General features: G+C 38.9%; 1 protein-coding gene and 2 long non-coding RNA genes across 5 annotated transcripts; 1 reads left to right on the top strand and 2 right to left on the bottom strand.

Annotated features, from left to right (window-relative positions):
* Window positions 1–77,828: 77,828 nt before the first annotated feature.
* SP3 (Sp3 transcription factor) lies at window positions 77,829–112,005 on the bottom strand. Of its 2 annotated transcripts, XM_033064027.1 has the most exons (8): window positions 111,721–112,005; window positions 111,262–111,386; window positions 110,971–111,087; window positions 101,025–101,115; window positions 99,750–100,919; window positions 87,466–87,658; window positions 81,687–81,883; window positions 77,829–79,595 (listed from the first exon to the last, which is right to left on the bottom strand). In XM_033064027.1, exons 1-8 carry the CDS (start codon window positions 111,725–111,727, stop codon window positions 79,279–79,281), a joined length of 2,217 nt encoding a protein of 738 aa, XP_032919918.1. In that variant the 5' UTR covers window positions 111,728–112,005; the 3' UTR covers window positions 77,829–79,278. The 2 variants fall into 2 exon arrangements, with proteins under 2 accessions (XP_032919918.1, XP_032919917.1); XM_033064026.1 differs by having other exon boundaries at window positions 99,750–101,115.
* LOC116998432 lies at window positions 110,970–139,542 on the top strand. Of its 2 annotated transcripts, none has more exons than XR_004418396.1 (2): window positions 110,970–111,049; window positions 138,839–139,542. It is a non-coding gene; the product is annotated as an uncharacterized LOC116998432 (long non-coding RNA). The 2 variants fall into 2 exon arrangements; XR_004418395.1 differs by lacking the exon at window positions 110,970–111,049 and adding an exon at window positions 111,566–111,708.
* Window positions 120,860–130,051, bottom strand: LOC116998433. The gene is made up of 3 exons (XR_004418397.1): window positions 129,936–130,051; window positions 123,633–123,748; window positions 120,860–121,294 (listed from the first exon to the last, which is right to left on the bottom strand). It is a non-coding gene; the product is annotated as an uncharacterized LOC116998433 (long non-coding RNA).
* Window positions 139,543–144,070: the final 4,528 nt, after the last annotated feature.

The raw sequence follows: 144,070 nt of genomic DNA, 5'->3' as shown, positions 1-144,070 counted from the left end.
GCCAGAAATTATGGGATCTGCTCAGCTCTGTAATTTTGGCTGAATATACTAGTGAGCAAATGAGTCACACCCTTCACTTTGCAATTTTTGTCTGGTTGATTGATAGGAGAACACCAAGGGATCTCACTGAAGATAGTTCTCAAGCTCAGATATTAAAAGATTCACCATGAATGTTCATCTTCTTTATTATACAATGTTCACTGTGTTTGTTCTGGATTGCTTTGAATATCTATTCTGTCATTCAGTAAATGTTTTTGGGCTCAAAACAAATAGCCTTTCTCCATCATGACTAAGAGAAAATGGCATTTAGAGTCATTAATTAGGTAGTCTTAGACTGAATGTGTACATTACAGGAACATTTTACTTCTCAGCAGGAGTATTTCAGAGAGTGCTAAGAAAATTTAGTGCATTTTGTAATGGTTGTTTGGGGAATACATATTATCTCAAAACATTTATTGATTATTGGGTTCTGTTATTGCAATTCTGAATGATGTCAACACTGCAGAGTCAACTCTACTAGCTAAATACTGATCCAGTCAGTGTAAAGAAGGCATGGCAAACGCAGGTGTAAAAACCCCAGACAGTTGACTGTACAGCAAAAATTTGTAAACGTGAGTAATGAACTGGATACTGAGAAAAAATTAGAAAGAACAAACCTACTGCAATCGTAGTTTGTAGCATTTGCCATGTAAGGGTTGTGAATGCCTGTACTTCACCATGGAAGTAAATTAATAAATAACACAACTCATTTAAGATGCAATAACTCTTATTTACTACTTAGATTTTCTCCATAGATAACAAAAATTGTTCTCTGATTGTCATTTGAGATAATATTTTATGTGTTTCCCATTTCTCTACATTTGCTTGCCTGCCTAGACTTCAACAACTGAGAAGAGATAAAGCATCATTAGTCTGGGGCAGAATTGCCAATTGAAACAAAGAATTTTGATATAGGGCATCTGGGAAGGGCAAGAAAACATTTCTATCACTGAAACATGCCCTCAAGCCAGGACCATGTTTGTAAACTATCTGCCTCACCCACCCAGCACACAACAAAGCTCCAGGCTCTGTTTAGATTTAGCCACCAGTGAACTTCCCCACGTGCCAGAATTAGACTAGCAGTAGCTGCAGAACAACATCGTTCTGTTACCTTCTACTATTAAGGCAAATTTAAAACTGATTCAGGAAATCTCTTGCACAACTTCCAAATCAAAACTAACTAAATAAGCTTGAAATTAAATTTTAAAATACCTACTCAAGTTCCAGAACTTACATTTCTCGGTAACAGCCTGCATACATGTTTCAAACCCTCAAGTCTACAGAAGGGAAAATAAGTGTACATAGTTCTTGTGGTGTAACCCCAGCCAGCAGCCAAACCCCACATGGTCACTCACACAACAGCAGGATTGGGGAGACAATCAGAAGGGTAAAAGATAGAGAACTCACAGGTAGAGATACAGACAGTTCAATAGGGAAAGCAAAACCCACGCACACAAGCAAAGCAGGGATTAATTCACTGCTTCCTGTGGGCAGACAGGTGTTCAACCACCTCCAAGAGAGCAGGGCTCCGCCACATGTAACACTGACTTGAGAAGACAAATGCCATTACTCCAAATGGTCCGAGTTCCTTCTTCTTCCCTCCACTTAATATACTGGGTATGGTTTCATATGGTCTGGAATATCCCTTTGGTCAGCTGGGGTCACCTGTCCTGGCTGTCTTTCCTCCCAGCCTCCCATGAACCCATAACATCCTCACCACTGTGGCAGTACAAAAGCAGAAAATGCCTTGGTGCAGTGTAAATCCTGCTCAGCAATAACGAAAACATCGCTATATTATCAACCCTGTGTTTAGCACAGCCCCGAAACATAACCACATAGCAGCTACTGTGACGAAAATTAACTCCACCCAGCTAAAATCAGCACAATACTTGATTAAGAATGGGTATGGTCAGATATTTACCTCACCATGATTTTTATGATTTCATTCACGGAATGTGCCTGGCTGCCAAAGACTGCTTTTCTATTTAACAGCATATTTAACAGGCAGATACCATCTTTTCCATGGCCTGTACATTTAGTTTCTTGGGAGCAAACTTGCATCACTGCGTAATTAGACAGTTATATTTAAATGCACCTGCTGTGTCAATGACTCTTCTCTGTATCTTGACAGGTCAAATTTGAAATTAGCCTGTACCTTCAAGAAATGTCTTTACTAAAGGATGAGGAGATACTTTTCCATAGGATTAAATCCTGCAGGTGTTGCACCTGAAACAATGAACAGATGTGCTGACCCACCTACCCAGGCTTTATAGCTTCCAGTGGGGCACATACTTTTCTGTGCCAGCTCAACTTTAATAACCACAGAAGGTCAAAAACAGTGTTGAGCTCATATTGTCAAAGCAAACAACTGCAAATCCTCCACATGCAAGCATGCTTCCTTCACCTTTCTGTTCTCTTATCCATGACAAGCACGTTTGAAAACCAGGTTGGACGGAAAAGAGCATAATAGAAATCCTGTTCTTACTGTTACCCATCCTATGCCATTTTGAGAAATTAATGCAATGGTTTTAAAGTTGCACTATCAAAATAGAGGGAACATACATGTAGAAAGCATGATCAGATGTGCTCTTCACAAGCATCAGTCCAGATTAGCTTCAATGCAGAAAAGCAAAACTTTAAAAATACTGCCAACATCATCTTTATCATAACAACAAAAGTAGTAATGACAAATAGTAGGAATTTATATTGATGCTGGCATCAATAACTCTGTTGGCAGAACCTCACCTAGCATATTTACTTACTTCATCTTTTGGTTTAACATATTTAACTACATATGGCATTCCTGAATTACACAAACCTGAAAGCGCTGAGTGCTCCTAACTCCCACTGACTTCCCAGTGAAATGGAAAGGATGCCTAGCATCTTGCAGGATGAGAATGCAGCATTTTCCTATGTCTACTTCAGTTCCTAGTTCTCCTGCAGCAGAATCTTGTAATGTGTATTCCGATGGCTTTTGTTTCAAGTGCCATTCCCCTCAAGCCCAACTGCTTATAAGCACCCTATAGATTACAGTCTGAAGGCCAGGAATTTCTGCTTCAGTCTACAGCAAGGAAATATGTAGGCACTTTAATTTGTATATTGGTAGTTGCAATGTTGTAAGACCCACTTAAGGCTGCACTACATCAAATAGAATTTGCAGGTATTAGAAAAGCCACTGATTCAACTCCGTGCATTTATTACCAATTAGATTTCTTAAATTTCCCAGTAGTAACTCTTTCACTAGCAATGAAACAAACACACCAAAAAGATACAATGCAATTTTCATGTCCTATCTGCTGCAAGAACTAGTCTCACAATCAAGTACAAATGAAACCACCTGACTGCGTTGGCTCACTTTCAACACGCCAGTCTCCCTGACTTTGCCAAAGAAATGTTCCGAGTCTCACACTGAGAATGACAGAATATATGACTCCAGCGGCCCATAAAAAGAAGCAGAGAAAATGTAAAGCTGGCAGACAATGTCATCTACTGGCAACAACTGTATGACTTTATAAATCTTTTCTGTTGTTTCTGCTCCAAAGGTGCAGCTTCAGGACTAGAAATATTTCTAACTGCACACATGCATTGTAGTTAAAATATACTCTCATACGTTTTATTTTACTAATGAAAAAAATGGACAGCTAATTTCACACCTGACATATAGGTATGACTCAACAGAAACTGCATCACTTGAGGCAATAATAAATTTGACCCAGAGTTCTTGTTTCATTTTAACTTATCAAGAGAAACCCAGAGCTAAAATTAGCTTACAGTAGAAGTCACATGGTAACATGAATAAATCTCTTCCCACTAGTTCTGTGAAGATGCCTCTGGCTGTGAACCACAGCCATCTGTGGGCAATAATCCTGTCTATCTAATAAATATCAGGCAAAGTCATAAATTACGTGAGACTGCACCATACATTAGAATAAAGGAACAATGACAGATGGCAGAAAGCCCATGAGGTCACTGCAGGGGTGAATAGAAGTGTGCAAAATGTAGTGAAGGAACTGCTGGGAAACATAGGTATATACAGTCTTCAAAATATTTTGCAAAGAATAAACAAACCATAACTGCAAAATAAACATTTAAGAATCATCCTGTCTGTGCTGCCATTTCACAGAAATGGAAATGCATCCTTATCTTTACATCCTGACCAAGACAACTGCTAAGTCTTTGCCACTTAATGGGAAGTAGAAAGGCATAAAGTCTGAAAAAGGTTTTGCAGACAAATTATGTTCAGGAATTATACAATGTTCCATGTATTTTTTCTGCCTGGAAATTGAAAAAGGCACAAAATGAAGCAGGACAATGATGTAGATGGAATATGCCTCTTAGGAATAGCTCTAAAATTCATCTGATTCTTGGAAGAGGTACTCTTCTGTGGTTCTTCCCAGGCACCACAGCCATCAAACTATAATATGTGAAATCAGGTTCTGAAACTATTAGAAAGCCAGACAACAGCTAATTAAACTGACAAAGAACTACAGGTATTGAAATCTGGCTTCCTACCTTAAGTCTGTCTGTAGCTTTAAAATGGAAAATACCTTAGCATCTAAAATTGAATATTTCTTTTGTGGCAAGCTAGCCTGATGCTTTGATTAATCTGGTAATTTTACTTATGAACTCCAGCCTGAGTCAAGTGTATTCACATAGGCAGCATCACCTCTGGACACTGCAGATACACATGCTGCTCAAAAACGGCTCACTTCAATCCGTGGAAGTCTCACTGAGATACTTTCATTACTTGGTGCTGACACAACTTCACCAAAAAAAGCAAGAACTCATTGTCATGGCCACCTGCGTCTTACTAAGTAGTTGCAATGTTCATTTGAACAGGATTTATAGTGTCCAACTGAAACCAATTTTTTTCCTACGAAACACTGCAATGGTTTATCAACTAAACAATTATGTTTTGTATATCTTGCAAAATATGCATTAATGAAAACATTTTGATAATTTCTCAGGTCTACCACGTATAATGAGATCAAGGAAATGGACCACTTTCCATTTTAAGGCTTTTCATCTGCTTCTACCCCTTCCAGTCAAAGTTCTCTCTGCCTCTAAAAATTTTCTTTGCTAGTCTTTGTTAGAGAATATTTTTCTCCCACTTAAGAATGCGCAGACAGGTAGAACTTAAAACATTCTTTTGAAAGTGGAAAAATCTTTTAAAATTGCATTTGCTCAACGTTAACCTCCAAACACTTGGCTTAAAAACTTCATATTGTTTTACATTCTGATTCTCAAAGAACAATGGTACAAACACCAATGGAAATTAAATCTTCATGGTGCCTTCAGGGTTTTCTATGACTATTATAGTCACTACTGGCAGAATTTGTACAACACCGACTCCCCACACATCTCCCTACAGAACAGTCCTATTTACACTACTTATTACATTAATACAATGACTCTGGGGACTTCATAGACACTACCTGATGTGTAAATGCCAAGACAGTTCAGCATTAAAATGTTTATCCCATTAATTCATCAAGCTCTGAGTTGATATTTGTAAATCTGACAGTACTGTCATATACAACATTGTTAAACACAAGATATTTTTTGTAGGATTGGGGGCTCCAGTAGAGACTTGCACAACTTCTGAAAATTCAGAGTCTGCTTTCCAACAGCACTTACAAAAGTGTTGTGAAATATCTGATAATTGAAATCTCTCAAAATCCTTCTGGAAGATGGGTATATCAACACCGAAGAATATACTAATATTATTCTCCAAAAAAACAAATAACACACGAGAGTTTTATCAGTCTTTAAACAGTAAACAAAATGCACTGGAACATTCAAGCCAATTTCACTGGTTGGGAGAGTAATCACCACCCAGAAAATTAGGACAACATTTTCTGACTGAAACACAAATTAACTGCACCACATTACAGAACAGAGCAATTACACTTTAGATCACACTTTATAAAATCTGAGAGATTCATTAAAGGACAGGTGATGGTTTAAGGCAGTTCCAAATCTCCTCCTAGGGCACAGGGATCACGTGGTATTTTTAAGTAATCTGGAGGAAGTAAAGAGAAATGTCGTATCCATCTGCCCCCTATTCACACCAGCCAGCAGGCAGAAGCCAGTCCAAAGTACACACAGATATATATTAAAAGACATGGTCATGGCTGCTGCTGTGTCCTCCTACTTCTGAGGGAAAAAAGGAGGCAAAAATTTTCCAAGCAAAGCTTTGGAAACTCCCAGAGTTGAGACTTTTACATTGAACAATGCATTAAGAATATCTGGGAGGGAAAATCCTGTGCTTAGATAGGCCTGGATGATCTACAATGGTCTGTTCCATTTTTAAATTCTATCATCAGATTTGTCCTCAAGTACAAACCCTCTAGGAGTTTCTTGGGGGCGGTGCATCCCTCCACAACCCCTACTGTGGGCTCTGGCTTAAAAGCCACAATAGAGTCCTTAGAATCTAACAACAAGAGCTATTCTAGGCGCTGGTTAGGAAAATGGGATTTAAAGGAAGTTTCTACTATTGTGCAAAATTAGGGCAAAAAATCTCCTTTCAGATAAGCAACAAAGTATATCAATTCCAACAGTTTGCTCTCCTGCTGTTGTATCCATCATAAAGAAAGAAGTCTTTCTGTGGTGAATAAAGGTGATCGTCTAATCAATTAAGATTTCATAGAAAATACGGAACAATTCATCTGTCTGCCCCACCCTCTTCCCAGGTTGAAACAGGACCTTTCCACTTTACTCTGCATGTCACTTTTGTTAAAATGACAGGCACCTCACAGAAAACACCAAACATACATGTAGAGAGAGAAGAATTCCCATTTTGAGATCCACCATATAAGTGAAGATTTTTGAACTATGAATTTGATTGCTCTGTATTGGACAATTGCTTATATAGTATGATATGTATCATTTTTGTATGTGTGGTTATTCATGTATTACAGTCTGATCATGATTACACTTATATTGATTACACCTATATTATTAAAGGCATTTTTGAAACTGATGTAAAGTGCACACTGCGCAGAAGTAATAGTAATACAGAAGTAATAGTAATAATTCACTGACCTCATTATTGTCCATGGTAGTTCACTGATTCAGTTGAATATAGTCAATATCTCCACCAAGCACAATCTATTTTGGGTTCTCCTGGACTGTGGCAGACTTAGGGTTTTTTACACTTGTTTTCAACAAGTTTTTTTTTTCTATGTTGAAGACTTTCAGCTGAACTCTGAAAGTTGATTTCCTTTAGCTGTAACTACGTAAAATGTTAGTCATTCATTTATCCTATTTTACTTGAAGATATCTTGGAGACTTCCAACTCCTCCACTGAAGGATGAAGACACACCAAACGGTCACAGATGAAGAAACACCAAATGGTCACAGTATTCAGCCTTAAATCTAATGTCACTTCACAATGACATTAACTTCAAGTTGTTGTAGTTCTTATGCTGCAGCTTTAGCCTCTAGTGACAAAGACAATGCCAGAGAATTGCTGCATTTTCACTTCATCTGGCTACAAGTTGGAAATAAGTTCCTGATTTCTGATCATTTCATATGCAGAAAATATAAGTAGAAAAAGAAGCATAAAAAAATTTAGAAGGTTAGCATTGAACTTGCAATACCTGACATATACACTAAAAGAATTTCTTTGTTGCTGGTATTGGTTTAAGAGGGTTTGGCTTAACAAACAAAGGAGAAAAATAAGGAGAACAATAAATTGAACAGAACATGGACTGCTGCCTGTATGAAATGCAGAGAAAATGCAGAGAAACAAAGAAGGAAAATATATCCTCTAAAAATAAATTATAAGATAAGAAATTAAAAATATAGATAACATTACTCCTTATCTGATCTACAAAAATCCTCCCAAAACCCAAATCCAACAACAACAACCAAAAACCCAACCAAAAAGATTTGCAAAATGTAGCAATTTTACTCAGCTTACCTGGGGTTCATTGGATATGTTGCTCCACTTGTTATGCTGCATAGGCTTTTGAAGTCTTGAACTTAAACACACATTTTGTTTTATGAAAATAATTCCCTTTAAAAGCCCAAGCAAGCAAAGCAGATGTTCATGGAGTGTATTTGAAAATGTAATTTCTTTTACCTGACTGTTCCAGTTACAGCATTTTGGGCATACGTGTGACTCTTGAGGATGGTCCTGTGAAGGGCCAGGAGCTGGACTTGATGATCCTTGTGGGTCTCTTCTAACTCAGTATATTCTGTGATTCTGTGAAAGATAGTATCACAGTTGGCAGTGCTTCTAGCTGTAAGAAATCAGAGTCACAAGATTTTAAAATATTTAAATATTTTTAAAGATAACCAATAACCTGACACAGGCATATATTTTACAAACATCCCTGTAGCACTAAAAAATCTGTAAGAAATCTCCAGACATATATAAATAATTTCCCACCCCAAATAACTATTCTAGAATATTGATTTGAGAGAAAGAGAAGGAATAAGAAGACAAATAAGAATTATTTTCTTGGAAAATGTTTAAATTAGGTTACTTCAGAAAGAGCTGATAATATAGAAGTGGAAATTCTCAAATGATCCCTTTATTTCTCTAGACAAGGTTGGGCTAGTGTTACGTGGCATTTTCAGATGTTTCTAACTTATATTGTCATGAAGTGTACACAGTCCCCTGCAAGCAGTTTTTCCCCCGCCCCTGTTCTTTGCAGCAGTGCTCTTTTTTTTCTCCAAGAGATGAGCTAAAAAGGAATCTAGATGTTTTAAGCAGAGAAAGACAGAGTTTAACTACCCTAATACTTATATCTTCCTGACATTAGACAGACATCCCTACTGCAATTTCAATAAAATGGTATGATCTTAAAATATAGCACAGTCATGCATGTTAATAGGACTCAGTATAGCAAACCTATGTACCAGAGAGGCTCTGCAATCATACTGCAAGATCTGGCCTGGCAGAAGTGATGAATACCCTATGGAGATAAGCTTGGCTCAGACCTCAGATGATCCTTTGAGCTCTTTCATCCTAGGCCAAATGAAAATCCACAGAATCTGCAATCATAAAAAACATCTCAATTTTTTTCCTCAGGAAGTACCTGCAAAATAAAATATACCTTAACATTTCTATAACTGGAAGCGTGAATAAGCAAGACAGGATTGCAGACAGAAGGGTGAGCTGTATGCCTGGTGGGAGCAGACCATATGCCTTTCAGATGTTAGAGTCATGAAGCAGTGGTAAAAAAGTTTAAAAAAAAGAAGGGGGAGCAGTCAATAGGTCAAGGAGTACAAAACCCCTACTAAGCCCTACCATGCTGCAAATGGCTATTTTCATCTCTTTCCCCATCTGCTCTGTTGCTGGATCATCAGGCACTAGGAGGTGTCTAGCATGGCCTTGTTCTGCAACTTGGCCTGGTATTTTGAGAATACACTTCTGAGAATGCTGCACCAAATGTATGATTAGCTGATCTAGCTACTCAAAACAGTGCTGGCTGCTGTTTTATACATATTTGGAGCACTGGCCATCTTTCAGTACTTTTGGCACTCTTCTTCTTTGATTACTTTCCATTTCATTGAGAAGCTTGGAGAGCCAAGTTCAATTTGCCAGTTGCTTAGTATTCTCTAAAACTGATAGGAAGTAATTAGAAACATTTGCAACTCTGCTAGTTACCTCCATCATTGCAGCCACCATGTGAGACAAAACAGCCACACTGAGGAAGGCACAAAGGCATAACTAACCAGCACTGTAGAATGTTGAACAGAAAGACCACTCACCAAATCACAGATGCTTTACTATGTATTGATTTATGTTTTATGTGTCTTGCTGATCGTTACAGCAATACACATAAATCACATTAAAGTCTGTTTAGGGAGCTTAACATGTTGAAAGAGGTAGAGTGATTTTATTTTACTGAAGAATGGGCATTTGATGCTACTATTACTGGTTCCCTGCAAAGGAAATAAACATGTCAAACCTTACTTTGTGGGTTTTATGAATTTCACTACATCTGTGAGGAAAATAAGAGAAGGAAATGTATCAGTCAATATAAAACTTGATTATACAGAAATTAATCAATTGATGTGTACAGGAAGATGTCTTGCAACTCACACCGTAAGAAAAAAAGCAGAAAAAAATTTTAGCAACTAAAAGGAATCACAGTTCTGTGATCACCAATTTTTTAAAATTTTGTCAACAGCATTGTCCTTTGATCACCAAGCTCCTGCCAGCCTCCTCCTATTCCATCTGATCATGTAGATAAATCACTTGCATATATCTTTATACCCTCTTGTGGCTGACACAAGGCAGGGTTAGCTACAAATACACTGCCAATTTCAAAAGAATGAAGAAATATAGAAAAACAATTTTAAATTCCCACATAGTTATTTCAAAAGCTTAAAGATTTGACCACTCCTTTTATCAACAAGTACTTTATAAGCCTGGCCTGAATAATTCACTGACTAGACAACTGTGGCAAAAATCTACAAAGCATCACACCTTCAGGGGAAAAACCCAATAACAACGTTACTTAGTGACCAAACCACTGGATTTTGTTTGTGTTTTGTTAGGTGTTTCAGCCCAAATTCAGAATAACATATTAAGTCTGTGATTAAGGTTCCATTGAATTCAAAGCATTCACAGGATGTGCCTAAAGTTCAGTATGTCTTTTCACTTTTTAATCACAGTTCCAGTTAGCAATATTCAATCAAGTAAATTATAAAGTAAAGAACGAACTAATGGCTTCAGTGACTGACCTGCTGAAAAGTATAACAAATGTTGGGGAAAATGAGGTCCATCACTTTGAAGAAAGTGATCTTCAGCCTCCTTTACAATGACCATCTCTGTCATTCCCACTAATGCTTTCTTCTTGGAACCTACATGAGAAGCAAATATATATTTGCTAATTTACTTTGGGTTAATGGCTTGGATCTGTAGGCAAGAGTAGATAAGGAGGTCAACTCAATTACAGTTGTAGAAGTAGAAATCAAATTCGGGTATTAAAAATAGAAAGCCTGGTGTTGGCATTGAAATGTTATTATGTCATATTCTATTCCAGCATTGTGCAAATCAGATATTAATATAGAAGTAATTTATGTATATTAAGTATATGTACACACACTGTCATATGCAAGTTTACGTACTTGTGTGTATGTACAAACATATCTGCACATGCTATAATCTGTTTAAGAGAAAGAAGGAGAAAAGCCTACAGTGCCTTTACTTACTGTTAGGGATAGAAAAGGCATTAGCCAGATGTTGAAACTCAGAGGCATCAAACAGCAGTGATCATTATAGTCTTCAATCACCCCATTTAGAATTTACAATAAGCTAAGCAGAAAACCATTATTTCCACCTTCAGTATAAAGTTTTCCTCTGGCTGAAAACAGAGTTCTGCAATGGACTGATGCACCATCTGTTCTAACTTCAGAACCCTTTTCCATGAAACTTCCAGCAAGGGGAACAAGCTATTGATGAGACCCCAGAATATAAGGACATCATTAGTGAGTGTCATAATAAGATTAAAATCCCTTGAGGGCTCTCATCAAAACCTAGACTAAAAAGAAACAAAAAAAAAAACCACCAGAGAAAATACTGACATTATAGTAACAAACCATAATATAAGGCATAAAATTAACAAACATTATGAATTAATCATACTTAGACAATTACAATCCATATGGCTAGTTAAACTCAATCTGCTACCTGTAGTGGCATAGTCTGGATACTGTATATTCAATGCCAGTGCATTTCTCCTAGGATGTAATTACTTAATTTTGTGAATGAGAAAATGATGTGTAAAAGCCAATGTTTCCATGGATTCAATGCCCCAAGTCAGATAAAATGTATGAATGCTTATCAAATCTCATGACAATTTTTAACCCTATTTCATAGCACTCATATTGCCCTTAGGTATGCAAGAACAGTGAATCACCTTCACACTCACTACTAAGGTTAATGTAAGAAACAAATTGTGTTCGAAGTCTAATTTTCCGCAAACAGGATTCCTAGGATTTAGATGATAACAATCAGCAAAAGATTGATTCAAGCAGTAGTTCTTGAGATTTTTTATCACACATTTGGATTCAGAGAGCAACCACTTTCTCCTTACTGTTCCATTTCTATTCAGACAGGACATTTCAATCTCTCAGAGGACTTGGCATTGAGATTCTGGTACACTTTCCTCTTTTACCATATACAGCATGTCACATCTGATGATAAACAATTTGAAGATGTGGAAAATTGTAGCTCCTCAAAAAACCCCAAAAATAAACCAAAAAAACACCAGACCAAGTCAACTCTAATATTTTAGTCCATTGTAGACTCTGTAAGGAATTTCAAGCTAATGCTTGGTCCTACCTCATACCAAGCTCTGGAGCCCAACCTATTCTTCTACAACACCTGGAAGAGTCTCCTAAAACAGTTTATATCCAGCATAAGCAAATCAGTTGGGCAATATAACAATATATTTCATCACTTTGCTTGTTCTCCGAGCAGACATGAATTTAAAACACATGAACATTTTAATTAATGACAGACACAGATTTAAAAAAAAAAAAAAAGGGAGTTGTGTACACGGAAGAGGAACAAGAGACACCTCAGGACTACCTCAAAATTTATTCCATTCAGTTTTTCAGATCAGGCTGCAAGAAGGAGGAAAGACAGTATGCTTGTATCATAGAATCACATGCCTACCAGAGGGTTGATTTTGGAGGGAGGAGGAGACATCATCTTTCATTTACCTTATTAAATGGTTATTAAAAATAGGTGGGATTAGTGAACAACAACAAAAATGAAACATTTTATGAAGCTGTGAGGATTTACGTGCTCATAGGTCCAGAAATTATCATTTGCACTTTCCTATTTAAGTATCCAAAAAATAATATCAAAGCCCAACACAGGTGTATAAGCTCCAGGTTTACTTCAGTCTATTTGTTTCAAGAACAACAATCACAAAGACATTTAATTACTTTGAGACACTGGTCATAGAAACCCAAACTACCTTGTATCATTAAGTAAAAGTGCAAAAAAATATATAATGAATGTTTGAAATAAACAGAAATTTGTTAACCCCATCATTTTGTTACTTTATATCTCAATGCAATCAGATACAAAATAAGTTACATACAAAACATTTCTGGTTCAAGATTCTTTGGTGTTCAGTGGACAGGTACAAAGAAATTAAACACTTTCAACTTCCCAATCTCTGGCTGGCGGGCTGTATTTAGAAAATACGTACTTTCTTTGGGTCCATAATCTCATTTATCTTCATTATTTCTGACATGGTGTTGCTACAACATTGTGAAATTCCAGACAGATAATTTGGCTTCCTTCATAGTCATTATGATGTACTCCAAATCTATTTAAAAGTTACAGTGTGGTTTCATAAGCAAACTAATTCCAGAGGCAGCACAGAAGGCTTTAGAACACAAATGGAGCTGTCTCACTGTCCAAGAGCAGAGTCTGGGACATGACTATGACCAGTAAATGCTTTTCTTGTTCAATAATATATACTTAATTAAAGAAACCAAAGGACACTCTAGCCAGTCTCGTGGAATTATTAATGCACATTTGGAATGGTTACAATCATTCAGTTTTCAGCCACATGTTTTATAATACCTTGTTAGGAGCACTATACTCACCATGAAATCCTGTACTTGTCATGACTTATTGCTTAATTAAAATAATGCAATCAAAAACCTCACAGAACAAATGTTGACTGAAAAAATTATGCTAATCTTATACATATCCACTATTCACATATTACTTTTAGCAGAATAAGTTGACTAATGTGTTAATAAAATAAAACATACCCAACTATCTTGTCAAATGCTATTTTAATCTCAGCATTTACATACATTTGTCATGAGGGGGGAACATTCTGAGTAAAAGGAATAAACACTGTTATGATTATACATGTCTGACATGATATTCTCATCTGAGCATCAGGCAATGCCACATGCATAGGAAACTTGCACTCGTGCAGTCATACAGCCAATGGCTTCTTATCAAAATCAAATTTACAGAGAGCAGGACAGCTCTATTTAGCAAGAAGATGCATCTGATTAGATTTGTTCTGAATTTGGCCCTGAGCACTCAGATTAAAAATGTGGCACAAAGCTTGAACCAAGTATAGCCTGGCAGGATTCAACATTGCATTTCACTGAGACCAGGAGAATTTTTGTACCAAAGGAAGAAACAGAAGAATCTTCTCATTGTCTGCAACTACTTCAGAATGTTATCAGTGTCAGGAAGCAAGAGAGACCCAGTCCCCCCACACTTTAGACATGCTTGACTCTGCACCAGGAAGGACTCAAAGTATTGCACTCACAAAAACAGAGTTAAGGAAAAAGGGAAGAATAGAAAGACTAGTAAGGAGAAGGACTGGAGAAGTGGTGCCATTTCTCCCTTTGGAAAAGGCCAGGTACATCTATATAATTATGCACCCAAGCTCTCTCAGAAAGGACAGGTCTTTTAGCAGCCTTCTTTCCTCTACTCTCTGAAGGTACTGGAAAGAGATAATCAAGACCTGAGCTTATACAGGAGTGTACACTAATGACTTGCCTGCTTTCTCTCTTAGTGCTGCTGGCATTCAAGTACAATGCCAAGAGTATTTCTCACATTCTTACTCCTGAATATGCTGGGAATCTTCTATAGTCCATTTCTAATGAATTCTGCCCTGCCCCCAAAATTCTTTCGTATGCTTGCCTTGCAGCAGCAGCATTACCAAAAAGTTTAATTTTTTTTCTCCAGCACCCATGTACATACAATAAAATGTGCAGATGTATTAACTTTATCATGAGTCTCCTTGAATTTGTGCTCTTCTGATGTCAACACTATTTCCCAAAAAAGTCTGAAATCATTATTATATAAGATCTACAGGGAAAAAAGAAAATATGAACATGTGAGACAGAGTTGTACTGGCACCATGCTCTTACTATGTTGTTGATGATGAGAATTTGTGCCTAATCCATAGAACAGTCAACACATCAGTGGCTTAATGTCAGTGGCAAATTAATAAAATATCTATAAGCAATAGGAATGTTTTATAGCAGTCTTTGGACTCGCACATTTTCAGACTTAAAAATGCACAGAAAACAAATTGTTAATACTAGCAATAAACAAGATAAAATTAAGAAAACCCCATTAGTAATTCACAGATCAATAAACATTTTCTTGCCTGAGATTAAAAAACCATAAATGTTTCAGAACTTGAGAAGCACAAAAGACTGATTTTATACCAAACAATTTTCAAAAAAGGAGGCCTATGTGCTTTCCTAGAATGATGATTCAATAAAATGAGAAGGGTATTGAAACCTGAATTTAGCATATACACACAGGAAAATTTGTAGTAAATCTCTCTTGGTATAGTCAGGAAAAAAACCTCTAATAAACCAGTCATGCTTTACTATTTTTACCATCTTTCACCTATGTATTTCAGGTACTTTCAGGGGAAGAAAATATCCAAGGTTTTTTTAAGTTAAAAAATTTGTCTCTGCAGTCTCATATAGCTTATCTTCTTGATCATTATAGCCCCCTTCTGTAGACTGTTTTGCAATAGAATATGCCATTATATCTTAAAATTTTAATTATCTCAGATCTATCTACCAAACTGCCTCCATGTCAGTTTCTTCACCTTCAGCTCTAGTCTTTACCTGTTTCTTATTGGGACTACCTTAAGACCCAGTGCTATAATCCATTTTTAAAAAATGGGGGTGAGAAGAAGAGAGGTTTTTGTATCCCCCAAAAAAGAGTTTTGATATTTTCTTTTTTTTGTCTTTTTGTTGCCCCTTGTTTTTTTCCCTCTGGATTTACTGCTATGAAAACCTACTATTTCCAGTTCAGCAGTCTCCCTCAAATAAATAAAAGAAGGTTACTGTGCCATAGGATACCACAAAAATAAACTTGAAAAATCATTTTATTGCTAATTTAACTTTATTCTTTGGTGAAACTTCATCCTGCAGTGTCTTAACTCAAAGTATCACAACAGAAAGTAAATCTACAGAGATGCAACTGAGTTCATAAAAGCATTCCTATACTGCAGTTTGCCATAAACCTTTACAGATATTTCAAACTAGCCATAGTAAAAGAGAAAAAGAGCAAGCTGCAGTGGTGAAGGCCCAGAACAACAAGATAGACTTTTCTGTGGAGTGTTTTAAATATAGTTCATTTGATTCACAAAGATTTCAGGAAGCACTATAGGCACTTTTGTTGGTACATATGTTAGAAGGGTAACCCTGTCAGCAGAAAAACTCCAGTGGCACATCTCATCTTTTCTGATCAATGATAGACAAAGGGATGCTTTTTCATTCACTGAGGTGAAAAGTGAGAAGTCTACCTTTCTAAAGGGGGCTTTGCTGTGTCTTTTAAGGGACTTATCTACTTTGGAAACAGGTTATGCTAGAGAGATTGGAAAGTAGCCTGCCTTTATGAGGCTAACCCCCAGAGATCCACACAAGCATAGAATCACAGAAACATTTAGGTTGGAAAAGACCCTTAATGGCTATTACATATAGTATATTGAAATATGCTAGACAAGTGGACCTGATCACAGGAGAGCACAAAATAGAAGAGACTAAAGGGCACAAGAGCAATGTCTTGTACAAACAAAAATAATTCAGGCACTAAAAATACTGGTAGATACCTGCCCTAGAGAGAACACTTGGTTTTAAAAAATCATCAAAATTAAAGTCAGAATTAATTACATGAAGTGCATCACTGGCAAAAAAGAGAAGTATAGTGTTATATACAATTCTGCTCTTGCCTGCAGATTTTTCTTTACATAATTAATTTGGGAATGTATACTCTTGCTTTATATATCCACTGTTGCTGATGAGATTTTGATGATGTCTTATTGTGAAAAGGGAGTCGCATTTTCTTCTGAATTTAACACAATGCATTAATTGATTTCCTTCTTTTACTGCTCTTGATGTAAGTCATGACAACATTAGAACTGCTTTGATGGGTGATTTACCTTGTTTTACCTTGTTTTCATTTCAAAAATTCTTAAACAAAACAAACAACTCTCTCGATGCACTACTATGTGTTTTTCTTAGCAAAAGGGATTAACTGTTTTAATTTGTAAATTATGAAGTCTCACATCCATTAAATAAAAATGCAGAACAAATTTAAGCAGAGGACATGCAGTCATATATAAAATTAGATTGAATTTTTATATGGTGAATAAATCTTACAGCACTAGAAGACACTACTAAATGAAGTGAGATGCAGACAGCAGGACCATGTTCTCATTCTGGGCTTCTCAGTATAAAAAGAAGATTGAGTTACTGGATGGAGCAAATCCAGTGAACTCACCATTTGTTACTCAACTGCTCTTGCTCCTGATTCTAATGATACCTGGCCAGCTCACACACCAGGTGTACTTGAGGGTTTTTTCTTGCTGTAGAATAAAGTTCTTTCTTCAGTTGATTTATAAAAGTCACAGAATGCTAGTTAATGCCAGCTCTTGAAGAATGCACATCTGAGTTATTCTGCCCAAACATTTTCATCCTTTCTCCTGCTGACCACATCTGATCAATAAGATACTCAAGTATTTGCAGGGCCAGTCTACTGACTCTAGAAGGTAAAAAACCACATCTGACTTAGTAAACTCAAGTAGGGTCTGTTACATAAAACAATGCATGTAAAGAAAGAAAATATATCTTAGGCCATCTTATCTTTTGCTTTAACGAAAGTTTAAAGCACAATATAACTTGGAAGTAGAGAACCTCTCTTTCAGGACTGTGGAATAGCAATATTTCATCTCAAAAGAGAGATTTCTGAAGGAAAGTGCACTGCTACAGTCCAATTTTATTACTTCACTCTCAAAGGATACCAACTGTGTTTCCTGAACGCTGCTGTCATTGGTTTCACATTTCTTGTTACAGTGACTAAATAAAGAGAAAACAAAATTTTAAACTATCATACATATATAGCACATGGATTCTCTGTGCTTCTGTCTCACTTTTCTGGCTTAGCTTGAGAAACAGAGCAAGAAAAGATAAAGGCTACTGAGATATGTCAACCTCTCTGACTCAAAACAAGTACAGTAATTTCATGAGTATAAGGCGCACCGGAGTATAAGCCGCACTTCTGGGTTCGGACCAAAATTTTAGTCAAAAGGGTGCGGCTTATACTCGTGAAAGTATTTTTTTTCTGTCACAGCCTACTCTTTCCTATGGTTTGTTAATTTAGGTGATGAATTTGGAGTAACAATTATGACTGTAGCAGTAGTATGCAGTGAAATAACAGTGAGACGATTCTTCTCAATTTCTTCTTTCTATACAAAAATTATTTTGGTCTCAGTGAAATGCAGTGTTCAATCCTATCAGGCTATACTTGGTTCAAGCTTCATGCTACATTTTTAATCTGAGTGCTCAGGGCCAAATTTACTACAGAATTACTCTAGTAAGTACACAAGTACAGTCAACATTTCTGAGATTTCTGCAGAAAAATACTTTGATCAACTGAAAAATATGTCAGCCAAAAGTGCATAATACAAATTCTTTGTGTCTAGGACTTCCTGTGCTTATCATGTCTGCAAGTTTTACCTATGAGGGGGAAAAAAAAAACAAACTAGAAATCATTACTGAAAGACAAAGCAACACTAGGGAAGGGTGAGCAACTTTCACCTTTGATCTTCTAGCTTATATGCCCCAGCAGGAAAGATCAAGGCTACCTGAGGAAAGCCTGACACACTCTGCTAGTTGAACCCAAAGAAAACACAGCGATCACTCACAGAGCATGTTTCATTCCAAAACACATAGGTTCCTCAAAAATCCGATTAATTACCCTGGTTGAATTTGCAAGGTTTTTGTTGATTTGGTTGGTTGTTCAGGCTTTTTTTACCCTAAGCTGTTATTTCCTAGAGTCGGGTACGTAAAACTGAAAATAGGCAATCAGAACAGTGTAATTTTGATTCTGATGCTCCACGAGTAAATTCCATCATGTGTACATCTTCTTTCATTTGATTTTTCCATAATTCCATCCATAGTCCTGTTTCCCCAACTCTCCAACCACAAAACTATCCTACCCTGTAACAGTTTATTACCTCAAAAAACGAAGTAGGAATTTCTTCTGTTTTGTTGCAATAGGTAAATGCTCTTGAAAAACTCTCACCTATTCATCTCTTTTCATTTTGCCTCACCAAATTTTTCTGGCTTCAATCAAGGCAGATTTCTTCACTTCCTACCCAGTGATATTTTTCACCTGCTTGAAGAAATCTCTTCTCTGATTTATCAATCTCTCTTCTTTCATCTCCTGTGCAGCAGGCACCAGTGCTTCTCCTTGCTTGTCCTAAATCTCCCAGGCTCATTAGTCCTCTTCTCCGCCCTTGATCTTCATCTTCTTCACCTTTGTGATTGTCTTCCATGTGCTGTCTGATATCTGTGACTTTGTGAAAACCTTTTCCCTTAGCACTGCAGTACTTCTGCTTTCTTCTGTGACCATCTCTGCATGATCCTCTAACCCTGCAGTATTTCTTGTTATTGCTGTAAACTGTTCACCTTGTACTTTGCTTGCAGGTCTGCCTCCATTGGCTTTTGAGGAATCAGACTATTTCTTTTGTCCTTTCCTGATCAAGATGCTCTGTCTTTCCACCTTCCACTCCATGAGTCATCCTCTTTTTTTTGTTCTTGTACACCTCTCCGACACACTGATCCCACAGCTTTACTAAGAGATAATTGATATCTCCCTCTTCCCATTTGGTGAAATCTAAGTGAACAAACTTCCCTGCTCTTCTCATCAGCTGTTTTTATCATGTGCAAGGAAGTTATTGTTCTTATAACTGTTTCCAAACTTACAAAATTATATTTGGAGAGTGATAGCATTGCATTAAGCTGAAGAAACAAATGTCTCACAATTTCATGTTATATTTGTTCATGCTTTTAGGTCTGCAGGTCTTTAGAAATGACTGCAGAATATGATTTTATTAGATTGTTCATACTCTCATCAAGAAAAAGCCTTGTTGTAAGCTTTGAAGTTGGACATTTTTGCTTTACACACAGTAGTGGTCAGCATAAGCACTATTGAGGTGACATTGCCCAGTCTGTATCTCAAGTAGTTTCAGCTCTTAATTCAGGCCTAAAATGATGAATCAATCTCCGTGTCTGGTCAATACCTTGACATCTTTCTTTAGAAAATAAAGGTTAGCAATGGGATTTCTGAACAACAAACATTTATGCACATCAATCTGATGAGCCTCTAACCTTTTTTTTTTAAATTTTGTAACAATATTTTCAGATGAGTTCTGTGTAGACACAAACAATAACAAGGACAACCATTCTCAGACAACCTCAGTCAATTTGCATTGACTTGGATCGGGTCCCAGTTAGTTGGAAGCAGTATGTGCATGCTCCAGCACTCAGGTGATGAAATGGTTTGTCAGCAGAGCACATGGTTTTGATTAGTAGCCTAATGAACTAATGCCTTAAATCAACAGGAAATGCAGCATCTGGTCGGCACTTCATTGCTTCCTCAAGCCCCAGACACACCTTACTATTACCTCCAGCTCTCTTATGCTACCCCAGTGCACAGGAATGTTAAGGAAGTAGTTCTTTTGAAGAAAAAAAGTAGATATTAGTATATTAGTTATAAGCAAGACAGGAAAAGAAGCGTTGCTGGTTCCAATGTTCTGTGGATCAAGTTTCTGCCAACGGAGACAAAAATCTTAGTCCTTTTCTAGTTTTCACCATCCAATATTTTTTACAGTATGTTCTTTGAATAACTGACCAGAGTTAATGATGTAAAACATATCTATTCATTCATAAACACAGTTGTCTCTAGTAGATATTTAAATACTTTATACTCATATTAACATGCTATATTGTGATGTTTGTATCTGTAGCAAATAATTTTACTTGGTTTTTACAGAGTCCCCTGATCCCTACCCAAAATTCTCATTATTAGGGATTCCATATTCCACACGGCTTGTCAGTTTGATTATTTAAGTACTTATTCAGTGTACTAAAGACCCTAATCACCCCTTCAAAGCATCCAGCTCTATATAAGGCCTCCAATGTCTGAAATACATAAGGATCATCATCATCATAATAGCATGGCAGCTGTGCTTCCTATAAGCCAGAAAAGTTGATCCTGTACACAACAGACACACCTCAGCTACTGTGTGCCATCTGCCTAGTTAGCGGTTAGACAGCCACCGCAGATAGAAACAGCTGCTCCTGACAATATGAAAAACATCAGTACTTCCTTAAAGGCTTTGGCAATGTGGATAAACAATTTCAGTGAAAAGAATATTTTAAATTGCTGCAAATTTTCAATGCAACTGCTATTATGCATCACACCACAACAAAGTGATTATGCTCAGTAGAATGGATTTTGTTCAGTGACTGTAAGACTGTTGAGGGATTTTTTTGTTGTTCATGTTTCTTTTGGTTTTGCTTTTTCCCCCTCATTTTTAAAGAATACCAGTTAAAAAGGCTAAGAGACCATTTTGTCCTGAACAAGGTTTCATGGCACACTAAAATAACTTACCGCGATTTCTTTCTATTTCATTCTTTCAAGTAAAACAAATTTTACTTTCACAAGTTCACTGTGGCCTTCATTTTGAACTATTTATTTAGGCCATTTATGTAAAAACTGGATTTCTGAAAAACCTAAATACTGTGTCTGATCTGCAGCAAAATTATGACCTATAATAAAGGAAAATAAAGAACTACTTACCATTGTGGGGATGGGAGGGTGTTTAGAAATGCAGAGAAACAGCACAATCCTCGATCTTGGCAGATACGTGTTGCCAAAAGGTAGATTTTACAGTGAGTAAATGTTAAAATGCAACAGATGCGTAGAAAGATGACAGGCTATAGAGGATGGGTGAATAGATGTGCACTACACACACACTTCATACCTACACAGTTTTTCTCTTCTACTTCTCCTCATGAATAAACAGAAAAGCTCTAGGTGTCTGACTCTGGAATGAAGCTGCTTATTCAAACTGGGGGCTCTGCGCCCTCTTTGGAGGTCAGCTGGTTGCAGGCAGGAAGAATGGAAGATAGAACAGCTCTCTCTCACCTGCCCAACCATGCATAAGGGAGCAGGCATTGCATGGTGCCTCTCACCACCTCCTTCCTGTCTGAGTGCTCACTGTCTGGAGATGGAGTAGTAAATTACTATAAATAGGCACCAGCAGGGCAGAAGTCGGGCATGGAAAGAGTTAGCAATACAGACTCCACCTCAGAAACTGATAGGGAAATAAAACCTATTTATAGAAAAAACCCAAAAGCTATCTGAAAACACAATGCAATTGCTGGCTTATGTTTTGTATATATTAAACTTTCTAGCTATTTCCAATAAGTACGAGATTTATATTAGTTGTGAAAAGATCAGTAATGGGAGGCAAATTAATGAGAAACCTGCTGTCACATTACAGCATACATTTTTAATGGAAGTTTTTAAATATTTGGACAAAATATCTATATATTTTTAAATGCGAATTTTTTAACTGGTAAATGTAATTATCTAACTCTAAAGCAAAACATATAAAAGGACAAAAATGGCTTTAATCAAAATATTCTGTCATTGCCATACATAAGCCACCAGAATATCTTTTCAACAAATGAAATTATTCTTTATTTTATGCTTTTAAAAATGCATTAGTGTAATTGCTCTGCAACAAATTACCTTCTGTGCTATAAGCGTGGCTACAACATCCCTTGCATGTACATCAATTGTGCATATTGTCATGATGTTCTGATGATCACCAGGGGTGAGTTCCCCTAACAGCATGTTTATAAGGGCATTCAGTTGAGCAATCTGCAAAATAATTATATTTCAATGGAGATATTACACTGTGGGGAAAAAAACCTATTATATGTCAAGTGCTAAATGGAGCAGTTATAGAACCAAGACACATTTATTGGTGCTTTTAATCAAAGCAAATAACTTTTGCAAACTAATAATGGTGTTGTTTTCTTACAATTTTAATTTTACTCCTTAATAACAAAAATACACTTTTCTGCTGGTTCCCAGAACTTAATTTCAGAACAGATAACTACTAGTGTGATACTGCACTTGAAATGCTAAACTGTAACTGCACACGTGACAAAGCTACTAGATGTTTGAAGCATCACACGTATACTTCAAAACTCTGCTTCCAAACCAGGCACAATACACTTCATGTTTACTACAGGAAATTCAGGAGCTGCGGAGGGGAGTGAAATAGCTCTTTGGGGCCTGATTGCCTTGATCATGACAACTTCTTTGTGTCAGAGGAACATGAAAAAGCAGAATCCCTGAGCTTCCTTCATCAGACTGCTAGGTAATTCCCATCCTGATGGAAATGGTGACACTGAGGAGGTGGCCCAGAGTGCCTGTCTTCGTGGTCCTAAAAGCCATTGGCAGTCACTATGAATTACATTTATTCTCAGGCATCAGGACATTTTTAAAAGTGATGCTTCTGAATAAACACAATAAAGTATTTTTGGAATTTTTTTGGGGGGGAGCAGGAGGGAAGCAGGGGTAGGGAGGGACTCCAGAACAGTCCTTCTGAATTACACTTGCTATGAAATAACAGTAAGCTCATGTATGCTTTTTTAATGGTTGCAAGAGAAATCTTTGACAGATCCTGTCAAAGATATTAAGGCACTGATTTTTAAAAGCCGATTCATGCAGAATCCCACCTTTGCAACAGGGGAATGTTTGCACCCATGAAAGAAAAAAGATTTTACACACAGATCTTTGGTAGATTGATAGTGGCAAGTCATGTAATTTTTTCCTAGAGCTCACTAGATTTTGGCACTTAAATTTTATAAACCACTCAGGTTTCACAGATTGGACTTATACCATAAGACTTATGCCTTTGTGTAAAATTACCATTTTTATACATTTTGTGCATAACAGGTTCACATACCTGCTTGTGATTGCAGACTTCCAGATGATTTCCAACCATTCTTCTATATCCTTGAAGATTCCAGCATCCTTTGCACAGTCTCAATATCGATCAAATAGTTTTAATCGATTTTGTCGTTTAATTTCTCATGCTGCTGCGGCAGTTTCAATTATTTTTTTTCTGCAAAAAAAGTTGCAGAGTTCCTTCTAAATTCACCATTATTCTACCTAGTGTAAACACTATTTCCTCTAACATCTTAAGGAAGCAATTTATACAAAAATCATTACTAAGTGTGAATAACATCACAGACTTTGTCATGGGGCTTCTGAAGATCTTTTTGCTAAACCTGTTTCCTGGCAAAATGCAAAACACACAGACCTGGAACCTGGGCAGGCCAGGTGACTACAGCTCAGCACCCTGGAGGACAGGCTCTTTCCTAACCCCAGGCTCTGAGCTACACGAGTTACACTGTGAAAGACCTCAGTCCTGTAAAACACACTGTGATCTGCCTGCTCAGAACACAGGTTTGTTATGAATAAGATCTTTGGTGTTCTGCTCTTTTCACCCAGTCTCCTTTGACTAAAAAGCCCTACTTCACACCTTACGTGAATTTGCAGAGACAGATGAAAATAACTCATTTTTTATGCTTCTCTTCAATTGTGCCTTTCTCCCCAAGCTCTAACAATAGGATATCAAAGCTTGTGAAACCAAGAGAGAGAATTTAATGACAGTTTCCCTTAAATGGAGCCCATAGAGTTTCCTCAAAGGAGAAAAGAGCTATAGAACAAAAAAATGGGGTAAAAATCACCGAACTTCATTTTTCCCCAGTATACTGTTTATGCAGTAACACGGCTCATACATTCCGCAATGTGCAGCATTGAATGAAATTTTAGCCTGTTTCCTACCAGTATGAAGAGAATAATTTTGGTGGCCTACATCCAAAGACACAGCAGTGGATCACTGTTCATATTACTCAGTGATTGCATATAATTTGGCATCACTGAAACAATTGCAGCTTTGAAAAGGTTGAGCTCTGGGCTATTATGAAGGCTAAATTAACTCTCATCACTTGAGTGAATGATCCATTCATACCAAGGTCAAAATCACTAGTTGAGCAGCACAGGCAAGATGGCACTACAGCTGACTGACCTGCAGTCACATACGGACTTTACTATTCTCTCTTATTTATTACTACTGAAAACATTAAATTAGTTACTTACTGTAGAAGAAGTTAAAATCTCTGCAGAAAAAGTAAAATCCAACCTTTGAATTTTGCTCCTTTGCTCACTTTGCTCCTTGGGTTCAGACAGAAGTATGGGTGCTGTGAGAAAGCTACTGAATTTGCTGAGGCAGGAATGAAAGTTTAGGAGGAAAATGAGGTGAGACTTTTCTTAGTTTCCTCTTGAAAACTCTTCCACTGGCCTGTAGATCAGGCACTTGAGTGCACTAGCAAGACAAGAGAACAGAGAAGAGAGGAGGTTACAGGTGCTAAAGGGAAACTAGGGTCTCCCAGAGAATACTATTTTCTTTTTCTCAAGAAAAAACATTTTTTTATTAATTTTTCTTCCCTTCTCTATCCCCAATTTGAGCATATCAAATGTGAAATCTCCAAGTCATAGAATAGTCTGACACTGTTCTTTTCGGAATGCAAATTAATAGTTATAATAAAAAACTTGTTGCAGAAAAAAACTTTTAAAAAGTAGTTTCCTGAAAAGACAAAATCTTTCAACTGTTCAGTAAATATTAATCTCCAACTTTTGAGTCAATATTAATCTCTGCATCCATCTGCACAGTCTTAAGTTCCCACAGCTCACATTCTCCAGACAGCACACATTTCAGATTGCATGTTGCTGCGTGACTGCACTACATCCCATTATTGGCAGCAGAGGCTGAACTACAGGAAGACAGCATGGTGTGTCATGGGATACACAGCCCAGCAGAGACTCAAGTTCCACTGGGGAGGAGTGAGAAATAAAAATAACTAAGTGCAGTTTCCAGTATAGGCCCAAGGGATTCAACAGCATGGACTGTGGAGCTACTTGGTTACTGGACCTCTGCCTTATTCCACATTACAGTAATGACTCAGTCAAAAGCAGTTGCTATTGTTGATTGAAAATATATGGTTTCATTTCCTTTTATTGACAGGAAATTTAGCCCTAAATAAACATCATTTTCCCACAGAAAATGTTAATGTCTTTTGGGTTTCTTTTATTTGTTTGGGGTTTTTTTAAGGGGAAAGAAATCGACTAATTATTTTTGATTATCCAAACTTCCTGCTCCTCTCAGAAGCCTAGGCTGCACGTCAGGCAATTCTGTCTAAACTTCAGTATGCACTTGTTCTGGCTCCTAAGGCTAGATGGCTTTGGTTATGCTGGCTCCTCAAAATTTACTAAATTATTTCATTTCCAGTTTGTGAGGATACTTTTAATTAGAAACATAAATTTTCACATTCTGATATTTCTAGTTCAGCTTCAACAACGTTTCTTTCATCTTTACATAAGATTACACTTGAGTAATATAACCATGCTTTGTACAATTAGCAAACAGTCCTGGGCTAACAGAATGGACAACAAAGATGCACAAGGCTGTCCAATTGGCAGAGACCTCAGGATCCACTGAGCTTCTCCTATTAGATGTAACAGATAACGTGGTCTGAACAAGGAGTCTAAGGTCTGTAGAAGTAGTTACTCCATATATTTCAATTCAGCAGAACTTCAGGTAAGGAAATACACTATTGAGTAATCTGACTTATTCTTCACAAAACGGAAGAGTATATATAGCCACTGTTTATACTGCCAGATTCTTATTGTCACCAAATTTTAGGTAACATTGTCAAATAACTGAAGTACTTTGCAATCTGTTGATAGATGTTGAAGAGACCTACAGTTGGAATAATTTTCATTTGGCTAAAAACAGTGACTAAAGAACACAACAATCTCCGATTGAAAAGTTTCCCTGCTCTGAATGGCAATCCTCAAAAATTATTTTCAGAAAAACAACTGCAGAGAGGAAGCGGTAGCATGGAGAAGAAGTGGGACTCCCATCTTTCACAGGGATCTTAGAATGCTTCAGGTAATAGTTCTTTTTAGAACTACTATAGTAGGTGCATTAGAAACATTAGTTGTTATTGAATTAAATGAATAAAAAAGCAGAATAAAATTAATGGAGCCAAACAGAGCCAAGTCATTCTTCTATTTTCTATACTGCCATCTTTCAATATAATCTTACTCTCTAAACAGGTGCTTGACATCATCAGAGGAAAGATGCTGTAAAAATGAAAATTTCCATTGTTTTAAGGTCACTGTCATTGGTACTTCTAAAGCATCGTAATTCTGAAGTTCTAACCTGCAAAATAGCACCAGAGCAATTCCTGTTTCACTGAAATACAAGTTAAACCATTTGAGCACACAGACACATCCGGTCACCCTTCAAAATAAGGAACAGTTGCTTCTGTCTGTTACATGCACATCTGAAGTATGCACATAACAAAATTACTTTGTTGATAAATGATTCACCAGTAAGGACATCTTTTCTCCAGATGGATTCATACTATTTTAATCAATATATTTTCCAACTCATTTTTGCAAAATATTTTTGGTCTGCCAATTTCTAAAAAGTTCCTTAAACGTTACATTGTCTTGATAAGATATTAAGGTTATAAACAGGATTTAAAATTAACTCATTGCACTCGTGACAGCAGACTTGTAATTAGAAATTGAATGTTTGTTTCCAAGAAGGGCCCGACCAACATTAAGAGCTCTGACCAGTATTAAGGAGATTTGTTTTCACAAAAGTTCTGAAGGTGTCTTTTAAAGAATCACAGGACTTTCAAGTTCTCCGCTATAAAATAGAGCTAGTAGCACTTTCCACAGGATCTCATATAGGGGTAAGTAAATATATTTCTTATATTTCAAGAGATTAGGAGATATCAAGATTTACAGCAGGAAAGCTTTCCATGTGGAAACCAAAACCTATAAAAAGTTTATGTTAAATTCAGTTTTTGTTTAAACAGTTGGTACTCAAAGACTTACATTCAAGCAAAAGCATGTGATAGGCTCCCATTCAGTTTTGTCCCCCAAAAGATCTCAGTCATTGTCTCATCAGCCTTTAGAAAGTGCCCCAGGTACTGCAAGATTGTTCAATTCCATTTTGATGTTACCCCATATTGTGCAAACAATTTAAATACTCGGTGACCTCATCCTTCTGCCCCAAACCAAAGTGAAATTTTCATCTATATAGATTGTTTTGCAACATTTGGAGAACTGATCAATGGTATGTTTAAGTCCATGTAAGTCCCCAATACATGCAAAAATTTTTAAGATAGGAAAGAAAGAGAATTATTATCTTCTACACTTGTTTCTTCTATGTTAGCAGTTCCTCAATCTCCTGATCACTCATATCCCCAAAACATTGGGGGTTTATTTCATAATTCAGTTTTTAAAGTAGGCTATGAATAGAGAAACATCTAGCAGATTCTGGATTATTATGTGTCCAGATGATATTTAATTCCTCTAAGCCACCCCTAGGATGTTTACGTTGCCCATTGTGTGCATCTATCTCTTTCTACTGCCATTTTTCCTACTGCTGTAGCTCCACATCTGTTTATGTCACAGCTCCTCTGTGCAGTTGAACAATGAAAAAGTCCTCCATGTGTTATTCACCTGACAAACTGCCTTATTTCTGAGGTACAAAAATTTCAGGAATAAAGCTACCCAAAAATCTGCAAATCCAGAACATAAAGATTATTGTGCCCATAATTGCTGGGTTCTGAATTACAAGAAGTTTTCATTTCTTAAATTTCAGCTCTTTTCAGAAGCTTAATCCTTGATTGAAAAGTGAATATCCCATGTCCTAGTGCTTTGACAGGTCATCATTTCTCACACAGCAGACCTTTGTGAGCAAAATGACAGAAGCAGTAAAGACACAAGCAGGGTGGTGACTGCATCTTGGAATTTGACTTGTGAATCTTATGTGAAAGCCAGTTGGTAATTTGCTGGTTACGGAAAAAAAATAAACTCAGAGGGATATTTTCAGAAGTACTTTGAGATTTGGGAGTTCAATCCTGTAATACTTGTTTCCCCAATTTTTTTAATCCTTTGAGTTCAAAAACCCTCTAATGAAGGGAATTTAACAAGCTACAGGCTCCTACATAATGCAGAGTACTCAGAACACGAGAGATTATTTCAAGTAGCGAAACACTGTTCATTAGGGAAATGATCACATTTGCAAATCTTCTGAGCTCCATCTCCATGTGCTCATCATTTATTTGTTTCCACGGGGTTTTCATCCAATCTTTAATACTTGTCTATAAAATTTTAAAAATAAACAAACAGCTACTACTACATTCTAAGCAATGCCCATGGTTTCCAACTCATCAGCAGGTGAATATTTATGAATATGCATGGTATACAAATGCAACAATATAAGTTTCAACATTTAAAACCTACTGATGCTGAAAAGTAATCAAAGAGGATTTTATTTCCTTTGTGCTAGAATTCTATTTGTTATAGGGAAGGAATCCTTAACTTTATGGTTTGATTTGTTGCTTGTTTCCAAAGTCAAAACACATTTCTAAAGTACTAAAAATCCAGAGCTAGGAACCAGTTCACTTCTTATTCGATGTCTTTTCAGTAGCATTAATTGATAAGAGGTGTGCAAGAAACAAAACAGAAAAAACTAAATTTCAAACCTGAGATAAGCAGGTGTAGCTCTCTTACAGTCATAAAATGCATTGGCTGAATTTGTCTTAAGATTCTCAAAAAAAAAATCAATTAAGGTAAATGCTTGATACTCAGGGAAATGGAAAGAAGAGTATACATTATTTACCTGCTTAAGTATAAGCAAGGACTGCAAATAAAACTTGATCTTTTAATGGAATTGATATTAATGGGGAAAAAAACATCCCAAAAGTTCTTTCTCTCTTAACTTCTCCAGAAAAAATTACCTGGAATATGTATTCAGTAAACAAGGTTGCATTACAGATACTCTAAGTAACTCACTGTTTGGGTGCTCTACACCATCATGAAGTGACTTTATTCCTGAGAAATTACTCTACTATGCAAACAGCTCTAGGAGACACTCAAAGATAATGTACAACCACAATTATAAGTATCTTCAATATGTAAATCAGTGGACTAGAATGTAAGAAAAAGTACACCTAACATGTAGAAACATGTTTTAGCTTTAGGACTAATGATTCATTGAATTAAAAACTTTAAGTACATCAGGAGTACCAAAAATTCTCATCAACAAAAAACCAGTTAGCTGCAACACTCCCATTTACAGTGACAGCAATTCCATTGCAGTGGTAAAATAATCACGGTACAAGATACTAACACCAATAGAATGTATTTAGAAACAAGTTTTACAAAACATTTGAGTTTTGTAAAATGAGTTCAAGCTTGAATCAACTTATATTTAAAAAACTGAACAATGTTTTGCTCATGTAAAAATAAATAAATTTGTAAAAATCAGGAAGATCTTTTTCTTCCTAATCTTGTCAGGTTCTCTGTTTCATCAAAGCAGAAGGAGCTTTTCCTATTCTTCCACAACAATAACTTCAGCTCTGAGGTAACTGTGCACTCACGGACATTAAAATAAATTTTGTCCTCTTTTGGAGACTGAATGGCTTGTGTACAGCTGCAATTACCTCTGAGGAAAAGCTGATGAAAAGAGAAATCTGTGATGACCACTGAAAGGGACTCCTGTCATTTTGAACAAATGCAAGTAAAGCTGGCTGCCAGATTAGTGACTTAATCATAAAACATAAGTCAATAGACAGGATTCTGCTATAATCCATCCAAGACCAGGTTTTCATAGTTCTTATGTTATAAAATAGGGCTGCTGCAAAGGTTATTCTTCAAGGGGATTATTAAATGGCCATTTTGAAACCTTCTTTCTTTAGGCTAAAGAAATACAGAAGAAAACGAAAGACAGTTGTATAATTTGCTGAAAGACACTATGACAAACTTATCCCCACCAGGAACCATCTTATCCATCTGAATCCATAATAACGTGCATTTAGGGTTGGATCTCCTCCAGCTTCAAATTGATTTGCCGAATTTTATAAAAAGTAGTGAAAAAAACCACTTTGCTTCCTCCTTGACGACCTCTGAAACACATTTCAACCTTGGGCACTTTTTAAAGCCATGCACAACAATTCAGAATAGAAAAAATGACAGACCCCATACTCCAGCAGTGCCAGTAAATACCATTGCAATAATGTTATCATTCACTGTCAGATACTGAAAAGGTACAAATTGAGGCAAACACTGTAGGTTCACGTGGTACTGTGCGAGGCTTTTTCTTCTCACTACTCTTCATTGCTTATTCGTGCAGACACCACTAATGCATTTCCAGCCAAAGGAGGATTATGATAATGAACTACTAGTGCTTTTTTATGCATGTGAGTTAAACTAAGTCAGAAGTCTAAGACTTGAGTTTGTAATATTGCTAGTTCACAGACAAAACAATTTCAGATTGTTTCTTAGACCACTTGAGGAGAGTTCATAGGTTCAGAAAACTTTAGCAAAAACCCAAACAGCATTATTTCAAAGTTCCTTTCTCAAATATTCATTCTGCATATATACTAAACCTGAGGCATACCCAGAGCCTGTTTTGTTTACGACATATCCCCATAACTCTTTGGTGTCTCCTGATCCTGGCCATTCAAGAACTGAGCCTGGGAATCAAGCCAGACACTTGTAGCAACACATGATAGTAGCACGCCCTTGGAAAACTGAATACTCTGCAGTCACCTAAAGCCTACTACACAATACTCCATCTACACTATTTTTCTTTTTTTTTAAAATCACAGCTTATGTCTGTATTACTTTGTTGCTGATAAGCCATGGTTCTGTGGCTTTAGTGCCATAAACAATTAAGAGCCCATCTAAAGCTTGCTTAACTAAGTTAATGCAATCATATAGGCATGGATTGTACTTATTTCTTTGAAATAAAAGATGAAGAGCATAGAGTCAGACCATTAATTTGATTTCCTCATTTTATCCAATAAAAAACAGCAATTCTGCCCTGAAAATTTAATTTTAAAGATTTGTCTGTGTGCTCCCCACGAAGATTTTTATGCTTTCAATCAGTATTTCTACAGATGAGCTACAGATCCAATAATACATTTACGAACTAGTGGGAATCCTTCAACAGTCAGGCCATGTCTTCAGGGTTCCACTGTATAAAAAGGTGCCTCTGCTGAATGCTATAGCAAAATATATGCAAAAGTGGTGTAAGACAGTGATTAAATACACAATACTTGCCTGCAAAAGCAGTAACACTTTCTGTACTGACCTTCGTCTCTTCCTGCTGTGTCTTCCCCTGAAATGCCTGTGGAGGTCAGTAATGCATAAAGCTAATAGGAGACTGTGAGTGCCAGGCCTCTGCAATGTACCGATGATGGGATTTTTTTTCTCTGCAAACAAAGGTCTGCTCACTGTCAACACTTCACTGAAAATTGCTGGACTTGTCAATTATGCCACTACAAAAAAAGTATAAGCATATATGTATTTAGACATAGACTCGTAGTCTCACACACACACTTCTAAAATCATGAAGCCTGCAAATTAATACAGAAGCAAGGCAAAGCAGATAATCTCTCATCTGGACAGCTTGCTCTCCAGTCTAACAACAGAAGTTGTAGACAAGTGAGAATATTTCAAATACAGTAAGGGAGGCTATGTTGAGAGAATTATAAACATTAAGTAACTTGTTTGAAACAATTCTATTTGAGGGTCCCAAGTGAGATTTTTGCTTGTTCATTTTTAATTAGAGGTTAATAGATGCATTTAATGTGGAACTGAACTTCTAGGACCTACTTGAATTACACAAGATATTAGGGTGAAATTTGAGAAAGTTATTTCTCTTTTGAATTTTTTCATTCCTGTCCACATAGCCAATTGCTATCTTCAGTATGCCACACTTAGGTATCCACTTCGCTGCTTAACAGTGCAATGAATGAGACTATTGCTGAGCAGACCAGTCCAACAAGCTTTTTCCAGGTAAATAGAGGAGCAAACCAATTTGTATATTTAGCACTGGAGGACAGACATAAGGCAACAACACAAAAAGAGAACTATAGCCATAATACATATTAATGTAATTTCATACTCTTTTATCATAAATAAAATGCTATACATCACCTTTGTTTTCCAAGTGTACATATATAATTTTATATCCCGAGTTTGCCATTCAAAAGCACCCAAATTAGGCTGCAAAAGTTATCTATGTACAAATTTGAACATGCAACTCCCATTCTCAGTTAGTTTTGTTCATTATTGGATCTTCACATAGCACAAAAATGCATGAATCTTTAGCATAGGCAAAGGGACAAAAGTTCAGAGCAGAAAGTGTCTATTATACGAATGTTAATAAATACAGTCAATCTGTACATAAATGTTTAAGCTAATACTCAGCAGAAAATTTCTAGCTAAACTTTATGAAATCTGGGGACTCTTTCTGTGAAAAAATTTGCAGCAGCATAGCCACACAGGCTTGACATACCCCATGTCTTAGGAACTCTGGACCCAATCCAAGCTATTGCAGTTCTTTCCTGTCTAGACATATCATGATATAACATGATGACCTGGGTTCTGTTTTGCAGTGACAGGCCATGACCAATTCCCTCTGAATTCAGAGGGAACATCTGACAGCTAAGGAGTCAGGCTTCTGGATTACCAGTTACTGGTATCCTTATGGCATTTATTTTTCTTATTCAGCATTGCAGTTTGAACACCATATGAAAGTGTAAAGTCATTCAGAATAATCTGACACTTTCTCGTTGCATTGCTTTTCAAGCCCAAGTGGTAGTAAACTCTTCTTCAGGCAGGATTTAGAGTTATGTTTTGAAATCATAAGAACTATGCTTCAAATTGAGATTCTTTTTATAAAGAGTTTCTTTCCATATATGTTTCCATTACAGCTCTTGCAAGCCTAAGCAACGTGAAAATTACAATCAAACATGTACAAGACAAATTGATGATCTGAGACAGCCAGCACAGCTTCACTAATGACAAACTGTGCCTGACCAATACGGTGGCCCTCTACGAGGGAAGACAAAATGATGTCATCTACCCAACCTGTAAAGCCCACAATACAGTCTCACAGAACATCCTTATTTCCAACCTGGAAAAGGACATGGAAGTGAAGGGTGGGCTACTTGGTGCATAAGGAATGGGCTGGATGGGCACAGGACATTATGGTCAATGGTTCTACATTCATATAGAATGGTGTCTCTCAGAGCTCTGCCTAGGGACTGGTGGTTTTTAATATCTTTATAATACCTTTATCAATGGCACAGACCATGAGATTGAGTGCAGCCTCAGCAAGTTGGCAGGTTACACAAAACTGAACAATTGCTCGGTACCAACCCCAACCACCCTAAAACCCAAAATAAATTTAAAAAAAAAAAAAAAAAGGTGGAGGGGGGGACCACACCACACACATCACTATCTCTCCCTTTATTTCTATCAGTCTGGCAGTCACTGAGCCCTGTGTGCCCAAACAACATTCCATTGACAAATCAAAGGATGAGGAGAAAGCACAAATAAAGAAATTACTTCTAACTTGAGACCAAAGTTCATAATCAGCCTGCAATCAGAATATATTTTAGAATCATTTCAGTGTTTCATCAACTGAATTTTCAAAGAATACAGGTGGGTTCTTGATTTAGTTCTTCATCATGGAAAAGAAAAAAAATCCTCTTTTAAATAGTTTATCAGCAGTTTTATGTGAGGTTTGCGAATATTTCTTAATGCAGAGATCATGGGAACGGACATTGAAAATGCCATGTACCCAGATTAGCTACACTTTCTCCAAAATCTATGTCTAGTAGGGAAAGCTCTTTTTGTTACATTTTTTGCTCTCACAATGAGGAATATACCTTGATAAATAGTGTTGATGTAGTTTTTATTTTCACTGTAAATTCTGATTGGTATTCCAAGATATTGACAGTGACAGAAACATCAAAACAGTTCATAAAATCATGGTTATTCTTAACTTACCCATCTCCTGGAAAATACTTGAGCAACAAGCTTAAAGGGAACTTTTGTTTTTAAAACATCTGTTTCTAAACCCATGCTGTTTCACCTTAAAGATACAACTTATTTATTGAATTAGAGTTCCTTAGAGGTTCAGTAATGAAACCATGGAGACTGTTTCCTAACTTTTCCTTAGCTGCCATTCATTAAATACGTTCCATCTCATGAACTATGAGGCATTTCACTTTTAAGCACTCTTATTTCCTTTAAATTTACCTAAAACTTTATTAGACTCAGTCAGTACTGCCCACATACATTTGAAGCCCACATATATTTAAAACATTCCCAATGGAGAAGAACAAAACATTCAAAATCTATATTTGATCTGACAACAGCATTATCATGTTTAAATTAGAAACAGATTAGACATAATTGAAGATAAAGAGGACACAAGCATCACTCCCATTTTGGTGGAGTGGGCTTTAAATTATCAGATTCATTCAGAATACATTACGCAGAAACATTGAATTGTTATCTTTAGACAGCCTTTTCTAAGAGTTTACAATTTCTCAGTTCAGTGAAGCTTGCCACCAGCTTGTTATCAGAACAAAAAATGAAAAATCATTTGGTTCAGAGCACAGAACTGATCTCACCTCTGAAAGTACACATTTTTTCCTGACAACCAATGGTTCTTTGGACTGTAGAGGTACCACTTCATGCTTTACAGTGAAGTCAATCTTTTTAAGATTCTTTCATATTTCAGGCAATTCCTATCCACATTACAAGTAGATATTGTTTGTCAGTTTGCAGACCCAAGAACCCCACACAAACACTCATACTTTGACTCTCCCCAACTTTCCCTGCTTTTTCCCCTTTTTTGAAAAATATTAGTTGAAGTTTGTGTAATTCCTTCCCTATTGTTCTTATGCAGTGACAAAGATGAACTCTTTAAGCAGAGTAACTTGCTAAATGAAGTTTGTGAGAATGATTAAAGTTTCTTTACAACATCCTGCATTTTCTAGTTAGAACATGTTTGTGTGTATCAAATTTTGAAAAAATTCTCAGCAACACAAAAAATACCTCAGTGATGCAACTCATGATAGAAGAGTTTGATAAATACATTATTTTGACCTGCCCATAAGAAAGGCACAAAACTACACATAGTGACAACTGAATGTATTACTAAGCCCCAAACACATCCAGTCGCTTTGCCTAACCTGCTCAGCTCTTAACAAGGGTGTGCTTGAACCCAGTCTGGCCCAAAAAAATAAAGCCATATTCCTTACATTCCTGTTAGACCATCTCAAAGGATGGTTCATCTACTCTATGAGCTATACTTGTTGCTGACAAAAAGGTCAGACACAAGTCTAGATGAATATGGACATGAATGCACTCACAACAGTGCAATTAGACACTAATTTAAAGGCAAAGATTTACAAAGATAAATGGGTTTTTTTCCTTGATTTGTTTTGAAAAAGTTGCATGGGGCTTTTGCAAACATCTGTGTTTACTCTGAATCTCATTCAACTTAATTTCACAATCCTGTGACACAGCCGAACCTCATTATCTCCTTGCAAGCTATATCGCTCAGAAAGTTTTCCTATGACTATTTGAAGAAAGTGGCTAGAAGTTTAATAAAAACTAGCAATCGTCTGACAATGTGTGAATAAGAACAAAATTAAATATCTGTCTATAAATTGTACCTTAAAAATGATATTTCCATGCAGGTGAAGTTTATTTTTCAGCTGCATTAAGAGGCATGACAGATCAGAAATGAATACTAAAGAAATTATTGGGAAAGATTCCCTGTTTTTATACGCAGTATAAGTCTTTACATTTCCTGCAAATGATGTTAGGGAAAAAATAACTCCAGAAACACATTTAGTCACTTGGAAAAATCAGGTTGATAGCATAAAGACCCAGTGTTTTACATGCTGAAAAAATCAAACATTATAATGGTGCTATTTTTACTGCTTCAATTTTTGGTCTGCCAACATTTCTCTAGTTAAAATTACATTAAAGAGCATGGTTTAAATTTTCAAGAGGATTACCTCCAATTCTCATGTAGCATCTCAGCACCATTTCTGTACCTCTGTGTGCAAACAGGCCCATACTCATCTTGGAGCAGCAGAGACTGGCTGTTTCCCAAGGGAAGGTAAGCTAGGAGCAGAAAGCTACCCCAGCAGATAACACCCTCATCAACCAAGAGCTTGTTCAGAGAGCCTCAAGCATGGCAGCAGTGCCAGGTGTTTGTAACTGGTGCATCAATAGCCCCAGACACAGGAGCTGGTCAGGGCCATTACCAGTGCACTCAGGACACTGATAGTTTGCACACCTGCAAAGTGATTAAGCTGCTAATTACCTGACCTACCTAAAAAAAAAAAAAAAAAAAAAAAGGATGTCCTAATCCTGCAAGGTTAAGATTACTCTGTAGATTTTTACAGTAAAGGGATTTAACCTGTCTCAGGTTATGCACAAAAAACCTTTAATTTTGGGGCAGAGGTGAATTGAGACATTTTCAGCGTTTGTTTGCCAAATCAAAATCATATGCTACCTGTGAGTTTTTTAGCTCAGATCATCTGGAAAAATAATTTTCATTTAACTAGAAATGTTCAGGTTTCAAAAATTACTTTTGTCCCAGCTGGGCAGTAGACAGAACCAACCTTTCAACAGGTTTTATATAAAACCTGTATTTATCAAAACGCAGCAGTGGATTGCCCCATGTGTCATGTATTCATCTGGAATGCGAGACAGCACCAAGACCAAGGTTCTGCTGTAAATCAGACAGTGGGTTAAGTCCCCTATATCTCACATGTTGTGCTGAACCCTTGACCAAGAATTCTTGGCTATTTGAGCCATGTGATCGTATACCTCAGCTCTGCTCTTAGCCCCAAGGGTTGGAGAGAAGCAAATGTTACATTTTGGGCTGTATTTCAGAATTAACTGAAATGTAAATACAAACATAGAAATAAAAGTAAAATCTTTTAGGTGGTTCTTCTAGGGTATATTTGTGCAACATGGAAATCCTATTCTGTGAAATTCAGGTCATGTAAACTAATGTCCTGTCTGGCCTTGAAATCTATGTTCTGTTAATAAAGGAGATCCATAGTTAAAATCTGACTTCAAAAATGCATATAGCACATTTAGGTGAATTTAAGTGATTCATTAGGACTATTTAGGTGAAAACACTGCCTGTCACCAACAACTAAGTTTTTGTTCTAAACATTTTAATTGATTCCTAGGAGGACAATGCTGGTACAACACTGATAAACACTTCTTAATAAGTCTCTTGAATGAAACTTGAGAAAACTAAGAAAAATGTACAATGTTCCTATTTTGGACACAATTAAGTCAACAGAACATTTTCCTTAGAATTGAGAACAGACAGCAAACATCATGTTTTTAAAAGTACATTCAGTAAAAGAGTACAAGGTAAATAGCTATTAAAAAACCCCACAACCAAATGTATTTAGGGATATTTTTATACTTGCTCCTATATTAAGTATGGACCAAAGTTTTAGAGCTCATGTTGAATCCTTACCTCCAGTTTTCCATGGGATCCTCACTCCCAGTTCTCATAGATGCTATACAAGAGTTTTCAAGAGGTCAGTTTTAAGACTTTGAGAATGTAATCTATGGATTCCTGGTCCTGCATAGACATTGGATTACTGAAGGAGAGGCTTAGCATTGAAACAGACTCCCCACAGAAGTAATAGAGTCGCTATCCCTGCAAATGTTCAAAAAACAAGTAGACTTGGCACTCCACCACAAGGTTTAATGGGCATGGAGGTATTGGGTCAAGGTTGGACTTTATGCATAATCTCGGAGAACTTCATGATTCTATGGGTGCCTCATTATTTCACCCAGAGCAGTGTACTCTCCTCCTTTCTCAGTCAACCTGTCTCTGGTTTCATGAGTGAGCCTCTCCATTCAACAACATGTAATGTAAGAAAATGTTGAGGTAATTAGCACAGAACACCTGAAAACTTAAAGCAAATCAAACACATAAAAGTATTAATGAGCAAGTAAATTCAATCAAATAAAACACAAAATCATGGTGTTAAGGCTTAGTTGGTGGGCTTCTTTTTTCTCCTCTTTCTAAGAAAGAGAGAAATGCATTTCACATGAGTGACAAGTTATTCTTGAGAAATATCATGGAGTCATTTACTCCTGAGCATCTCTCCCTTTTCTGCATCTACTGCATGTGGTTCCAGTAATAACACTATTGAGGTTCTTGGTGCTGCAGAATCAGGGACAGGGACTTGCTCTCTGACAGCAAGAAATAGTTCAATGGGCATTTGAGGGGATGAGTACAGCACTGTGATCCACATCCATCCTTTAAAAGAGTCCAGGATTACTACTAATTTCAAAGAGTTCCTCTCCCAAAGAATGGATCAAAAGTCTGAAAAATACCTCTATTGTCTCATGGCCTGAAGGGATGGAAGAGACTTAACAAGATCATTCAACCCATCCTTCTCAATATAAATATATATCTATTATATATATGTATATATGTGTTATATATATTGACTAAACCTGAGCTGTTTTCCTTAAAATTTGAGGCCCCTTTTTAAAATTCAATTCACCAATTAAATTTAAAAAGCTTATGGCCAACTTGATCTAAAATAACTATTAAAAATTCTTCTGATTTGAAGATTCATTAACTTATGTAGAATATTGGTCCCAAAAAAAAGAAAATAAACATGATGAACATGAGATTTTAGACAAAACAAAATAGTAGAATTATTTCTTTCATCAATAGGAACAGGAAATTAAAGCAAAGAAATCTCTGCAAGGATGGAAATACCTGTTCTTTAGAATACAGTAAGTCTCATGAACATTTTGGACCCTCAGAATTCTAATAAAATTCCAGCCTCCCTTCACTAAGAAATTGTCCACTGGGCAGAAACTGTTTCACACATCCAATTTTATCATCAATCAATTCAGTACCACTCTTTGTTAAAGTGCTGTTCCACAACATAGACAGTGACCAAGTCCCTCTTATTCATACTTGACTTATTTCTTCCAGGGTATTCATCTGATAATGAACACCCTAAAGTGAAAAAGTAGTGAGGCAAAGATTAAATTAAAGAAACAAAAGGCATCCTTAAAGCTAAATCACATGCCAAGACCCAAGATATTGCACTGATGGCAATGACAATTATAACTTGTCAGTTAGCAGCAGGTTTCCTGTCTGCTCCCTGAAACAACTTAATAGGAAATGACTGCTTGGATTCATGTTTCTCAAGTATTATAATTTCTGTTTCATGCATCACACTAACATCAAAAATTCAAAGTACCTACTGTCATCAGGTAGAGACAAAACAGTTCACTTGTTATTACTCACATCCTCTAACATGTTGATTTAACTTACAGCACTTGCTAGTGAGATGGACTGTGATTCAGATCCTTATGACCATCAGTGTCACTTTCCAGTAGAGCTCCAAAAAATGCAATATTGTGTCCAACTTCGTTTCCTTTTTCACTCTTTAACAGATTAACCAATTTATATTTAATCCATTTTTGCCTGTTTAAATTGTGATATTTTGATCTATCTATTGATAGTTGTTTCCATCACATAAAAAAACCCTGCAAAAGGAAGAAATTGCACAAAGATTTTTGCATGTCCTGCTAGTCTAGCAAAAATACTCTTGCACAAAAGCATGCAGTTACATTAAATTTCTAGCAAAATTATTTCACTGTAATTCACTAAACACTTTTGTCTATGTGTGGACATAACCTCACAGTCTATAGAGAAGGAAATTACTGCAGATACATAGCTCAGCTGTACTTGTAGATCTGGGAGCAGAAACAGTATCAGTTGTCCTGATGAAAGTAGTAACCAAGAAAGCAAACATTCAACCTATAATCACAAAGAAACCAGTAGCTCTTGAGAAATGCCCAGCCTGGAATATGCAGAAGTCATTTGACACCAAATGCTCAGTAAAACAGGCACTGTAAAGCCAAAGACAGCTTGTGCACAAAGTACAAGGCAAATTCATGAACCAGCTTTGAAGAGAGTCCATCCAGCTGCAGATTTCAGTGTGTATTAGAAAGGTACTCTCAACTGGGCAAGTGAACCAGAAGTTGTTAAAAAGAAGTTAGCCAATATAATTTTAAAAATATATGCTGGTGGCTGATGGAAATGACTGGATACACTCACAAAACAAGAGAAGCAGAGGTTAAGGAGAGTAGAATATGACAACTCACCAGGAACAGACAGGAGGAGTCCTCACAGCCTTTCTTGAGATGTTAGTCTTCTTGGCATAAGCCACTGGATAGGGATGAGACAGCTGGGAAAACAACTACACTCAAATGCCTAGAGGAAATGTAAATTGTAACACTTAAAAAAACAAAACAAAACAAAAAGGAAAAGTAGCAAAAGTAAGAATAACTAAAAAGGGTCTTTTCCAAAGTATTTGACAATCTGTCTACAGATGATACAGTATCATAGCTGTTTTTGATTAGTCCCCCCATAATATCACAGAAATTGCCATTGACATTAAGTCCAAAGAAAGTTTAGAAGTTATTTCCCTGCTATTAAGAAAAAGCTGCACTTCAAACAAAGGAGTGGATTTAAATGTTGCTTCAGTGTTTTCATTCAGATACTGAAGAAAACATTTGATAGCTTTGAACAGCCCATCTACAATCATGTGTTCTATGTATTCAGTGTAGAATTTCCATTCATGAGAAAGAGGATCTGTCTGAAGCAAATACTGATTGTCCTGGAAAGAGTAATTTAGAGAATCAGTAACAGGGGTTTAGAATTGCTCTTCCCAGTGTGTATTTCTTATTCCAGCTAACTGAGTCCAAGAATAAAGAAACTCTCACTTTGATGAAGAAAAGCATTCCCACCATTTACAACATAATTACCTTTTCATTGTAACTTTTACAAGTACATCTGGAACTAGTTACAGAAAACTATTTCCCTTTGCAGTTAGATTTGCATCAGCAAGTGCAAATGTTTGAAAACAGTATTAGCTTTACTTAGTCCTGGCTTTCCTAAAAGTATTTACACCTATTTAGTGACAATAGCTACTCTCAGAACAAAATATGTACTGACCAGATCTACTATCATGTAGACTATCTGGCAAATCTTTTCCACTGTTTCTTGAATTGTATTTCACAGGAGTTTTTTTTAAATCAATGGATAGAAGAAAGGATTTCTGCCAATATTTTCTGAACAAAAAAAGTGTTTGACTCACTCTATACAACATGCAGTTTCACATTATGCTTGAATATTTTGATTCTCTCATTCACATTTTAAGGAAGTTCTCCCCACCTGTTCATTATGGTCACAAAGATCTGCATTCTGCCAAGTCAGAGGCAGACATCAGTTGTTTGTCAAATCTCTCCAAATCATGTATTCTACTTGCTTTGCAGCAAGATCATCCACAGCCTCTGGCACAGATTTTAAATATAGTTAAATTTGCAGTATATGAAGAGTAAGAAAAACTCTTTTTCTTTCTAAGAAATAGAAAATCACAATCAGAAATACCTTTAAACAGATTCCTTCCTTCTTTGTTCAGTCTGTTCTGTACCAACTTGGATTTATCTGTTATGCTGCAATAAACCATTAATCTTGTCACTCGGGAAGAGACTGACAATCAAATATGCTCAGTCTTCTAGTTTTAAAAACACCTAATGCCAAGCTCTCAGTCAATCCAGCATTCTTTTTATGATCTATCAGTTGAGTCTGCATCCTATTTACACATTAGTAGACAACCTGGCTTTCAATGCAAACAAAAAGTTCCAGGATAGCCTATAAAACTGAGTATTTCTCACTCTCCCTAAGAGGGATGACTGGAGAGAAACAGGACAAGTTTCTCTTACTGCAGCTCCTCTTTTGTCTTTCTACCATAGCTTCTGTGTGAAATACACAGATTTTAGATCACTGACAGTGCAGCCAAACTGGTAGAAATCTGAAAGTGGACATTACCCTGTTTTGAAACTGGATGATTTCAGCCTGTTCATATTACATAACAATTTATTTTGACCCTAGGGAAGTCTTTTTTACTGGCTATCCATATGCAAACTAGAACCATTTTAACTAATATCAATCCAACATGGCAACTCTGACTAAAAAGGTTCAAGCTAAATTTTACAGATAAACCCAATATGTATCTGCCTGGTACATAAGATGTTATTTCCATCAGCAGGAAGAAGTCCCACTAGATAATTGTTCTTCTTTGTTTCTACAAAGGAAACTCCCACTATTCACCCCAGTTATGACAGTTTTTTTAAAAACACATCTCTGAGAACTGGACTAAAGTCAAACATGAATTTTATTTCAGTCCCTGAACAGCATTCTGCTCAGCCTAATAGAGAGAGTTTTGTCATCCTTTACTAGGCTTATAAAACAATTCAGCTTCATTTCATAAATTACCTGGTTGGAGGAACTAGTTCTATCCATGCATTTAATAAATGAATGCATTGCAGGTCAGCCTTTTGTATTCAAAGAAAAGTATACATACACTCAATATGTGATTAACTACAAACTGCAGAATAACAACCATCTCACACACAAGCTAATTGCAAAAAAAAATAGTTGATCACAGTTTGGTTTTGGTTTAGAATAGATGAAGACTTGATATTATTAGGGTTTTGTCAATTTTCTACTCTGTTTTTATATTCTCATCCATCTGTCAAAAAGAATCTTTTTTATTTACCTTGCAAAATGCATCTTTCAATATGAAAGCACTGCAACCTCTTGCTTTTAAGGAGGTTGTTGTAAAATCTCAAGATATTACACCCATTAAGAAATAGCAGAAAGCTACAGAATCACAAAATATTTTGTTATTCAGAAAAAGGCAATCAGACACCAAAAAACCCCCCTTTCTCAAGTTACCTCATCATAACTACAGAATTTGCTAAAGCAGAATTTATATTAGCCTCCTGAAAGCAAGAGCTACAAGTCTTTGCCATCTGTATCTTACAGTGCTGGTTTCTTCATTTAGATCTCATGTACAATATCTTTTTGAGCTTTAGCCACACAAATTTTGAGCAATACTTACAGATGACTGACGTGCTGAAAATGTTTTCCATGCCTGAGAAGCCCCTTGTAACTTGTAAGACCATTTTAAACTGCTTGCAGTCATGGGTGTCTTTTCATTCAAGCTGTATCACATCCATTCCTTAACTTAAACTAATAAAAATACCTGCAGGAAGAGATTTACGCTTTATGATCATATAAAATGCACACAAAATGCCAAATTCACTCTCAGTGACTGAAGAAGGAGCAGCTTCAGATGCAAAATCTCTGTCTCTGGGCAAAAACCCAAAGGCTTCCTGGAACAAGTTACATTGAGTGACAGAGGAGTCTCAGGTGCTGCACAGAGATGCTTTCCTTCCCACCTTTGTGAAACAGCTTATAAGATCAGGGCTTATGCTGGCTGCAGGCAAGTCTAGTTACTGTTTAGGAATCCCAGTGGCTTTTCTGACAGTACAAGGGGGTTCCTTTGGCAAAACTTGAGCAGTAAATATGGATGACACTAAAACAGTTAAAAACTGTTATATGAAGACAATGTTGTATAGTCATGAGGTTCACGAAGACCTCAGTGTGGTTTGTCACCATGCAGATCTGGACACTTACAGTAATTTCACAACCATAAGGCGCACTGGACTATAAGGCGCACCCCCCGGGAGTCGGCAAAATTCGCAACTTTGTAGATCAGATAAGGCGCACCAGACTATAAGGCGCACTTTTTTTTTGTAGCGAGGCTCTGCCCCCAGCTCCCCCCACGCGGTTGCTGGCTGAGGCCCCGCCTCAATCCGGCGCCCATGGGCCCCTGGGCCTGCCTCCACCTGGCTGCCATGGCACTGCCGGCTCCTCCCACGGTTCACACTTCTGGGGTGGCAAATGTCGCAACTTTGTACATCATATAAGGCGCACCAGACTATAAGGTGCACTTCCGGGTTTGGGGAAAAATTTTAGTCAAAAGGGTGAGCCTTATAGTGGTGAAATTACTGTACTTTAAGAGCATTGTGAAATCTTATTTCAGCTGCAGCTGCCAAGATAGCCATACACTCTTTTAAAAATGTTTTTCTTAAAGAGAAAAAGTTTCTTCAAACTTGTTGCAGAATTTTTCCTCCTCTTCCACATGGTCTCTGCAGAAATTAGAGAAATTAGAAAGAAAAAATTCAATGAGGAGTACACTTCCAAGCATGATTCAATGCTCATTGAATGGATTATAAAAATCAAAAAGCATCCTATGAGAATTTTATGAGTACATTTCCATATTTCTCATGCACGTCAAAGTATACCTTTAATTGCTTATATAAAGATGTGCAGATCTGAGCTTTTAGAGACAGGAAATAGAACCAAAATGTCATGGGCTACGTCAGCTTTCTTGTACATCTATGCAATCTCTGCTGTAATTATTTTCTATTGGAATTCCAAAGAACTGGATAAAGCCTGTCAACTTTTTGTTTAAAGTTTAAGAGTTTTGCTTTCACTGAATTTCATCAGAAGGTAATTTGGTTGAGAAGGGGGAAAAAATGAAGAATTCCAAGCATCTGCATGTTCATTTTAAAGTGGAAGTTTAATATAATTTGAATTTCAATGAAATAAGATGAGAAAGTGTTCAGATTTCAAGTATTTTTAAATTTCTCATGAACATTTCAGAGCCTCCAGTACTTGTGTTTTGGTTCACAAGAGCATCTGCTTTTTAAAAATCTCCCAGTTTCCTGCTACTATTACTGCACTGTCAAGTTCCTTTTTATAGTATCTCCTTTTCAAAATCCTAATTCAGGGAGAAGTGATCTTCCATACTCACGAGTGTCTCATTTCCACACAAGCAATAGATATCATTACAAACTTGATCAGTAAAGAGAGAATTAAAAAATTTCCATGGCCAGAAGGATGGGCAAAATACAACAAATTCTCTGAATGGTACAGTAAATCTCAGAATGAACTAAATTATTAAATTCCCATGAAATCTGCTTGTAATCAGGCTAAAAATACTGTGGAAAAACTGCTTGTCTCATGGTTTCTTCAATAATTCTAATTCTGGTTTTGTTGGAAAGCCAGAAGTGCCTAACCTGAAAATGTATGTAAATGTTCCAAAAGCCATGGCAGCATTTTGAGATCAGCAAAAACCAGGTGTAGGTTTATTTTTATTTCAGTTCAGCTTTCTCCTAAGTCATTTGACTAATTTCAGTACGTGCGGAAATTTGTTTCCTTACATTCTGATTACTTTAGAAACAGTTATTACTTTAAAAACAGAGAATATACAAAATTTCACGTCTCATATTGCAGGCTTAAAAATGAAGACACTGCTCCAGGCACCTAAATATTTCTTTGAAGGAGAAAAGATCTTTAATTTTTATCACTGAGGTGTGAAAATTAACAGAAAAAAATTTGCTCTTCTTGTTATCATATAAAAGGTACATAAGTACGTACTCATAGAACAGTAAGAGTACTAAAAACACAGCACAGCAGAAGAAAAAAAGAGGCCCTTGAAACTAAGCTGCTATGAAAATACAGCATATGTCCAATGGGAGGAGAGAAATCAGTGGGTATAATCCAGAAAAGAGGCAAAGAAAATTACTGCATTCCTGAGACTGCATATAAAACTGTAAAGAATACAGAAAACATTTGAAAATTCCTAGCTAATTACTTAAAACTAATTTCAAAACCCAGTTGAAATATAACGTGTCTCTTCAGAGAAAAAATATATATTGAACTATACTAATTAAGATAGATTAGATTAATTGATAAATAAAAACATGTAAGCAAATTAATACTTTTTAAAATAATAATTAAATTAAGTAGAAGTTGGAGGTTTTTCCTACTTACTGTCTTTGATTCTCTAACATCTCTTTGTAGCTGGTAATTTCTTCATCAAACATTGACAGAACAAGAGAAAAATAAGGATAAAAGAACTGGCAGCAGGCCTTTCCAGTAGATTACTAAATACCAACAAATCTGCAGAAAATTCCCTGAACAAAAATAAAGAAATGTTATTTTATTCAAAAACATTTTACTCTAAACCCTGCATTTTCCCCAGATGTTATTCTGTTCAAACAACCTGCTAATTAATTGTAGGGGGTTTGGGGGAGGGGGTTTGTTTGTTTGTGGGTTTCTGTTTGGGATTTTTGTTATTGTTTTGGGGCTTTTTTGGGGTTTGGGGTTTCTTTGTTTTGTTTTGGGTTTTTGTTTGTTTGTGAGGGATTTTTAGTGGTGGTAGTTTGGGGCTTTTTGCTTGAAAAGTAAATAAGGAATGATATTAGGAAATATCCATAGAATTCTGGTTTACAGGTACCTTTCTTGCCTCTCCAAATGCAAGATTAAATTTTGTGTGAATAGTAATGGTATTGAGGAAGACATTATTAAGAACTGAATAATGGGAACTAATTCAATAAAGCTGTGAAAATTTAAATACAGAAAAATTAAATAATGGAAAAATCTAGATACCTTTAGAATGAAAACATCATAAAAGAAATATGACTTATATAAATAGATAAGAAAATAATATCTGTCTTATTTCTGTAACTAATTATTAGAATAAACTTTATCTTTGCTCAGCTTGTAGGAGTGGTTCTGAGAGGAACCAGAGGAACCAACAGCTACTGAAAGACCCGTATCTTGTGCTACTGGAAATCAGACCAGACAACATGTCCAAAAACGCCTCTTAAGAAAGCATGAAGTACTTGCATTATCCATTTCCAAAATGACACAGGACACTGGAAAAACAATCATGAAATGTGAAGAAATACTCTGAGTTAGCACTGTGAGACAGCACTGCAGCCTTGCAAGTGGCACTGGCCAGGAATTGATGCTCCTTAGACATTACCCTCTGTAGCTCTTAAGCTGCCACACGGGGCCAAGAAGCCAGTGGTACAAAGCTCTAAGGAAACCATTCTGGCAAAATACATGAAAGCTGTCCTGAAGCACTGGACAGACATGGTCAGAGTTTCTCCACATACCCAAATAACGGACCAAGATAACATTTTTTTTTTTCTCTGATCTAGTTGCACTTCAGTTAACATCACTTGGGAAAAAAACCCTGTGGTATAGGAGGCATTTCTGGAACTATTGTGAACTGTTTGTTGAATCTGAGATAGCCTGGTTTGTCCATGTCCAAAATAAGTCTTCTTGCTACCAGAGAATCATAGAATGGCCTGGGTTGAAAGGGACCTTACTGATCACCTAGTTCCAACCCTTGCCATGGGCAGGGATACCCTAGGTAAATGTAGTCATAATTATTTCCATGATAGTGTGGGAAACGGCACTGAAGCTACCACTTCTACAGATGTCAAGTCTGCAAAAGGCAAATTGCAGATGCAGCGGACAAATTCAGGAAATACAACCAAAAAGTTTACAGCATTATTTTATATATTTTTTCCCGATAACATGTTTGCTGCATTTGAATATGTATTACCAGCAGCAGTCTCGATTTATGGCAGTTTGTGCTTAAATACCCCATAAAAGCTAAATCACTTGCTCTATTTTGAACTCACTACACTCATGCTGACAGCCCAAATTACAGTATTTTATTATATTGCATCTTTACTGTGTATTTTATTTATCTCTGTTATACCTTCTAGTATTTGGCATTTATTCAAACCCTTTACCTGTGTTCTCCTGCTGTACCGGCGGGGTTTGTAGCTTCTTTTGTTTTGTACTCAGAGCATTATCTTTTACTTCCCCACACTACAAAGTTCATTCGTTTGGAGAGGTTATGCGATCTCTCAAGGACACCAAATCCCATTTGTTCATCTGATTTGCTACACAGCTGCAAAGATCACCTGTGTATTAAATCATCAATTGTGACGACCTGTAAAACACTGCTTGTAAATATGCTCTTCAAAGCATAAAGCCAGCTTTATGTAGTAGTTACATTTTTAAGTGAAATGTCACAAGAAACATGTATGTCACCTATAAGCAATTCACAAAATTCACAACTCAAGTGGTTTGCCCATTTCCTCTTTGTTAAAATGCATGTCTTGATTTTTTATGTCTCTTCATAGGTTCTGCTAACAGAGGATCCATGAAAATTGGAACTTTTCATGTGCCATCTAAATTTAATCCCTGCTGCAACAGCTACATTGACTTCACTTTTTCTGAATTTCTTTAAAAGAAGATGATTTTCTTAGATCTAACAAGTTCTAAGAATGCCTTCATTCGGCAATACAATTCATTGTGTAGCTCTGAAAGCACCTTGTCTTCAATTAACTTCAATTTTCCTCTAGTCTGAATTAAGGCCCTGTCTCACCATAAGCATAAAACAACATTCTTCTATTCAACAATTGCATGGGTATTAACAGTCAGTGAGTTTTGTTTAGTGACATTTATCATTCTTCCATATCCATTGCAAAACATTGCCCTCTCCCTAATGTTTCAAACATGGTTTTTATCAACAACTTTTTATTTATTTCCTTGTCTCTGTGGAAGACCATTTCTAAATAGTAGCTTTTGAGGAGAAAGCTTTCTTTCATTTTTATTTCAGTGAGATTTTATAAGGATCTGAAGCATCTGCATCTTGTAGAACTAAAAGGAATATGGGGAGTAATGGCCCTCTCTTCTGAAACTTTCTGACAGGTTTGAAATCCTAATGAACGAGAGAGTCTACAACATTTGTATCAGAGTAAGTCCTATGTTTTACTGTAATACTTATTACTAGTGAGTCATTTTGCTGACATAACTGCTGGATAAAAAATACATACTGTGATGAGTTGATTTCTCCCTGCACTAATTATTTTGATCAGCATCACCCTCTTCAAGAGAGAGAGTACATGCTTCCCACATTGCTCAGGCAGCCATATCCTATCAACTGTCTGCTCTCTTCCTCAACCACAGTACAATGTCCATTTTCTCCCATATTTTCCTTTTCCCCCACAGCTCACCCTTTCTTCTGTTTCCATTACATGTGGTATGTTTGTGTGCTTATATAAACTCCTTATCCTTACTCTTGACTTTATGATGCATCTATTTTTGTTTGTTGTACTTGTTGGGATGCATTTGCTGAAAATAAACATCTTCTCTCTCAGCAGGAAGCTGTTCCTCACAGCAATTCTGCCTGATGGTTTTCTTTCCATTTTCCCTTAGTTTCTCAAGAAATTCTATTTCCCAAAACCTTACAAATTCTCCTTGAGAGTCTTACATAACTCAATGTATTCAAATACCTTTTTTCATCCATTTTCTCTTTTCCATCACACTTTCCATTTTGTTAGATTTGGCTCTTTTACTCATATATTATCTACTCTGAAACTTTATATTTTCCACCACTACTGTGAATTGCTATTTTCTTAGAAATTTATGGAGTTTACATTTGATCATGGCACACAACTCCCATTGATTTTAGTAACTCCCATTGACTTTAATGTGCGTTTGTGGCTAACTCCCTGGCAATTCAGAAAATACAGGGTCTAGTGGGTATAATCTGAGTTTAGAATCACTTATTTAGAAGAATAAGCTTTTAAAAGCTTTTTCTGGTTTTGTGGTCTTGCATTATTACAACTTTTAACAGCTGAGGGACGAAAGAAGACATTTTCACATAAATTAGAGTATTTGAGGTCTACATGTCAAGATTCAGAACAAATTAGGAAAGATTAGTCATTTCCCCCTGAGTCACAATCAAATTTTGCCCTTGCTTTTATCATTGCAGTCTATGGTGGTCTTCTCTCGTCTATTACAGATAAAAATGTAACTTGAATAACAAATGAGAGTCTATGATCAAAAAATATGCAAATCTTGTTCTTCATTTCAGTGTTTGGACATATCAACTTCAATTTCCTAAATCCTCTCTTCTAACTCAAGTTATTAATAATGCTAAGACAATTATCTAACTCTGACAGACTGCCCATTGTTCATCCAGCAGAAATCCCTATTTTTACAAGAATGTCAAACTGTTTCTGTAATATTTCATATATCATTTCCATTTTCTTTTACAGTCTTTCTGTGTCTTAAGTAGTAGCCAGGGTGTCTACAGCTACAAGACAAGGAAGCTTTGTCTGAAAAAGCAACTTATTCTTGTATACCATCTGATATAACTAAGAAAAACGGGTGAGCTTTTAGATTCACAACCCCTTCATCTATATTTTAATCTTGTGTTCTTTTTAATAGGACTAAAATCTGCTGTTACTCATCCAAAAAATATGGTACACAATTACCCATTTTCATTCCTGACATCAAGCCAATTCTCACATAGCCACAACTTCTAGTACAGTTGATGACAGCAGGTTTTCACTGTTTATTATATTTGCTTTTAAAGTAAATTCAGCATTTTACAAAACGTAAACCTGAACATTAGGAATACCTACTGTAAATCAGAACATGAAGTCATTATTCAAGGCTAAACTGTGATTACCCTTAATGTAATTTCAAGGGAAAAAATAATGGACGTGTTTTATAACATATATATATATTGGCAGCCAACTGCTACTTTGGAGCACTTCCAGAGATCAAGGAGCAGAGTTCTGAGTCACCTTCTGAGATTGGTAAGGAAGCTGGCCATGGAGAAGATATTTCAGCTTCCAAAATGGCCAGGGTACCTTAAAGCAAAAAACTTTTTGCATCCTGTGTTTCAGAGGCGTAGATCCTACAGCATCACTTACTGTGAGCAAACAACAGGATTACATTCACTGTCTACTGTTGCCTCTGTCAAATAAGCTGTGACTGGAGTCAGGGTCACTGCATGTCCCTGCATACAAAGTGACTTGCAGCCACAATGACTGGGATGATCTGCACCTATCTAGTATTCAAAGTATTGCAAGCTGTTTCTTTTCCCACCTTTTTTTTTTTTTTTTTTTTTTTTTACTGAGGTGACATTTATTCCATGTGAAAGAAAGTTTTATGTAAATGTGGATAGTATTTATCCAGCAATAAAAGTCTTGGATATTAAAAAAAGAACATTTGCCAAAATCACTCATTTCCCAAAATTTGCCGTTTAATTACATGAAGGCTAAAAGCTGCACATGAACCAAATTGAAATAAACCTTTAAAAATCAAGCTGTGCAAATATAAAATTAAAAAGGGGGAAAAGAAATGGAAGAAAGGAGGAAAGGAGGAAAGGAGAGCAAGACTCCCAAACCTGTAGCTGTGAAAAACAGGCTAGCTGCAGCATGATTTATTTTCATCCTGCCACCAATTCACACTATATCAACTTTTACCTCTGAGTCCTGAAAATTGCTCAAGGCAGCTAAGTTTTCGTTGGAGGTTTGCCTGGAGCCTTTTTCAGAATCAAGGTCAGCCTCATCAGGTGTTCTACCAACGCGAATTACTCTAGCTCAAAGTATAATAGTATACAAACTAATCACAGCACATACTCAAATATTTATCAAAATGTTTCTCAGCCCAGTAATTTCATACTATAGAATTTTGAGATATGAAATAGATTAAATATTTCACCCTAGAAGTAGTTTCCAGTCCTTTTGACTCTTGAAATGCAGGATTTAATATTGCTACTAAGTGGTGACCATTCATCTGCCAAGTGAATCTCACATGATGAGAGAGAGCTTTCTGCATTACAAATGTATGGAAAGTTCTATCTCAGAATTCAATTACAAATATCAATACTTGCTATTCCGAGCAACATCTCCAAAATAAAGCTCTTTAATTTCAGATTATAATTGAAAATGTAACCAAATTACTGTATGTTCTATTGCTTTTGACACCACTGACAAATACAGGAACTAATCCTGTACCTGCTACTCCATTATCACCAATGCAAGTAATCCCATTCAAATTAAGAATGTGTAAACAAAAATTATTCATGTAAGTAAAAATTACAAGATAGGGTGGATAAATCCTCTGAAATTGAATGATACAATCCATTTATTTAGTTTCTTTCTCTAAGGTATGCGGTTTCACATTCCTAGTCGAAGCTAAAAGTACAACTGAGACTACAAAAGCTTAAATAACAGAACTAAGAAGTTGCTGTCCATGAATGATTAGAATTTATCTGCTAGCCCATAGCTGTGAATAGTCAGACTCCACAAGGTGCAGTCAGCAGAGCTGATACAGTTGATGATCTTATGAAAAAAGTAGCTCCCAGGATATCCCTGTATTCCTCTGTTCATGTTCCTCAGTTATTAGACTAGCAGGCTCCTGACTCAAGCAGAGGGCTCAACCCTATGAGCTGCTACCGAAGCGGGCACAGCCTACTCCCATGACAGAAGCAAACACTGACAAGATTATACTTTGAATTGTTTTCTGTATTTTCCTGCCTCAGTTCTAGATCCTCAGCCTACCACTACACAGCCACAGCACAGACGACTAACCAAGAAATGGCATTATTACTAAAATAATAACATCAAAGGAGCATTTGAGAAAGAAAAAGTTTTAGAAGTCAACACCATTCTCATTAAAAAGGGCTGAATAAAAATGTTACAGATAAAACCAGTTAGATTTAGACTACATTTGTTCAAGCTACCTGATACCTTCAAATATTAAAGTCTTCTCACACACAAGTCCACAACTATTACCAGACTATTCTAACCATACTTCTGCCACATAGCTGAGCACATGGAGACAGGAATACACTTCTCAGTGAATTTTCCACTGTTTCCAGCACCCTGATCCTTCAATCTGCCTCTGTTGCAGCTGGACTTCTTGCCAGCTGTTATTAACAATCCAGTACATGAAATTGTCAGTCCTTCAAATGGCAAGTAAAGACAATTAGATTGTAAGGTTAAATGCAAAGTTTTGTGGAGGAACAGCCTATTTTTATACAATTATTTTAAAAAATAAGCAAGCTGTATCTGGATCGAGCATGTGTCTTCTGTACAAGAGTAATAACCACATTTCACCAAAAATTGAATAAGTCTATTGTGTAAATGAAGGACTCCCTAAGCACACATTAACAAGAGACACCATGGCAATCTATCATCTCAACGATCCCTGAACAACAGGATCTGTAAGTAATTTTTGATAGAACAGATTGTGACGGCTTCACAGGAAATACTGCAAGTTCCATAGGCAAAAATCTACAGAATAAAAGGAACAGGAATAGAATGTAGTTTGTTCTGTCAATTCACATCTCATCAAGCATTGAGAGTAGCCTTACTAAAACAAGTATTTTTCTCACTAGGATAAGAAGACAGGAATAGTATAGGAGTGCCTGAAGTATCACATGAGAGCTAATCGTAATGAGAAAATCAAATAAATATTGTGTTGCTAAAAGAAAATAGAAATAAATCAAAAATATTCCTTTTCCTGTTCAGTTAAGGCAAAACTTAGCACCATATTTCTCATCATATATAAAAAATTATACATTATACATATATCTGTCTGTCTATCTATCTATCAATGATCTATCTCTTAGCTTAACTGGCCTCCTAGTCAAGCTACCAGTCCCATGAGTAAACTGTAAGAACAGAAAAACCTGGATCCATTTCTTACAAAAAGTTAAGGACAAATTATTAATGCATTACATAGTCTGGTACAAGTAGAAGTAAGTGTGCTGGCATTATTTCAGTTATAAAGCTTTTACCTTGCCTCCTTCTTTTGTCCTTGTATACCATCTAATATAGAGATAGTCATAAGAAAATTGACAAGTAGGGCAATGCTTGAAAACTGCACTATCCTGGTCTTTGAGGAACAATTCTGGTTTTCTCCATTTTATGGAACTCTCAAACAAGACACAATGAAATGCTTCAAAGATAGTGACAGCATAGGGAAAAATACAACCCTCTCATCTCATCTTCTCTGCAAAAGAAGTTGTTGTCCACGAATGATTAGAATTTATCTTTTTAGCCCATAGCTGTGAATAGTCAGAAAATAAATATTTTAAAATAGTTCAGAAATGATTGTCCACATTAGATTAGCCTTTCATACCAACAATTTTATTATTGACATAACTTGTCAATAGGGAAGTGTTCACAATTTGACAATTTTGCATGAATAGAAAGAAACAACAGAAAGTTAAAAAGACAAGTTAAAAGGAACAAAAGGTAGTATGTCAATGCCCTAGCAAAAGGCCAATTTTTTAACTTAAAGCACACCACCTAAAATTTAGCACCTTGATGTTAAATAAATACTTCAGTTATAGTTCTCTCTCCTCTATTCAGGGATTGCTTGTGTGTAATTAACAAAAGCAATTCAGATAATTTCATCAGTACCTCATTGCACTTCACAAAAGCCACTAACGATCCTTCCTTTCCCATCTGTAAAGCTCAGTGGGAGTTTTGCCACAACGTTCATGGGAGTTAGAGGTATCTCAATTCTCAGCACTGTTGTAAAAGGTACAAAAATGGTTCACAACTGCAACACATTACTGGAAACTTAGGCCACAAGATGGTGTTCTGAATGCACATTAGAAGCCAAACCAGCAGATCCCAAAACACCTTAATAATGACTGATTCATCTAAGTTGTAACACCTCTTTTCCACATTTTTCTGAAACTTTGATGTCTCTCAATGTTATTATACAGTAACTTCAAACAACTTTTGTAAGTAAAACACACTAAAAATGAAAAAAGGCATATAACTTGGAAAAATGTGATCAAAATAAAATAACAAAATACATTTCACATAACAGTTGCCTCTACAGAAAGACCTCTATGGAAATGTTACAACATTTGTATTTACTAACCTGTTGTAATCCATGGGCTGTGTTTACTCTTCTGTGTTTGCCTTCCAACACCAATGAAACTCTTCCCTCATGAATAAACTTCTTCACTGAACACTTTTGCACTCTGACTCCCAAGTGCTGTTTTCTCCAGCAGAGATGAGTAGCTGGTGTGAAAAGCTTTAGGGAACAGCAATGAGTTTGAGACATCAAAGCTGCTACTATCCTCTTTCACAAAAAAAATGTTTAATTTTGGCTACTTCAGCAAAAGTACCTTTGGTAACAGTCAGCGGTGCCATTCATTCATGTGTCACTAACAGTGAAAGATGTTTCTGGGTTTTTTACCCAAGAAAGAGGTGTGCCAAAAATGCAGATTGAGACAACCAAAAAGTAATTGCCCACTTTGAAAACAGTTTAGACTTGTTAAAACTTCTGTAAATCCTGTTTCTAAAACAGCACGAGTGTTGGCAACTTGTTGTATCTTCTATCATATAAAAACTAGAGCACATAGTAAGGAATTTAAGGGTATTTGAAACGACACATTTGTCCTCTACTTGCCCCCTTCAGAGTACCATGTCTGAGAATTTTTTTCCTCAACCCAACCCTGGAATTTCAAGTGGGAAATTTAAATAAATCAGTCGTTCTTCACTTGCTTTTCTTCCATTAAGCCGCCAAAACCAATTTTCCTAATTTAGGCAACCCCCAACACATTTAAAACAGGTAAATCTAATTGTAATAAATACAAAAAGCAGAAAAGGTGAATGCCATAGAATGCAAACCTGACAGGGTAGTGACTTTATCCTGAACACAGAATTACTTGGCACCAGGTCACAAAATTAGTGCAGGCACTAAAGAGACTACAGTTAGGGTCAGACTCAAGAACTTAAGTCTTCACTGCAACATCTTCACTGAAAATCCAACTGTGTTTAATTTCAAGATACAAGTTCTTCTGCTCTCTGTTTCAAGGCAGTCAAATGCAGTTCAGCTTTGATCTAAAAACCTTATATTGTCACAGCATATATAAGCTGAGGAGAAAAGAGACTAAAACAGCTGTAGAGCTTTAGGTCTGAAGCATTTTGTGCAGAGCTCAGAACCCATGGCTGTCAAAATCATTCTGCACAGGGAGAGACAGCTTGATTCATGTGCTTATAGTTAAATGTTCTTTCCAGGTAACTTTGAAACCAGTTCCACATTTTTTCAAACAGACACAGTATGATAATGGGATAATTTTCATAAATCAAGTTTCAACTACTGCAAACAAACTATTTTGAAATGCAGTCCTTCTCCTCAATAGTTGCTAATCATAGCCAGAACATTCTAGCTTTCCTTGTCTCAATTGAACATACACATTGGTTTTCTCACAATTAATGCATCACAGACTACATTATGTTCCCAAGTCCGTTACTTTTTTAAAAAATGCAAGACATAAAATTGAATTTACAGTAATTTCACGACTATAAGGCGCACCCTTTTGACTAAAATTTTCCCCCGAACCCGGAAGTGCGCCTTATAGCCCGGTGCGCCTTATGGTCGTGAAATTACTGTAATTGTGTATACAGCTGAAACATATTATTCCTGTATACAGCAACATTTCAGAAATTTTATTAAACAGAAAATACTAGTGCAGAAAAAAGTTCCACTGGGTAACAGCTGCTGCCTTTTCTAGGGTTCCAAGTAATTGTTGTCTTTTAAATAGAAAAACTGTTCTTAAAACTTCTGAATGCATACACTTTGCTGGACATTTTCTGTTCCTTCTTCTAGGTCTATTTTGAAAATCTCTACATAAGCTCATTTCAGGTTCTAAAAATATATATAATTATACTCACAAGTTTGAAATCTTGGCACTTCTCTATTTCTAAACATAAGATTCCAGTTAATCACATAACTGCACAATATCAGCCTGTGATAGTGAATGTGCCCCTGTATAAAAAAAAAAGAGTAAAAACTGCTTTGCTTTTCAGCGCTTGATGCATGATAATTAATACACATTTTGTTCTAGAAATGCATGAAATACAGAAAAGCCTTTAAGTTTTGCAGACAAACTGAGCAGAGATGCATGTGCATTAGTATAAAAGGGCACATACTTAGTGGTATCATGACGATCTGTGGTAAAGCTGAATGAAGGAAACAAATTTCTAGAGCAGAGAGGGAGGCAGAAGTAGCAGCTTTTGGGGTTTTAAAGAGATTCTCTTGTATTAATAAAATCCCATGGACTGGCATCAATCTGCAAGTATTTTCCATCATTCTGAAAATTTTTATCCTTCTTCTTTTTCCAAATAAATGAAAAGTGCCAAAAAATACCAAAGAAATAGCCCAAAACCCAACCCAACCAACCAAAAACCAAAGAAAGAAAAAAAATAAGAAACCTCCTTAAGAAAATAAAATAAAATAAAAACCAAGAAACAATAACAAAAAGCCAAAAGAAATACTCAGCGTCAGATGTTCTTAGGTTTTTTCTTTGAATTTTCTTTTATTCCCACCCAGATAAAATCCTTTGCCAATACTGAGCAAAAGTTAGAAAAGGTTTAAATTTTTTAAGGGTTCTTTTTATGATGAATACACTACGAACAGTAAAAAACATTATCCTACCCTTACAGCTATCTTTTCCTCAACACTGTGCAAGATGTAGTAAATATTTACATCCCCATGCTTCACTCTACTCCCCTGTATAATGATATGCTGCCATACCTACACTGTCTTTATCTAACGTCTGATTCATTAATCATTGTAAGGAACACTGAGAAGCTCACTTAAAAGCATAATATCAGAAACAGCTTTTGCAAGGAGCATCATAAATGAAGTGTCATTATAATAAAATTCAACTTTTTCATAAGAAAGGGTACAATTACATTCATATGTATTTCATACACACTAGAAAGAATGATATTGAACGTTTCTAATCAACAAAAATGCACTGATATCCATGTTTAAGTACAAAAGGGATCATTCAGTAATGATTCTATTTTCAACATCTCATATTTGTGAGCTGGAAGCCAAGTACAAGAACAGGCTGTAGCCTATCCTTACCAGACACCAGGCCACTAAGGGTTACAGTCTGCATCTCTGCTTTGTTCCTGCTCTCCTATGCCAAGGTGCAACAGAGAGGCCTAGCTCCAGGTGATTCCATGTGCCATATGTGCTGCATTTCCTGCACACACTAGGAGTTGGGAACAGTATTTCCAGGTTTACAGCTAGTCTGTTTTTCCTGCTTTTTGCCATTTGAAGCCTGCTGGCTCCTGTTATTTATACATTTTATTAAATATGTGCTTTTTCTCTTTTTTCCCCAAATACCAGGGACAACTAAAAACATATAAAAGACAGGCTCAGCAGGGAAAATGGAAGTATGTGCTCAAAGACATGCAGCCAAATTCAGCCCTTTGGAGAATCTGCTCACAGAAGCATGAAATTTTCACAGATGTCTGAGTAGTGCAAGGATAGCATGACTGACATGTTCTGCTGTCTTTGCTATCCAGAATATTTCTGTCGATGGCTCTAAATGTGGGAAGGGCACTTGAAAATACAAATCCACATAGGCTTTTCCAAAAGAGGAAGACATACTAAAATCGCTGACCCACACGCTGAGCTTTAGCCTCTCTGAGTGGTCCTACAGGCTTTGAAGGGGCCATTCACATGGAAAGTTGCATTATTGAGCACGGGCTCAGTTGTATGGGCAGGTTTTAGGACGCATGCCAGCTTTGCTCGAACTGATTAACAGCTCTGCCATGGAGGGGCAGCAATGAACACAGGAGGCAGAGACACTGTGGGTCACTCTGCAGCTGTGCTCTAGAGAGCTCCAACAGTGGTGATGCTGGTGTGGGAAGAAAAAGAACAGGGAGGTAAGACCATTCAAACAACTGTTTTGGGGCTATTATTAGAGCTGCCATGCAGCACATCTCTTCTAGAACACTCTAATGCAAAGGGTAGTTCCTTGTACATAGACTCCCCATGGAGCAAGCATACTCACTCAGGTTTGCAGAGGCAGTAAGATGGCAATCATGGCAGTAATTGTCCTCCTTCCAATTGGCATTTGGAGTGATGATGGTTTAAACACTGCCAAGAATAACAGAACAATAAGATAAATCCAATACTACAGACTAATCACTTCCCAGATTAATGTGGAAATTAAAAGTCTACAAAAGCAACAAGCATTAGCAAACATTTTTCATTTGTTACAAGTATTATGATCCAGATTTTGTCCTCTCCAAACACCCCTATCACTTAAAAAAAACCAACCAAACCAAAGCATTTCAAAATAAATTCCATGCATAAGTCTATTTTTAGCAACTGAGTCTACAGAAACAGGGCTCAAGGTCGACAGTGTTAATCCAAAAAAAATTCTTGTAACAAAACAATATACTTAACGTCACAACCCTATTTCTATGTTCTGGTCAGAAAGACTGTTTTCTGACAACAGCCATATAATTAAATGACAGTGACTATTTCATTAAATACAAGGGCTGATTCTCATCTCACAAGAACTGATGGCAAATTTGCTGACTGAAGTTTGAAAACAATCACACTCTATTTATAATCTAACATATATAACATTCTGAGTTTGGGGTGTGGAGAGGGTCAGTGTGTTTGTTGTCATTTTGTTCTTTTTTCCCCCATGGGAAAAAGATCTGGCAGCATTCATCTGTTTCACAGTAAAAACGAGCAATTAATATTACCCAGTAATTCAGCTGCTTCCCAGCCTTTGGGCAAACTGGTGAAGAGAGCAGACTCCCTGTTTTGGAGGGAGTTAACTAACAAGTTAACTACTTGTTAATCTCCCAGTCTCCTCTTCAGGATTTTACATGAGAATATGTTTGTTTTCATGCAAGTCATGGTGGTTTGTTTTTTTCAAATAGCTTACCAGAGTAATAATTATCATCTGTCTGTAAAGCTACACCCTGCACTACGAGCTAGGTGATGAGTGTATGCTTACTAAAGAAAATATGGTAAACCAATATCATAATTGCACAAAATGGAATCCAGATACAATTCCAGACAGTTACATTGAATGCTGATCACTGGGGGGAAACAAACTCTTTCTAACAGTCTTATAAAAACTCACGGCAACACCAGAAAAATTATAAACTTATAAATAAACTAAAGAACAATTACTTTATGTGCTGAACTTGGTTGCCCCCAAAAAATGAGAAAGAACTTTCTTTTTATGAAAATCTACACTGAGCTAGGAAATACACTTTCTGAAATGCCAGATGAAATCCAGAAAATGAATGTTGTCTATTCCTCCTGAGAGACTTTTTGAATTATCAAGGTAGAAACTCAGTAGGAAGTTTTTTAACATGTCAGTTCTATCCATTTTATCTGCCTTTGGAGTGAAATTGCTTGTCCTTGGGCGCCTTGATTTCAGCCAGTCCTGACGCTCCATTTTCAGGTATCAACCATTTTTCAGTGTATCAGCACAGGTCAAAAGATGAAGACATGCTTACATTCACCATTCCCACACTTGCAGTTCAAAACAGGCTAAGGGAATTCAACATTTGTGCTGCCAGGGCACTGGAAGAGGGCCTTTATCTAAATGACATGCAAGTCTTCAAGTTACAGCCTAGGGGAGACTTAAATAGTGCCGACACCTTCCAGCCACCCCCCATGTGTATTCTCAAACATGGGCTGAACTCCCAACATCTTGTCCCAGCACGCACAGGGCTCAGCGCTAACCCTGGAGCTTGCTGCCTGAGAAGACAGTTGTTTCAAGATCCTAGTCAAGAGCTCGAAGTGACTCTGACACAGCGACAGATCCTGAAAGCCAAAGGTTCACTCTCTCAGTTGAATGGATGAAAATCCCTTCTTGAAACCAGGACTTCAGGTAACCTAAGAAATTTCTCTCTCTTAAAGAAAAAGTGAAGCTTGTGAAATATATTCCGGGATACTCAGAGTTAATTGCCCAGCAAGAAATTCTAACACTGTTCAGAGACGATCTACACGCTTCAGAATATAATGTAATATGCTCCTCCTAAAAGAAGTTGTCAGTATCTGGTAGGTTTTTATTACAATTGCTCACGATAAAATGCACTGTTTAATTACTAGCATGAAAGTGATTCCAGCATAAAGGAAGAAGGTGAAATGAGACCTCTCTGCCTTTTCAACAGTTAATGCACTTGTGCACGTAAAAATACAATGGTTTCTCAAATGCATTTTTAATGATGCATTGCACTTTCTTAGATCTGTGGGATGTAATTCCTCTGTTGATGTCCTTGGATATGATGCAATACCTTAAGCAATATCTGACCACAATACATAATTTTTTAAAAATCTAGACTTCTTAGGATATTGGTCAAGAAGAGCTTTGTGATTTTGTACCCAGATTGACAATCCAGTAAATTTCACATGCCTAAGCACTCAACTTTTAAAATACACTATCTTTCCTAAGACATTCTGTGTTGAAATTCTAAGATAAGACAATTACTTCCAAAATGCTGAATTAACATTTCTACAGTGCTGTGTATAATCTGGAACTTTACATTTTTTAACCAGACAACCAAACTCCAAAACATCCATTCTTCAGGTACTGTAATAATTGTCAAAATAAGCAAACTTACACAGAACATAATGACAGAAAACCAAATATTTTTAACAGAGAGTGTCAGGTTTTCAATAAAATAAAGCACAAGTCAGAGTTCATGACAATAGGCATTTTTAGCGTGCATCTTAGAATCTACAAACTGTAAGTGTATATGGCCATTCAATATTTATATGCACTATCAAAGAAGCAACTGAACATAATGTGAATTTTCCTTACCCTGACTGAAAACTCTTGTACCAGGACAACCATTTCCACTAGGAAAGCAGCATTATTTGGAAAGTGGCCAGATCAGACAGATGGCAGAGAAAAGGGAATCAGTGAAATGTTCAGTGTTGAAAAGTTTCAGTAGCAATGTAACATGCTAAACAACAAAGAATTTGGTCAGTCTCTCCATCTTCTGATATTACTAAAACCAAACAAAGGTACAGAATAAGCAAAACATATAAGTATAAATATAAATATAAATATAAATATAAATATAAATATAAATATAAATATAAATATAAATATAAATATAAATATAAATATAAATATGATAGTCATCTGTGGTTTTGAGAAAATTATCTAAAATATTCAGTGAAATAAGGTATCAAACAGTAATTTTTTCTCTATACATGTAATCCAAAATATATTCCTATGTTTTCCAAATAATATGCAGTATACAAAAAACTCATGTCACTTAACTAACTTAATTTTTAACATTAGTTTTTGAAACTAGGGCAATTTGATTCTCATCATTTTTTATAAACTGCATGACCACCAGTAAGTTTCAAATTCATAACGTTGATAAAAACATGACAGATTTAGTGCAGGTGCTATGCCCTTCCAAGCCACTACTCTTTATTTGATATAGTGCTTCTCACAAAAACCCAAGACAGACTGCTCTGCTTTGATGTTTCATGCACTGGGCTTAGGGATGATCTGCTTGTGTTTCAAACAACACAAAATGTTGATGTGGCACCATCATCCAGCCACTTTTACTCCTCACTTGAATAACTCTAGAAGGTTGATCATTTGGGAATGAAGCTCTGACTGCTGCAACTGCATCCATGGTGGTCACAGAGATAGGTGGCAGTGAAGAAAGCAACCTGCTGGGGCACTGGGGGCCATCCTGGTGAACTGCAGTGAAACCAGATATCATTTGCAGACCCTCTGAGCAGTTCAAGGAAAATATTCCAGATAGCCACACTATTAGGAGTCCTGAAAACACTTTTGTGCTAAACACAAGTCATGTATCTCTACATATTCCCTGTATCTGCTCCTATCCAGCTCAAAGACATGGACAATGTGGATCCCACTGTGCCAGTCATCGTGCTATATAACTATTTTCATTTGTGCTGCCACAAATAAAGAACTAAATATAAAAGTGGTACCTCTGGTATGAAATTCAGCTTTTGTTGTCAAGATTATTTCTTTGCCCAGTGACATAAAAGTGATCAGTATACCATTATGTGGATAAAACAATTAAAAAGTTTCTCAGAACTAACTCTGTCATCTTGGACAGCAAAATTACGCTGCAAGGAGCCACCAACACATTTGTTTTCATTATAATCAAATGCACGATCCTCATCAAAATGATAATTTGACAGGGATTTTTTTGTTCAACTCATGACAATTTATCCATGTCAGTATTTATTATCTTACTGTCATGAAAGCTCCTATGCAGACTGCCACCTGATTATCCATACACGAGTTTAAAGCAATAGTTTGCCTAATCAGAAGTGCCAAGCAGTTTACCATTTTGTATTTGCCAAAATTATTTTGTAATAGGTCACTGTGTTTTTCTCTTAGAAAGCAATCTGTACTGGATGTTTTCTTAAAATATTAGGTAGCCAATAGCTCTACTGGATTACTATAGTTCATTGAAGTAAGTACAGTGCTATTGTTTCAATTAAACATATCTTGGAATACAAATTTTGGCTAGTTTTAATTAAAACAACTATAAATTCTCAACCATATTTTCTATTTAACACCTCTGTAAATTTTCAGAAGTAATCACTTTTGTCCACTTATTAGAATATAAGCTGGAAAAAAGTGGATTTATTACTAGCAAACACCAAGATTAATAAGTGCGTTTTACATTTTACATACTACTCAGGAAAAGTAACAAAGGCACAAGAAAATTTACCAACGATGGTATATCCACATAACAATATACAGAGGACTATTTTAGTGATGAGTATTTCATTTGTGAGAGAACTGGATTTCTGGCTGCAGTTTGTTCCTTCGAGTGTTAAGATATTCTGTCTGTAAAAAGCCTTCTTAGATTCTCTGTAGAACATTTTTGTAACCACCAACAACCCTCAATATGTTCACCTTTGTATGATGCTGTTATGTACTTTCTAAATATCTTCTGCCTGAATTTTTTCTGAGATACACCATCTGAGTTGACCTCAACAGTCAGCAACAGTTCTCTTGATGCACTGGTCTTTCTTGACTGGGATTTAACATTTTCTTTTATTTCTAGTATCTGCCTGCCTTTGCAGGGACTCTATGGATAAACTCCTGTGATTATGTCCTCCAGTTTGCCAGCTTTCTGTCAGGTGTTTTGTTTCCTTGTGCTCCTCTGTCTGCATCTGAAGTCTCTAATCTTACACCTACACTGCAACTTCTTTAGGACTCTGTCTTTGGTTAGTGTTTCCCTCAGCCCCAGATATTACCTCTTTTGACTTCAAAAAGAACTTCCTCTAGTGTACACATGCGAACACAAAGTACCTCACTTCCCTAACACCTGCATCTTTCAGTACATACATTCTCATCCTTCCTCTGGCAGCTCTCTCTGGATCACTAGCTGAATATCATTGTGGCTGTTACTATCCTCACCCTTCTCTCTCTCCAAGTTAACCTTGCACAAGGTCTCCCATCATAATATGGTCATCTTGTCGATTCCTCAAACACATAATTCAGATATCCTCAACTTAGACTTCTCTATAGATCCTCTCATAACAGCTTTACACAATAATTACACAGCCTTGATGTTTAGTGCATGAGATGAAGTTTTTCCCCACCATCCATATAGATTAAAGTCTTCTCCAAGCTCTTACCATCTTGGTTTCTTCAAATTCTGTCAAATGCCATCCTGTTGGATGGTCAAATAGTAACACATATATCTTAGCTACACTGCTCTTCATGCTTGGGAGGAGATTTTCAGAAATAATTGTGCAGGCTCATGTTATCTTCAAAACCTTCCTTCAAACATTCTTTGTGGTTGTTTTGGTTTGTTTTTTTACCAATGTCAGTTAAATGCTGAGAAAACCGTTGTGCTATGCTGCCAGACCTGCATTTCCATTGGGTCTTCTGGTTCCTGGTTACACTTAAACTGCAAGGTCTCTGGAGCAGGGCCAGCTTCTTGTGTTTGTATAGTGCCATCCACAGCAAAGCCCATTTTATGACTAGGACTTCTGGAGGACATCGACCAGTACTGCAAACCACAGCAAAGCATCACTGTGGTAAGAACAGCTGTCTCTGTCAGCAGAACTTTCCTTGCTGCAGAAGGGAGAGAAACCCCAGCAGACCCTTCTTCCCACACTTGTCTGCTGCAGCTTCTCTTAACAAAGCTGATCTGCTTGACTTGGCAGTTTCTCCAAGGGACACATCTGTCTCACCCTTTGAAGCCTGTCTAGCAACCAACCAGCTGTTTCTTCCTCATCTGAGAAAGAACAAGGTAAAGCTTTAAAAGACAGAGCAAACAAAAACTGTCTAAACAAGCAGGGTTAGATCCAGAGCCTATTATATTTAAAGGACATGCTGAATTCACTGTAATGGGCTTTGACAAAAGTCCACTGTTGCAAATAGACAGGCTGAAATTGGTCGAGTCATCTCAGTAAGAGTCAGAGCTCTCTTGCAGTCCCACCACTGCATTATCCAGCCATTCCCAGCCACCTGCTGGCAGTTCACACTCCCTCTCCAGGCTGACTTCCTGTAAAACTAACATATTCCAGCTGTTCTGCAATCCCAGGCCTTAACCCTTGCTTCCCCATACAAAATACTCACTGTCTTCCTCTGCAGCTTTGTTTTCCCAAAGGAATTTTGTGTCATGGTCTTTATGTAACTCTGTGATGAGGCCTAAGAGGAAAGGTGAATTGTTTAGATTATAGAATAAAATAAACAAATAAGCCCGAAATTGGGATCTTCTTCCTTTGAATTTGAGCATGGGAATTCTGGAGGGGTGAACAAGACAAAAATAATGATATCTTCTGGATCTGAACATTTTGCAATAACTTGGTATTTTAATTCCAATGAGAACATAAAAATAAATTACAAACAGGCCTTAAGAATTTCCCTTTCAAATTTATATCTCAGGAACAAAAGTATTCCTTTCCACCCAATCTTTATATATATATATATATACTCTATCCATACTTTTCATATATATATGGTTACAAACATCCTTATTCTGATTCTGGTTCTGGTAGGAAAACTGCTGCTTTGGTAAATGTACATAAAGTAGATACAGCCTTAGTACTGTTACCATGTGTTACTGGTCATCATGAGAACAAAGTCATCGAAAAAACCCTACAGTTTCTATATATGAAACAAAGAAAGCCTTGTTTTGATTTCACTAAACTAAACAAAAAAGTATTATGAGAATTTCATAGGTGTCTTCTTGTCATAACCAGACACAGTATCAAGAATGAGTACTTTTTCTCCAACTCCAACTGTGGTTCCCTCCTATTAGGGGACAGGTAAATGAGTTCTGCTGCCATTAATTACTCAAGAAGGTTGTTTTTCAAAATGTATTTTCACATCCTCAGGTACTGTGTGTGGCCAGTCATTGTAACTGTTTCAGTTCAAGTGGAATCTGTCAGTAAGTCAAATGTAGGGACATAATTTAGGTTCTAAAATGTGAGTCTAGAAGATGATGGGGGTAAAATACACTTCTGAAAGAAAGCTCTCAGCAGCAGGAGGTCTACAATGACTGTACAGACATGAGGACAACATGGTAGCATGCATTTAAACCCACCTTGCACTCCAGCTGCTCACATATGAAGAGTCAATTCACAGTCTGCATGTTGTGTCTGTTTTCTGACAGGACCTATTACAAAGTCATAAGCTGATATGCCTTATTGCAGGACCAAGGTACTCTCAAATGCTTACACATGGAAAGAAGCACTTGGGTGAAAATATCCATGAGAGATAGCATTGACTTGCCCCTTACTGGAGGTATTTACTTAAGGCAAGACAGCTGTTAAAAGGAGAAAGCTGATTCAGTGCTCTCTATAAGGACTTAACACATTTTAAGAAATAGCCTCATTTATTAGGAACAACAAGGTTTTGGTCATCATCAGACATCCTAACAGGAGGCTAAAGTGCACCTGGGCCTACATCTGAACTTTCATGTAGTCGAGAGTCCTTATCAATCAATAAAGTAAAAATGACTGGAATAACAGTTTTTACTACAGAGAAATAAAGCAACAAAATTCATTCCAATTCTAATTTTTTTTACTTGTATACCGTGATAGATATCTACATTCTCAATCTTCAAAAATATTTTTCATTCCATATTACTTGTAAGGGAATCAGAAACTGTACAGCATGAAAAGCAATTAGAGCATTGTATATCCATTGGAAGTACTTCAACTGATAGATATAGAGAAAGCAGAATAAAATGGATAACCCTAAAGCATGCAGAAATTGGTTCAAAATTTTGCAGTTGGATTCCAAAGGCAAATATGGGAAATCCTATGCAAACAACAAAAAACATCCTGTGGATGAGGACTGATCTTCTCCACTGAGCCTATATCCAAAAGAAAAAGCTAAACAATGAGATATGGAATATAATTTGAATGTTTATTTCTAGATCAAATATAAATTACTCCTTGGTTCCTTTTACCTTTGGTAATTTGGGGGGTTTAGATCTTGCCTTTTAGGTTTTCTAAATTCAGAGTCCATTTGAAACTTTTCACTATGATATGAACACCCTGTGAAAGAAGAGAGCTGATAGTGTCTATCAACCTAGAATACAACTGACCTTCAAGGCAGCTAAGATGGCAGTCACAAGAAGTTTGGTATATGATTCATTTGAAGATGCTAAAATTATATATCTGAAGAGTGGAAATTTGAGAAGTATTGATTTTAACTCTGAGTTACAAATCTCTCCAATTCATTTCTGTATTTAACTCTTTAGAGAGCCTTATAGGGAAAACAAAAACATGAATTTCCTACTTAGACTTCTTCTTATGTGAAGTGGTATGCCAGTAAAATAGCCTTCAATTGCCACACCTTTAAATGACTGCTAGAGGTCCACGATATGGGGACACAGGGCAAGAGACATTTTTATATAACTATTTATTTTATAACTATTTTTTTAGTAACTGGTGACCTTACTCTAATCTGTGTCTATGTCTGTGATTATATCCTTCTAATATAATGTACAACAACGACATTTAACAGAGATGCTTTAGCCAGCTCTTGCTAAGCAATGCACTACCAAAAGCAAAAGCTGACCAGTCTTTACAAGTTGCTAATTAAGGTGTTTAGAAGTATTTAAAAGACAAAATCTCTAGGCTAGCTGGCAATTTTCTGGAGATATTTTCTAATTTTTTTCTTACTCAGCTTCAAATGGTGAATTGGGCAGCTGGAACCTGGAGGCATATTTGCTTCATTACATACAATATTTTGTCAGCTGGAGCTGATTTTTTGTTAACATACAGATGGACACAGAAAACCTTCAAAGACCTTACAAATAGATTATGTTTTAAATGTAAACACCACTCTGATATCATTAACAGCCAAGCTAGCTTGCTTCTCTTAGCATTCTACACCTTATATGACAATAATCTCAGGGCTTTATTTTGCCTGATATAAATTTTCATTAAGCTTGCAGAGGGTTCATTCTGTCTTTCCTGACTGATTCAGGTTTAATTGGCCTCTAAGGATAGTAAGCTGTTTGAGGTTCTTTCAGAATCTGTGTTCCTCTGCTTCTTTGCCAAATATTTTTATTTCATCTAGAAATTTGTTTCTATCAGTCTCTTTTCTCCATTTTTGCTGCCAAAGCTGCTACATTTTTTCTCTCATAATGTAAGCATTCCCCTCCATCAGTGTTCTTGGAAGAAACATCATTTTTAGGTAGCTCCACCTTTTCTTTCAAAGTCCATTACGTTATGCCATAAAAAAGGTTTAGTAAGAAGATTTTTCTCTATTTGCCTCTACTCCAGTCTAAGTGAATCTCTGTAATAGATGTGTGGGCTGACCATGCCATTTAAATTCTTTCCAGCAAGGCCAAACTGAATATGGGCAAGTCGGAACATAATTGAATCTATGACAGAGACAGAATGAAAAAAATAGAAAACCAAAAAACTATTATATAAGAAATTCAAAACTACAGACAAAAGTACACTTTTTTTTCTCTTTCTTAATAACCACATAATATTCTTGAAACTTTTTTCCTTCTTCCTGTCAGGGAAGCCTAGGATTCTTGTACGATTTCCTTCAAACTGAACTAAGAATTTGGGTATCCTTCTGTATTTTCCTGATTTTTCATTCTTCTCTGTGTGGATATAGAAACCTCCATTTCAGCAATATTCTATTTCCATAAAGAGTACCGAACTTGCTGTACCTCAAATTCAGCTTTTATAGTTTTGGAAAGAGTCCCATTCTACAACAGTAATTAGTAGATCTCTAGGTTGGTAGCTCACAGTTTTTAGGCTGCCTTTGTAGCCAAAACTCCCCTGCTCCTCTATGCAGCTTTATTTATTTAACAGATTTCCAGCCATAAAGTTGTAGTAGTCAAAGCCTATTTTTTCACAGGTGGGCACAACTTTCAAATTAATAGCCATTTTATACGGCTGAATACTCAGAGAGCCAAGCTTGGCCTGAGATGGACTCTGATTTTTCGCAGATTACACCTGTTTTTTCAGTAGAGTAAACCTCAAATTTTGTACCTCAAACATGGTCACAGGTTCATGTCATATTCGGATGTTCAAAAGTCTTTTAAAATGGAAGAGACAACTGCTCCAGAATTTGGTCAAGTTCTGGATAGTAACACCAGAAATTTTATCAAAAGGAATCTCTAGCAAAAGTCAATAATGCACTGTACAAGTTTTTTATGTGTAAGAACTAAAAATTGCTCAGAAAGGCTAAAACAATATCCTCTTTATACTTTCTACAACAGGGTGAGAAAAAAGACAGGACTCTAGAGAAAAAAAAAGTTAGGAGAAATAACAGGGAGAAGATAGAGAAATAAAATATTGAGACAGAGAGATGACTGTCAGAAACCATGTGCTTCTGATGCAAATACGGTACATGCTTCCATTAAAGCAGCTGCCTCAAATTAATAAACACCTTGAATGAAATTCTGCATCACCTAAACATCCAGAGGGACAAGATTGCATGATAATCCTTGAGATCAAATGAAGTAACTGTATAGATGTTCAAGACTGCCATTAGCATGCCTTCTGTAGTCCTTCTCGAAATGAAAAGAATGAGAGAGAATAGAATTAAAAACATTTTAAAATGCAAACATTTATGCTTACCTGGCTGAAGAGAATCAGAAAAGATTGTTCTCCTAGCTCAGGTACTTGTTTGTAGTTTGTCTTGGACCTTTCCATTTTTCTTCCTTTGCACATAACAAACTTTCATAGGGATCTAAGTCAACAAGCAATGATAAATAACAAAGCCCCACATCACCTCATAGTTCTCAATTACAGTACCTGTTTCTCAAACAGATTTTGAAGTCTTGGGATTGTGAATTCATATTTCATTTCCCTGCTATGCACAAGTCATCTGCACACACTAAATGGACATATCAAAAAAGTGTGCTGTCAAACAGAAACCAAACTAGAAAAGAGTAGAAAAATTTTGGTCTCTGTGGCATGTTCCAGTTATGTTACTTCAAGCGTTCCCCAGTTTAAGCACAGGTTAAAATATACTCAAAGAGAAATGTCAGTTTAAATTGCAGGGATAACTAATATGTACTGAACATTGCACTTGAAAAACACATCACATTTTGCATGCACACACCAGTCTTTAAACATTCAGATTGCAAACTGTTTATATTTGACATGCCAAGTGTGGGGGGAAGGGTTGGTGTTAATTTTTTAATAACTTAGATAACTATTAATTTTTTTAAAAATTTATTATAATCCTTCACAGCTGTTTTCCTGCTCTGGTTCTGAAAACTACAATCTTCCTACAGTATTTGGTACTCAATTTTAAAACGTGTCTGTTTCTAAAGTATGAGAAAGTAATGAACATTGAGAGAAAATTTAGAGCCCTTACTCAAAATAATAAAAGTGCTTCACCTGATTTACATTTTGTGGCATAATGCTGAACCGAGCTTTAATGTGGCAATCCCTTTACGACTTTTGTCATAAAACTTACCAAAACAAAAGGATATAACTTGTGTGTATGCAATAACTTATTTATGAATTTGTAAACTTAATATTTTCATAGAAGTAACATTTCTCGCTACTTGTATAGGCTTTATTGCATGAAATTATATAGATGGGATAATGCAATCTTGAATAAATTTTGAAACTTATTCAATGACTGGACAAGAGTGATTAACAAATAGCTTTTTTTTACCTTAACATTCCCAGATGTCAAGATCCCTTGAAGTGACATCAAGCCAGTTAATTCTGCCCCCTTTTTATGTGTCAGCATTCAAGAACAGGGTGGGTCCTCAGTTTGGTCTTCACACACTGTCTCACTCATAAGCAGGACAGACCAAAGTTTTGACCATTTCTACCCCAAAGCTCTCTGCCTTCCAGAAACAGACAGGAAACATCTGTTGCTCCTGCTTGTAGAGGCAGAAAGAACAAAGAGGTTTCTAAGAAATTTGGAGAGCTGCAGAGGAGAAGTATTAAGAAAGGCTGAAAACAAAGGCAGTGAAGGGATTACACTGGAAAGTGACAGTTCACCTCCCTACCTCTGCTCCTGAAGTTTGAGCTGTCCAGGATTAATCCCACTCACTAGTGTTCAGTATTGTACATGTACTGAACAGGAAAACTGTAAAATCTGCCACATTCTCCAATCCTCCTGCATTTGAAATATTTTTCATAGCTACTACTTCCTCTGAGGATTGTTAAGACTTTCAGCGAAGCTGGAAAACATCCCTCACTCCAAAGCTCAGATGAGCAAATGCAAAATTGGTCACATAAAAAGCTAATTAGCTCAACTGGAAATGGAATACTGACTGGGGAAGTAATTTTTTTTTAACGAAATGAAAGAAAAGATCCAAAATTACATTAAGAATTAATATAGTTTTTAAAAGTGTGTTATTTACAGAGAAGACTTGAATAGCTCCTTTGGAAGCATTTCAAGCTGTTAAATAATTAGGTGTTTAGGACACATTACATGTAGTAAAAACAGCTACAAAAGTACACAGAAAAATTATGATTAAATCCCATTTTCTCAGACAGCAGCTTTGGCACAAATGAGCCCAGACAGAACTCTGGACGTACGTCAGGAACCCAAGGCTGTAGCACCCATGCCTGCCTGTGACACTGCCTCACATCTCATGGCCAAACATCACTTAAAAACAAAGGCTGTCACTGCCATAGGGCTGCACCCCTGCCCACACCTGCTACTTGCTTGCCCTTTTCCTTCTCACCTGGACCTGGGATGCCCTTGGGGTGGCCCCAAAAGCAGAAACATTCCTCAAACTGTGCTCCGTGTGCACGTCGGTGTGCACAGGCCTGTGGAGCCTGTGGGGCTGTGCTGCGGGGGGTCTGTGCTGAGGGGGGTCTGTGGGGCTGTGCTGAGGGGGGTCTGTGCTGAGGGGATCTGTGCTGAGGGGGATCTGTGCTGAGGGGGGTCTGTGGGGCTGTGCTGAGGGGGGTCTGTGCTGAGGGGGGTCTGTGGGGCTGTGCTGAGGGGGGTCTGTGCTGAGGGGGGACTGTGGGGCTGTGCTGAGGGGGGTCTGTGGGGCTGTGAACAGGGGGGTCTGTGCTGAGGGGGGTCTGTGGGGCTGTGCTGAGGGGGGACTGTGGGGCTGTGCTGAGGGGGGTCTGTGGGGCTGTGAACAGGGGGGTCTGTGCTGAGGGGGGTCTGTGGGGCTGTGCTGAGGGGGGTCTGAGAGGCTGTGCACAGGGATCTGTAGGGCCCTGCTGAGGGGTCTGTGGAGCTGTGCTGAGGGGTGTCTGTTCTGAGGGGTCTGTGGAGCTGTGCTGAGGGGTGTCTGTTCTGAGGGGTCTGTGGGGCCGTGCAGATTTGGGGTGTGTGGGGCTGGGCACAGGGGTCTGTGGGGCTGTGCACAGGGGTCTGTGGGTCTCACACCCAGCACCCGTGTGCTGTGGGGCCTGCACGGTCACAGGGCGGCTGCCTGACTTCATAGACCAGCCCTCACCACAGTAGTGAAACAAGGCCTGTGGGGCTGGACAACTGGTAAATAACCTTTTCCTCAGACAATAATTAAAACCAGGGTGCAAAAGAGCCGCAGAAGTGAAGACAGAAGCAAGCCTGACACTGCCACAGGACCAATCCACTCTTCTGTACTTAGTTCCTAAGATAGATACAATATCCTCGTATTTCAAATGAAAGGATTCAGCCAAAACATGGCACAAGAAGTACATTTTAAGCTTCAATGCATATCTGTTTTTCTCCATCATAAATTGCCCATAGTAGTGCACATTTCCAGATCCAAGTTTCATTAGTACTCAAGCAATAGTGCATATTATGACAAATCTCAGTCTAGCATGTGGGCTTCTGCTGGGATTATGGCATATATGACCTAGCAGGAAAATTACAAGATAGAGAGGTGCACAGGTCACTAAAGAACCAAATGACAGTAACTACTGCTATGAAAGCATCATGAAAAAGCTTTATGCAACTCTCAATTTATTTTTTGAGTCCCCTTTCCTTGCTTTACTGCATCTTGTCTGACTCATCAACAGTCCCCCCAAATGGCTGCAGTGACACTTGTCTGGAACCCATATTCCAGGTTTCACTGGAACATCAGGGATCAGGATCCATAAACTTCATTAACTCTTACTATTGTGTGTCTCCACAGCATTCTGCAACCCTTCTCTAAGTCACTTATCCAGCCCATCTGTTCCTACCTCTTCCCCATGATCCTCACTTTGTCCTCATGTTCACAAGTCTTCCTACCAGCCTGCAAGTGCACTCTTTACTTACATTCTTTTTACCAGCTCATGTATCTCAGGTCTTCTTATCCAGTCTCCCATGCTGTTCTTGAAAAGTATGGCAAAGTGCTGCCATACAGCCCTGGGTCTGCCTGTTTCAAACACATATGAACATTACATGTTTCTTTGCAAGGCTATAGCTGAGGTCCCAACAGGGAGCTAATGTTTACATACTAAGGGATACAGCTGTGCCAGATTAGCTTGTGCTCAGCTCCTCTGAAACAGGCAGAGTAGATAAGAAATAGTAGGAGCTCAGAAAAGTAGAGTCTCAGTGCAGGCTGCTGCCAAGCCAACAATATAAGACGTGGCTACTACCCTTTCAGGAGCCATCATTTTCATCACTAAACTTCTAGCAGTACCATTTGCAGTACTAGAATTAGTCTAGTACCTTCTTCTAGAGTGAAGAATGGCTGACAGAATAAAAGTCTCCAAAACCACAATGGCAGAAGCAGTTAAGATCTTTTTGTATTCTACTACTTTCTCGATGTACTGATACCAATTCATGCAGTGGCCTAGACAGAGGACAGACATCAAAAATTAATTTAGGCAGTAAGTGTAGAACAGTCCCATCTATCATCATGATGTCTCCACCACAGGGTCATCACATGCACAGAATTCCATTGATTTTCCCTGCAAACTTGATGTCTTTTCTTCAGATAGCAACATAATGGAGTAAACTGTTACATTCTCCAGTGTTTGTCAAATCAAAACATATCCTGATGGAAGAAAAACATCCAGTTAGGAAGTAACTGTGATGAAGTAGCCATTTGTGACATCTGCGCATAAATGGTAAATAAAATTCTGTGAATACTTTACTTAGAGGAGTAGGTTCCATAGAAAAAGGAGGGAGAGCTTAAGAATGTGGATAGGTGGGTTACCCAGCATATGTGAAAGTCAGGGACTCCTTTAGATCATGTAAAACTCCAGTGATATTTTGTCCATGCCTGGCACCCAACTCAACCATCTCTCTGATGGTTTTCTTCTTGTCAGGGGCCACCAAGATTCTTACCTGAAAGATCTTCACAGAGGAAGGATTATGTGATACCACTTATTGATTAATTCTTGCTGTTTGAAAATTATCCGCTATGGTGATCTGCCAGCTTATAGTCCTTGAAAAGGTATGGCTCCTCAACCAGTTTTGTGGAAAATACAGCAATGTTGCAAGATATACACAGAAGTAAATTTTGTCATCTGAAGGAATGCCAGGAGCATGGTCAAGATTTGAACTTTTGGAGGCCATAATAAAAGTCGTGCTCAAGCAACAAATAGTTCTAAATCTTGCTTTGGAACCTTTTTCTGGTGGTGTCGATCTCACGTTGAGCTCAAAATCTGTGTAACTGCGTCTTCTGACAGAAGAGAATACATAGCTGGGAAAGGAAGGTTATTTCCTTGCAAGTAATTTTCATAGCATTCTTCTGCCAGCTCAGCAATAATGGGGTTTGGGAAGGGTACCAATTCATCCAAACAGAGACTTCTACAGTGTCAAGATGCCAAAGTGAGCTCTGGAATTACAGAGGTTCTCTTTAGAGTCAGACATGGCTTTTTTTTAGTTCCAAGATGAAAGAAGGAATTGTAAGTAAAATGGCTTGTAAAAATGCTTCCTTCTGATACAATCTTTTAGAAACTAGAGCACAGAACAACCTGACGCCAACCACTAGTACCCCCACTGTTGGGAAATGGCTACTACTCCTGTCTAGTTATGTCAGCCATGTCATCTTCTGCCCTTTTTTACAGTACATGCTCTACACAGATGATGTTAATGGTAGTGGTAAAAATCTGGAGGAAAGACAGCCAGCTGCTGATTAGCTCTTCACTTAAAGAAGCCAAGAACCACTCTTGACAGTGTCTAATAGCACCATGCCTTCATTCCCAAACACTCAGAACACTTGTGAGAGAATGCATCAGAGCTTTCCTGAAGCCATTGGCAAGGCTTATCTTACTGATTCCAGCTGCTCAAAATGCCTGAAACCAAGGCCTGATACTTCTTTTTCAGAAAGCCAAAAGAAGTGCTCTGCAGAGCCCCTTGTTAGAGGAAAATCTGCATCATCAGACCAGAAATCCGGCTCCTCACAAGTCTTTCAGTGATGATATTGTCCTTAGTCATACTGCTCCTTGACCTGGAAAGTAACAATGATTAAAAGCTCTGCTCTCTGCAGAATCAGTGTTAGTTTGCAACTTGCAAGGATCAAACCATTAGTTCATTCAGGAATGAACAAAATTCTGAGATTATAGCAAGTGCATGTACTTACTGAAAGTTGAACCACTGAAATTGGTAACAGGATGCTTTCAAACTCATGCTGTCTTGCAGACCCAGTTTCAAGGTCTTCTTAGTGATTACACAAGACTGCAAAAACTAAAAACCAACCAAGGATCTAAAAGCTACCATACCAAGAAATCACATAAGCCAGAAGCCTGACATGAAAAGAAGTATGCAAAATGTACAGACTGTACCAGTAAGAAGCAAGCAGCACATCAAGCAACCATTGTCAGGAACCCATGAAGAACTGGAAAGCATCCCACAAAATGCACACTTTTGTCTTGGTATCACATGAATGCCTGCAGGACCAGAAAAGAGACCATGAGGTAGCAACAATCCTAGACACACCGAAGATCTTGGGCTTGTGAATCTTCACCCTGGAGGTGAGCAAGGAACTTTCAGAAATTACTATCCCACAACACAAACACTACGGCTCTGAGCCCTTAGGCTGCAGGCTTTCCATGAGACTTTCAGAGTTACTTTCTTCCAAAACATCTACCCTCTGAAGCTTAACAACAACAAATCTTTTTCTCAAATGTGCTACCTAAACACTAATTAAAGTAACCATTTGATGTAGTGAGCATAAAAGCTCTGAGAAATAAAGCAATCTCATCTTCAGCAACAAGACATCAAAATCCTTGACACCAAAACACTTTCATCCACAGTTAAACGTCACTGAGTGTCATTCCATAAAACTTGTGAAAAGCAGTTTGAATAAAGAAATAGCCCTCTTCCCTCCTACTTAAAATAATGCACTAATACAGCTACTGATGGCTAAGAGATGAAAATCAGAACCTAAGTATTAGAAACATACTAATATGCTCTGTATACTAAAACAGATTTTGAAAACCAAGCCCATTCACCTGCCTAAAGGAAGCAGATTCAGAGTATGTTAATATATTGACAATATGCATGGAATACTGTAAGTCTAAGCAGAACTGTTTTTCCTCAAGCTGCTGCTCTCATCCCAAGCAATTTCATTCTTTCATTTTATTAAACAGACGATTAAACTGATGGTGAATTAACTCCCTTTTCTCTGTACCTGTCAATTGCTGTTGCTCTGAATCGCTAAAAGATTTGCATAATTTTTTTTTCCACCTAACTGCAGATTCACAAATCTTCCCTACATGATTTCCAGCTCTCATTTTCCTAGGCTGAACTTTGCCTGGTTTATCCTAAATTATCCTGGTCTGGTCTCTGTCATTTGATACCCCAATACTTCAGACTTCACAAATAAAAGCTTTTCCCTTTCATTAGAGCATTACATATGATTACTCTCTTTAATCTCATAGTTCTCACTTAGTCACAGCTCTTTATTAATACTCCACGTATTGTACATGTGTCAGAGGACTTAAACACAACCTATAGGATGGGGCCTATATATTCTTCATGCCCTGCTCAGCATGACAGCAAAACATCCCCACTACACCAACACAACACATTTGTGTCCACGCACATACAGATGGGGGTTTGTGAGCGAGGAGGTGGAAAATTACCATCTCTGTGTCCACAGGGAAAGAAAATACTGTTTCTGCTTCCCACCACCAACTGCAAAATAATAAAACATCTCAGGCTATCAAGACATATTATGAAATTACACCTTGTTAGTTAACAAGAAGCACAGTAAACTCAAGTCAAAAGAAAAAAAAATAGTGTTTTATTAACTACCACACTGTTATAATACACTTTAAACGTACAATAAGGTAGCCTTTAAATTTGAGGTGGTTTTAAGAATAACAAATGAACAGATTTCCAAATGTTTGTAAATAGGTGAACTGCAGTAATTATTGTTGTACATTTTTTGAAAATGGTATAGCACTTACAGACTGGCTATATAACTTCATTTTGTACATTTTCTATAATTGAAAATATAAACAGTAATTAAAAAATAAAAAGAAAATTCAGCATAATAAAAAACATATATGTTTATCAGTTAAATGTACTGGATACATACAATTTTTAAGGGAAGAAGCAAAAAAGGAAAGATGGCTGATATTTAAATGCAGATTGACTAACCAAAAACTAAACAACAAACAAATAAAAACCTCATAACCCCCCTAGTTCACTATGACTATATCCATATGTTTGGGAGTACTGTCAATATGGAAGTGATTTTTCTTTCGTATTTGCATATGTTATATTTTACTGGTAATTTACATGATGGCTTTTAAGGCCCTGGCATACAGATGTTTTTTGGAAAAAGATTTGATAAAAATCACTGCTGAGACACAATACACCTTATTTTTGGTCCTCCAATGTTCAAAAGAAGGGATATACTTCACTATAACATCTGCCTTACCACCCAAATGCTTCAACCTATACATATTTATTTTTCTTAACATTTTAAGCTTTTTAAACATTGGTTATATTGCCCACCTTGGTTATTGAAAGAATATTAACAAGACATCATTTTGGCAAATTAAATCTTAAACATGGCTTTTCAATAGGATTTAAAAGGTGACTATCCCTAGAGTTCCATGTTAAAATGTAGTTTGCAAAATCTTACAAGAGTAATGCTTAAAATATTGTACATAGTTAACCTAATTAAAATAATTAGCTTCAAAATGACAAGTTGATGAGCTAAGTAAAGCCTACACTATGTAACATTTGCTTGGAAACTTGATTTGTCAGTTATGCATAATAAAAATTCCAGTCATCAAGAAAATTACAAAATTTCTTTTATCATAATGTGATTTCTTTTCACCCATCAACTTCTTTTATCTTACAATAGATAAATACCAACATGTTCTCATTTTTTGTACACTAAACCACACAGGATTGATGCATTTGGTTAGACTACCATTTCCATCGTTAAATTCTTTTTTTTTATTTTTTTAATATAACTTGGTAAAATTTCTTCTCTTCTAGATTCCAAAAGTACCTACAAAACCCATGCAATTTTACCATTTTAATATACTATGGAATATCATACAAAGTAAGGCATTTCAGTGTCATGTATAACCAAGTTACTGTCAATCCAAAAATTTTTGCACATCAATAAAAAGATATCTAAGAACTTAGGAACAATATTCTTCTCACTACTGTATAAAAATAACCACAATTAATAGGTATCTTGTGTAATATTTACTCCATTGTCTCGTTTCCCGAAACTGTGACAAGCTGTAAAGGTATTTCAGTGTTGGTAAGAATATCCTGATTGCTGGTGCCAGATGTATTAACAGTTCCTATTCCTGAAACAGAACCTTGTTGAATATTTGCAAGGATAAGTGTTGTTCCTCCTGCAGTAATCAAAGTATCATCAGATGTTGCTTCTACTGATGCCAGCACTGTACTGCTAGAGTGAATACCTTTTTTATTCTGATGTGTTTTAATGTGTTTGGCAAGATGGTCACTTCTCATAAAGCGTTTTGAACATTCTGGACAGACAAATTTCTTCTCACCTGTCAAAGAAAAAAATAACATTCAAGAACACTAAAAATTAAAATTACTGCTTTTTAGAGCAGAATTATACTGAGGAAGAAAGTGATCCAACACAATAAACTTTATATAAGAACTGATTTAATTTTCTATGTGTCACTGAGTTTGGGGAGATCTTTCAGGCATGCTAGAGAATTACAGCCATCTCATATCCTCAGGCTGCTAAGCTGCACTGCAATTATTACTAATAAATAACTTCTAGGAGGAGAACAAAACCTACCAAATGATGGACTGCATGACCTAGAGCAGAATCACACTTGAGACTGACACACAAGATCATAGGGTAATTCAGGTTTGAAAGGACCCCTGAATGTCTATGTTCTGATCTCTTTCTAAGCAGTCACCTATGAGATCAGATCTGGTTACTGAGGAATTTGACCAGTTTTCTCGAAAACCTTTAAGGATGGAGGAACTCTATGAGCATCCTCTTCCAATGCCTGCCTATTCCTGCAGTTCAGAAGTTTTTATTAATAGATGTTCTGAACTCTTCTTATTTCAACATATATCTGCTGTCTATTATCCTTCAACCAATACATCATCTGGGAAAGTATCTGTCTTCTTAAGGATGGCCTTTGCAGGTAACTAGAGAATTACTACTAAAGCTCCCCCCTGCCATTACTGTTTTCTCTGTGCATCTGAATCCTACAGCTTTTCGTTGTAAGGCAAATATTCCAGCTTCCTGATCATCTTGGTCACTCATTAGCGAACTCAGTCCTGTCCTCAATGTCTTTCTTATATTGGGTGCTGAAAACTAGATGCCATGTTCTAGATGCAGTCTAACCAGAAGAGGGGAATAACCCCTGTGACCAGGGTCTTTGCTTCTATGGTGCAGCTCTGGCATCGTTGCTGCTGGCCCTTGATCATGTTCCACTTGTCCATCGAGACTCCCAGGTACAGAATAGCTGTTTACAACTTCTCCATGCTTAGCCTGTGTTACCCTAAGTGTTAATTCCATCCCAGGTGCAGTATTTGTGACTATTCTTGCTGAATTTCCTAGGATTCCAGTTAACCCATTTCTTCAGCCCCCATCCCTCTGAACAGCAGCCTTGCCATCAAGTGCACTGAGTGTTCACCCCAGTTTGGTGTTAAAAGGTTAACAGAAGAATTCTGTTGACTCTTCTACGTCAATGATAAAATTTTAAAAGAGGTCAAAGGACAGAACCCTTTAGTTCTCTACTTTTTACTGGTAGGCAGGTACACTAGGAGCTATTAACCACACCCCTCTGAACTGGATCATTCAATTTGCCTTTGTTTAAAAACCATCAGCCTGTTCATCCAGACAAACTGTAACATCCCAGCCTGGATTTAGCATCCAAAAGTCTACACAAAAGCATGCTATTAAGAACAACACAGGGTATTTTTCACAGATGTCCAAAAGCATTTTTCTAAGCAATGTAAATGCTGATAAGTACAAAAATTATTTATCTATGGGTTTTTCAAATACTATGATTTTAAATGGTAAACAACCTGTTGAATGCATATATGGATTTAGTTTGTAGGAAAACAGATAAAACAGACAACAGATTTTAAACTAACTGCTCCTTGATAAGGTGGAATATCTACAATAATTTCTTTTCTTTTTATTAGACAGAAGGAGAATTGTGAACTTGAAGTTCCTAATTGGTGATCTAACCATGAAATTAAAAGATGTAGAATGATGCACCATTGCATGCTCTTCTTTGATTTTAGGAATGATGTCTAATTGCCAGGCCACCTAGTCCTCTTCTTTTCTTAGTGAAGTTTTAAGATAGAAAAAGAGTTATAATCTAGTTGAAAAGAAATTGCTGAGCCTGAATAAAAGTATTCTGATTAAGCTACATTAAACATTAGCTTAAATGTCACCTCTGAATCAAGAGGTGGATGTTTTATCTCCTCAGACCTACCAAAGATTCCACAGTGTGTATGTATCAATAAGATTTAGCTGATTTTAGAAAAATCACACTGCATTAAAATCAATCCAATTCAAAGATCTCTTCTCCTCTTAAAAGTTATTTATCCAAGCTCAGCCCACAGCACTCCTCTAGTTAAATAAACCAGAATCAAAGACTGGAAACCTGTGTGCGTTCTTCGGTGTCGCTGGAGCTCATCGCTGCGAGTGAACCTTTTGCCACAGAACATCCAATTACAAACAAATGGACGTTCTCCAGAATGCCAGCGGAGATGAGCTCTCAAATGTGAAGTCTTCCCATATACTTTGCCACATCCTGGTATGTGACAAATGTGTTGCTTCTTTTTTCCCAAGTTGGAGCCTCTGTTTTAAAAAAAAAAAAAAGAGAGAGAGGGAAGTTATTAATTCTAATACATTCCTCCTAAATACTGGTCATATGCATACATAGGACTACACATACCACAATGGATCTGCAAACCAACCCGAGCAGCTTCATGTTTTTGTTTCAAATACAAGTGGATTCCAGTACACGCCATAAGAAGCTGGAAATAAATTCTACAATGCCTTCCCAGCTCCACAGAAGAAACGACACATTCAGCTGTGTGTGAAATGTACGTGATAGAAGCATAATCTTTAAGAAGCATACATGTACATGAAGTTGGAAATACAGTTATTATAGCAGTTTGTACCACTTTGATGCTGAAGTGCCCATATTTTACATTTCTCCAAGTTTCAGGTTTTTACCATATCAAAGATAGTTTTGGCAAAGAAAATCACAAATTACTTCAACTGCCAAAATGGACACTAGCGATTTTGGAAACTGGGTAGAGAACAGATGGGACTTTTGGCATCTTAGAGAAATCTGAGAATCGGTTTGGGGTTTGAAGACAAGCATACTAACCTGAATGTTTCCACTAAAAGAGGTGGAAGCTGATCTTGCTAACATTTACATTAATTCCTTGGTTTTTCAGTTAAAAAAAAGAAATCCATCACAATGAACATAGAATTCACAGACTGTATAATCCAGACTAAGTTTGATGCTTATTTTAAGATGCTGTCTCACTGAAATGGCAGGTGATCAAGGGAAGCACCTGATACAACAGCCTAATTTTAATTTTTTTTTTTTTAAATCAAATCACAAGAGGGAGATAAGAGAAGACCCAGAGAAAGAGATCAGTCTGACCAATGCAGGGCACCATGATTGATTTTAGCCAATTTAAGGGTTTGCTACTGCTGAAAGGAGCACTTGAGGGAATAGGTTTGGCTGACGACACAGATATATGAATGGCAAATGCTGATACAAGGGAGGAGACTGGAAAATGCAGTCAGGTATTAGGCCACCTTATTCATCAGAAACATTAGCTTAGAACACCTTCAGTGGATTCTGAAATCATAGTCTTGGGTGCTCCTTCCTCTATGAATGATTATACAATTTTCAGCTGCCTCCCCAGGACAATTTTTTTCTTTCAACTGGGTACTTTAGCTTCTGGTTTACATCTAATGAAGGTTCAGGCTAAAGTGCATACACGCTTCAAGGAGCTAGCAATTGCCGCAAACATTTCTGAACATGCATAAAATGAACTCACCCTAAAACCTCACACTGTCTAAAGGAGATTCCAGCCTAATAACATATGTACCTAAAACATTAGACAGTCCAGAAAAGTAAGGTGATAAAATTCCATTAAGTCCTAGAAAATGTTTCTACAAATTCTCAATATAGAGCAATCTTCATAGTGCTTCATTTGTCGTTTTGTCTCAGAAGATAAAAACATCATTTGTACCAACTAATTATTTGTCATGGCAATCACAAGTTTTGATTTCAGAACAAATTCAATGGCAGTAAAAGCAGAGTCCAGAAGAGTTTTGATCCTGTTGCAGAAGGCTAATCATCTCAGGACTTCATCCTAACACCTTCTCCAAATAAACTCTAGTGCCTTCCCTTCCACAGTAATTAGTAAAAATGGGATAACATAGTACACAAATTGGATGAAATCACATCAAAATTCCCTCAGAATAATGTTAATATTCCTAAGTCAATCATTTGAAATTGCTTCATTGCACCTTTAGTCTAGACTGAAGGAAAACCAAGGTTCAGCTCGTGGTCATTACTGTGCATAGGTGGTATAGAACACATGATTCTAAGCACCTCACCTAACTCGAGACAAAATCCCTTAACAGACTCCAAAGTTTAAACTGAGGGGGAAGTTAAGGATCCATGGAATGAAACCCACAAGACTACTGTGAATTAGCAACTAAGTGTATTTATTCTACACAACTTCACATGAGCATCTGTATGTTTGCTTCATGTGTGCTCTAAACGGATAGGATACAAGCCAGATTCTACCTGGACACTTTGCAGCTGTGACAGTCTGGCACTCTGTCCTAACACATCATGCTAAGAGGCCTTTCTTGCTGCACTGGCCAATAGCCATCATCACTGAATAGATAGATGTACATGACTCCACCCTACTCCTTGAGTGGAGTCTTAAAAACAATTAATATTTAAGTATTCCATAGCCCATTTTAGCTTTAAAAAGATTGGAAATGATGTTTCTCAATAACCAGGCAGACTGCCACAGTTTCAGCAGGAAACACCTTCATCCACTGAGAAACCGGACTTTATATTCAGCAGTATTTCCAGCAATAACATTAAGTATTTCAAGGGTAAAACACACACTTATTAATTATTTTAAGAATGTGGTTTTTAGAGTTACATACCTGCAGGGGTACTCAGAAGCACAGTTCCTCTATGTATATCAGACCATAGTAGTTATATCTTGGTATAATTCCAGATGTAATTGTTAGGAGGGTAAAATCTCTAGATCTAACTGAGAGGAGACTAAATGTTCCACTTAACTTCAGACACCTTAACTAGATGCCTAATACATTCTGTTTGGAAAAAAAGTCATCCTTTGAGGCATGTATCTCTCTGTCCACTTACTTATTCCCAATTTATTATATAAGTTTGGGGCTAAAAGGTGTTAATTTACAAATCTAATACATCATCATCTGCCTTTCCTACTTTCCTTCCCACCACGGCAAAGATATTAGTGGCTTCCCACTTCACAAAACTGGTACAAATCTGAAGACTGCAATGTAGTTGAACTCCAAAAGCCAACAACAAAAATCAGAAAGAACTTAACTCGCCTCTGAATGCAGAAAATGCAAGAAATACTAAAACGAATGCTATACAATAGATGAAATTATGATAAAGTCTGCATAGGTGAAGGCATTGTCCTTTTCCTTCTCCATTCAGATCATAGGAGCAATAGTATTAAGTGAGTGAAACACTATTCAGTTTTTTCATACTGATTTAAAGTACTTTTCTTGTTTTACTAGTTACATATTATTTCTGCACTACATTAAATTATTATACAGAATTTATGCATTTCTCCAGAGTTTTTTTTCCTCATCATGGGTACTCACAACACTCACTCACAATCTCTAAGCAATTCACAAATATTAATGGCTTTATCATCTTAACGTTTGGTATGGCGAACCTGAACTAGTACAATCACTTTGTACATCCTGCTATGAGGTAGAAAGAGATTAAGGCCAAAACTGTCAAACACCCACCAGCTTGAAGTGTCAAGGTTAAAGTAGCAGAAGCATATTTTCTCAGAGTACTGTTCAGTCTGTTCAATCAACTTCTTTACAGGAATGAACCCAGTACTTCTGCAGTGGAAAAGGTGGGGTATATAGATTTACACCTCCAAAATTCCAGAGCCCTGTTGTTGCAATCCTGTGTCTCATTCCCCAAAACTCCCAGTTTCTGCAATAAGTGAAGCAGGTGACAATGATTACACAGCCCTAATTCATTTCCTGCTTATCAGCCATCCCATCCACTGAATGGCACTGATGCCATATGAAAAAAATAGCAGGCAGTAAAAGTAATCAGAAACCAAGTGAGAAATGTAAATACACAAGGAATTAAGTTAAAGTTGCCCAGGATATCTTAACTAAGTATTTGCCCAACTGTAAGTTTTGTAACTTTAAACATCATTTTAAGAATTATGAATACTATCTGAAAGAATTTACAAAAGTAAATGTCTTACTATCTGAAGCTCTGCAAATCATCAGCAGAGTTGAAAAACAAATCAAAACTCAGAATTCCAGCACTAGGGATAAACAGGTAAATCTAGCAGCTATGGAACCTTATCACACTCAGATATTCTTTAAAGTGGGCTTATTTCTTCCTCCTAAACTCTAAAGGAATTCTACACTCTGGTGGGAAAGTTGCTCTAGCAACTGTAGGCACTTTCACTCTTTTCTGTTTCCCCACCATTGTCTCCTTCATTATCCTGTTTCTCTTCCAGTTCCAATTCTCCTCACATCCTGACTTCTTGTCCTACTTTTCCTAGTTACTTTGTATGTTTGATGTGTCCAGGCTTTCCTCTGCAGTGGATTTCACCCATCTATCTAAACTCTGTCATAGCTCCTATCTCAACTCTTTCCCAAAAATCGCCTGAGTTTTCAGTCAGACTACACCCTTCTCCAGACCTCCCAAACCATCTCTCAAAAATATTCTCTCTCAGGCTGAAACTTGAAAATTTTATTTTATAGCAACTCCACTCAGAAGGAAGAGGATTTTGCAGTACAGATTTCTAAATTAAAGCCACCGTAGTTTGGAATAGAGCATGAGGAAGATCTAACACCTGGAATCTCTGTTTCCTAAAAGTACAGGCAGTACAAATCACATTTTCAGAGTTTTCTCCTGAAATGAAACAAATCTCAACCCGGGGTGTACTTTGGGCAGATTTTCATAGCAGAGCCAGAGTTCACCCAGAACTCAGAAATGTCTGTGCCATGTTGCAGTGAACTACACATAGAACTTTAACAAGAGGAATCTGAAGGACAAAGATTCTGCCATTATCACTAGCTTTGCTGGTGATGTAAATGTATCAGAGTCTTTTTCTCTTAAACACACTTAATACTTACTCTGCATGACTGCCTGAGATATTACCTCCCTGTGCTTGCTAGGCAGGTATCCAGGATATGCAGCAAGAACTGACAAGTGTTGTAACTCGGCCAGTGCTATTAGAACTCTTAGTGCCACTGGACACTGACAGATCCCTTAAAGATATTTTACTGATTTGCACTACAGTTCCCAAACACATAAAGGTTTCCATTTTAGTGAAGAAACTATTATCAAAATGGACAAATTTTAGTGTATTGGAAAGAAGCCCCTGCACAATTCTCTCAAGCACAAACACTTGTACAATGCAGCTTATTGCCCTTCCCCTTTCATATCCATAATCAAGATATTTAAAATTAAATGTTTAGAAGCAGAATAAAATCTTCAGAATAAAAAATTAGTAATAATTTAATGAGATGCACAATAATAAAGCATAGGTTCCAATGCAACACTGAAGTTTAATGAATTGGAACTCAGTACCTCCTTGTTAGTGAAATCTCACTAAGTTTGATTGAAAACAGCTCAAAATTTGTTATTTAGAGTTACTATACAAACCTTGTTTTTCCTACAAAACCAATGAAAAAGAAAACTAGAAAAACTGTATTTTTGTAGCACTAAAGCAATTAAACTGTGGAAAAAATGCCAATCTCTGAGGAAATGCAGGAACATGATTTAATCAAGTTCTTGACATACGATAGGAAGCCAATCACAGACATGCATATTCCAAAATATTTCCTTTTCATATTTTTAGGGTAATGTTCTATCCCCCTCACTTGTACTAAGTGACACGTAACTCCACATTTTTTCAACTTATCTCAAAGGAGTAACTCAGAAAGGATGGAATAATCAGTTTTTTCACCTGCAAACCCCAAAATGAAAGTGATAGTCCTTTATTGCACAAACTCCTTTGCATAAGCTTCTAACTTCCTCTCACTGCAGACAACTGCTGTTAATAAAAGCTCAATTTTTTTCTTGCCCATTATTAATTTTTCATCATTATATGTGGGATATGACACTGAACTTTACATACCTTCCACCACCTTCTTTGCAGTTGGGACATGTACATGCTACTCGTCGCAGTCTTTTTCCCTCCTGATGTGGTTGGTCCCCTTCCTCATCTACAACCTGTACTCTCAAATGTGTTAGATCATTAGCATTCAGTGTAGAATCACCACTGAGCTGCCACTCTTCTGGATCAGGATCCTCTTCTTTAATTCTAATATCTGAGAAAAAGAACAAACACAGATCATACATAAATAGACAATTAAATAGCCAGAAACCATAATGATAAAATCCTTTTACTCTTGAAAACATTATGTCAGTCAAAAGTCAACATCCTTAAGTGAATTCTGACATTGTTTCTGTGCCCCTGTAACCTGTATTAAAAAGTTTATCTTACTATACATCTTAAAGTTGAAGATAAACTATAATACTTTATAATAGCTTAAGTCTGAACTGTTCTTGGTGAGGAATACTGCTTGCTTGAAATTTGGGAAAAACTGAGGAACAAGAGGTTGGACAGAGGTTGAAGAAAATGTAAACAAATGTTTCAAATTATCCTGAGTAGCCATTTCTGTTTCCACAGCATTTCTGAATTAGTGTCACGCAATAGCCACAGCCTTCCTCAATGGTCTTCAGTATGCAGAAAGATATATAAAATAATGTAAGAAATCAATCTAATAAAAAATTTTCACCTGAGAAAGACCGAGATACCTAAGGAAAACAAATTAATGTTTTTGTTCCATTTCCCCTTTCCACCTGAAATTCATGTCTTCTGCACAATACACAGAAAAGAAAACATTTAGGGAAGAATGTTACTCAGCATTAGACAGAGACAAGCAACACGAGCCACTTCAATGTTTTGATATACCAGTAGTCAAAATAGGTCTTAGCAGTTTCTTGGATGCAAAAAGGCCTCCTAATTATTCTTTATAGGATGGACATTTGCAAGTATGTGTACCCTCTCCCCAGAGAGCATTCATTCAGTCTAATCCAAAAATTAATTACTGTGTCATAACAACAACTGTCTTAACAAATTTACATTTTAATAGGAACATCTTCCCCTCAAACACTATCCTGTATTCCCAATGGACTTGAAGTCTGGATTCCAAAAAGAGACAGTTTGTATATATCTTTTTAGAAAGCTGAACCCCAGCCCCCTTCTTTGGTTCAGCAGAGTAGTTTACTTAGCATTTTTTCTGTGAAAATGTTTAGCCACTAGCACAAACTAAGAAGAAAACAAACATAATTTAGGGAGGTTTATGTATCTATTTTATTTTGTTGAAGCTCCAAACTAATATCTGTCTATCTTTCTAGACACATTCAAGAGACTGCTTCTTCAGCAAAACAAACTCAATTATCACGTAGACTTTTATCCTTAAACATTGAAACCTTAACTGAGCATTGTGGCCACTCTAAGTTCTTTCTGGGAGTCGGTTCATCAGCCATCATATCTTTGTAAGGAAGACAAAGCTGCACAGATTGCCTGATAAAACATAAGAAAAACTGTGCTGGGTCATATGATAAAGAGCATCCTGTCCCAGTAGAGATCAGGAAAGAAACCAATGATAAAATATGTAAAGAGTAATAGTTACCTGGTCTACCTTCGAAATCATCTCCAGCATTCATCTGTTTAGAGACAAAGGATACTGCTACACAAAAATTTGCTTGATGCCAATAAATTCTCAGGCCAGTCATCCCCAACACCACAGTCTGCTTTTCTTTCACAGATATATGACCATATGCAGGACTGTCCTGTACCCTACATTACTGATGTAACTACAGTTAAAGTTCCCTGCATTGGGAAAAGAATTCCAGGTCAAAACCAGGGAAGTCTAGAATGTTTATCTGGTGTGGCTGCAGAAGTCAGTGTTAGAAATTAAGTTTGCATGAATACGACAAGCTCTGAGCTGTGGGAATGCAGGAGCAAGCATACTCACATCTGCTGATTTTTTACACACGTGGTACTACTGTGATAAGCTTGCCCAAAGTCACCTGAACCTGAGCTTTAGTGTTACCATCACAAGTTCACAATTTCAGACAGCACCATAATAAATATCTTCCATGTGAAGAGCTAGAAAACCTGTGTCGACTTCTGCTTTCTGCATGAGCCACCAAACTATTTTTCCTATCAAATTAAGCTATTTTTTGAGACTCAGATAAAAAATAACTTTATTATCTGTATGTTACATACAGAATTAATTTTATATAAGTAAACATTAAACCACTATAAAACAAAGTTTATAGAATTATCTTTCAAATAACTATTAAGTATACTAATACATTCACTTAGAGCAACTTTAGAAAAAAGCAAAAGCCTGATTCACTCTTGCACAAAGAGCAAGGTAGCAAGGCTGTCAGTACAGGCCAATGCAAGTCTCCCACCATTTCTTTAGGACTACGTGCTACACACTACACTCAGAATTCTTTTACCAATCAAGTGTAGCAAAAAACGTACACCGTATAAATTCTGGTTTTATTTAAAATAAGAATTACAGTACTGCTAATGAAATAACACACTGTTTTAAGAAGGTAATTTCACTATGATCTCACTAACATTAGACAGTGGCATACAGTGTGCCTGCAAAGTCAGTAGCTGAATCCAGTTAAGACTGCATGCATATACTTCAAAAGAGATATGCAAAGATGAATGGAACAAATTAGGGAATGGATCTGTAATCCCAAGACTCAACTCCACTACTGAAGTCAAACATTCCACATGATTGCTCCTATTACACTGACCTCCCTAAGTCACACTCTAATAATAGAGATACACGTAAGAGTAGAAGCATGTCCAAAAAGTCTGTTACGGCATGCCACTATCCATGATACCTTCTAGGCAATGTCTGTACCACTTTACAAACTTCTGTCATGAGTTCCTTCCACTTTTTCATTAGTATCTCTCTATTCCCAGTTTCTCCCAACCACCACCATTACTGCAGCAGCACAGAGACTTATCATAGTTTTATAATGATAGATGCATAATTGGGAAACTTATTTCGACAAAAAAGAAAGCAGGACAGACAAGACATTCCTAACAGTTGAGCATACTAGAGGAGACAACAATTTGCATAGATATACAACAGTTTATAGAATTATTCTAAAAAACACAAAACTGAAATGAAGACAAAGTAGTACTGTGTTTTTAAATTAGTGCTGTGCTTTCTGGTTATCTTGGTAAGGCAGAGAGTGTAGCTATTTCTTTAGTTATTCATCAGAAGGACTATCTTCTACTCCTGGCACTCAGAAAAGCACAACATAACCTGGCAATTTACAGGACTTTTTAATACTTATTTATGTAGACTATACTTTAAACAAAACACAATTAAAAGAAATATCAATGAAGTGTTTATGCAGCCTCTCCAGGATGGAGGATAGCAGAGAGTGGATTGCATCAAAACCCACAGTGAATGTGATTGCCTTAACTGAGATCCTCAGAACCAATGAGTCTGTTGCCCTCCAAGTAGGTTTTTATGTTATTTCAAGAGGTAAGGTTGAAATTCAACCAGTGTTTTTTGGAAGGAGGAGGGGTGCCACTCATGAAGATACTGAAAGGGAAAACCGTGGAAAAGAGCTACAGATTAAGTGTTCTCCAATGCAATGGAATTTGAGATTATGAAAATTCATATAGATATCAGAGACTATATTTCTCCCTGATGTTCTTCTAGATGTGCTCCATTCTAATTCAGCTTCAACTGAGAGATTTACATAAAATCTGCAAAAAAAGAGGCCTAAAATAATTTATAGAATCCCTAAAGTCCTGACAAGCTGATGCAAACACTAGCAAACTTGAGGCAATTTTTGTCTTCTACCAATTAAACATACGAAAAATTTAAAAAAAAATTCTTCACTATCATTTTTTCCATGTTTTCTGTATCTTCATATATATAAAATGTAAATTATATATATATAAAATTTATGTATTTCTATATAATTTCTATATGCCCTTACTTTCAAAGTTCAAGACTTAATTCTAGGTAAGTATGAAGGGGAATTTTAGACAAAGATATTGTTTCAAACTGCCAAGAGATTCTGAAAAACATATATCGTGTTCAAGTTCTGCTTCCTGTCTAGTGTGCTAGATTTGGTTCAGGTTTGGCTTTTCCAAGATGGAAACTGGGATCTTGGTGAATAGTTTTGTTCCAAAGGTAGCATTTTATAGTCATAAAAAGCGCAGAGCTGGCTACAATACGGAACAAGATTGAGTGCATTTGGCAAATAAAATCAGTAAGTAAGAGATTTGTTTTAAATGTTTCAGAGAAGAGTAACTAAATTGACAGGATGAAACAATGCAGATGGAAATGCAGTTTAAACTATTCTTGAGTATGTCAGCAATAATCTAGTGTGGAGACAAATACTGGTGTCCACAGCTATACCCAAGTCATTTACCTACTGCTCCAGGTATCTGATGAAGGCATCTATTAAGCTTCACATTACGTCTTGGTTTCAACCAGGACTTAGGAACATGTTATTTTCTTCATCTATGGAAAAGTTATTAGTTTGCCCAAGAGCCACAGAAACAGGGTAAATTGAGAAGGGAAGAGGATGCAGATTTTTTTCATATATGCAGAATGTCACAAAGGCACACTCAGTATTACATTATAACAGTCTCCAAACTGTGAGCTTCTAGTTTAGCTCGTTTTCCTAGACGCTGAAAGTCACCCTGCCCTTTTACTCAGCCAAACTTTACAAGTTCCTGATCTGAGAAGCAGAAATACGGTCTTTGAACTGAAAAGAGATTTGCAGTAGCAATGCACATACCTTCTCACCTACTTCCTCACAGAATCACAATGACCGCCATTTCAATTGTTTCTAATTGTTTATTTTTCCAAATAGAGGTTTCCCTGCCTACCTTTCCCAAGAAATGAGATGTTAATTCCCACTTCCTTTCCATCTTCTGTTGTTCTGTTTTCTCTACAGTTCAACCCACATTCCCTTGGAATCTTGACTCATCTTGCCTTAATTTCTAGATGTGAGGAAGCTTTTAGTAAAGGCATTAAATTTCCTAAGACACTGTTCTTGTTCTTTCCCATCTAAACTGAACTACCTAAATTAAACTCCCTCTACTAGTTGACCAGCTGTTCAAGTCTTTCAGATGGGAAACTCAACAGAATTAACGATTTTTACTCTGATTTGCCCCCAAATCTTAAGTGTGATTTTATACATTTTTATTACACAATAAATTACAAGGCTACATAAGGTACACTGTAAAGCGTCATCTTGAAATACTGGTGAACCTCAACTCAGAAGAAGAGAGACTCATCTAGATTCAATAGCTCTAAATCAGATTTGAACTTTCTGATTTGTTTCCTTGAAAGAAATGCCACATAGTGTATCTCCAAGCGATCCTATATATTATTCTAAAGCAAATAGTTAAGTATTTAAATCATGGAAGTATTTAGCCAGTGCTACCATAAAGAACACACAAGGCAACAAGGAATACTTACTTGCTGTGTGGTAACTGTACTCCCTTGAGATGGTGCTGGCTGCAGAATCAAGATTCTGGATCCTTATAGACAGTAATGCCAGCTGCAGCATGCACTTACTTTTGCTGTTCTTCTCACAGTTGAAAATCTAAGAGGGTCTAAGTAAATTGGGGGAAGTACAGTCGATAATACTTAACACTGAAGAAGCCACAAACTCCAGAAGTAGTAAAGAAAGCAAGAGGACACAGAGCCTCTGACCAGAAGGGCTAAGTACTTCTACATAGAAGAATATCAGACTGCTACTAGGGTCAAACAACAGAATTGCCAGCAGTAATTCAGGAAGAAAGAACTATTCAGTAAGTGTTTCTGTTCCTGTATTTAGGAAAAAGTCAAATAATTGTCCTACTACTAGACAATAATGAAAAGTTTCCCACTGACAGTAAGTCAGGAAAATGTAAAAACAGCTACCGAAGTAAACACTTAATAAATCAACATATTAGGATAATTTTCATTTGGCACTTTTAAAGAGAAGGTTGAAGAGCTCTCTGCAGTTTTAATGCTGTGAGCCTTTGGCCATGTGAATGCTCCAGTGGGTTAGAAAAAAGCTAATACTGTGATAATACTGAAAAAGAGTAAACAAAGACTCAAAGAAGTAGGGACAGAATTAGTGCACTCAAAATGTGATTATGTGAACAATTAGATTAAAAACTAATTTTTTTATTTAAATCAATGATGACATCGCTGTTGATATAATGTACTTGAGAGTTCAGCACAGCAAGTGTCTTCCCTGGATACAGGAAAACACTTTGATTAAATGAAGTACAAAACATACTTGGAATACATGAATTAAATACTGGCATGAATTTTAGATGCAGGTTGAGAATTATCATTTTTCTATGATAAATTATGACGATGTCATTGACAATGTGCATTTTTATCTCCTTTTGCTCTTGAAATTATTGCCTTTTGAAAAAATATGAGCCTTCTCAAGCAGTAAAAGACAGCCCACCTACAACTCAGCCTGATGTTCAAGAGGGCTATCACAACTAGGCCCTGGCATTACAAAAAGACTCTCATTGTCCTTGGTAGAAACTTCAGATACTTTCTAAGAGCCAGATGCACTGACAAGTTTGGTTCTGATCTCAGAGATCAGAACCAAAGTATGTGATCCTCCCAGGAGGTAGAAAAGGCAAGAAAACTGCACAGAACCTGAAACAATGGCCCTAAAGTGCTGAGACTGCACAAAGACAGGAGACAAGTTCCCAGCCACCTTCTTAAGCTGTAGCAGTACTGGAAATAAAATCCCTTCCCTCTTTCACTCCATGGATACTTGTCACACATCCCCACAGTTGCATGAGAGTTTTCATTTTGTGTCAGGAGCATCTTGTAAAAAGAGCATATGAAAAATGCAAAAGGAACGCATACCCGAAACTGGGTAATATATTCTTTTGTGAGCACTCTGAGGATATCTGAGACTAAGGTAAGTCAAGTTAACCTCCTCATCTCTGAGAATCTGTATTGCATCCCCGGACACCCCCCATACACAACATATATTTACTAAGGAGTAACATACATGCAACAAACTTCACCTCACCACCAGCAGCTGTAGGAAAATTCATTAATGAGCTGTTTTGGAACAAAGAGCAGAAAAGCCCATGAAGTACTAATGCAGAAGAAAGATGTGACAATTCAGTATTTTCAAGAATTTGAAGAAAAAATATGTCATTCTATTTCACAACAATAGTATTGCACTAAAAAATTAACCAGTCTAACTGAAGTTCTGCAAACTTTAAGTGAGATAATTTACTATTGTGCTGTTATAAGTAGGACTGTAAAACACATACAAGCATGATCATCTAATTCTTCCACCATTTATTAATTTCCTTTGAAAATGATGCTAAAATGAGGAATGTAATTTAAACATGCTGACAGCAAACTATTTACTTAAGATTGGTACATAAATAGCTCTAATTCCTTCACTAACTTAAATTTGTCAGTTTCCAATTTAATTTTCATATTAAAAAACAGTGGGGAGAATTGTTTTTAGCAGTTTTGATTTTACAACATGCAAACTAAATGCCTCAAATGAAAACTGGATAGTCATAGATACATGTTGTCAGAAGAAAATACTTACTTAACATCATTGCTTCAGTTTACTTCATACATTTAATAAGACTTTTTTCTTTTTTAAATCAGATTCTGTTTCATAATGATACCATGGCCTTGTCTCAAAGTCTTGTTACAAAGAATGTCTTAGAAGGAAAAACTGCATAATTGAAATAAAAATTAATAAGGTTAAAAACTGAAACTTAGAGAGGAAAAACTAAGTTGTGCAGCACTGAAAACCAGCCAAAACTTTTTTAAAAGTTCTAGATGCTGGAAGGAAGCTATGCTTTAATTTGCATTCTCCTCTACTTCATTGGAAGCACTAAAACACTGAAACAACTGTCCCAGCAAGTAAAACTGAATATTTTATTTTAAATTTTGTTTGTTTCAGCATTTAGACTGTTTTAGGAAACAGATATTAGACCAAAGCCTCACAAGATACCAGCAGATAAAAGATAAATTGTCACTTGGGCAACTATTTACCTTGAAGACTGCCAGTCAATTTTTTGGTCAAATTTAGAGAAGCTAAATTACTCTGCATGACAAAGATGTCATATTCCAGCAGGAATGCAATGAAGTTGCCACCACAAACAGCAACCACTCCCACTCACTATCAACTGGTGCAAGTTAGCCACAGGCCTGGCTCTAAGGTCAATGGCAGCAGGCAGATGAGTACCTAAGTAGCTGTTCACACTCCTGCAGAAGAGGAGCTGGGAAGAAAGAGTAGAAACGAAGACCTCCGTTTTGGAGTGATACTTCAGTCGACTCTTGAAAGGAATCCCTCTGACTTGATTCCAGCTGTAGACCAACCTGGAAAACTGTTTGTAGGGCAAGAGTTTTTGTCTATTTAAATAAATGAATCTTCCAGCTGAGTGTGTCTGAGTTGACAAGCAGCAAAGTCCATTCTCAAACCAATGCTACTCTCTTTGAGCTCATTTGCTAGTGTCTCCACGTGCTACTGCAGCAGTCAAAGGAAGTATATAAAAAAAATTATCTAGCATCCTATAACAAGTTATGCAACCTAAATAAAACCTGTTAAAAATGCCATTTTTTCCAGGAAATAACCAATCCCAAACTGATTCAGTACATTGAAAAAATTAGCTGAGACTCTATTCCAATTAAAATTTGATTAACATCATTAAGTTTCCTTCAGCTGGACAATGGCTTGGGGGCAGGAGGAAAATCCAGTAACTTAAAATTCTTCCAAGATGACAAAACTTACATGATGAGAAACATGAAGGCCAAGCTGGTACATTTCAGGTCCTGATAGTTTTCCAAAATAAACACTATGTTATATGAAATGTTTGAAGAAGAAATCTATATAAACATACTAATAAAAAACTCCACCTTTCTTGATCAGGCAAGTCACTAAAGAGTAATGCGAACTGTGCCTGTAATAGCTCATTTTGTTATACACAATGCAGTATTTTATTACAAACTGCTAACAAAAGAAGTACAGTACTAGAGAGCTTTCTCAGGTTTAATTTCCTCTCAAGATCAGAAGACTGAAGCCAAAACACAGGTGAGAAAGGTAACTCTCTGCCAGTGTTTAATATATAGATACTATTTGATACAGCTTTTTGCTAGAAAAGCAACGCAAGTTTTGACTGTGACTAAGCAATGCCCTTCCCCTGGTCACCACAACATTAAGCACCATGAGGAATATGAGTTCCAATAAACATCCTAATAAACAAGCTCTGCCGAGACTTTTTGTAATAAATTCACTGCAATGTAGGTCTATGCATATGTATGCCTGTTAGAATCGACATTTTGGTAGAAGCATAATAACTGGACATTGTTCAAATAAAACTGTACATCTACTGGACAAAGATATTAGCTTTGTATTAGGGTTTCAATGGTTTTCCATTATGCAAACAAAATGGGGGACCTAGGTAAAGACATTTTTGCCTCTCATACACCCACAAGCACAGTAAAGATGTCCTCTGTTGCCTACCTGGGGAGCGAGCTTTGGAAGAATACCTCTCACAATGGGCTGTAACAACATCTAAAACCTAACTGGTTTTGCAGCTACACGGCTAACAGAACAAAGTACATTATTTGGACTTCAGATAATCACCAGTCATCTCTGACACAAAACTAGGAATATGTTCTTTTTATATTTGCCTCAGGTAGACACATTTTCTTAAACGAAAACAGAAAATACAGGCTGACTCTATTTGGTATGAAAGGAGTGCATTATCCAGCTTGGGGGAGAAAATACAGGGAAACCCTTCTTATCCAGCATCAAAGTTCGTTGGTAGTTGGGGAAAAAAAAGAAATCAAGTAGCTTCACACCCTTTAAATTCGCTTGTTCTGTTGTCTCTTCCACTTACCTTCCTCTTTCAGTTTAAAATTAAACTATTTTTCCTTATTTGCAAAACAACAATATACTTCTGACTGAAAAAAAGACCCCATGATTTCATAATCTGCTTCTAATTGTGTATTTATTCTCCAACTTGAAGAAAGGTTGTGAGGGGTTATAAATAAGAAGGGGAGAAACACCTCTGAGAAAGATTCCATCAGACAAAATACCAGACGCATATGGAAAAGACACTGAAAGTCAATCAAGAGAATTCTGTCTGATTCTGTCAGCAGCAGTGTCACACTAATCATTACTGTGGAAAAGCGAGTTTCTTCTAACATAAAGGAAGGACCAATTACATTCTCCCCAAATTTAGGGAATGGCAGTTTTAATACCTTCCAATCCATTTATTATTCCTAGACAAGTAGGAAAAATGTCACTATAAATCTCCATCTTATCTTTAATATAACCAGGTGTTTATAGCTATGCACTTCAGGAGATAGTTCCTGCTATTCTATTCTTCTATTCTAATACTTCTGCCTATTTAATCACATTTCATATATCCCATTTAGTCTCTTACCTTCCCATGTGAAATTCCTGATAGGAGAATACAGTTAAAGAATGCTTGATGGAACTCCCTTGCATTTTATTATAAACCACCATTGAAACACTCTCGAGAAGGATCAATAGATCAAATGATACACAGCACAGATCACTCAACTTTTTTCTCATGTGCCTAGCTGGTTTGGGGCTTTTTGCTTTCTTTCTGCTTTTCCTTTCTATCTGCTTTTCCTTTCTATCCTTCTTCTCAAGTTTCTGCTACATTACTCCACAAGCAATACCATTAGCTACATGATCCTATACCAAATCTCAGAAATAATCCTCCTTGTACTAGCCAGAGAGTTAATAATAATTAGCAAAGGGTTCTTTTTCAGAGATTTAGATTCTGACATCTGAGCTTAGCTGTATTAACACACAGAATATATGCTTTTTGTTACTGATGTCTATACCCTCCTAGGTAACAATGTGTGATGGAGACAAACCAAGACTTCCTGGTCACAGCAAACAGAAAATTTAAGAATCAAGATCAGACAGAAGAGCAAATGCTGTGAGCAGATCACATCCCTTTGGTGCTGTTGCCTACAAGGCAATGAAGAGTAGGCTTATCTAGATCTGAATAACTTTACTTGATGGTAAGTTCATAATACAGAAGTCAATTCCAAAACAAAATTAACTAAAATCATCCCAGCATATTTTTTTTAATTCAAATTTTAGATTTCAAATGGAAAAGCAAGCTTCTTGACATAGAATACAGCAGTCTCAGTAACTATATATTATAATGCATTATAATCAGTAACCTTTTGAAACCAAACCCAGCAGGTCTTCCAGGCATGCTTCACTTATCATTGCATTCTTCTCACAAGCTTAAACAGACATACAATACAAACCATGCATATTTTACTTAAATATTTATGGTTCAGTATCTTGATGAGCCAGAGGGCTGGACCACATGATTACGGTAAAACAGTGGCTCCCAAGCTTTGTGCAACAGTTCCCTCCCAAATGACCTCTACTGCTCACTCTGCCCCTCATAACTAGCCTGGGGCACAACCCAATAATGTGTTTAAATGGCTTCTGGTATAGCAAAATCTCCTCAAACAATCATCTCTTGTTCTTTTTGTTTAGGTAGTTACGCCCTGAAATTTGGAATGCATAGTTTCAAATTTACCAAAAAGAAACAGGCGTGTTTATTTTTTCTCACATTTAGAAACACCTGTTTTAAGAAAATAATATTTCTTTTCCACGGAGATAAAACACGTGATACTTATAATTAATAATTGTACTTTAAAACATTATGCAAGCAAGCAGTACTGAAAATTCACACATAATGTTAAGCACAGCCTCCATTTTGGTATTTGCATGCTTGTTTCACTGCTGCTTACACGAGCTTCCTACATAGTAACACTGAAAGTAAATCAGTAGGAAATTAACTTAATAAAAGAGCAGATGAATAACAGCACCTCAGGGGGTCCAAAAATTTGGAAAAAAATTGCATAAACAGAAAATTGTGGATTTCCTATAGAAACTTCATCTCTTCAGGATTAGGAAGAATGAGTATGTCAATGATACTGACACTTTAGAAGAGTGGCAGCTGATAGCCAGATTTCTCCTTTTTCAATTTAGTATACAGATCTTCTCTAGGGCAAGACCTTTAAGCACAAACACCAATATGACTACTTGAGAGTAGTCACGGGACTTGGGAGTTACATGAGCTCATATTAAAAGAAGGGCAGTAGGACTATGTTCTACATTTACAGTATCTAATGGACCAGCAGTTTCAAATAAAATCTATCATCACCATGTTTAACCCACTGTGTTTTGCAGGCTTCAACAGCAAGACGATGTTCTGATTATCGCCATTTAAACCAACAACATGCAGGAATAAAAAACAATCTTTTGCAATAAGAGTAAAATAAATACCTGCAGGACTTCCAGCATTTTCTCCTTGATGCAGCTGAATTCCGGCAGAATCTATAGAGTTTACTGTGACTGTCTGTAGATTTGGCAATTGAGCAGTGCTTAGACTAACTGGAGTTGATGTCAACGCACCACCGGCTGCAACTTGACCAAGAGTGAGGGTCTGCACAGGGGTCAGAGTTATTTGTTGACCAGGTGCATTCTGAATTTGCAAGTTCTGCAAGTTCTGAACTCCTTGCACTTGAAATGTCTGCCAGGTTATCTGCCCAGAAGGGGTCACTGTTTGTGCCTGAATTAAGAAAGTTCCAGGATTCAGCTGCAGTTGAAGATTTTGAAGAGCCTGCTGAGATATACTTTGACTTGCTTGAACACCATGGATTGTCTGTTGCGCAATACCTTGTACAATCTGGGCTTGACTGGTTGGCTGCTGCGACTCTTGTAGCTGTATGTGTTGTACAATTGGCTGTGCTGTGGAGACCTGAATATTCTGAGCCTGTGTGTCATCAGAGACTGACGTCTGGATGTAATTTCCCTGAAGATCAGAACCATGAACTTGACCACTAGTTGTGGTCAAGTCATTTGCATTTTGTTCCAATATACTTGAACTGTCTATGGTAACGGGCAATTGTGATGAAGATGATGTTGGCACAAATAAGTCATTATCAGTGGCAGTTTCTGTAATTTCAGGAGAAACTTGCTCACCAGTCCTTTCAGAAGTATCTGAACTATCCATGGCCTGTCCAGTATTTATCAAGTGCCCATCTGCATTAATGCCTGCTGTCATGGTTTGAGAACCACTGCCAAGTCCCAGAGAATCTAGATCAACACTATTAATGGGTACAAAAGTAATATTTCCTGGCAGTCCAAGAGGGACGTTAGCAACCACTTGTGCTTGGCCAGGATAAGACGAACCACCAATCGCAACTCCCTGAACTTGGACTTGACCAGACTGACCAGATAAGATATTCTGAATATTAGTTGAAGATGTTCCAGAGGCAATGATGGTTTGATTCGAGCCAGGAATGATCTGAATTTGACCAGTTTCTTGATTTATACTGCTATTATCAGAAGAGGCTGCAAAGCCAAGTTGAACCTGCTGACCATCCGCTGTCTGGATCTGGGGTATTACCTGGTACTGTACGTTAGACACTGTACCATTCGACGAATCTGATCCTGGTGCAACAGAAAAGATTTGTTGATTTTGCAAACTCTGAATAGGAAGGACATACTGCCCACTTGAAGTTACTGTGGCAGCACCTGGAATCTGTACTATATTACCAGCTTCATCCTTTATAGTGGTAGGAGCTGCAGACAAGACCTCCCATCTGTTTGGAGCTCCAGCTAATTGCACAGAAGCCAAATCCCCTGTCTGAATAAAAAGAAAAAAGAAAACAAAAAATTAAAACAAATGTCATACAGACTATGTGTTAGACTAGTCATGCAATTCAACACTAGATATTGATACACTTCTGGAAAACATGCAGTACAGCTCATATGACCATCAGCAATTGGATCAGAACAATGAAACACAGATTTTATAAGCGATCTAATACCTAAGTCAGGGTATGTGGCTCATGAACTGCACACTGCTCCTAAGCATGTCAAATGCAGCTCCTATGTCATGGCTATGTCAGGTGACCAGCAGCAGGGTTATTCTGGTGGCCAGGCTGCTGGGTAATCCAAACCCCTGGTTGTGCGAAGGAGGGAGCTGGCAGGAGCTGCTGGAGTTTCATCAGCAACTTATCCTGGGACTCGAACACTTTTTGCCCAGCTAGGCACCTATTGCACAGAAGTGGAGGAATCACCATGAAGCCAGTGTTGCCCACATCTCCTGGAGCTCCACTGCCTTTCAACTCTGTTTTATATTTGGGCATGCTGTGACATCCAGCACTACAGAAAAGTTTAACAAGTGATGTCGTCACACAGTTGGAAAGGTAGGACAATCTCAGTTTGTTACACGTAACACAAATCTCTAGTATTTATAAGCTTGTAGAGTTAGTTCTGCTAAGGAAGACTTCTAGACTAAAAACTTTTAGACTGAAATCATGTTTGGATTAGTCACACGCATCAGTTAGGAGGGGGGAAAAAATCTATCTTCATTAAGTTGGAACAATAGAAAAGGCCAGTGTCACAGAGTAGATCCCAGATGCTTAAAGAACCTATTATGCATTTGGGTTTTTTTCAGTAAAGAAAAGGTAAATTGCACTTACCTTTCTTTACCAAAGCAAGCTTTTCAAGAATAGAGTATTTTAAGAATTAGATTTAACATTCTGCAATGCTTAGCATAGATTTGCATACTCAACCAGCTTGGTATTGTAAGTAACCATCAATCTAAAAAATATTAAGTTTCTCCTTATCTGTTTTACCTTTACCATACTACAGCAAACCAATGGAATAACTTAATATTAGCAAAATGCAACTAACTTGTCTTACAACCAGTTCAGCTCTGTGAAACAAACCTAGTCTCTCTGGCAGAGTCCAGAGGACACAGAAAGAAAAGCTCCTCTGGTTTTTCCTTCTGCATTCATCCTGTGATCACTCCTGGTAGGGAAGTTACCAGGAGCTATCACAACGTTTTTCTGATGCTGCATTCTGACTTCCTTTAGAACAAAACCAGGACATGCAAAATACAGCACAAAACGAATTCTTTCCTAACACAGCAGTGAGACCTAGCCTGTCTGAAAGAATCCTGCAGTATGTACCTGAGTGATTTTAGTCCACAGCATTGCACGGGACTGCTAGTTTCACATTCTAATCCTATTCCAGCCCATAATGCTAGAATGTTTACATGTAAAGGAAAAGTACTGCATTTTAGTGTGAACACTTATCAGAAGAGGTTTTATTCCACTTACCAAGCTTTATTTTTAATAAGGAAACACAGATTATGGTTCTAAGTTCTTCTCAAGAATTGTAAAACTAATTATTGTGCAAAAAACAAAAGAATGCTAGCCTTCTTCAGCCTTCAGAGACCACTGACTCTTATTAACAGTTGGACACAGGGATCCTTGGGGATCCTTTCCAGCTCAAAATATTCTATGATCTATAAGTGTCATTCATAATTTTTCAGGTAGTATATTAGTGAATAGATTCAGCATCACCAGAACAAAACTAATTTTATGACCTAAATGCTTCAAGGAAAAGAAACAGAAAAAGGAGAACAATAATTCTCTTCTATCATTTTCTTTTCCTCTTATACTGATCAACCTTTCATTTAAAAAACATATTTAAATTTCTTAGTCTTCAAGCTCATGACTTATGATACTAGAAGAAAAAATATTTAATATTCTGCATCACATATCTTACCTAGAAGAAGGCAACAAGTTCTGTTTTCCTCTGCTACCGCATTAGCTCCATACGCTTGTGTTTAATATTGTTTACATAGATACCAGTTGCTGAAACACTGCTAAGAAAGTTCATAACGACTCAATTCACATTATAGCATATAAATACCTATTAACTGAAGGTTTCATAAAAATCAAAAGACCCATAGAAGTTATGGGTAAACATCAATCAGAAAATACCAAAAGCAAAAATATGATTGTTACATGTTTAAAATGCATAATTATAAAATAAATTTATAATATATAATGTGCTGGTAGCTGTTAGAACAAAAGAGAAACGAAAAGCAATATAAACCATTACAAGTCTGATATAATTGAAACTGGACTGGTCTAATACACAGTAACATGTCTGTGTCTACTCATATGTAATATCCTCCAGAGAAATACTTCAAAGGGAACCTGTCTCCTTCGTGATATGGAAATGACCTACTTTATTCTTCTCCCAAAACGTATGTTGATTTCCATATTGGCACCAGCTGAATCACGTGGAGGAAGGAGCAAAAAGAGGGTGAGGCTTTCAAGAAGCTACCTGGCACCTAAAACTACTAGCATTAGAGCTTGAAAAAAAGTGTGGTAAAGAGCATTTGAGAATGATCTCTAATCGCAAATGGTCATCATCAGCCTGTCATAACAAGATTGACTGTTATCCTCTTTCACAAAGTCTGTTGAGACAAGACATTTTTTGGACTCTCTTCCTACTAACTAAAGAGTAATAACCTTTCTTTATGTCCTCAGGCAATTAAGCACTTTTGTAGTACCTCAAAAGTTTTGCCACTGCTGTATGAGCAGCAACATCTGCAGCCCAGTAACTTACTGAGCTTTACATTCAAAATACACTGGTTTGTTTGCTGTCTCAGCTATCCATGAAAATTATTTAGAGACTAGAGATAAAGCAACAGTCTCCTTATCAACTGATACTCAGGCAGCAGTCATTTGGCAGCTGTTCCTTTAAGAGAAGGCTGGGCTGTTTCAATCCAAAGGCTCTGTTTCCAGAGGAAGGGACAAAGATCTGAGGAAAGTTCAGCACTACTCAGCCAAGGAGGAGAGAACAGGAAGCAATGGGGAATTCACTGGAAGCAGCATCAGGAAACAAAAAAAAAGGAGACAGGAACAGAGCAAAGAGAGTAGCTGACACAAGGCATAGGATGAACTGAAATCAAATGACATGTCCACCTGAAGAAAGGTCAAGTACCAACAAAGAGTGAAAGCAACAACCACTGTTCAGCCTGTCTTTTGATTCTTTAACAGGCCTTGTATAATTTCCAGTGGGTAAAATAAAGAGATGTGTCTGAGAGAAAAGTCTCATCCCTGAAGAATCATGAGCCATGATAAATAAAAATCCACTAATTGTCTTGGTCAATATATTCAGATAAAATTACAGCAACATTAAGTCAAATATGGAAGGAGATAAGAGAAAGAAGATAAAATACCTTTCAGAAGTGATCTAAACCATACTGAATGACAGGACTTTATAAAAAAATAAAATATGCTTCACCAAAGTAAAATGGAGAGGAGGAAAGCAGAGAAACACCCCTGTTAAGAACTGATATCTTGTAGACACCTGCATCTCAACATGTCAAATGGGGACATGTCATTAGCCATCAGTATTTTAGTACTAAAGTCTACCAAACATTTACCTGTGCATTTTACTGCACTTTCCAGAAAATTACTTTTGGCCCATTTAGTCCTAGAGCAAAAGCATCAGCCAAACAACCAGAGGTGGACGGATAATGAGTCACGAGCTCCTAAACATTTAAAAATCACACACCTAATGAAGAAGATTGGACACTGCCTCATCCAAATTGTTGTTTTATGAAAGAGTTAGGGTTCTAATGCATGGGTTTAATAATACCATGTGTTTAGCAAGCTACAGTAAACTATCTGTGCATTCTTAGGTCATTACAAATACAAGATAAAATGCACTTGCTTCAACTCTTTCATTAAAGTATGAGCTAATACATTCTATCTTGTATTTGCCATAGGTTAAAAACACGTTCAACTTCAGTCACTGTGGTTCAGCTGACACAAAGCTGTTTGTTAAGGCAAATTAATTCTGATGCATGTTTGAGCCCTCTGCCAATGAAGCCACTCAATTTAGAGAAATACTTTTGCCCAAATAAAATGTTTTTCTGAAATGCCCTTTGTTTTTACAAAGAAAATATTATATGGGGCTCTTAAAAATCTTACTTTAAAATAAACACCAATCTGATGAAATATATCTAACTGTGTCTCAATAAAAGAGTATCAACATCTTTTTACTTTACATGGACAACTGGAGACAAAGGTTCAGAAGTTTGTTATCAATCAGCAGAAGTTCAGAACTTGTCAAAAGTGAGACAATACAATATCCCTGACTTTAGCAGAAACAAGGAAGCTGAAGCACTAAGAAAGGAGACATGGCAACAAGGAGACATTTTTAACTAGATCACAGGTAACTTCTTTTGTTTATTAATTATTAAATCTATATATGTATATGAATCTCAATACAACTACATGCCAAACTAGCATTCTGTGAAATGGTTTGTTTTCTTCCTGCTTTCAACTCAGGTGCTGAAGGGTCTACCAAATCACCAAGAGAACTAGAAAGAGATCATTCAGCCTCAACTTGATCTTTGGGAAGGCAATGGAGCAAATAACCTTGAAAATAACCTTGAAAGAATTAACCTTCAAATTAGCTTGAGGGGGAAAAAATGTAGTGTTCAGAAGTAGTCACCCTACACTTAGGAGGGGGAAATAATGCTGAAATAACTAACCTGACAATACCCAGTGATGAGAAGACTAGATTGGTAGATGGGGTTAGGCAAGGCATATTATTTATCACTACATTAGTCAGGCTTTTGACTCTGTCTCCTGTAACAGAAGAAAAATCCTCTTTTTTTATATCGTAAGGGTCATCAAACACTGGAACACGCTGCCCAGAGAGACAGTAGGGTTTCTATCCTTGAAGGTATTCAAACCCACTGGACACAGCTCTGAACAACTTCCTCTCACTGACTCTATTTACTTTGAGCAAGGAGGTGCAGACCACACATTCTTCAGATGTCCTGACCAGCCTCAACTTTCTATGAAATCTTAGACTTCTTACTCATATTTAATATTAGAGGACTTTTTTGTCTGTGCTGTTTTTAAACATGGAAATGTTTTAAACCATACATTTTCTTACTTTCTCCAAAACTATGGAGAAATAAACCAAATTTTTTAAAGAACATCCCTAAAGCACCTTCTTCTAAAAGAACTTGGTGCAACACTTGGTTCTGATCCAGCATTAGAAAAACATAATTGTAATGCAAAAACCAAAAAACATTTTAAAACGTGAGCTTCTGGACAGCAGCAGGACAAATACACTGTTAGCAATCACATTCTAGTGAAACTTCTTTGTTTTGCAAAAGTAGAGAACAAGAGAAGCAAGACAAGTCCAGGCAGACATTTCTATAGTGGCTGAACACATTCTGGTGCATCTGTTCACATCCAGAAACCTAGCATCGGGAAGCTATCTGATCACCCACAAAAGTGAAAATGGATGCTGGAATAATTCTGAACTTCCTCAAAATGATCACACAGGCCAGAAAACCAAGTACTATGATTAACTCTGACACATGGCATTAATGCATATTTTGGCCAGTGGAAAACATGACATTTAAAATGCCTTCCTCTTTCTCCATCTTGTCAGCACTATTCCTATTTCCCCCTAAATTGAGTTTAAACTAGGTGCATCTCAAATGGTTAATCTTCTGAGGCATAAACCAACTAGAATTCCAGAGTTTCATTAACTTCTGAGAAGCACTGATACTCAATTCTAAAACTCAAGATATGCCAAAGCAGTCTTAAAACACTCCAACCTTTACTTGCAAGACACAGAAATGCTTTGCCTATAGCAGAGAAATTATACTCATCTTCCCCACATATGCTAATTATTAACCTGTCCAAATCCACATCTTGTTGGTAAGCAGCAACACAAATAAATCATATAAATCATTCCTACCAATAATTTTCTTTAAAGAGTAGCGAATCAGTGCAGCCCACTTCACACAAGATGCAACCACACACCTCAAGTAGGGCAGTCATCTCTGACAGCTCCCATTCTTTGGTGGTTGAGCCACCCGATTTCCCAGCCAGACTGCCACTTTTCCCAATTCATCCTCCTTCCAGACCTCCCAGGCAATCTCCCATCAGTCTTGTAGTATCCTCACCTATCCAGTCCCACCCAGCACATCCATAAGAATGGCCCTTGGGAGCATCAGAGTTCCAAGACAACCTTTATCTTTGCATTACAATGAAATAAGAGAACATAAACAACTGGTTATCATCTCAGCTTTGTAGCTTCTTAAGCAATCATCCGATCATGCTACAACCATACAGCTGACCACCTAGGCTCTGTTTGACCTAAATCTGTCTGCTCTTCTGTTTCCTCCCTAGCTTTATCATCTTCTGCTTTGCTTCTCATTCTTCACCAAAATGCTAAAATCTTTGCAGATGCTTACCTGGAATGAAACTACAGTATTTATAACTAAATGAAAAAGAATCCTAAATATGAGAGTTTGAAGTAGAATTATTAGTCAAAGGTAAATAGTGAAAAAGCAAGACCCAAACTAAAACTTCTCAGATTTTAAACTCCCAAGAGAAACAAAGACATCCTGAGAGGCCAAAATATGAGCTGCCACTCTAGGTCAGGCAGTAGCACACACCATCCCAGCAAGACTCTCACACAAAGCAGCAGGCAGCAATACTCAACACAAAGTTCCCATGGGAAGTGTTTGAATCAACCATGGATGTAGCAGTATGGCAACCAAAGAAATGATTCTCAGGTAAGCAAGCCACAAACTCAAGGCCATCGATGCTAATATCGAACACCATCAGACAACATACTGGTGTTGGCTGATCATTAGGCAGAGTAAATCACAGTGTCAAAGCTGAAAGACTGCAATCTTCATCAATGATCAGCAGTAATGCCTGCTCATCCAAAAGGAAATACAGTTCCAACCAGAATCATCGGCCAAGTTGAAAACCTTGTTGTCTAAAGACAGCCTGCCAGGTCATTGACAGGATGGAAAGGAGAAGAGAGTTGAGTTTAGTTCTGCCAACTGCCCTTCTTCATTTGCTTTTTCTTACAAGCAGCTGCCATTTTCATTAGTCTTGTTAATTCCTCACTAATCCTTTCAGCGGTGTAACAGCAATGTCCATTCTAACCAGTAGGCCTGGACGCAGATACCGATACAGAATCGCAGGATAATTTCAGCTGGAAAGGACCTCTGAAGGTCACCTGGTCCAGCCCCTGGGCTCAAAGCAGGGCCAACTAGATCGTTACAAATACAATCACATTTGCTCCAGCTCTTCCCCAAATCCCAGACACGCAATATTCCCTGTGTTCCTAGGGGAGTTTTGCTGTTGCTTTTAAATCATACTGCCGGTCTCTTGGGGAGCAGCTGCAGTGTACCATTTCAGCCAGGAAAGCAGAATGCGAGCCCAGCATGCTGGCTCCAGCCCTGCCAGTTTCTACCAAGCAAATGTCAGTAAAACAGTAACAAAACAACGCTATCCCTTTACGTGCGGGCTCTTCAAGCACTTCTAAGATGAAACATCTAGTTTGACTTCTGCTACCCATTTGTGTGGATTGAGAGTTCTACCAGATGTTCAGCAGTCAGAACTGCAGTCCAGGTACAGACTGTAGCAGGAAAGAGCTGCCCTTCCACTACATTAGGGACCATCACCCATGCACAGGTCTCAAACTGACTGAGCTATACTCCTGGGAAAGGGATGACCATCACAAACTGCAGGAAGACAATTATGTCTGTGCATATAGATATCATTTTCCATGAAATGACTTGTGAGGTATCTACAATTTAAGCCTTGTTAGCTTCTTCCTCCACCCTCCAATACGATAAGCACAAGGGACCAGAAAAAAAGATGAGTCTTTATTGCACTAAATCTCTTTTGTTCTTCTGTATTTCACAAGGAATGTATTTTAGGGCCCTTAGTCCCTCCCCTCTCTTTTTTAAGGTCATCTTAATTAACTCCAGTGTCTAGTTCAGCTACTGTAAGGTATCTCCTTCAATTTATATTTAGTTTCCACCCAAAATATTCTGAATCATTCAAGAGTTATGTTGTAGGAGTGTAAAAATTACCAGAATGCTATAACCTAACTCACAGAAGATATGTAGGAAGGGCCTATCTGCACGTATGGAAAGTAGTGAGTGAGCTTATATTCACTTAGTTTTTAACTAAGATTTTGGTTTCTCTTGAATTGCATTTGCTTTCCCCTGAAAAGCCTCTTATACATTAACACAACAACAAATTAATTTAATAGAAGTAAAGAAGTACGACATCAAAACTGCTTTGCCCATTTTGAACTGCTGGCAACGAGCATTCTAGTATCCTGTCAGACCTACGGCTCATTTTAATCAGTCAATCCACCCTCAAGATGCACAGTTCCAGCGGTACAACAAGAACAACCTTAGAGGTAGACACAGGAAAGCAAATAATCATTTAAACATCATTTCTGTTTGTGCTCTTCAGCACTGCATGCATCCAGTATTATGAGGTATCAGCACTTTACAACATCTAGAAAGATTTAAGAACACAACGCTTGAGCAAATAAATATGTTTAGCAGAAAGGATGCTTTAAAGGGTCAAAGTTTTAATACATTTGCAAGCTCTGTCATTACTCTACAACCTGCTATATGACCTCAGACAGCTATTTTGCTTTAGCTTCCCTTTATGTAAAGTAAGCTGTAACGTACAGATGAAAAGTATTTTAAAGTTTAGCAAGTATTTAAAAACTTCTATCACTACCATTTACTATTTGTTAAAAGCTTGCCAAAGCCACTTCATACACCAGTACAATGCTTTGCAGTTTTTCTTCCTAGTCGCAAAATCCTACCACCATACAGGGCTGTTGTACAGCAAGTTTAAAAAACAAGACTTGCTTTAAAAGAAGAAAAAGGCATTTTTTTCCTTTGCTAATTCTAAATACATTTTTGTAAAAAAATAAATAAATTAGATGTAATATGTGCAATTTTCCAAAGGCTAAAGCCAAAAAATTACATCATGCCATTTCAGAAGATATTTTAGAACTCTCTTTTAAGATACCAATATTTTTAGGTATTAGCTATTTAGAAATGCATAATCTCTTTGAATTCTATGAGCATTATGTCAACACGAGATTTAGCTAGACCAATTAAGGAACGTGAGTTTTCATCGGGCTTTTGTTATGGGATTGTTAAACTAGCTTCAGCAAGAGTACGTTTCTAGTCTGCAAGATCCATCTCATCACACCAGGTCCCGAGGTCATCAAGCCTCCTTTCAGAGGCGACGGCGCATGAGAGATAAGGACAGAAAACGCTGCGAGGAACCGCATGATAACTCTCCCCAGAAAAACAGCGCGATACAGGAAGCAGCTTTCCACCACCGCGTTCGCTTCTAAACAGCCATTTTACTTCACTACATCCTTCCCCACAGCCAGCCTTCATTTTGTGTCGCTGCCTGGCTGCGCGGTTCCAGGCTGACAGCCTGCCGAGGCTACCGGGGGCGCGCTCAGGTGGAGGTGAGATGCCTCCCAGCCTCTCCGGGTTCCGAGCGAGCCGTTCCGGTGCCAGGGCCGGGGGAGGGAGGCTTCCCGCCTCCCCCCGTTTTTGAAAGTAAATGAAGGCGCCGCTCCCAATGGCGGGGGAGGGGGGAGCTTGGCTCCCTCCTCCTCCCGGGAGCCCGGCTCCTCCTGGAGAGGCAGGGGAGCCCGGGGACCCCTCTCCTGGCAGGTCGGCCCTGCTATCGTCCCTCCCCCCGGGCGGGCAGTGCCGTGTGTCCCGTCCCTCCCCCCGGGCGGGCGGGCTGGCTGTGCTGTCTCTCCCCCCGGCAGGCCGTGCGAGAGCGGCGGGGCGGGCACTCACCGCTCCGGCAGAGTGAGAGGCAGCGGCGGCGGCGGCGGCCTCATCCTCCTCCGGCGACGGCGGGCCGATCTTGCTGCAGGTGGCCGCCAGCAGAGCGAGCGGTGACGGCTGCGCGTCCTACCCACAATGGGCGGGTTCAGGGAGAGAAGGGGGGTGGCGGTTAGTGCGGGACAGCGACCGGGCTCCTCGCAGACGCGCACACAGGAAGCGGCGGCGGCACCGGCTCCGCACCCGCTCACAACGTGTCACTCGGGGGAGGGAGGGAAGGGGCCCAGCCGGGCCTGCGCTCACCTGGGGGGCGGCCGCCCCGGCGGAGGCCGAGGCGGCGCCGTTGCCGTGCTGGAGATACTCGCTGTGGCTGCTGCTGTCCACGTCTAAGGCAGCCATTTCCTCTTGTTTCACGGGCTTCTCGGGAGCTGCGGGCACAGCGGGGAGGGGGAGGGGAGAGTCACTGACGGGAGCGATCACCCCCCTCCCTCTCCCTCCCTCCCTTCCTCCCTCCCTCTCCCCCCCCCTAACCCCAGCGCTCCCCCCGCCCTCCCGCACGGAGCCCTCCTCCTCCTCCTCCTCCTCCTCCCCGTGCTGCTGCCCCTGCCCCTCTTCTCCCTCCTCCCCCTGCTCCTCCTGCTGCTGCTCTCAGTGCCGCTCTCGCCTCGCTCGCACACGGACGCTCGGGGGCCGGAGCGGGGACGCGCAGGGCCGGAGCAGGAGCGGGGAGCCCCCGGGGCGGCTCGGTCGGTGCGTACGTACCGGTCATGGTGTGAGTGCGAGCGGCCGGCTGGCTGGCTGGCTGGGCGGGAGGCAGGCAGGCAGGCTGGCTGGCTCGCACACAGGCCCTGCTGGCTGGGGCTAGGCGGCTGCCGCCGGGGACATGCTTATTGTGCTCACGGCGGGCTGAAGCGGCGGCGGCGGCCCGAGCCTACTCCGGGTTTTTTTTCCTATTTTGATTGACGGTGCGGGAAAGCCGAAAGGTGGGGCTTACCGCGGGAGAGGGGGCCCGGCCGACACCGCCGCCCGCCCGCCCGCCTGCCAGCCCGGAACTCCCGCCCACGCCCGCGCGCGCGCGCGCTCTCATTGGCCGCGCCGCGCCGCCGCCGCCGCGCGCACGGGCCGCCCGGGCTGCCAGTCACCCGCCGGGGGCGGGGGGGGCGCCCCATGCCGGGGCGGCTTCCTGTTTGCCAGGGCTAGTGCGGGGAACAATGAGCGGGACCCGCCGGGAGCCTGCGGCCCGCTCTGGCCCGCGACCCGCCGTCCCGGGAGGCAGCCCCGCCGCCGCGCTCCCCTGACACCGCGGGGCCCGCCCGCCCGCAGGGGTCAGCGCGCAGACACAGCTGCGCGGCGGTGGCGCTATCCCTTCGCCGCCCCCCCTCTCCCCCGCGCCCCCGCCGCTGTTATGCCCGGGGGGCGCCGGGCCAGGGCTGCGATCTTTCGAAGTCTCCCCGCCGGGGCTGTCACTCACGGCTGGCGACAGCCGCGGCTCCGGGGCGGCGGCCGAGCAGCGCCCGGCCGACTGACAGCGCCGTGGCGCTTTGTCCCTCCGGCGCTAAGATGTCGGCGCGCCGTCCCCAGGGGAGCCGGCCCGCCCGGCGGGCGCTGCCCCGAGGCCGCCGCGGGCGGCCCCTGCGGGACCGGGCACCCGGGTCAGCGCCCGCCTCAGCGGGGCCGTGCCGCCGTTGCATAAGCGCTGTGGCGGGCTCGCAGCTGGCTGACCCGGGCCGGGGAGCCTAAACCCCCGCTGTGTCTAAGGCAGAACAAAACCGCCCAGGATAAGGCCGCGAGTTAGAGCTCGACGCGACACATCCTCCCAGCGGGGCTACCTGCTCTGGGCCGGGCACCCGAGCCTTGGCACCCGTTCTGACAGCAGGCTTTATTTTCATCGTGTTAGGGAGAATTAATAAGATTCCCCTCAACGTCAGTTTGCTCGTGTGTGTCGCGTGTTACGCAACACAGAGGAAACCGGGAGCTTTGGGATTGTTAAACTAAGGCAGGAAATATGTTTAAAACGTTACATAAGTATATGATGATACAGGAATGATTATTAGTGGGACTTGTTTCTCTGTAACACCACTCAGCTTGTGAAGGGTTCCTGTAAAGGGGAGCAGTTTGGGCTTGGCCTTCCGTCACATCTGAGTGCATGTGCAGGGTCATAGGACAGTGTGGAGGCTGAGGCACCGATTCTGAACTCGAGCTTGCACCTGATGACTTTTTCATGGTTACCCTTAGTGTGGTGTTCTGAGGAGTCTGAATGAGGCCAAAAAACCTTACTTTCCTGTTAAAATCTTTAATGTAGTTAGAGCTGAGGCTTAACTAGGAGATACAGCGAGCACATGTCCACAGCTGGGCTGAGTATGTGGAGTCCCAGGCTCCTGAGATAAACTCATGGCAAAGTTAGTCACTGACTAGGAAACCCAGAGGTACAGTCAGGATTTTCAACAGCCTGAGCAGAGACTTTTAAATCTCCCAGCACTATGACCTTGCAATAACTGCCCAAGCTTAGCGTAGAAACTATTACAGAACAGGAAAAAATGCGCTCAGAAAATGTGAATTTAATATTAGGAAGTTATGATGGACAAAGATTGCAGTATTTCACTGTCAGTGGAAGATTGTTCTTACTGCGTGATGTTTAGGCTTATTTTTGACCAGTTGACTTTTGCTGGAATGTTGAGAGTACCTTTAGGTAACTTACTATAAAGTTATGAATTAATCCCCAATCTTTTTGTCACAATTCATTTTTTTAAAGATACTTAAAAAAAAGACCAACCCAACCCTTCTGTTGGATAAATGTCTGCATTTATTTACATAGTCTCTTGTAATTCTACTTATCAGTTGTTGGCAAGGTAGATAACACAGCCATAAAGAAGGAAGGGTTTTTTGCAATTTGTATTTTTTATTTTAATAAGCAAAAGTTGTAACTATAAACAGAAATCAGGGGTTCTTTTTAACAGTGTCAGAAATAATTTTTAGCCCGTGAAAGCTAATATACACAACCTTTAAAAATGCATCAGTATACAGACATAAGGACATTTCAGGAAAAAAAATTGAAAATGCAAAATTACCTGACTATTGAAATATTTTTTTAAAAAATACTTCTAAAGCTGGTATAGAACTTGGAGTTGGTTTGGCAATATCAGAAGTTGCTAGTGAAACGTACGAGCATCTGTCATCCTGGAACCCCTTTAGACTTTCAGTAACTGAGCTGTTCATTTAAAGACTGATGTATAAGAGAAGTAATTCCTGCTAAGATACTGTGACAAGGAAAATTATGCTGAAAAACTGACCCTTGCTATTTAGGACGTTTAGGCAAACTATCAAAGGCATTTTGCTTTAGGAAGATCATGTTGTGTAGGACTTAATCTAAAATATGAAAGTTGTTCTTTCTACTGCAGCTGGATTGGGTGCATGTTGAGAGCTGTATAACTTGAGGGGGATGTTGTCAATTTACTATGTAGTTTACCTGCAAGGATCTGATTGCAGGCTTGGGACATAACTGCAGTGCTTAAAGACAGAAAGATTTGAAATACCAGTAATGGGACTGAGTTTATATGTAGAAGAGTTTTTCAATGCAGTAAAACTTAGATATAATCAGGCTTAACACTAGCAGAGGACCATCTTTCTTCTCGTCAAGTATCTGAAATTAGGGAGGGACACTTATGATATATTGAATTCAGATAAAGAGCTAAACCAGAATATTAACAGATAATTTTAAAAATAGACAAAAAAATCAAGATAAATGACAAGAAAGTTGCAAAAACGATGCTCATATGAAAAAGAGGTGTAAAGAGACCAGAGCTGTTAAATAGAAACTGCTTGGTAATAGAAATCACATGTGTCTGTTCACTACTTCCAAGCAGAGATTAAGAACACATGAGAAGAAAAAAAATTTAAGAAAATGACAAAATACATTATTGTAGTTTTTTTTGCTTATCAACATACTAGCATTAAGACACTCACGAGAAAAATCCTGGATCCACGAGGGAGATGCTGTATCAGAACTGGACATCTGAGTTGCAGTCCATGCTGGTTTTCCTGCAGAGTTAGCACTGGGGCAGTATCCCCAGAGACTGAGCTCCATGTCCAACTAGAGGAGCCATTGTTTTCTCTTTCTTGAGGCTGCCCACCAGATGTACCCTATCTGTATGTGATCTGAATAAACAAACCGTAACCCATTTTTTCTTAAAGAGCCTTGCCTCTTTAACCTTGCCTCCTGCTTCTGGGCACTTCCTGGTTAACTTCAGGTCCTGGGATAAATTCTCGATCAATTTGCTGAACATGGGGTGTTGTAATTTGAGCTGTGTAGATATACAGAATGTTATACTGCTTTATAAACAATAAGAATACCTCTACCAGATACCAAAATGCTGCAGTTTCAGAACTGAGATGCAGCCTTTGGGGTAAGTAGCAAAATAATATGGGAGAGGAAACAATGTCTGCCAGCTTCTGATGAAACTTGAGAGAAGGGTTTGACAGATGAAACAAGATGCAACTTGGAAAGAACGCTAAAACTTAATACCTACCCTGTATTTCAGTTGTAAGTTCAATGCTGTATTTGTCCACTGTAACTTGTATCTCATATCTCATTGGTTTAAGTCTTGGAGCTCAGTCTCAGTGTCAGCTCAGTACAAATTCAGGAGGAAGTGCACTGTCTTAACTTTGATCCAGCACAGTGTCTGCTATACTTGGAAATAGCTTTTGTCTCTATAGTACTCTGAAACTTCTGTTATTTCTGTCTTTAGTGGTCCCTGCTATGGGTAGCCCTGCATTTCTGTAAAGGAATATATTGCTGAAGGCTTGTTGGTATGTGTCCAGTTCAATTTTCACAGCTGTAGTACTCCATTCCTCTGTAGAGTGGTGGTTTTGCCATGCTGGAGCCTAGAATGCAGCTGGACAAGACAGACAGGAATGCATTCTGCCATGACAGAATGTAACACCAGGAAAACTCAGGCTCAGGTCACTTTAGTTTGAAAGGCTGGGTCTGAAATGCCTGTGAAGAATCAATAGGGATTCTATTGAACATCTTACTTAAAATGTGTCCTTTACTGGAGGGACAACAAGCAGAATTATCTGTAAATTTCATACCTCAGAAAATAACCATAACACCAAAAAATTAATCATTAGGGAGAGGTATCTTTTTGAATTTGAGATACCTTCTTCTGTTTTAGTTACCTCTTTAGAATTTCAGTAGAATCTGGAAAGCCATGTCTTTTTTAAGTGCACATGGTACTACAAAACCCAAGATAATGACAAGGTTTTGAATCAGACCCCTTAAACTTCATAGAATTCCACTTCATTCTGAATTTTAGCCTGCTTTTGCAATTTGTTTAAGTTTTAGCAGACAAGAGCAAGAGTTTAACTACCAGTCCTGGTTGCTGCACTCTTAAGTTCTACATCCCATATGGGTCTATTTGCTTAAGAATATTGGGTCATCACAGGGCCACAGGCAGGACTGACAGGAAGTTGACCTGTGAGGTTTTGTGAGTCAGCACATAGTAGTTGAGATAGTTGCGTGACTCGAGTTCATCAAATAGAGAAATGAGCCCTTGCCTGGTATAAAAGCAGCAGTGGTTAGAAAATAGTCTTGGCTGGCATTGTGTCATCATCCTTCAGCCTCCCTGTTCTTCTGGCTATAAGAACACAAATTTTGCTGGGGGGAAGCAGGCTTTAGCAGTAGGTGTGGTCTACCCAGAAGCTGAGCTAATGTAACAGCTCATGGACATTGCCATAAGAAAATAAATCCTTCAAAAATAGGCTTTGGTATTGCAGGCTAAATTGAGTCAAACTAGACACGGGGAGCAACAGAGCTCCATCTGTGGGAGTAGATGAGAGCTAGGACTCCCTTCTGCAGCTGCAAGTAGGTTAATTCAAAGTGTCAGACTTGCTGGACAACACAGGAACTTGCTTTTGGCTATGTTTTGTGCAAAGTGTCTTGTCAGTAGCCCAGGATTTCAAACCTTTAGAGGAGCATAAGTGGTACCTGAGAGCATGTGAAATATCAAGGCATTTGTGTGGTCTGCTGCGTAAGTGTATCCAAGATGGTATCCAAGTGTAACCGTAGGAAAGACAAATCATATTTAGTGAAACTGGATTTTAGGAGAGCATGTTTTAAATGGAGAAGCAATTCTAAAAATACTGGTCTCTGCTTGAAACAACTTCATTAAAGAAAGGTCAAAGAAAAGGCTGTGGTACCTGGATCCAGCTGTTAGCAGGGGACACGTTTGATTCCACTGGTCTGCTCGTATGCAGTAGAAGCTGATGGGATAAAGGCAGGCCTAACAAATTCATGAGCAGCCACAGCAGGAATATGCCAGCTCCAGGCACTTCACTGGAAGTCTGAAACATGCTGCTTGCTAAGAGGAAGAACCTGTGAATAAGTAACCCAACAACCCAGTGAACAAATCTAAAGGCTGTGACTCTTCACCAACACAGATGACTGATCTTCAAGGAATGGGGCCAACAGAAAGTCTGTCCAAGCTCTGCATGCACCAATATGTGAGGACAGACCTCTGGAACGTTGCTTTCAACCTAGTTATTGTATTTTATGAATTTTTTTGAGCAATTGGGACAAAATAAGTTATGTTCCTTTTTAATCAGAAATTCTTGTTTGCTACAGCTGTAACTCTCCCCAGGTGATACATTTTTGTATATTTTGCAAATCTTTTAAATCACTGGAGAAATCTAGTATTTGACCAGTAAACATTTTTTTCTTAATAATGTGAGAGAAAACTTTCTTGTGTTAAAAGTATGTCACTACAATAGGGAACAAAGTTCGGTATAATTGCCCAAGGGTTTTTTTTCCCCATTAATTTCATTATGTTGGTTTTAGTTGCATAAAGAAATAAATAAAGAGTATATTAGTTAAATCTTCCTTGTAAAATATGTGTGGTTTTTATTCAACTGGCAGCACAGTCCATCTAAGTAAGAATATTTTCCATTTAAAAATTTCTTCTGAAGATGAAACAAAGTCATCTAATCTCCTTCCCATTTGGGAAGAAGTAGCAGGAAAAAGCAAATCAGTACATAACTGAAAACTTGCCATTTATCAAGTTAATAATTCTTTCATTTCATCTCTTAAATGAGAAATAGATGTCTTTTTTCAAGCTTCCTAACAGTTACTGTATTTGGGCCCCATCATTATCTTGTTTGTTTATGCTTAATTCCTGCCCTTCAAGGTCATCACAACAGATAAAACCTAATCATAGAAATAATTGGGGAAAAAATTTTAGATCCATGAGGTAGGCTTAGAAAAATTACTCAGAAGAGGCCGCATAACTAACTTGCAGAATCTGTAATGCAACCTCTAAAGATCTTCCTCCATAACCCATCACAAAATTGGAATGGAAGTAATTAAATAGATACATAGATAAAGTATAAAGTCATCTGAATGGAAAAAATGTTGTGTTTTTCTTTCTTACAACTTGGCATTTTGTTTTTTATAGTACTGATGGGAAAGTAGGTCATTGAAATGAAAGAGACTGGCAAATTATATGTGTGCACACACATTTTCTGAAAGATGGAAAACACAACAGGAGGAGTTACAAATTCTGAAAGGAAGTACTTCTGGAGGGATGAAGTGACTTCGTTTTATGAATCTCTGTCTGAATTCCCATTCCCAAAACAAAAGCAAGCAAGACTCCGTGGCTCCCTCTAGGAGAAGGAAGTCCGGGGTTGTAGTCCAAGCGACACCCCGTGCTTTCTGCAGCAAGTCTCAGTTCCAGCAGCCAGAAGGCCACAGTGTGGTCTGAACAGTGAAAGATGAAATCAATGTCCCTGTAAGGTCATTTGGAAACCTGTAGGTAAGTTGTGAATTCTTTCATATTTTCAGGGAGTTTTTTGTTTCTTAGGGAAAAAAAAATCCCTGACAGAATCCTTTAAAAAGAGTTGTGGGTAGCAACCTACATAAGAGAGTTTGGCAGGACACTGTGACGTGAGAACCTTCCCTGAGAGGTGTCTCATGCAAAGAACAACCTGATCTCATCGAGGTTCTCAGTTTATATGCGCAATAGCATATGAAACTTCTGTGATCTTTCCTAGAATCATTATTTTATTAGAATAGACAAAAGCATTAAAAGGAACAGAGCAGATTAGGTTTGTGTCTACTTACTAGCTTTGAAAAAGGAAGTGGAAAGTTCTAGGGTTTGTTTCACATTTTTCTGTTTCTACATTTCTGCAAAGTCCAAATCTATAATTTGTACCTCTTGGTAACAGATGCATTTTTCTTATCTCTTACCTTCCTGCTTTACCACAGGTAATACTCAAACTGCATCACAAATACCAAGGAAGAGAAAGCTGAGTGAGATGAAATCCCAGTTCTGGTCATAGAAGAAAACTGTTTGGGAGTAGGGGGGAAAGTTACTAATTAAAATTTATTTAAGAAACGCCTCAGTAAAAAGAGTCATCAATCTGTTTCAGCTTAAGTCTGAAAGAGGCATATTTGAGGCTGAAAATTTAAATTAACATACTCATGGTGCTCACATAAAACACCAGTGGATGTTTTTAAACTGCTAATTAACCTCTGTCTCTTATAAACATCCTTAAAAAAGTTCACATCTTTTTCATCTTTATTTCAGCTCACTAGCAGTCACATACTTTACTTTTCAAACAATGCTGCAGATCATTCCTGGTCCTTTTGACCCGTTCCAATTTCCGAATTACTGCACAACTTCCCAGTCTAATGACACTTGCAAACATCTGCACGTGCTGCAGTTGCCCTTCCTATTCCTAAAAATTAATTAACAAAAGTTAATTATTTTTTAATGTATTGTTTCTCTCTCGTGTCAATTTAGTATCTGAGTTATTGAAGTGGATCATTGCTATTAGTTTGTTTTCACAAAGTTGGAAAATTCAAACTCCACTATCATCTTAATTACTTACAAATGAAGGATAAAATTCCTTCTTTCCTGTGGCAGAGGTCCAAAAGACATAATGGAGACAGGATGTTGTGGCAAGCCTCCATTCCTCCAGTCTCAGCAGGACCACTCTGGCACTGGAGGCAAAGCGTGCGTGCCGTGCACAAGCACGACTATGCAGTTCCAGGACACAGAGCCCACTGCTTCTTTTACTTTTTAATAGTAGTGCCAGATTTTCAGCAACATGTATTGTGTTTAAGCAAAGTGGTAATTGAATAATCTGTCTACTGCATAGAAAAAAAAAAAAATTAGCTCATTCTCATTTTCCTCTCCCAAAGAAGGAATTGCAATACTTTTTTTCCTAGCCTGGATTCCTACAGAAATTAAAATGGGTTTGAGATCATTATCTCTTCGTATGTGTAATAAATCTGTGTACACAGACGTGCATGTACACGCATGTTGTGCAAGAGAGAAGGAACAAGAACAAACAGTAGCCAATTTTAACCACATCTAACAGAGCAAGAAAAGGCTGAAAAATTCCTTTGCATTTCATAAGAACAAGCTGCTAAGTAAAAGGAGACCCACTAAAGTTTGAGTTAAACCCTTACTGAACACCAGGAAAGCTGTGGAGATGAAAGATGTTACGAATACCCACCCACAGGAAAAGCTGCAGTCAGAGCTTCCAGCTGTATAGACCTAGGAGAATCCAAACAAGATTTGCCCAAGGGAAACCAACCCCCATCAGATCTGCAGCTCATAGGACTACTGGTCTGTGCTGGATTTCTAAGCCATTGCTATCTGGCTTTGATGATGACATATTCAATTTTTTGCCCTTTGACTTTCCATGCAGATTTCTCAAACCTGATGAGCTGAAACCCAGCATGAAAGGAAGGGCCAGACTTAAAGACCCCATGGGATACCCTCAAGAATCGACATGTGCAGCACACTAGACAAAGAGCAAACAGCATCTTCCAGTTCACAGCAGACTGGAGATAAACTTCATGCCCTGGCAGCCTGGAGTTTGTTCTTAAGGTAGCAGGAACCAGTGCTGTTGAAAAGCCTCTCATCTGTCTTACTTTCTGATCTGTCACAGCACTGATGTCCATGAGTCTAACCATTCTTAAAAGTTTGGTGAGAGGCACACATCTGGAGTCTCTAAATGTCCACGTTTTTTCTGCAGTACAGGTGTGGTATCCATGCAGAAGACACAGCTGAAGGAAGTTTAGTCAGGGTTCTTGGCACAGCTCACCCTTTTCAGTGCAATGCAGGGCCCCAGCTCTGCTGGTCTGCCAGAGACACTCCTGCCAGTGTCACAGCTCTCTGGCACCTCACTAGATGCTGAAGGAAACCGATGGTGAGAGGAGTTCAGGCCCAGTGCTGCACCACGTATCAATGGACACACAATCTTCCAGAAACCACTTACCTGCTCTAGTGCTTGTCTCAGGTTTGTTTACTTCACCCCAGGGTTGTGTGTTCATCACCTGTCAGTAAAACATCCAGGGACAAACTCTGGCACTCCAACATTCACAATCCCTTCTGGATGACTGCCTGACTTTTTATGTTCTAGTCACACTAACTTAGCTTTCATCTATCCCTCTCTTCTGCGCTGTATACCTCAGACCCTGCTTTGCTAAGCAGGCTTTCATCTCTAAAAATACAATCCAGGAACTTTGGATTCTTCATATTGTGTAACATGGAAACTTGTCTCTCAAGCTCAGTAATCTTGCTTCTAGGTGCTGAAGCAATCAATGAACCTAAGCTGCCTTAGATGCCTGTGGCCATATCTAGCTGTGCTCTGATTCATTGTCCTTCATACCCCACACAAAGGAAAAATAATGAAAAGATTCAACAGCCAAATCCTGCTATTCCCCTCTTCTTCCCAAAAAATATTAACTCCAGTAAAACAGAGGTGCCCATTCTTGTCACTGGGTGACAAAGGGATGTGTGTAGCATAGTTATTCTTGCTGCTACATGTTTGTGATCTTATCCTGAGATTGTTTATTAAGTTGGTTTTTTTTTAAATCTTTTGTTGCTAAGAGAGTAATAATGACCTAGCAAGGCAATAAGAATCTCCAAGGGCTTAAAGCAATAAAGTCTTCTAAACTCTTAACTACTCTAAACTCTTACAGTCATCTAAACTAGCTACATTTTGCAATTTTGTGGGAATATAAATACCCATTTATATTCAGTATGTTATGCCTGCCAGTCCCTGTTTTTCCTAATCTAAAACAAACTAGGTGAGTAGCCTTCTTTTTGTGCTTTGTCATTCATTACTTAAGGGTATAGAGAGGAAGTTAAAACAGCATGTTAGTTAAATAAGTAAATATTTAACAAGTTGACTCCAGCTTTAACAGTCTAAGGGAACAATATTATAAAACTTAGAAAGTTGGCAGTACTCATTGATTTTTTTATGTGACACACAGGTTAGTGATTGGAGCCATTTTATTTCCTGGATGAATTACACCATTTCTAGGACAATTCAGCATAAACATCTATAATAAAACAAGCCAATTACATCTGCAAGTTATTTCTGTATGTCCAGAGAGTGAGATGCCTTTTTCTTATTTACTGTTCCCTAAGGAGTCAAGGCTCCAGAGCAGTAGGACCCTGCAAAAACTCAAAGCTAAACACACACTCAATTTCTGAGATTCTGGGACCCAGACCCTCACAGTTCTGACATAGTTCACGTTTGGAAGTCAGCAAGCTCATTCCTTATTCCCATAATTTTCAGGCAATGGAGGAAGCAGACTGGGAAGTAGTTTCTAAAGGCCACAGAAAACAAAACAAAACTGAAAACCCACAACGATTTTAGGGGTTTACAAATTATCTGTGAAACTTCGTAATTTGCCCACAGGCTTTCCATGGGGAGAAGACACTTATTGGTAAAAGTCAGAATAAAGGACCTCAAATATTTGACTTCTGTAAACTGTGAGTTAGATACCACTTTTGTCAAACAGAAATCAATAGGAACCAAAGTACGTTAAGGGTTTCCCATGGGGGCAGAGAGGCAGCCACTCTCATAAAAAATCAGTGGCAACCAACATGACAGTGAGCAGATGGTCCTTTCTCCCATTTCCTCATTGGTTTGTCCACATGTGCTATGTGGTCATCAGTATGAGGGTAATAAGCAGAGGCTTCACTGAGGACAGAACTGGCTTCATCCTAAGTGAAAAAGCCTCACCCTGTCCAGTGTTTAACTCCCCATTCCAGCCTGTACCCGACCATTTAGGATGTATTAACTAAGTCTGAGAACTCCCAGCTAGTGACTATGCAAAGTATTTTCATCGCTGCAGCTAATCTACAAAGACCAATATTGTTGTGTTTATACTGTGAGAAACAAAATATCATTATCTCTCAATAAAAAAACATTTGCTCTTCATTGGATGCCAACACTGTTCAACTCCAAAACTGTTTGAAATCCTGGCTTGTTTCTTATCTAATTCAGCAGTGCCCATAATAGAAGGAAATCAGAGAACTCCCTCTGATACCACTCTACCTCCCCACCTGAGGACTCAAACCATTGAGGATGTTGTCCTCATACAATCTTTTTTGATCGTGGAAGAGACTATCCCCATTTCAGAGACATGAGTGAGATGTGCAAGAGCATCAAGAGCCTTGCCAGAGGTTACATGTGAAGTCTCATGGCTGACCCAAGACATAAATTTTCATTTTTAGTCCATCCTCCATTTCACCATCTTTCTATCTCAAAGAAGAATGGACCGAGATTCTTCCTTGTCCTCTCTTCTGGCTAAGAATTTAATTTAACTAGTGCTCCATTCTGAAAACATTTTTCCTTCCTCTTATAGATTTTCCACATACCTTCACAATAAGCAAAGTGCTGCTGCACAGCATCAGTTGGTATTCTGGAAGCAGCAGAGCAGCTACAGACACAGCTCCCAAGCTCAGCCAGCCCAGCTTCTGCCTCTACCATGCACCTGTAGTTATGCAAAAGGAGAACAACTTGAGGCATTAATGGTGAGAGAGGCTCTGAATTTATCAGCATCTCAGTGTACTCTTGAATGCCTCAAGGCCTGAGCCTGAAATCCTGCAAAGCTCCCACAGCTCCTGCTGCTGCCTGGCCCATGCTCTCTGCTTTGGACCATTTTGCACAGGCTTGTGTGTAACAAGTGTCTCTTTACAGCCCCGTGGCATTAGAGTCAACTTGAGATTTTCAGCGTGGATGTTAATAGAAGCCATTCCTAACATTTTGTCAATTAATTCTACTACCAGTATACTGGCTGAAGACAAATTAGATCTGGACTTGCACCTTTTTATTTAAGGTTGTGCTGTACTTAATAAAACCCCAAAACTAATTTTTCCAAGCCCACCACTTGTGCAATATTAGTGGCTGCTTCCTTGTGGGACAGTGCTCCTCCCTTTGTTGTGGAGTGTTTAACCATGGTATGAATTGAGCTATAAGAAAATGACAGCCATTTACTGGAATTAGCACTTTTAGAAATAGTTTGGGATGGTTGTAATAAGAAGGTGCAATTTATATACTGGAAAAGTCCATGCTTTGGGTTGTGTGCATCTGATGCAAAATGGCACTGAAGCACGGCAGCACTGGGTGGTCAGGCTGCTTGGTTGAATGAAAGGAAAGACATGGAGGGGAAGAGGGAAAGCAAACTGTCCCCACTCCTCAGGTCAGAGCACAAAAATTCTTCCTGCTCTGTTGCTCCACCTGAGCACCTGAACTTGATCACACTTGAACTTCTGGGACATGAGTACAAATACATCCCTTAGGTGCTGGCCAGAGCATTGTTTCTCTTGCAACATTTTGCACATTTGGTATCCTTTTATTATAAGGCTGATAAAAACAATCCAAACACTGAAGAAACCAGAAGACCTAGTGCTCTTCCACACTGACTTTGCATTCCTAAAAGGTAAATCTAGTTAAGGCAAGTCTTAGCCCTCTGCAGGAACTGAAAGAAAACCCCACATACTCCTAGTTTATATCTTTGATCCACCAGTTTTACACATGGAACACAGCATGTCTCCCACCGAATTTTGCTGAGGGCTATTTTCCCCTCGTGCTGCCAGTAAGACATTGGGAGGTAGAGTGTGCATCTGTTCCAGCTGCAGGACAACAGCTGGGGGCCAAGAAAATCAGAGGCAGAAGGGGCATTAAAACTACTTTCTGACTCATCACTAAAAAGCAATAGGAAAAAAAAAGATCTTTAAAATCCTCTCAAGATGTTTTAATATTAAACATTAAAAATTATACATCTGTATCACATCTGTATAAAAGTCTCTCCTAAATTAAGAGGAACTTCACAAGCAGCTATTAGAATACTACAGTTTATAGGAACACTATTAAAACCCAAAAAATATTTACAATCTTCCCTTATAACCCAGGGGTATGGTTAAATGCAAAAGATAATTCTGGTAACAAGTAGATACACAGACAAAAATGGTTTTGCAACACTTTCCAGGCTGTGAATAGTAGAAATGCATTGATATCTTGCTTATTCACAGACATCATTTGAGCAGCAAACATCAGGTTTAAATACTAGGTCTCATCATAGGAGAGACACTGCACAGCTCTTGTTGGCCATATGGCAGTGGGGATCTCCCACCCCTCTCTCAAGGAACTTAAAAGAAGCAAAGGAAACAATGTACCACACGTCATTAATGAACTGTTTCTAGCTGCTCTGAGTGGGAAATTTCTGAGCATGATCCAGTACTAATCTTCTCATTACAGTGGTGCAAAGAGAAGTAGCTGCTCCAAGCTGGACAGGATTTAATGCTGAACACAGTGCTGACAGATGGGCAGAAGGTATAATCAATCTATTTCATTGTTAGAATCAGCCAAAGTGTGGGGTTCTGGGGGTAGCTTTTCCTTTGCAATGCAAGTCAAGGATCCAAGTATCCCCTAAGTGAACTGTGCCTTTTGGTGCTGATTTCTTAGCTGCTTTACTGGATTAACCACAAGGCATTGCAAAAGAAATGGTCCCATTCTGCTGGAGTCCAGTCAAACGGGTAGCAGCAGGGCTACCAGAGTCATAGCCAGGTGGTGTGGCAGGGACAGGCACCTCAGCGGGGCTGTGCCACAGCCAGTGTCTCAGTGACCACCAGGGATCATCCTGCCATGTCTTGTGGTTTCTTATATTCCACCCCAAAGTTCTTGCTTCACTTTCCTGACCTAGTGTCTTCTTTGTGTTCCCTTCATCCCTAGCTATTCTCAGTATTCATAGAAGTTTTAATTATATTCCTTCACCTTTGTTTGTTTTCTTATTTTTCTCAGTATTTCTACCCAAAGTTACATGCTTATTCCTGTCTTTCAACTTGCAGACTTGGAACAAACAGCCACTCTGTGAACTCTGTACTTATCCCTGCACAACCAAGGAAAAGAGAGGCATGGAGTAGAAATGAGAAATAGGGAATGAGGTTGAATTCACTGCAGCTGCTGTGCTCCCTCTGAGCAAGGATAGTCCTCTCACATGAGTCTAGAGCCACCTACCTGCTTCATACCAGCAGTGACTTCAGCAACCAAGGGGTCTCAAGGCTCTGCCTCCTCCTGCCTGACATTCAGATAGTGGAAGGCAGGTGGGAAAAAACTCACCCTCTAAAATAACATCTTCAGCAGACCTTTCCTGAACCCTCTTAGTGCCGAGCGACTGCAGTGTTTGCAACAGTTCAGTGCTCAAAATACATGGCTCCCTGGCATAGCTCACTATTGTTCCCAGCTCTTTTCCTGAATTCCAGTGAATCCTGGTGACCCCAGCACCGCACCCAGCCCAAATGCAGTTCCAGCTGGTGCTCTCCTGCTGTGACACTGGGTCCTGTCAAGAGAGCTGCTGTGTAAGGTCCCAGTTCCTCCACCATGCTGCTGGGGAGGAAGTGGATTACTGCCTTTGGCTGGTGGCCTCCAAGTGCCCCTCAAAAATCCCAGGGAGATGAATTGGCCTCTTGCATACACTTTCCTTGATGTGATTGGAGGGTCACAAACTTCATAGAAAAACAGATCAGTTCCTCCAGTCTACCCTTCAGTCAAAGTAGACATAAAAATTCTTTAAAGTAACAGCAAGCTGTTTTTTAAGTGGCTGATACTGAGTGGTATCACATGTTCAGAAAGTCACAGCAAGGTTTTTTGTCTTGAAAAAGCTTAATTTCCTGAAGCACATATCAAAATCCTACCCTATGAATCCCTTCAGTGCAACAGAACTCTCCTAGTTAAAATTCTACACAAGCATATTTCTTTCCTCCCTGCTCCCTGAGGTACCATTCTCTCTATGTACTCTACAATAACAACTGTGCCTTTACTAAAATTGAACACAATAACCAGGTCTTTGTAGAGGATAATTAACAGCCAGCAGTGAATCTTTGTGCTGATTCAATGGGATATGAGTGAGTGATGAAAATTCTTCTTTGCTGGAGAGGTAATGGGATGTTGTTACTTTTACGTATGCTTTGCCTGCTGCATGATAGCATATTTATGGTGTTCATCATTTAAAGTCAGAAATACGTACACAGATATTTTGTGATTGTGTTCAGGCAGTTATGCCTCAACATGTTTGCCTCTCTTTCTGTCATTAACAAAATCCCCACTCCATCTGCATCTAATCCAAATTCCTCGTGTCCATTCTGAGCAGGATGAGTAGACCTGAGCCTCTCCAGCTGTTCCTAGAGATACGAAGGTTCATTTCTGGAATTGAATTTCTACAGTCTTACATAAACTATCTAGGTTAGTGCCCTCACATGGAACACTTCACAGAGTATTTGGAGGTAAATAGAGTGACATACACAGTTCTGAAATACATGGAGCCCCCAAATTTTTGTGTGCTTTTCATTCCATGATGGAAAATTCTCATGCTGTTCTTCCCTATTGGATAACTAAGTATGTGGGAAAAGTAGCAACTCTCATTTGAAATACTCCATGAATATCCATTGAGTGTACTCATGCATTATATATTTAACACAGGAATACCTCTCAACTCTAAGGCTAGAAAACAACTATAGAATAATTGAAATGAGAACACAGTCTTTCTAAAGTAGAAATACTAGTAACCATTGTTAAAAGGCAAGAGGAAGAAAATATGTCCAGATATGTTAACAAAAAAATTAGTAAATAAAATTTTATAATAATGAGTAAAAAAAAAAAACAGCTCTCACCTGGCTGCACATTTCAAATGAATTCCTGCATCACCAGGACATATCAAGATACAATTGCAGTGGCCAGACAGGGGCAAGTGGAGTTTTGTCACTGCTGTTACTTGGGTTTGCATTGCTAAGCACACAAAATACTCAGGATTGCTGCCAGAAGAGGAGCCTTTTCATCTGACCTTAGGCCTGTGAAATGGTTGGAAAAGCAATAGCAATGATCTCTTGCACCTCAACAAGTGTGCCAAGCAACCAAGCAGGTGTAGGAGTCCTGGCCAGCAAAGAGCCCCAGCAGGGAATTTCCCATTGCAGGTCAGGGTTTGCCCAAACTGGAGAGATGGTCACACTTCACACCAGGACTCCTTGCAGCAGGCCTCACACCATTGCTGTAATTGCTGCCAAATAGGTGGGACTTTCTTCTCCCCTGCAACCGCAAAATCCGCTTCCAGTCAAGTGAGGTATTCACACCAACGGTGTGTTTCCTAAGTGGAGATTTAAAAAGAGGATGGGGAGTAAATAACAACATTGCAGCCATCACCTGCAGACAGCAGCCCTCTGATGTGACCTCCAAAGGTGCCCTCAGAGCCTCTGACCTCCTCCGTCCTTGTATCGTATTTTAAAAGTCTTGAACTCTATTTTTCTTTGAAAACTATCGGGGATGAGAGGTTTTACTGGATAGTTTATTTGTTTGTTTTCCTTTTGAAATGTAGGTCCTGTCTCTCCCAGAAGGGATTCTGGCTAACTGGGCAACTAATGAAACAATAATATTGTCTGAGATGAGGGAACCAAAATCTGGAGGGGAATTTTTTTTTCCTGTTTTTAATCTGACTACCTAGCATTCCTTCTTCCTGGCTGATGTCTACTGGAGTTTGGTCATCAACTGACAATTTGGAGGGAAAAAAATCTTTTTGTAAAACATTCAAAAGCTCCATTCCTTCCAGCAAAGCCTCCACACGAACACACAGCTGCCATCCCACAGAACCGTGTTTCAGGCAAAACCAGCCTTTAGTACTGTGCACATTTTAGGGGTTAAACAGAGCAAAAAAAGAGGGCTTGTCTTTTAAGTATCTGTCCACTGCCTTTGTAACCATCATACAAAAGAAAACAATAAAAAGAAAATAAGAATTGCTCTGTAAATCACCTGTGGACAGGAGACATGATGAGTAGGAGAGATATTTAATTCATTTAGAGGGATTTCTTCCACGCATCGTAAAATATGTGCTCTGTAGTCCTTAGCAAATGTATCCTACACCGTGATATAAATGAATGTGAACAGTTTGAACTGCTGGCCAGAAGGGCAAACTCGACAAATGCTGCACTTGAAGTTATTCATTGCACAAACAGTTTAAAACGAATCTGATTCTGCACAGGTGCAAAAAAGTCACTCTTTGTAGAGGAGGGTTTTTTGACATTAAATTAGCTTCAACAGATGATGATGGAGATGCACATGGTGAATTTGTAACTATGGGGAAGCAGAGCATTGCTTGTGACCCAGATAAAATCCGAAGAGCTTTGCCGATGTCCACGCAGGAGGAGCCGTGCCCGCCCGCCCCGGCCCCGCTGCTCCTGCCTGGGCTGACAGCGCTCCAGCACCTTTCCAGCTCCAGCAGCCTCGTCACAGCGACAAACACAAACACGGATTACTACACTGAACACGTCAGGCTAAGTCAATAGTTTAATAACCACTATTAAGGCTTTTCCAAATCCATTTAACAACTGTAAATTATTCCAAAATAAAATAGCCTCAGCCAATCAGCTGTATAGTCACTGACCCACAACTATGTGCTTATTTCTCAATTAAGCAAATGTCCACATGCTGGTTAGCTTCAGCTGCTTTTGCGGTTTTGTGTGTTGCAAGTTGCAGTATATAAATCCCTGTCCCCTGCCTGAGAGCCTCAGCTGTTTCCGACACCAGGTCCTGCAGCTCCGCTCTCGCCGGGCTCTCCGTCCAGCCGCGTCCTCTCGCACCCCACCCAAAGCTGCGCTGCCCGGCTGGCACCGCCCCGAGGGCCCCGCGCTTACCTGTGCCAGGAGAAGTTCGCCCTCTGGCTGGAGCCATCCCTGAGCTCCTGGGGCCGAGCCGGGGCAGCCACCCTCACCTCTGGAACAGCATCTCGGCGCCAGGCAGGCTCCGGGGCTCGCTGGGTCCCGGCACCAGGGAGCCGGGCTGGCAGCGGCAGCGCCGGGCTGGGCGGGAGCAGCGCCGCAATGAGCCCGCGGCTCCGCTCCGGCGTGCAAAGCCACAGGGGCTGCGGCCGCCAATCAGCCCGTCGGGGGGAGCGGGGAGAGCCCGGCAGGCACAGCAGGAATAATTGGAGGGAGCTCCTAATTAATTTGATAATAACCCTATCCTGTATTAACACACTCCACGTGCAAAAATGGCTAAAAAGTGCCAATTAGCAGTAAAAGTGAAAGCAAGCACGTAATGGGGAGCAAGGGAACCTCGCAGGCAAGCCCCGACGGCACCGTCCCTTCCCCGGGACAGCAGTGACATCCCCTTGCGTCTGCTACAGCATGTGTCTCCCATGGAACGAGTTAGGTTCCTTCTCTGTACTTACATCCAACAACCAGCCAATGATACATTTTAGGTGTGCTTTAAAATCTTTTCCTGGTTTTGCAAGACCTAAAATTCTCATCCTCCTCAAATGCAGGGGAGTCTGCAAGCCCTGTGGAGAGGTAGAGCCAGCATACAGGGCCCCAGCTCCTTCAAAAGCAAGGCTGCAGCTGCATGACCAAACTGGGCATCAACAGACATCTTAATCCTTCCACAGCCATCAGCTTTTGTATTTTTCCTGCCCCTGGTCCGGTCTGTCCATTGGGAGGTGTGGGGTGAAGAGGGCAGAGCAGCCCCCAGGAGCTCCCTGCCCAGCTGGCACTGCTGGTGCCAGCAGAGCCAGCCCGAGGACAGCACCTGCCTGGCAGCCCTCTGGAGAGCCAGGACACACAGAGACCTGCCCCTTACCCCCTGCAGCACTCATCACTAGCTGCTGCTGGTCCCCAAATCAGATTTAGAATTTAATTTCTAAATACTCTTATTGGCCTGCCACCAGCATTTAAGATAGCCCTTTTTTTCCTTCTTCTATTAGTCTGTGTCAAGCTGGTTTGTATTTTTATTCCTGAATTTTCTCAAAACTATAAGCGTCCTGTATTAGTAATTCCAGGGCCAAAACTGGCAATTTCAATAGATTTTCCAGAAAATATACAACTTGGATGTCCTTACATCTTGTTAAAGTTTTACCAGGTATCTTGTACTCACCACTTACAAAGCTTCCATTAAACATGCAGCTATAATGAGCTCCAGCTCACTTTCCAGGCAAATATGAAAAAGGGGTTTTTTTAATAATATTTGTGAACCAAAGTCCATGCTCTGTGGATGCTGTTGTGATTGCTGGAACACACAGATAGCAAGTGTTTTACTTATTTCCTAACCCTGCAAGGCAGAGGGCAGGTACAGGCATTTGTGTATAGCCATCACATAGAGCTGACAAGGAGAGGAAAGCGGAGAAGAGACAGGGAATTGCTGGCTCCTGTTGGGACTAGAGAAGAAAAAGGGGACTGGAGTCCAACAGCCCATCTTACAGCAGCTCCCATTCACAGAGCACGAGGTGATTTCCAGCCACTCGATACCCAGCACCTGCTGTCAGGCATGGCTGGGATGAAACAGGTGCCTCCAACACAGCAGAGTCCCACATCTCAGATTCACCAGCTCTTGGGGAGGTCAGCCAGGGGTAAACAGATGAGAGAACAGCCGCAGGAGACTCTCACCTGGTGGGGATGAGCCACACTCCAGCACCCTTGGCACACCCTTGTGTCCTCAGCTGGGCTGAATTCGTGTTTAACAAAGCTTCAGAGGAACTCCCACCCTTGAGGAGCCCCCCAAGCTGAGGAAGCAGAGGGAGCACCAAGTTGCAGTGCGCACATGAGAGAAAAGTGGGGTTTGCACCTGTGCAGCAATGCCGAGCAAGACTCCTCTCTGCACGTGACAACAACTTTAACACCGGGGCCAAATTTTGGGTTTTAAACAAAGCCAAAAAGGAAAACTCTCTCCAACCATTCATAACTCTCTTTAGAAAGGATCAATTTAAGGCAAACCACAAACCAGGCACCTTGCCATGGGACTGCACTGCTTTTAGCTGACCCCATATGTGATGGCAACCTGAGCAGGCTGTTAAATGCTGTAATGCAGCCCTCTGGCCCCCAAGGCAACTTCCTCCTCTGAATGCCAGACCCAAATCTCTGCAACAGTAAGCTTTAAATCTGAAACACAAACTACCCTCCCATCTCATTAGAGAATCAAAGTATTCACTGGGACGAACAGTAAATTGAATGCCCAAGTTTGGGATAAGGGAAGCTACGTCTCTCACTGCTGTGAGAGCACTCATGTTTGGGAAGTGTTGTTAAATAATGTGGCAGTGCTTGGTCACAGCATAGTCTGCCTTCTGTCTTTAAATTAAATAATGATGCCAAGAGGCTGTGCTTCATACCATGTGCAACAGAGAACGCACTGGTTGTGAAAACCATCCCTGCCACTGCTGTCAGCTCCTGTACCAGCACACTGCACACGAGGAGGCATCTGCTCCTCTTTTCCTGGGAATTTATTAATTTTAGACTGCAGTAGAGCAGATTTACCCCCCAGTAGAAACAAGAAATAAAGCACACTCTGCCCTTAGAGGAAAGAAACCAAAACTGAAGCATGGGACAAAGTTAAAAAAACCCCAACACGCATAACTTTGATGTATTTGATGCAGGAAATGACATGGTTTCTCTACTACATCACTGTGAAACCTTAAGTGAAAGATTGCTTCCAGCAGAACACACTGATTAAATCTGAAGAGATTTAAGAAAAATTAAGGCCCAATTAATTTTCTGATTAAGAAATCAAGATGGGTAAGAAATTGGGAGTGGCAGCTTAGTTGCAAGTCTTTCTTCCTTGATTGCGATTCTGTATATTAAAGCAGCTTTAAAAACCAAGGTACAGGAGAATAAAAAGCTGACCTTTGATGTATGTGATATGCCATAAACTCGAAACAGTCCTCCAGATCTCTGTTTGTCAGCTTTACATTTATGAAACAGAAGCAGCCCTTTGAATATAGTTTAACATGATTACAGGTCTTTCTATGACTGAAGTTCTCTCTTAAAGGGAGTAGCCTACATATATTACCCCTTTTCCTTCATGGAGTGTAAAGAAAAAAGAAGGTCTGAAAAGTTTGAGCAATGCTTCCTATTTGCCTCTTTTTCCTGGAATCTCAAACTCATGCAAAATCTTGTCCCTTTTTTGATAGAGAAATTTGTAGATTATTTTAGCTTCTGTGGGGGTGGGTAGAGGGGCTTCCTTTCTCCTATGGAAATGTAGGAGAAAGACAGTTCTTCACAGAGAGAACTTCGCTTATAAATGTACTAGTGACAACCATAACAAAGAAAACAGTCCAAGTAAGAAACATTTCTGTGTGCTGGGCAAGGATATTGTGCACTTGGCAGAAGTGAACCCATAACCTCCAGCCAGCCACAGTGTCACAGAACAGATGTGCTGGTTCGGTGTTTAAAAACATACCACTGAAACGAAAAACCCTTTCCAAGATCTCCTTTTCACATTAATAATAAAGCTGCATGTTATTTTCAAGGAATAATGACTAGAAATCATTTCTGCAGAACCATGTTCCTAACAAAATCTAAACCTCCAGCTGAAAAATTTTACTAGAAAGGGGGAACCTAGCCAAACTTACCCCTGTGATGAGGAGTTTGAGAGACTTCTCCATGCCCAAACCAGCCACATGCAAATGCTAGAATAAGGGTTTACCAAAAAAAACTGGGGGGAAAGGGAAGTCACCCAGAAGTAAAGTCAACTGTAAGTGAGATTCCAATGTACTGCAGGTAGTGAAAACTGTCTAACCCCCTGAAGTTTGCAATCCTCATCTAAAGTACTGTATACTCCATAAGTAAAACCTCCTGCCCCAGAAATCCAAGGGAGGGTGAAAGAACTCACTTGAAGGTTTGCCTCTTTGAAAAAGACCTAAGGAAAGGAAAAAAGGTCCATTTCAGGGCTCACAGAATAAGAGTATTTAGATACTCCTCCTTAAGAAAGGACCCAGACGCAAGCAAGGTTTGTGCCATAGTTTAAATCCAGGTTCCCAGGAAAACTTGCTTACAGAAAGATGACAAGATCAGAGGATCATTACTGCAGAGGATTCAGAGAAATTATCTCCTAATACACAGTTGAAGACAGAACTAGTCTTGGTCTCTCTTTGGCTTGAACCTCTACTGAAATTTAATGCTGACAAATCAAAAAGGGATATATCCAGAATTTGTAACCCTGATAAAAATGGGAAATCTGTATCATCTTAATCAAAGGATATGCCACCCTGAGCTGGATCTGTGTCTTGTCCCTTGGCCTCATATGACTCCTGTGTGCTAGAGGTTAAGGGTTTGTTAAAGAATATCGGTTTTGATTAAGTGTCACATATGGTGTGAAACATCCTCTTTATCACTGGCAGTGAAGGTTGGGGGCCAGACAGTGCCTTTTAGTGAGCTTCTAATATAAATTAGGTGTCTTAGGTAATGGGTGGTTTTCAGACAGGATTGATCTTTCTATGGTCCAGTGCAAGTAGGTGTGTTTGGTGAGATGTCACAAAAGCAGCTTCCTGGCACCTATACTAATGGGCTGGTTACCCCTTTTGGAGTAGGACTTGAAAAATATAGCACAGGAATGCCCCCCCTCCCCCTTCCTAACTTTTTCATTTTCTTGATGTAATGGGCAAAGGTCTATATATCCTTTACTCCTTTGGTATTTCAGTCCTTGTATTTGCAGTATCACTCAGTGAATCTTAAGCTACTCATCCTTTTAGTCACTTACACCTCCCTAAACTTGCATGAACTTAAAGATGAAGTGGTTATGAGTAGACTGGGTAACTTACTATTTTTATCAGTGTACAACCTTTAAAGAAAAACGCATCAAGGACACCATCACCACCAAAACCAAATGATTTCTATTCCCCATTAAGTCCTTCTTGGAAACTTTGATGGCACAGAAACCTAAGAAGAACTGTAGAGATGTTAAACCCTAAGTTCCCTGCCTCAAAAACAAGAGCAAACATGCATTTCTATAGACATCAAAACGTGTCTGTATTTTCCTCTTTATGAAGTAGAAATTCTCTCAGCTTTGTGCAAAGAGTGGCATGATCAAAAGCACAAACTGAGCTCATGAGATCCAGAAGCTGTAATGCAGAGTCTAACTATGGACCTCAGGTAAAGAGGGTATACACAGAATAAGCCTTTCCTTTGTTGTAGTTAAAACTTTTCTGAAAAGTTTCCATGGGTTTATGAAGGAGCAAAAGCATAAATGCTGGTATTGCAGGCTCATAAACTCAGCTGCTGAGCAAAATCCTCAAATCTTTAAATATGCAAGAGTATGTCATAAACATTTTAATATTGCATTGGGTTTCCCACATACCACTCACCACTGGAGTACTGGTAAATAACAAATTTGATAAAAATATTTAGATAATTAAGGTAGAGAATTCTATTCTGATTCTGACCAGAAAGATTTCCTTGGACCCCGACTTAACTAACTGGGATAACAAAGATTTAAAGCATGATTACCCTTAATTTGCTCATAAAAATGTATTTGTCTTTAGGCAAAGAAAGGCACACCAGTAACTCCAAGCTCAGAGTAGTTTCACTGGATACAGTGGGATCATTATGATTAAAATTGCATTTGCTTGAAAACAAAACCAGAACCGGCCCTAGATATGGCCTTCCTTTTTGGTTATTTCGGATTTGAAGCATTGAACTCTTCTGTTATCATGGGACACCTACAAATAATTTTCTTTTTCCTATCTCAGGACCTCTCCTGCTTATTTTTTCTTTTTATTTTTTTCTGCTCATTATTATAATGAAGTAGATTTGTCAAAGTGCTTTTGAATATCTGTCTTATTAGAGATACTTTCCATAAAATGTATTAACTAGTTGAGGTTTGGGGTTTTTAATACCATCAGAAGAAGGACACTCATTCCTAACCCCCCACTGGGTGGGCTCCTAAGGGAACCAACATGCTTGCCAGGCCCCCAGCAAGTCTCAAGCACCAAAATGCCTTTGGTCTCCTTGGCTGGTCTCAGAGCCCCAGAAAGAAAACAGCTCTCTTGTTTTGAAGGTGCCCACTGTGACTGTGCTTGATTTCTAATACATTCAAAGATATTTTGTCCCAAGTAAAGACAACTAGTGGAATACAAATAACATATGGATTCTTACTTATTGCTGGAAATAATCCATGAGTACTTCTAAGACACAATCTGACACAGTACTAAAATACAAGTCCTGCAAATAGACCTCCACTGCCATTGAAAATAGAACCACTGATTTCAGAGTGAACATACCCATCTCAGACCTGCTGGCAATGCCAATGCCCTTCCAAACCATTCCAGGAACTTACTTAAGAGATAAAACCACATTTTTCAAGCCTGTCTTGTATAACACCTCACGTTATTCTTCATGGAAGAACTGCAAAATATTTCAAAACTGCAGTTTGCTGGAATAAATCTATCAGAAACAACCCCAGTCCTGCAGGAACAGTGGCACGGCAGCAGAGTCCCTGCAATGCTGAGCACCACTGAGCTTTGCCAGTTTGCTGTCACTGGGATCACACCATCAGGAGCACACAGGACACTTGTAAAAGCTGATGCCAGAAGCAGGGGAGAGAGGCAGAGCTACCACAGCAGAAGCACCTTGCAAGCAGCCTGAGCTCTGGCAGGGCTGCCTGGGGATCGCACCTGACTCCCCATTGCCGTCCGAACTTCTTGTATTTTTAATTTGCTTTCAATGGCTCAGACATCGTTTCATCATGCTCCTGTATCCTAAAACTAATGTTACAGGTTAACAGTGCCTGATTTATTACAGGAGCACCCCTTCTCACTGGAGAAATGGAAGGGGCGGGTGGGTTGGAGCACAACCATATCATGCTCACTGCTCCTCTCGCAGGCACTGGGTTGGGGTCTGCCACAGAGCCACAAGATTGGCTGCTGGTCGAGTTGCTTCTCCTTCCTTTACAAATGTACTTTCATACAGTCTGGGAATTACTGAATGTTTCTAACCAGGATACACTGGCTTATTCCCAGCTTGCCCTGTGTGTGTCAGCAGTGCAGGAGTAAATCAGATGTTTACAGGGCCAGGAGCAGCCTGCACCTCCCTGCAGCCCCATTTATCCAGTGGAGAGGGAAGGCTCTCTGGGGCTTACCTTACACTGCCAGGATGGCAGCAGCATCCCAGCACTGCTTTCTGGCCTTCACGTCCATCTTCTGTTTCCCAGAGACATCATTTGTGTGTCATGAGGAGTGCACAACAGGACTCAGCACCTGCCAGTTCATTTCCTCTGTTCCACAGCAAAATTACTGCAAATACACATAACAGAGATTTATCACTGCTGCAAAGGATTATAGAAATACAGGAGGATCTCCACCTATTTCCACCTATGGAAATTTTGTGCCTGCCTTGTGTTATTTAGATGAACAGAGAGAACAAGTGCTGAAAGGGTAATGTCAAGCAGAAGCTCCCTGAAAGATCAGTTCTAGATTTATTACTCTCTTTTTTGTGGTGATGTAAATAGAAATTAATGAAAGCTATGACCAAAAAAAAGTGATTGGATTCCTGGGGTTCCCCTGTTCGTTCAAACAGCGGCTGATCTCCTGGACAGCCAGCTGCCCTTGCCCAAGGTGTGAGGAAGGGGAAGTCCATTCTGCTTGGGAATGAAGCCTGGACAGAGGGGAAGATTTAAGACCAACTGCTATGGGCTGTTTATGGGGCCTTGCTGGTGATCCTAATTAAATGTACAATAGCATGTCCTACTTGAAGGACCAATCAACTTTAATGCCAACACAGTCCAAAAAAAGAGCAATTAAATGCAGTGTGATACCCCCACCCCTTCTGCATGCCCCTATAAAGGGGGTCTTCTGCAGTCCTCATCAGTGCAAAATTGGTCTGCACAGAAGTGGCCCTTCCAAGGTCTGATGGTTTCCTATTTGTGTATGGAGAAGAGGAAAAATATGGCCAGATTCCCTTGACCTCTAAAAAACAGGGCTGTCAAATTTGAAGGACAATTTTCATGAAATGGAGCGTTAAGCTGCTCAGTGTTCTCCCTAAGCATAAGGTCCCCAATTACTACCCTGCACCCAACTGTGGGTTTATTAATTCCTATTAGTTTTTCTCCATTAGGTGGGAGAGGAGTGGGTTTAGCATTCTGTGGCACAGAACACCCTCTGCTGTGGAGACAGACCGGAGGCTGACCCTCTCCCACAGCAGCCCTGGCTGCCGGCCCCGTGCCCAGGTGCCCATCCTGCAGCATGGCTGTGCATGGGGCCTCTCTGAGCTGCATTTCAGCACCTCTGCTCCCTCAGCATCTCATGGTGCTTTGTGTCACCCTGGGGAGTGCTGGGCTCTGCCTGAGGCTCCTGTGGTGGCTGGTGACAGATGAGCTTGACAGCCTGCTCAGTCCAGGTGACTGAGCATTAGCTCGCCTGCGAGTGCAGGCGCTAAGTAAATCTCATTCCTAATCCAAATTGCTTTTGATAAGAACAAAAGCTGTGTGCAAATGAATATTTCCATCTTATTTCAAATTCTAGGTTTCAACTGCAATATTAATGCTATTTTACAGTGTAATTTACTTGTAATAATATGTCATTATTGTCATTTTACAGTTTTCTCTTAAAGTAGTAAAGAAAATGTTTTAAAAGGCACAAATAGCTGGAGCACAAATCTCCATTCAGCCTAAGAATCTGTGCTCTCCCATCAGAATGGCACATAATTGAAAACAATGACATCCCCAATGGGCTAAACACTCCAGTCATTAACTCATTTTTATTTTGGGATAAATGGGTATGTGCTTACAGCTTTTTCCCCAAGTAGTAAATATAAATTAAACATTTCTCTTTCTTTTCCAGAATGGCATCTGCCAGTGAAGCCAGCAATGACCTCTAACACTTTCCACAAGCGCATCCCAGACCAGCACCCGGTGTTAGACACAAACCTCCTCCAGGTGAAGGGTTTCCTGCAACACAGCACAAAAAAGGTGGCTTGCAACAGCAGAAGTGCCCTTATCAGCTGGTGACAGGCTCCTGAGCACCAGGGGACTGCACTGCTGGGTTGGCAGGAATCACAGAAAACTCAGGGAGCCCTCAGAGGCCGGGCTGTGTGCAAGGATGGAGGTGTCACAAGATGGCATCACTTAATGGAGATATGTCACACCCGTAACCGTAAACCTGCTGTGTTTCCATCTCTCCTGTATATCTGTGGATGAAAACTGATGCACTATTAGTACTCTTGAAGACTGAGAGAAGCCATCAAAGACTGTCACAGACTTCTTGTCCTTCTCCAGGATTCCCACCACTCTTCCCCCACCACAAAACTCCACAGACTGACGAGGTCAAGGCTATTTGAGATCCGATTGGTCAGGAGGGTGTAGCTTACACATCAATTGTCTCCTGCAGGCTGAGAGTTTATCCCAGCAGCAACTATTGTTGAGCAGCTGCGAGATTTACACCACATTTCCAAAAATATTATTTCTCAGTGTGATCTCTGTCTGAATTCAGAAGAAAAATATTTAATGGTTGACAAAACATTGGTAAATAAAAGCAGATCAAAATGATGTTGTTACAATAACAGATTACATTACTATTCCCTGTCCTTAGGAAAACCCTGATTAGACCAAGATCTTCATGGGGTCTTATGAATAAGTCAGGAAGGGGCTCTAATGACCCCGCGTGAGAGCGCGTGAGCTGCAGCGCAGCCAGCAAGGGGCCAGGTGCCTCTCAGAAGCAGGCACTAGCCTGGCTGACTAACAGCACTTATCACAGGGGGGTTGTTGATTTTCTTTAATAATTTGGGACAGATTCACTGCTAATATAAGATAGTACTGCTTTATTGAAGCCAAGAGAATGCTGTCAATTTATAACAGCAAAATCTGACCCACAATCTATTCTTAATCCCTTTATTAGTCATTATCTTTCTGAAGAAGCATACCTCAGTCTGAATACTCCCCACTACAGAGAAAAGCAACAGACTTTTCTTGTTAATCAGCGTATGGGAAACTCCAGTAGCTGAAGTATCCTTCCACCTTTGCAAGCACACCTAGCATAGATTGCTGATCTTATATCTTGAAATGTATAATTACTGAACTAAGAGAAAATTACTTTTCGCTTGTGAGTGTCAGGACAGCTCTGAATCCATGAATGACTCACCCTCAGGCACTGGTGTTTAATTTATGAGTTATTTATCTCCTTGCACACACCCCAGCACAAACAATTATACTTAGTAATTTGTTGATCTTATCAAGGCTGTTTGATGCTAGTATTGCTACCTCCAATAACGCTTGTGCTTTGAAACTTAAACAGGATTTATAACCAAATTTGGATACTTCGCACATGATTCATACTACAGGGAAGTTTAACTCTTCAGCAACCAGAGGGTTTTGCACGCACTTTCCAAGAATCTTGCTGACAGATTTGGCAAGAGGTTTAACCACTGCCCTGCTCCATGCCTGTGCCTGGGGCCAGCTGCAGTGCCCTGGTGAGGTCAAACCCCCCAGTGTCCACATGCCAGTCTGCAGGGTCTTCTCTCAGAGCCTGTACTGCCCTGGCTTGCTCCTGGGAACCCCTTTAATGTGGGCAACAGCCTTCCTCATTACTGAGCAAGAGCTTTTTAAGCTTTTAAACTATTACATGTTTACTATAAACCAAGCCCTATGAACCCTTTGCACAATGAACCTCCCTCTGTAGTCAGGTGCAAGCACCAAACCTGGGGCTGGATGTGCTCACCTTACCCCTGGGGAGCAGGCAGCTCCTCAGAGGCCATGGCCAGGGGGGTGAAGGTCCTCACAAATGGGATTCCCAAATTGCCCTCATAAACCCTCCTCCCTCCCCCTTGCATGCTGCTGTGATCATTACACCAAAATACAGCAATTTAGTATCAGAGATACAAGCAGTGCAGGGATTTCATAGAATCACAGAAGGGGCTGGGTTGGCAGGGACCTCAGAGACGGAATTTGAACCCCCAGCCTTGGGCAGGGACACCTTCCCTTACACCCGGCTGCTCCAGGTCCCACCCAGCCTGGGCCTGAGCACTTCCAGGGATGAGGCATCCACAGCCCTCTCCACCCTCACTGTGAACCATTTTTCACAACATCTAACCCCAGCCTCTTCCAGTTCAAATCCATTGGCCCTTGTTCTGTCCCTACACGCCTTTCTGAAAATTAATTTACCTCGGCTCTTTTGATTCCAAGCACAAGTCCCTCGAGCCTGGTGATGCTGCCTGGGAGGGGTGCAGGGTCTCTGCCTGTGGTGGGTCTGGGTCACTGGGGATAAAAACATGCTCAGCACAGAGCAGAACTTCTTCCATCCCCACTCCTACCAAAACAGCCTTTAGTATGTTATTTATCTGTGTTTGGAGAAATCCCCAGACACAATCTAAGCCTTTTCAATTCCCCCGCAGTGCAGAGTTCCTGCCCCTCAGGGCCCAGCAGTGCCAGAGCCAAAGCCCTTCCCCTCCTGCAGCAGCAGGGCTGCCAAGGGCAGGAAACCCCCCTGTTCCTGCTCAGCCAGCCCCGGGCTGCCAGGCACTGCCTTTCCGAGACTCAGGTGCATGTATTTGTTAACTCACACGTCCCACACCCTCTCCCAACAGCTGCAGATTTGATTTGCTGTGTGGTTTATCAGTTTCCGTGCTGAGCACACACATTTTGCATGTAGAAAATAAAACGCTGCAGGCATTAACTGCACAGAGCCACAAGGAGCTCTGATGGCAGCACTGACCCAAGCGCGGCTCCTGACTGCAAACACACACACGTAACATTCCTCAATATGCCACATGTGTCTATTCCCATGCATCTGGAATGGGCACTACCCATGCAGAGAAGCCAAGAAACAACTGCTCCAAGGACAGCCTTGAAATGCAAAATTTACCTTAAAACTTTCTAAGCCAAACCAGCACACTGCTCTTTCAATCCACAGGGATACCATGATGAACAGCATTACTTCGATTTTCTTTTTAAAGCCTCCAGTGGTTTTCCTGCTTTAATTGAAGTGAAATTGTGGAATAATGTAATCAAACATTTGGAATTAGTACAGAGGGAGTAAAACCTAAAAGAAGTGATTATTAGTTTTAAACAATTACAAATTTCTATACACTTTCCCTGCTTCATCCTCCATGAGTTAGGTTTGCGAGTGGAGAGAAATGGTAAAATTTAGCTAATACTGTTCAAACTGAAAACTTTGCCAGACACACTGATCTTTCAAAAAGCATTGTTACGGTCCTATCCTGCAGCAGAATAAATGGTGTTTAAACCACCCACTGCAATGGGGCATGCAGCATCCCTACCTCAGTATGGACCAACAGAGCTCTGCAAGGGCAGTTCGACTAAGCCTGGCAGCCACAAGAACACGAAACACTGCACCAGGAATGCACCTCCCTGACGTTTGTGAAGCAGCAAGGATGATCTGCTAGCTTGCTGGAGCAGAGCAGGGAGAGGGGCACAGCCACTGGGCTGTTAGCCTGGGGACAGATGGCCTGAGCAGGGCTGTCCCTGCCCACAGCAGGCATCACGGGGCAACAGCATCAATAAAGTGCCAGGAGGTGTCCAGCAAAGTGACCCAGCTGCAGTGCTGCCACTCCAGCTGCAAGCCTGTTCTGTGGGAAAGGAGGGTTACAAGTAAAACGTGGCTCACAGCATGGCCTTTCCAAAGCAGGCATTCTGCCATCCTTGACAGGTCCTTGGGCTGGGAATAGATCACGGTGAACTCGTGTGATTAAAGAGAAAAGGCAGATGGAAAACTGCAGCAGGTAAGAATGGATCCTTCAGGAAGAGTAAATCCTTTAAAACAACTGTGGCAATTCCACCAATCTCTACAGGGCAGGATAAACATCAACAAAAGAACAAACAGACATGAAGACAGTACTTCTATATTTTATCTAATACTTTAATCCACATAGAAAGGCCAAACCTGCTTCCTGTGTGTTATTAGGAAATGCCTATTAGGACAGAAAACTGCATCTTATACATTAAGTATCAATGGGTACAAATAGTCTTCTAAAGTTAAACACCTGTGTTTTTTATGCTTCTTAATGGTTTGAAATGTCACATCTTGGTGTCCCTATGCACATCACCTTGATATTGATTCTGCCAAAAGCCAACAGCAATAAGCCCTCGTTCACAGTTTTTATTTGACCAGGAACATATCTTTAAAAGTGAACTTCCTTATCACACCTGTTCACACACACACTCCCTGCCTGCTCTGCACTGCACAGGGCTCTCACAACAGGCAAACTGGTTACTCCTTGGGTATCTTAGAGCAAGCTAGTTCTCTTGAACCTGAAGTGGAAACTGTGCTTGTAACTCCTCACAGGACCAACCTGCCACCAGCCCAAGCAGCCCCTCAAGTACATGCCGTGGGAGCATCAGGTCCCCCAGCCAACTGCTTCAGTCTCCAGATCTCCTACAGAGTAAACCCAAGGGGCAGTGCAGGCACAGCCACTTTCACTGCCATCTCCACATCACTTTGGGGCACTCTCTTTTGGTAGCTTGGAGGCTGGTAGGAGCCTTTTCCCTGTTCCACTAGTATTTGTTTAATCCCAGATACATGCCATCAACGTCACAGCTATTAGGCACTGAGGAACACCAAATGAAGAGGAAGGGTTACTACTTCTCCCTTGCAAAATTCCCTACTTTCTGTATTTTGGAAGAGCAGTGCTTACAATGATTTTTTCATCCTCCAGCTGGAGGAACAACATGTCTCCTACTCACTGCCACCACACCTGCGGCAGCGAAGTGTGCAAACAGATTTCACAGGTTTTTTCTTAAATAGCAAATGAGGGCAGGATGGATACATTGCACTGGAGTACCCCGTCCAGGTTGAAATGCATAAATAATGTGTGCTTAGCTTAAGTTAAATCAGAATTCTACTTAAAACAGAGTGCTTTACATTAGCTGCATACAGCTACAAGTTTTAAGGAGCTGTACATCTTAAATGCACAAACCCACCAAGGAGGAACATGGGCTGCACATATTTAACACGGCAGTTGTCACAAGTCACCGGTGACAGAAATAACAGTTTATCAGATTATTCTTTCATTTAATAAAATTAGTGATTATTCTAGAATAATTGATTAGCTTCTGTAGCTAA

Source organism: Catharus ustulatus, chromosome 7 (assembly GCF_009819885.2).
Source record: "Catharus ustulatus isolate bCatUst1 chromosome 7, bCatUst1.pri.v2, whole genome shotgun sequence".
Classification (NCBI taxonomy): Eukaryota; Metazoa; Chordata; class Aves; order Passeriformes; family Turdidae; genus Catharus; species Catharus ustulatus.
The sequence above is the reverse complement of the archived record's forward strand: the minus strand, read 5'-3'. Positions and strand labels throughout refer to the sequence as shown.

What these genes read in the sequence shown, in the direction of transcription:
- SP3 (XM_033064026.1), bottom strand. An exon ending in CCGGGGCGGCCGCCCCCCAG is followed by an intron (nt 111,088 to 111,261) that starts GTGAGCGCAGGC and finishes CATTGTGGGTAG; the next exon opens with GACGCGCAGCCGTCACCGCT. An exon ending in AAATGCTGGAAGTCCTGCAG is followed by an intron (nt 87,659 to 99,749) that starts GTATTTATTTTA and finishes TCTTTTTCTCAG; the next exon opens with ATATTAGAATTAAAGAAGAG.